Source organism: Protomyctophum bolini (genome assembly GCF_963924005.1).
Source record: "Protomyctophum bolini genome assembly, chromosome: 13".
NCBI lineage: Eukaryota > Metazoa > Chordata > Actinopteri > Myctophiformes > Myctophidae > Protomyctophum > Protomyctophum bolini.
This window is the reverse complement of record NC_137874.1, coordinates 9,612,690-9,756,868: the sequence shown is the minus strand read 5'-3', so window position 1 is coordinate 9,756,868 and position 144,179 is coordinate 9,612,690. Positions and strand designations below refer to the sequence as shown.

General features: G+C 42.7%; 8 protein-coding genes across 12 annotated transcripts; 2 read left to right on the top strand and 6 right to left on the bottom strand.

The window, feature by feature from the left end:
• Nucleotides 1-7,285: 7,285 nt before the first annotated feature.
• pitx1 (paired-like homeodomain 1) lies at nucleotides 7,286-20,428 on the top strand. 4 transcript variants are annotated; one of them, XM_080780850.1, is made up of 5 exons: nucleotides 7,287-7,532; nucleotides 8,893-8,947; nucleotides 14,070-14,231; nucleotides 15,555-15,760; nucleotides 19,029-20,428. In XM_080780850.1, exons 2-5 carry the CDS (start codon nucleotides 8,902-8,904, stop codon nucleotides 19,575-19,577), a joined length of 963 nt encoding a protein of 320 aa, XP_080636976.1. In that variant the 5' UTR covers nucleotides 7,287-7,532; nucleotides 8,893-8,901; the 3' UTR covers nucleotides 19,578-20,428. The 4 variants fall into 4 exon arrangements, with proteins under 4 accessions (XP_080636978.1, XP_080636976.1, XP_080636977.1 ...); XM_080780851.1 differs by lacking the exon at nucleotides 7,287-7,532 and adding an exon at nucleotides 8,496-8,569; XM_080780852.1 differs by lacking the exon at nucleotides 14,070-14,231 and having other exon boundaries at nucleotides 7,286-7,532.
• A 15,556-nt stretch (nucleotides 20,429-35,984) lies between these two features.
• LOC308327000 (pterin-4-alpha-carbinolamine dehydratase 2) lies at nucleotides 35,985-52,098 on the bottom strand. Its single transcript, XM_080780117.1, has 4 exons — nucleotides 51,827-52,098; nucleotides 50,908-51,039; nucleotides 37,953-38,033; nucleotides 35,985-36,281 (listed from the first exon to the last, which is right to left on the bottom strand). Exons 1-4 carry the CDS (start codon nucleotides 51,938-51,940, stop codon nucleotides 36,186-36,188), a joined length of 423 nt encoding a protein of 140 aa, XP_080636243.1. The 5' UTR covers nucleotides 51,941-52,098; the 3' UTR covers nucleotides 35,985-36,185.
• A 3,097-nt stretch (nucleotides 52,099-55,195) lies between these two features.
• txndc15 (thioredoxin domain containing 15) lies at nucleotides 55,196-59,679 on the bottom strand. The gene is made up of 6 exons (XM_080779703.1): nucleotides 59,501-59,679; nucleotides 58,462-58,754; nucleotides 57,552-57,701; nucleotides 56,816-56,979; nucleotides 56,432-56,562; nucleotides 55,196-56,205 (listed from the first exon to the last, which is right to left on the bottom strand). The coding sequence occupies exons 1-6, from the start codon at nucleotides 59,595-59,597 to the stop codon at nucleotides 56,009-56,011; spliced, it is 1,032 nt and encodes a 343-aa protein (XP_080635829.1). The 5' UTR covers nucleotides 59,598-59,679; the 3' UTR covers nucleotides 55,196-56,008.
• A 2,434-nt stretch (nucleotides 59,680-62,113) lies between these two features.
• On the bottom strand, nucleotides 62,114-66,177 carry LOC308326580 (UPF0461 protein C5orf24 homolog). The gene is made up of 2 exons (XM_080779520.1): nucleotides 65,970-66,177; nucleotides 62,114-64,944 (listed from the first exon to the last, which is right to left on the bottom strand). The coding sequence occupies exon 2, from the start codon at nucleotides 64,939-64,941 to the stop codon at nucleotides 64,318-64,320; it is 624 nt and encodes a 207-aa protein (XP_080635646.1). The 5' UTR covers nucleotides 64,942-64,944; nucleotides 65,970-66,177; the 3' UTR covers nucleotides 62,114-64,317.
• A 397-nt stretch (nucleotides 66,178-66,574) lies between these two features.
• Nucleotides 66,575-87,446, bottom strand: ddx46 (DEAD (Asp-Glu-Ala-Asp) box polypeptide 46). Of its 2 annotated transcripts, none has more exons than XM_080780318.1 (23): nucleotides 87,318-87,446; nucleotides 85,737-85,925; nucleotides 85,042-85,158; nucleotides 84,314-84,404; nucleotides 83,891-84,062; nucleotides 82,520-82,809; nucleotides 82,084-82,197; nucleotides 81,570-81,735; nucleotides 79,890-80,010; nucleotides 79,249-79,424; nucleotides 78,169-78,290; nucleotides 77,591-77,669; nucleotides 75,846-75,928; nucleotides 74,891-75,055; nucleotides 73,654-73,816; nucleotides 72,586-72,779; nucleotides 72,297-72,434; nucleotides 71,963-72,112; nucleotides 71,063-71,290; nucleotides 70,088-70,306; nucleotides 69,009-69,153; nucleotides 68,314-68,387; nucleotides 66,575-67,060 (listed from the first exon to the last, which is right to left on the bottom strand). In XM_080780318.1, exons 1-23 carry the CDS (start codon nucleotides 87,332-87,334, stop codon nucleotides 67,013-67,015), a joined length of 3,261 nt encoding a protein of 1,086 aa, XP_080636444.1. In that variant the 5' UTR covers nucleotides 87,335-87,446; the 3' UTR covers nucleotides 66,575-67,012. The 2 variants fall into 2 exon arrangements, with proteins under 2 accessions (XP_080636444.1, XP_080636445.1); XM_080780319.1 differs by having other exon boundaries at nucleotides 83,891-84,059.
• Nucleotides 87,447-88,438: 992 nt separating this feature from the next.
• On the bottom strand, nucleotides 88,439-93,492 carry camlg (calcium modulating ligand). Its single transcript, XM_080780012.1, has 4 exons — nucleotides 93,191-93,492; nucleotides 91,857-92,326; nucleotides 91,387-91,452; nucleotides 88,439-91,004 (listed from the first exon to the last, which is right to left on the bottom strand). Exons 1-4 carry the CDS (start codon nucleotides 93,348-93,350, stop codon nucleotides 90,807-90,809), a joined length of 894 nt encoding a protein of 297 aa, XP_080636138.1. The 5' UTR covers nucleotides 93,351-93,492; the 3' UTR covers nucleotides 88,439-90,806.
• Nucleotides 93,493-94,108: 616 nt separating this feature from the next.
• Nucleotides 94,109-126,174, bottom strand: sec24a (SEC24 homolog A, COPII coat complex component). Its single transcript, XM_080780971.1, has 23 exons — nucleotides 125,738-126,174; nucleotides 121,030-121,740; nucleotides 116,127-116,270; nucleotides 114,891-114,953; nucleotides 114,033-114,187; nucleotides 113,390-113,568; nucleotides 112,264-112,366; nucleotides 111,374-111,500; nucleotides 110,776-110,885; nucleotides 109,996-110,108; nucleotides 108,890-109,008; nucleotides 107,394-107,449; nucleotides 105,911-106,117; nucleotides 104,650-104,773; nucleotides 103,539-103,697; nucleotides 103,270-103,443; nucleotides 102,713-102,823; nucleotides 99,934-100,109; nucleotides 99,104-99,241; nucleotides 97,619-97,723; nucleotides 96,928-97,020; nucleotides 96,664-96,767; nucleotides 94,109-96,007 (listed from the first exon to the last, which is right to left on the bottom strand). The coding sequence occupies exons 1-23, from the start codon at nucleotides 125,808-125,810 to the stop codon at nucleotides 95,893-95,895; spliced, it is 3,459 nt and encodes a 1,152-aa protein (XP_080637097.1). The 5' UTR covers nucleotides 125,811-126,174; the 3' UTR covers nucleotides 94,109-95,892.
• Nucleotides 126,175-127,782: 1,608 nt separating this feature from the next.
• sar1b (secretion associated, Ras related GTPase 1B) lies at nucleotides 127,783-138,382 on the top strand. The gene is made up of 7 exons (XM_080780952.1): nucleotides 127,783-127,938; nucleotides 130,754-130,829; nucleotides 133,714-133,833; nucleotides 134,078-134,143; nucleotides 134,834-134,937; nucleotides 135,320-135,451; nucleotides 135,950-138,382. The coding sequence occupies exons 2-7, from the start codon at nucleotides 130,772-130,774 to the stop codon at nucleotides 136,064-136,066; spliced, it is 597 nt and encodes a 198-aa protein (XP_080637078.1). The 5' UTR covers nucleotides 127,783-127,938; nucleotides 130,754-130,771; the 3' UTR covers nucleotides 136,067-138,382.
• The last annotated feature ends 5,797 nt before the right edge of the window (nucleotides 138,383-144,179 follow it).

Below are 144,179 nucleotides of genomic sequence, written 5' to 3'. Positions count from 1 at the left end.
ACCCGTTGACCTGGCTGGTTCAAGCAGCCAGGTGGATGCTGCAAATAGTGGTCCTTGTTGACACCAAAATTGCAGTGTGCTGCAATTTGCAAACGACACGCCCCCCCCCCCCCCCCCCCCCCCTGCCTCCTCCCACATCGATGCACAGCTTGTCCCCAGAATATCAAAGACACGCAAGTGAGGAGAACCTCGCCATGTGTACCTGCATCATGCCATGACCCAAGAGTCTACAAGCCTCAGTAAAGGTCCCTATAGAAGTCATGCTATACTGTACGTCTTGCATAGTACGGTATAGGTCCAATCCAACAAATGTGGTTGGACATCTTTGACTCTCACTATAGTGGGGCTTGAAATGAATGGGAAATATTGTATTATTATTAGAGCCACAAGCACAACATAAGTTACAAACGCCCATGCAGTCACCAAACTCGGCTAGGATCCATGTGGTTACTGCTCCAAAGACATTATCACACCTTTTACCACAACTGTGACTTCCACACTATAGTGACAGCAGCGAGGGGGGGGGGGGGGGGGGGGGGGCATAGCTTTGTCCGAGAGGAGGAACGGGTAGGAGGGTATGGTGATCTTAGTGGGACGGCGCGGGGGCAAAGCTATCCCAAACACAGCCGAGTGCTGTAAGCCTCTTCCATAAATCTCAGAGCCCGTGGAACCACAGCCAAGCTCGCTCGATGCGGTGTGTGCCGCACGAGAGGCCAAATTCCAGATGTTGGAGTGCGCTGGTAAATAAAACAATCTATCATAAGTGTGCTGGAAACATTAGTCCGGGGGAAAGAAAGGAGTGGAAGGTCGAAAATAAAGACTTTGGGTTTTTTTTTTTGTGCATGTATACGCGCGACAGATAATTTCAGAATAAAGTGACATGGAGACAATAAGCCCTATATGTAGAAGACGTTTCCCGACCAATCATAGATCATGTCAGCGAGAGAAATCACAACTTTAATCCTGTTTGGGACTTTGCAGATATTATAACAATGTGTGCACTATAGCTAGAGGTGTTACTGAATGCAAAGCAGGCCCGTTGCTGAGGATTACATTTTATCATGTATAGATGCATGAGGGATTGGAGGGATAAACAGATGTGGGAACCTCATTGTGCAGCTTGTGTAATGTGCACTGGGTGGTATAGTATATAGAGATCTGCAGATTCAAACATGCTTCCCCCACAGTGCATTGAAATGATGTCCTATAGTGGTTAACCACTTATAAGCCCCATTTCCACGAAAATAACCGATCTATAAGCTCTTGTGAGCGTATAGATGTGCTATTTATTTGTGCTATTTTATTTTGTGTGGGGAATATCTTAAGAAATGAAGAAATTAAAACTGCAGTTGATAATGGAAAGGCATCATTTGTATATGACTGCATTAAAGAGACATTTTCACAAAATATTAGGCAACATTCTTTGGGCTCCAAAGGCTGTCGGGCAGCTATCCTTTTGCTGTTCTGTCATTTCAAAGCACACACAGCCATCTTGGCTCTAATACATTAAGATATTCACCTATAATTACTTGCCCAAAATAGGGACACCATGGTTTAAATCCTATATATACTTCATTGACGAGGTCCTCCAGGGATCTGGACCCTTCCCTTTACCCCCTCTAGGCTAAATATCTTTGCTGAAAATAGATCTGAAAGCTCCTAATGCATCACAACTGTTATTTTTGTTTTACGTTTGCCTAATTATAACAAATGTTCACCTATGATGACGTGGGATGCTATAGGGTTCACGTGATCTCACTTACTGAATTCGTGTCTCAGTCTCAGATAAATAAACACCAGTAGAAACAAATCTCAAAGAAAATAATCAGTCTGCTTCTTGAATTTGCCTTTGGTGTGTTCCAAGATTTTTTCAGCAGGTAAAGAGGAAACAACTCGGTATAGACTTTTCATTTTAGCAGTGAGTGAGTTCTCTATTATTAAGAATGTGAGTTGCAATTATAAAAACATAGATGTTTCAGTTCTGTTACAGAAAGGTTCCTCCTATATGACGGTATAACCCTGCTTGCAGCGTGCTTGTTACTTGTATGTGATGCATGTTTTCGAATATTTTCATCGACTGAATTAAGAGCAGTCCATCTCTAGCCCTCCAATATTGAGAATTAGTTCAGTAATAACTGAGATTAAACTAAACTGTTAAACAGAATTAACTTGAAAAGTTGCATTCAGGAGACAGAATGCGTGGACATGCATGGTGCGTTGTTGAGCTTGAGGATTGGCCATCTTCAGTGAGCGACACACCACTGTACAACAAATTATAAATCAGGCTTAAGGGATTGCCGGGGCCGCTGGCCTTTCGGTGGTTCACCAATTACACGTGGAAATATCACTTTAACCGGCATCAATTTAATGCTCAGATCAAACACTGGAAGCTGAAGTCCTATTCTCATCATCACCGCTAAGCTGGGGAGGCCCGACCGAGTTTTGGAGAGGGGGGGGGGGTGCTTCCTCTTGAGATGATGATCTATGTTGCAGACCTGTTTATGCTGGTATAATCTCTGTGCCCTGTGTAATCAAAACAGCACTAATTTCACTGCCGATTGGAAACTGTGACATCTGCGTTCTCAACGCTACTTCAAGGCAGGGGGCGGGGGGGGGGGGGCTATAAAGAGAGAAAAGAGCAACCATGAGAAGCATCCATTCCCCATAATAGCCCCAATGATGGGAGTTTGACGCCATTCCTCCTGCTCGTTTTGTGGAGTGGATCCGCAGTGGAAACCTTGCGGAGTAAATATATCCCTGTCCAACTCTCCGTCTGTCTGTCTGTCTGGTAATTTGGATGTGTGTGTGTGTGTGTGTGTGTGTGTGTGTGTGTGTGTGTGTGTGTGTGTGTGTGTGTGTGTGTGTGTGTCGGCTGGCTGCAGGCCTGGCTGCTGGGTGTTTGGCCTGTTGACAGACGGACAGACTCTCTCTCCTGTTCCGAGTTAAGGGAATGCCTGTGATGTCACTGGGCTTTCCATTATGGTGGTGGTGCTGGAACAACGCCGCAGCCCCCCACACCAACCCCCCCCCCCCCCCCCTGAATTATTCTACCAGAGGCTGGATGCGATGCGTGGGCTCGAACCCTTTTCACCGCTCCGCCACTCAGTGCGGAAACAGGCCTTACAATATACTAATACCATGAGCTCCTTTTTTATTATGATTGTCCTGGGTTAGGTGATTATTGGGCTCTGGGTTAACGAGTTGATGAGCCATGGTGAATAGAAAAATCTCTCAGGTGCGAGTGGCTCACTTGACCGCTTGAAAACAGTGTGTGTGTGTGTGTGTGTGTGTGTGTGTGTGTGTGTGTGTGTGTGTGTGTGTGCGTGTGTGTGTCGGGTACAATGGTGCTGTGAGACGAGACCAGGTGCGCCTTGGCATTTTGTGACAACCACATGCACGGTATTATTACAATAAACACTTTGTGTGCGCTCATCTCCCAATATACATATAGGCAAGTTCTACGCCCCAGAAAAAAAAGAAATATATATATTTCTTTTTTTAACCACTTTCAACCTGGAATCCCTATTTTGGACGAGACACATTATAGGCAAACAGAAAAAAACGAAACAGAAAATAGCAAAAAATGGCGCACACTCACATGCAACACCTATCTATATTGCATTGTGCCGTTTATATATAGGCTATTTGCTATATGAACACATGCCTTGAGAATCTGTCCAAAGTTTGAAAACCACTACTATGTGAGCGTGCACACACAGCATGTAGCGCATGGAAATTACACAGTCACACACATGCACACACACAACCGTATACCCCACACACACACACACACACACACACCTGTTTTCCACCTGTACCAGTATATGTATCACCCATTCTGTTACTGAGAATAACTATTATACACTGCAGCGGTATAGTGACCATCTGCAGTCAGACAGGCCCTGCATGGCCACAGACAGGCAGACTGTGTGAGGGGAGGGAGGGAGGGAGGGAGGCCCAACCCCCCACACACACCAAACGTGTTAAATCCCTCCACCTATTTACACAGGAGAGATGAGGCCACTGCCTCACCTTCAGGGTAGCACTTAACTCCTAGTCATTCCTAGTCACTTGTTGGGTAATCACAGCATTTACTTAGCGCCTAATTATAGTTTCTCTCTGTGTGTGTGTGTGTGTGTGTGTGTGTGTGTGTGTGTGTGTGAGTGCGTGTGTGTGTGTGTGTGTGTGTGTGTGTGTGTGTGTGTGTGTGTGTTGTGTGTGTGTCTTGCAAGAGGACTCACCGTTTAGCAATGTGGGTCTGACAGGTAGGCAATTACGCAGACAGACACCACCTATTACAATTTGGTGGACACACTTGCATGCAAATTACACAGGGTCAGTATCTGTCAGTATTGTCGACCAGCTGGCCTAATCAGAGCCACGCACAGTCAATCTGATCAGACTCGGCCTTTGGTATATATATATATATGATGGGCCTTGAGAATATATTTCCTATAATTTGTAATCCAGGGAAAGACAAACGGCATGGAATCTTTACGACATGTTCACTTTTCTCTAATTTTTTCATGGAAAATTGTCTTTTTGCATTAGTTTGAATATTTTTTGTATTCATTAACAAGCCGGCCTTTTATACTTCATCTAAGTCACTCTGTGAAAATAAAAATGTAATGACATGATAATGACATGCCTAAAATAGGGACTAGAACAACATTTTTTTAATTAGGCTATATAGGCTATACAGCTTACATGAAGGCACCCGTGTCTATTACTATTACTATCAATATATTACCATTTTTACTATTGACATGTTTTGCTTTTATTGTTGTGAAGCACTTTGTGACTGTATGATGTCTGTGAAATGTGCTCTATAAATAAAATTTACTTACTTATAGTTAATTTTGCCGATATTAATCATGCCTTCGTTTGGCATTTATCCTCATTTAAGAAAGTCAACGAAAGCTACTGGAAATGAGAGATTAGCTTCCATTGTTGAGTGCATGGGTAAGCACTTCAGCGTGGCGTGGTGATAATAAAACCCAAGTGTCTGCTGTATAGAGGTCGGCTCCACTTCAGCTCTGCCTGGACTTAGCTGTATGGATACAGGCCTTAGGTGACGTCATCGTCTATAAGTAAAGGGCAAATATTGGCACGTCCATTTTGCTACCATGAGTAACACCAATTTAATGCTCCCGAAAAAGGCTGACCTGAAAATAGGTGAAGGAGGGTTTTTTTTTTAGGGTTCCACCACCCATGGCAGACAGTCGGTGGTGCGTGTGCATGTCCAAAAGTGCAGCACCTCACATGGGGAATGGTTTTTTGGTAGACTATTATTCCGGAATCTTGGAGAGAGCCCTCGCGGCCATATATGAGCTGTTCTAATCCCACTAGAATCCCATTCACAGAGCCGTGCTGTGCTGTGCTTTTTTTAAAGGGAGAAAGCAAGAGAGAGGGAAAAAAGTGTAATAAAGGGACCGATTTCACACTTTCTATACTGCCGTCCTGTAGGCCTATACTGATTGCAGAGCGTAATTCTCCTTCAACGAGGACCTGGCCTGCATGAGTGCATAATACCGTCTTGATAGGCCTATTAGTGCGGAGATGTGTGCATATTCACACTTTCACAGTGCAAATAGCATTTAATTGCGGCGCGATGTGTTTTCGTTATTATAAAGAAATACGAGGTCTATATATTATGCAAGACAAATAATAACGCTTGCTGATAGGAAAACAGTTGTTTTCTTGTCAATGCTTTATAGTTTAGGATATGTCTTTTGACCTATAGACATATGTTGCTATAGCTTGGTCAGACTCACACCACTCCACTAAGAACATTTATCTGCCTAATAGGTCAAAGCTCTAATTTAGGCCAGTCAGTTATTTTATTTTAGGCTATTTCAAAACACATGTTGTTTTGTTGATGCACAAGTTCACAACGGCCCGCTTTTATATAGCGGCATATATAGGCTATATTAGCTTAGGCCTATACGGTCTTTTTCAAGCATATTATTATTACAATATTTATTACAATAATAATAATAATAATATATTTAAAAACAATACTTCAGGGGGAACTTCGGTGACTCAACATAAAACCTATTTTACGGCTATGGGGTTATATCTGCCGTATAGTAACATCGAGATAAATAAATTATCCATCAACAATGTTTAATATAGGCAGAGCAAAGTCTCCTGCTTATAAACCTTGGATTTGCCGATCCAAGTTAATTGAGGCTATAAGCTAGGCCTATACTCAATAAAGTACAACCAAACACATATTATTAACACGTCACATAAATAGGCCTATATGCCAGCACTGCGAATCAATGGAGATCATTTGAGGGGCAAGGCTAAGGGGGTGACGGCACAACGAATTAAATGACGGGTGGTTTATAATATCACACAATCATTTGCAACAGGCTAAATTCATTTTTTTGAGAATGGCCACAGGCTATAATATCTGTGCACGTGCATGTTCTCTTATTTTGAATGGTCACTTAATTGAGTTCGCAGTATATGTGATTCTACCGTCGAATTGCCCTGAATGGAGGTTAAGAGGCTGCAGGAAAATGATCCGTTATATTGTGTCGAGGTAATGCTAACACTTAAAGACATTACAAAACAATAGACCTTCAATAGCAATTAAAATGCCAGGCTGTTTTGCAAGTAGGCCTATAGATATGATAACTACATTAATTCTAAATTAGGCATAATCTTCGAAAACCTATATACATATGAAGTTGCATTGGGAGTATTTATGTTAACATCAAGTTCATTTTTGATCCATTAAGCTGCATGCATGGGCAATCTGGAAAATAAATACGTTGCAGCTGCGACTATATGAAGTAGCCTATAACAGACGGATTATTAATGCAAATGAATAGAAACAAAAGGGCCATTTGAAATAGATCTCCACTATATATATATATATATATATATATATATACCACACGCGCGCAGTGCCGCGCACACATACACACAGCATCAATTCTATATAGGCGGCAATTATATAGTCTGCATGTGCTTTTGTGCCGAGGAGGAATTGTACATATAGGATCAACATGAAGGCTGCATATTTATAATCTATTCAATAAACGAGCCCTTTTCAACTATACAATGCATGCAGAACGACACATTAAGGTCTCATAATAAATATTCTCGCCGTACATCCACATCCATCCACGGCTCCCAGTCCCTGTGCTCATATAGGCTACTAAACTAACTATACATCACACGTGGCCACGGACGACGAGAGGAGGAGGAGGAGGAGGAGGAGGAGGGGTGGATGGGGGCGTGACGTCACCGCGAGACGAGCAGAGCAGCGGTGTGGTGAAGAAGAAAACCAAGGCAGCGCAGCGCCGAGGCGACCAAAGCGCTCATTATCTGAGGACACGACATCTACAGCCCCACTAAAGTGGATTTATTGAACACCTGCATATGGAGACATTCTGAGGGTTTTTTACTCCTTTTTGTGTGCGTGCGTGTGTGTGTGTGTGTGTGTGAGTGTGTGTGTGAGAGTGTGTGTGCGCGCGTGTGGTGTGTGTGTGTCCGCTGCCACTGCTGGGAACTAACTGGTGAGTAGGCTACTATAGTCGGCCAATACTGTTTAAATGCCTGAGGATTTTTGACTAAGCAAAATGTGCCTTTCAATGAATGCATAGAATCATAATCCGATCCGTCCATGTTTGGGATCTCGTATTGAATATAGACATCCGCATTTATAGCGTTTTTGATAATAAAAGCAAAGGATCGAAATGTTTTGAGTTATATAGTCACAATGTGTGTCTGTGTGCCAGCATAATGACACTGGCTATATGGATGCTTTAACCCATGGTTCTCAAAGTGTGGTCCGCGGACCGCGGGTCATTGAGGGTGTTCCAGCTGGTGGCCCCGCCATGCATTCAGCATTATAGCATTCCAAATCAGTTTGACTTGTCTTTAAACTATATCAGCTATTTGAAAACGCAATAAACACGCATGTGAGCTTGTGTAGATCTGGTATTTTCAAAAGGTCTTGACATTCTTTGGAATTAAACCTTGAATATTTTTGTTGGAAACATTTTAACAACACAAATCTTGTATGGGGGTCCCTGGCAATATATTGTCCGACGGGGGTCCGTGGCCAAGTTCATATTTGTGCTTTTAACCGACTGCACAGTTCCACTAAAGAAATATACCAATATAAGTCCACCGTCCGGCGATTGCAAGAACGAACCATTTAATTTAGATTCTTTATAGTCTATATCACTGTCAATGTTAAATGACAACAATCTCTGAATGACATGGACCATATGAAATGACAAATAATTGCTTACGCTGACTGACATGGCAAATTAACCCGATGAGAGTCTATGTCAACCAACCAAGTGTGCGTGAGTGTGTGTGTGTGTGTGTGTGTGTGTGTGTGTGTGTGTGTGTGTGTGTGTGTGTGTGTGTGTGTGTGTGTGTGTGTGTGCGCGCGTGCGTGCGCGTGTCGAGAGAAGCAAAGCAAAATTATGTCAAGATTTACGGTCGACGTAGAATGAGCAAAGGGATTCCTGGAGATAAGAGGGGTTATGTGTGTATACATCATGGCAAAGATAAACTTTTAGCAACGTCAAGATAGCGATCTGTGAGTATAGGCTATAACACGCACATTGTCGCACAATACAGCCTGGTTGAGGCATTATTTAAAACCACTGGAAAGTTGGAACGTCTGAGAGGGAATAATTCTCTAAAGGTTTAAAAAGGTTTACTTTACATGCATGGCTTATCGTTGAGCTTAACAATACGATGTATAAATGCATGACCTACAATGTATCCACCATTTGGCTGAATGTGAGCAATTCATTATCTAATAATAGGCCCAAAACGCAACAGATTCGAAAAGATTTGACAGTGAGATATGTGAATTTTGATGTTAATTATACGTTTCTCTTGTTTTCTGTCCTGCAGGCAACTGGAATGGAACTGAATCTGTCAAAGAATGTAATCTCTTGCGGGGACCCAGCAGGTATGAATGCATGTTGCACACGCTGTGCAGAATATATGCTGTAGCCTATACAATTCATGTCCTATTTTATGTTTTGTCATTTTAGGGAGATTTGCCTTTTGAATGCACTGCAAAGCGTAAAGGTCTAGGGTTGTTGTATACGAGTAGCCACACGCTGTAACTCACACATGCGGAAACACAATGATATGATGCAAACGTGAACAAGATTAAATATTTGAATACAATTTTCGTACGCATTGCCAAAACGCGCCGGCAAACATTTTGAAACAATAGCGTGTTAATCCTGGGGTCATGTTCCTGATAGGACTTCTTTGAAGCCCACGCAATTTTCGTCTAGCCGCAGCCACTATATAGATATAGACCGTATCAGTGCTGCAAGAAACATTTAAAATAGTCATATTTAAATGCAGGGATTTAATAATTCCATCATTGTCGCAGAATGTCTGAGTAAATCGTCTGTCGTCTGCCTTCTTAGTTCTTACTAAAACAATTACATTAATTTACAACATATTTACTATACATGTTAGTCTAAAATGATGGGAAAGCATTAACTTGACTAAAGGGTATTACCTTCCAACTCACCCCCACAGCAAAAATATATATTAGGCCTACATTTTTTATGAATAATAAAATATAGTTAATTTTATGTAAGGCCTATAGGCATTCCATCAGGTGGCATTAGAATTATATATTTGTATTTTTTTTTTAGACATATACTTTAAAGGCTAATCCTATAGGTAAACAGACGGTAGACAAGTCACAAAGCTGCTGTCTCACTTAAAGCTGATGGACAGAATCGGGGAAGGATTGACTGCATCCTAGCTATAGCCACACATTGAGATGAGACAGATCCTCGTGTATTGATGTAAAATGTTTAAATGTTCTGACGTTTGTTTTGTTGGGTAAAACACGAGGGTATATATATAGGCATCGATCTATATGCCTATACTGTCTGTGAGAGGTATACAAGCAATTCAACTGAAATTCAGGTAGATGTAATGGCGGGGCTTCTTCCATAATTACCCACGTGGATATCGGACCGGCGGGGTCAAGCAAACCCGGACCGAGTGTTCGGTATAGCCTACCAAGGGGACGATCGCCAGGGTGATATAATATATAGTCTAGAATAGTCACCACCACCGTCCATGTCCTCTATGCTCACATTACCTGCCGTGTCCAGTTGCATCCGTGTGCCCACGTCCCTCTCCTTTCAAATGGAGCAGCAAACCAGCTTTATATTTGTCTGTAGCCTATACGTTACACCCATATAGCTTCCCCATGTGGTTTGTTGACTTTCCATACAAAGATAGCGTATGTGTAAAACAAAAACACTACAAACTAATCAAATTCCCGTTTTGTTTGGTTTGTGATTAACGACAGTCGTCGGGTTTATTTTCGCTTCTCGCGGGGGAAATGTGAGTGTTAGACTACCATACCACTTTGTTAGACTAGTGTTAGTGTTGCTACTGGCCTCGTTGACCTATCCTGCCGGATGAAAAGGCTTTTCATGTCATCCTTCACACGCGAGGCGAGTATACACTCCCAGCCTGCATGCTATAACGCAGCTTCTGATGGGCATATTTAGACAACAATCCCTCGTATTAGCATAATTATTACCCCTGAAAATCGATTGGACTGTAAATGCATAAACTCACCATCATAACACCGCCGCTCCGGCATGTCAAAACACACCGGTCGGAATATTTACGCACGGCCTTTACGCACGCCGATGACACAATGAAACCCCCAAAATAACGACTTTTATAAGTCCGGTTGGCCAACTGCCCCATGCACTGGCCACTGCTATACACAATCACCACAGTGAGAAGAGAAAAATAAAATAATAAAACACATGTTGACACAATTTAGAAACCGCAGCCACACGGGATGAACACATCTCTCTCTGAGGTAATTTATTACAAAACGGTATAGAGGTTTGCGCGGTGGTCATCTGTTATTATTATCCATAACTCGTCGACGTCACTCGCTCTTGGTCATTTTTAATCACGCACTTATGTGTAATTAATCAGTGATGCTGATTGTTTCTTTCATTTTAGGAAAGGGGCTCTGAAAGTCGACGCATGCTCTCTTAATTATATAACAATATACAACCATGTCGATCACAAAACTAAAATGTAAGAGCATGGCAAATAATTTGATATTATAGGCTATATATTGTGAAAATAGCTGAATCAAATAAATACTTTTAACAGGACAGATTGGGATTACATCATCAAAAGCACCCATCACACTAGCAGTCTACCTATAATGCTCAAGGCTTTGTAAGACAAGAAGTCACTGCGGTTATAAGAAGGCTTGAAAAAGTATACACGGGAAAAGGCAAGTGACTCTTGAGAGGCTGCACAATTGGCTTTTGAAAGGCCCTTCAGGGAGTTTTCCAGTCGGACGGGGTCTCATGTCAAAAGTCACTGTCATACAATGGCCTAAAATGCTTCATACTGGCGCCTGGCGTGATCTTTGGGCCAGACGGCGCACTGAGCATAGGCCTTAAGCCGACATACATTACCTGATACATGCAGGTTATCCTAAGCAGGTCGACGTGCGTAATTTGCGCATAACCATAAGATGGAAAAACATAGCGCTTTCAACTAATTAACCACTTACAACCGGGGTGTCCCAATTTTGACCATGCCAGCGAAGATAATCAAATACATGCGTTCATACATTCTTTCTCACCCAAAATAGTACAAATAGTAGATCTGTTGCTTCCACGACATGCACTATTTTATGAAACTATATGGCGGTAAAAATCTGTCTCAAATGGTTTATAAATTATATTCCACTTCTCCGTGAGTGTGTAAACTAAACTGTTCACCCACCTAAGCCCAGAAATGAATCAGCACTACATACTGCAGTGTATATAGGCCCATATATGCAGACGTCAAAATAATTGCCAATATATGCCATTTCGCCTCGGTAGTTTTTGGCCAGCAGGCGCCGCTTTGTTGGAATTACAGATGATTGTGTATGGCAGCAGACTAAGTTTGGACATCAAACAAATCAGTTCCATCGGGTTGTGCATGCTCCTGCAGAAAATGGCAAAGGTTGGTAGGCTAGTTGGTGAGAGCTGGTATATATGTTCTTGCGTGTTTTTGGTCTGCACTATACTATACTTAAGCACTTGAACCCCAAGTACAATATCCCTATTCTCGGGGCAATATGAACCAAAAATATCGGATCTACAAGCTCACAACGTGTTGGGTTGCGAATGCACATTGAGCTTGTAGATCGGCTATTTTTGGCGAAGAGATTTAGTGTAGACGGAGTGGTCCAACTATACATTTGCACGACAGGGTTTAAGTGCATGGAACTTTTGAACAAAATCGCACCTGGCCAACATATCAATCTAACTCATATTCTATTTGATCAAGTAACACCATATTGCAATATCAGGGATTTAATATTGACAATAAACTCCCTTTAAAAAGCTTTTTTGGCCTCCGAAGAAGGTTGATGTCCACAGGGACGCTGAAATGCCCCCAGCCATTAAGTGATTACTTTTCAGATTACATTATTCAGTAATTAGCGAGACACTGGCCAGACGCGCCATCAGACAGTGTTTGTGGAATTTTATATAAGAAAGTTTTCAGCTTGAGGGCAGTGCACGATGCGGAACATGTGGTTCCAATATGCACGCGCGGGGGCTGGAGTGCAGTTCTTGAAGTTGCAATGAATACAGTTAAGCCCGCATTCATTGGTAATGGTATTGATATTCATGTCAGTGCGTTGATTGAAGCAGCAGAGCAGTGCATGCGGGCATCGATGTGATGCATTAATTGGCATTGTGCATGGCCTTTCTGTCACTTTCTGCACATTCTCAGAAGAGCATGCAGCTGTCAGATGCATAATCTAGTATTGCTTTTGCAAATTTGATATAAGATCCTCCTTCTGCAGTTATTTTGTATTGATTATGTTGGTCCAATATATACGATATAGGAAATAAAAACGTTGAAATAACAGATTTTTTTTTTTGGCGTTATCTTAAGACAAGACATGGCAAGCACTGTATAGCACGAGAAGGCGTGGGCGAATGGGAGAGGAGGGCGGAGGGGGGGGGGGGGGGTGGATCCTCATGCCTTAACTTTTATTATGCGTGATTGTTTACATGTCGTAGAAAAGAAAAGCCAACTAAAATCTCACTGCCCATAAAACGATAGAACGACACTTCATATACTATAAATAAAGCTCGATAAGAGAGACATCTTCCACTTTTCGTGCAGTGCAGTACAGCTTTGAAAGGAGGGTTATGCAGTATACAGCTAGCTAGGGCAGACCTACATGGCAAATGTTTATTCAGCTCCGCACATATTCCATGCAGATATACATTGTCTGCGAGTGTGTGTATATAAGCGCACCCGGCCCAGCTGCCCCGTTCCGTTGCAGCTTTTGCATGCAGGGGGACGTATTTCAAACATGCCTGCATTGAATATAAAAGATCCATTTTTACTCCGCAAAGTTTCCAGTGCAGCAGTGCAAAAAAAAGAAGGAAAAAAAAAGGAAAAAAGCGCGTCACCATCACCCTGTGCGCTCCCGTGAGATAAAACTCCCCTTAAAAAGCACTATCCGCAGTCCAGTGCTGTGCTGAGCACCCTGCGTGCGCGTGCGTGTGTCAGTGTGTGTGTGTGTGTGTGTGTGTGTGTGTGTGCGTGCGCGCGCCAGTGCATGTGTGTGTGCGTGCGTGTGTGCGTGGGTGGGACTGACTGATTTCTGGGAGGTTAAACACAGAAGATGGGTGGGTCTCATCTCTCTGGCTCCGAGAGCGAGAACTTCCACTCGATCACGACAGACATTCTCACCAGCGGAAAGAACAGTAACAACGGCGGCAGCGCGCGGGTCGTCATTCCTTGGAAAAAAACAAAGAAAACAAGGGGTGTTATTTTGTTGTGTCACCGAACAGAAAAATAAGAATAATCTCGTGGATTTTTTTTCTTCTTTTTTTGCACAGTTGTTCTTTTTTAAATTCCCCTTCTTGCGATGGCTTCTATTTGGCAACGGGTGGATACCTTAATGGTATAGCTGTTGTGAGGAAAAAGATCCCGCACACACAAGTAGGATTCACATCCTTTCCTTTCCATTACGCATCATTCTTTTCCTAAAGGTGGGATGAATTTGGACAGAATCGCGGAGGCCGTGAGACCGCCGCCGCAGCGCGACGTCGTGGCCCCCACGTTTCATTTGCCGAGATCCACCACAACCGCCAACAACAGTCGAGAAACGTTAGAGAACTCAAGCAGCGAGTCGTCAGACACAGAATTAGCAGGTACATTATACTATAGGCTACTCACTGGTGCAAATGGCATTGCAATAACTCTGCAGTAACTCTGAACTCCTTACCGTAGGTCGCTAACAAGTTATTTCATGTTGACATAAGCACGCCTCTAATACCGTGAGCTCTATACAGGGAAATGGGTGCAAGAAATCAAACTATACGTGGGTTTATACAGAATGCAACAAAGTCTGTCCATATTCTGTCCACTCTTCCAGCATAACGCTCGCTTCTAGGGGAAATAAAATGGGTTAGCAGCTTATTGTTGGTTGATTTATTTCCATTCCACGCGGTATTATACGCTGCTGAGCGAAACTCTTGGCAGGAGGACACAGCAATTTAAATCACTAGTGTTTAACTCTGTAGTAGCCAGTGTAGAAATGTGGGTCCATTTTACACAGAGTATTTTACTGTCAACAAAAACAGCCTGCTGCCAATTAAATTAATGTGATTAGCTTCTAAATAATATAGGCTATACATCCACTGCGTTACGTTTAACTAAAAGCCCAAAAGCCTCGTCAATAATGTGAGCACAAACTTGATGCAGCGTTCGAGGTTTGATTTTATGTTCTAGACAGATAGGCTACAAGTTGGTGATATATTTTCAGGCAAACAAAGACGCATTGTTCATCGTTGCAAAAGTATGCATGAGGCCTGTTGTCTACATGAGCAAGACATTTGCTGTTGTGCAATAGATTTGAAATGTTGTTTATAAATTAAATTAAGTTATTCTGAGGCCTTTTCTTTTAATTGATATTTGGGGGCGAGATTTGAACAGACCTGTCACCTGTGCATCATGTGTATAACCTTCAACGTGCAGGCCAGCTTCAGTTTAGCGTGTATACTTAACTGGACTATGAGGGAACATAATTAATGTAATATGGAAGTATAAGATAACAGTGGACAAACTCGATTAAAAAAAATATTGATATATTGTTGTGTGTGTGTGTGTGTGTGTGTGTGTGTGTGTGTGTGTGTGTGTGTGTGTGTGTGTGTGTGTGTGTGTGTGTGTGTGTCAATGTTTTACGCAATGGCAATGTTTGGTTATAGACTAGTATAGCAGTCCTTGTAGCATATATATTTTCTATGCATTATATTATTTGGTATTTTGACTTAATTGCTCGCACGCGTGAGTTTGCTTGTTTGCTTGTTGTGGCAGCGGGGTGATGGCACTGGCAGCTGCCTTTAATTGAAGTGCTTTCCATATAACTTAACATTTCGAGGAAGAATATAACACGTTCGAGGCCTTATAAGTCATCCGAAAGTGACACATGTAAGGAATATACAACAAATAGTTGCTGTTTTATGGTTCCACAGAAAAGGAGCGGAGTGTCGAACATCGAAGCGATGACGGGAACGCGGACGACCCCAAAAACAAGAAGAAGCAGCGGCGGCAGAGGACTCACTTCACCAGCCAGCAGCTGCAGGAGCTGGAGGCCACGTTCCAGAGGAACCGATACCCGGACATGAGCACCAGGGAGGAGATAGCAGTCTGGACCAACCTCACCGAGGCCAGAGTCCGGGTAAGAAAGCCCAGGCCTTATGCCCTACTACTAATATAAATGATATAGTAGGCTATATATATGCCTGCAGTGGTTTTAAAACCTGTTCATGTCAGGACCCCAAAATGATTTGTGCTACTTATTAATTCAATTCAATTCAATTGAGCTTTAATTGGCATGAGAAAACATACGTTTACATTGCCAAAGCAAGTGTCAAAATATAGTAAATTCAATAAAGTAATTCTTTACCAAAAGAATGGTGCGTGCGGGCCCTACCTCCTTCCATAATTGCCCATGTCGAGGTGCGTGTAAATATACGTATATGCTCTGAACAGTGAACATATAGTAAAAACTGTTGAAAATGGGGAAAGTATACAGTTGGAGGGGGAACAGCATTTAGAAATGTATTACTATTACAATATATATTTTATATTATTACAATAATATATATTTTGTTAAAATGTTTCAAAACAATTTGAAATAGCAATGTGATGCATTGTGAGCTTGTCGATCTGCTATTTTCAAAAAGCTGATGTTTAAAGAGGTTAATCACATTTTGATGCATATACTTTTGTCGGGGACTAAGTGGAACACTTTAATCCTTCAGTGACCCCTGGTGGTCCCCGGACCCCACTTTGAGAACCAGGGTTAAAGTGCAACAGTGTAGCTTGCCAAAAAGAACAGATCTGCATGACAACGTTCGCATTGATCATCCCCATGCATGCACGCATTGTTTGCATGCAGTTCTTTAAAATAAGCTTATATAAGCTAAGTTATAGTTAGTGTGAATGTATTTAAAAGAAAATAATGCATTCATTTGAATGCGTGCCGTGAATGCATTTTTGGAAATTTAAAGGTAACATTATCTGACAAAGACAATGGGACATTGCAGACAGTTAAAGTGTTTTTCTGTAGGTGGATTGGGTTCAAGGTTACGGATTATTTCATCATAATAATTACACAGTATTGACTATTGCGCCCCCCCAAGCGCCATTAGTCGCTGGTTAATCCTTATACCAGGAGACACAGGTCAATAACAAACGTAATGACAATAATAAACATACAGATTGAAACAATGTTTATATATAGGCCTAACATTGCTAATTTATTTAGCCTATTAAAATAGATGTTTCCATAGACACAGACGACTCGTCTGTCTATGCGGAAACATCTGAGACGAGTTTAATGTTGTCAGTGTTTTTATTAAAGAGATATTCTGTCTGTCATAAGACAATTCACACATAATATATTAGGCATGAATTTACAGTTGAATCAAAAGTCGTGAACACAACTATGAGAGCCTATATAGAACTAAAGCTATGTTAGTCAATACATGAATTAAAAAAATGCTATGGAAATAAATAATTGATAATATAACACACACACTCACACACTCTCTCACACACACACACACACACACACACACATACATTTTGGTTGACTTATTTATAGCCTATCGCGCACATGGAAACATTGTATATCAACATGTGCACACATGATGGGCCTTAATTGCCCTACGTCAACATTTTATTTTCTATAGAGCTAATGGAGAATTTTCCTTGTGATGACACAACACGCTTAATTGGTCTGTGCTTTGCGATAGACAATTTAATCGTGAGAAATGTACACTCAATTGAAGGTAGCCTAAACAATTGTTTTTTTTTAATTTTAATTCATTTTCACAGCCCCGTGCTACTGACAACGCGATCTTTTAGTTTCAACAGCTGGCGCTTAAATTTCCAACGTGAATAATGCAATTCACATGATACACACACACACACACACACACACACACACACACACACACACACACACACACACACACACACACACACACACACACACACACACACACACACACACACAACTACTTGTATCAAATTAGTTTTATTATTATTAGGCTATTGATAGTAGTAGTACAAAGGATATACAGACATATAGCGCCCTATTAATATTTCAAATTAATTATGAGATGATGACAGAACATGCAGTTTGAACAGTTTAAATTGATGCAGGAAGAGAACTCTGTATACACTAAAGCTGGAAGCATTGCTATTTCGAGGTGTAACGTTGCAGCGGGCTATTACTCCATATGAATTATAGTATTATTATAGTCTAAACTGTTTTGAAAGTGGTTAATACGTCGTTCATTAACTTATACCCTTTCTGTTTTGAACGTGTGTTTTAAAACCTTGCTTATTAGCTTATATAGCCTATATACTCTCCGTGTGTTGTGCATGGTCTAAACTATTGCAGATCTACAAGCTCACACACAAGCTTGCTGCGGTTGCATATATTTCCGGCGCGCTCATGTTTTAAAGAAAGCTAAAAGCACATTATGCTGACGAGGCGCTTTCTGAAATATATACGCTGCAGTCCATCGCCCTCTATAGAGCTCTTTGGCTTATGTCACATCGCTCACATCTTTGTGGACAATACCACCGTGTTTCCTGCAACTTGCAAGACTATAAATAGCCTCGCGGGGCCAACTAAAATTATGCTATACTTATAAACTGTTTCTACTGAGAATTTAAAAAATGAATTGTATATAAAGTGGCCTGCGAAGTGGGGGCTAATGGATATTTTGTACATCTCCATAAGGAATGGCGGACATTGGCTTGGCTTTTGTGTTTTAGGTTTAGGATATCATGCAGCATTATGGATTACCCTGTGTGCGTTGCACGTCATTTTAAACGTGTCTTTAATGGTAATATGCTCTAAACACCAACAGCCCTGCTATCCCACGACATTATTCGGAAGTGGGTTAATAGCCTACAGTGGTGATACTTTTTTCTCTTTTTTTTTTACTTAAGTAAAAGTAGTAATACTCCAATATAGAAATAGGCTACTCAAAATGTCCAATGCATACATTTCAAGTTCTCAAAATGAATGAAAATCTTTAGAAAATATAGCAGATATACAAGCTCAAAATACTTCGCAAATGAGTCGTGAGCTTGTAGATATCTATTTTCAAATAGCCGAAATATATAATACATGCAGGGCTGAATGTTATTGTTGTTTTTTAAATAATAATCAAAATCTACAAAGTTTAAAAATAATATTAGAGTTAAAAAGTATAGGCTACAATATTTGCGGCATGTGCTCTGATGTATAAATATTGAATATTGGAAATACTCAAAGTAAAAATACAGGTCTAAAAACTGTACGTAAGTATTTAGCCTGCTTAGTTGCCCTATCGACCCCATGATGCACTGCTGATTAATTACATCTCACTTCCACAACATTGACGTTCCTTTCCCCCATTGCATGCGCCTCTCTCTGTCTCCAGGTGTGGTTCAAGAACCGCAGGGCCAAGTGGAGGAAGCGGGAGCGCAACCAGCAGATGGACCTGTGCAAGAACAGCTACCTGCCGCAGTTCAGCGGCCTCATGCAGCCCTACGACGACATGTACCCGGCCTACACCTACAACAACTGGACCAACAAGGGCCTGGCGCCGGCGCCGCTGTCCACCAAGAACTTCACCTTCTTCAACTCCATGAGCCCGCTCACCACGCAGTCCATGTTCTCGGCGCCCAACTCCATCTCCTCGATGACCATGGCCTCCAGCATGGGCCACTCGGCCGTGCCGGGCATGCCGACCGCGGGCCTCAACAACATCAGCAACCTGAACGGCATCGGCACGTCCACCATCAACTCGGCCATGTCCTCCTCCGCCTGTCCGTACGGGCCGCCGGGCTCCCCGTACAGCGTATACCGGGACACGTGTAACAGCAGCCTGGCGACCCTGAGACTCAAGTCCAAGCAGCACCCGACCTTCGGATACAGCGGCTTGCAAAGCCCCGGCTCTAGCCTGAACGCCTGCCAGTACAACAGCTGACGGGTCGGCGGCCATCACGAAACGCCCTGATGATATTATTAATAATAACCGATAATCAAACGGGGAAGGTGCGCGCGAGCTGCCGTCCATCCACCCACCCATCCACGGGGACAAAAACAAGACAACTAAAACTGGATTAGTTGCAATCATTTTGTTTTTCAAAAAAATGGATTATGCGGGTTGTATGTGTTTACCAAAATGAACTTGCACAGCAATTTAAAATATGTCCATGTTTTTTGGATTCGTGAGTAATGAAGACGTGTTACAACATTGCTGCATTTGATGTACATATAAGGCCGAACACGAGAGACAATGGAGCGGTTGTTGCTTTTTATTTTTTATTTTCTTGCTCGCTTTTGCTTTGAAGACTCGCTCCAGTTTGAACATGGTTCTAAGGGGGGGGGGGGGGGGGGGGGTTCATACTATACGCACGGATTAGGAAGAGAAATTTCAAACATAACACGAATCCGGATCTGGTTATAAAAGAAGAAATATATATTGTACATATAGTTAAGTAGACTTTTATATTGCTTGTTTGTGTGATTTATATCCCGTCTATGCAGGGGGGCGCCTGCCACAGGCCCGTTTTAATGCGAACCGTTTCAGTGACTTTACTTTTATATGTTTTGTCTGGACTGGAGGATTTTCGTTTTTTCTCGTTTTTGCTGAAATAGAAACCCACGCATGCTTTATCTCGAGTGCAACGTGTTTTGTACAAGTTGGTAATAATGTAAAACTTGCAAAAGTAAGTTCATTAGCCTATATATATATACAAAAGGTGATTCAACGTTCTTCATGTGTTTATGGTAATGTTTGTTTGAATAAACAAAACAAAAAAATATATAAGTTTATTTGAAGTAGCCCATTCTGTAACATTTTTAACGAGTTCAAGGAGACCACTTTAAAATATTTATTGTCAAGTATACCCACTGGTGAGGAATCATGCAAGTGTTATTGAGGAGGGAAATAAATCTATAAAATAATGGAATACCTAATAAACAATTATTAGACTATAGACAACAACAAATAGGCTATATGTTGCAGCCCAGTCCAACAGAATTCTGCATTTTATTTATTATTTGTTAATTCTATACATCGCAAATTCTGTTAACATATAGGTTATTTCATGTGGGCCCCAACCGCAGAGGAGAAACATACGCCCTGTAGCGGAATTTAGCCTCCAATTTAGACTGCATAATACTCGCTGCTGCAGTGCATGCATGTGAGAGGTTTGAATAGCCTATATATATACGAGAGGCAAGTTGGCATTATTTCTATTTGGATTCTTGATATAATTTCTTAAAATGTGAGCTGTGGCTGCTTCTTTCTCGAGCCTATATTAGACTTGTTTAGTATGTCGAACACAACAACCTGCATGCAAAACAGACTCGCAAGGCTCAATGGTGAAATATATCCACGTTCTTGTGTCTCAGATTGTTCAAAAAGGGCTTTAATATCAGTAGGCATTCACTAAACCTATTTTTCTCTTCAGCATGCATCTTCAGTCAGAAACCTTCCACGTGCAGTGGACTGCATGTTGTATTATGCGGGATATATGCTTTACAAGAGCGACCAGTCAATACGATATCTCATTTTTGACACCTGCGGAAATCCCCATATCTATATTACCAACCATTAGACTGATATTAGCGCTTTGCAGGCATGTAACAGCAATGTTTACTTTCAATTAATGTTAACTGATAATGCACTTTGAAGGGTTTTGACTATACACAGCCCTCATTTGATATTGATGTGCGGTGCTGCATGCAGTGATATTTATTGGTTAAATCTAAAAGTTAATTGTTAGATTATAGAAGCTCTTCCGTGTTTGCATGTTTGCTCAACAGTAGGGGTATTCCCAGCTATAGTAAACATGATAAAATACATGCTCAGGTGGGTTACACATTTCATCCAATCAGGAGAGACTGAGAACCCGAAAAAATATAATTTAAAATGCGTTTCAAGTTCAAGATGCATTTGTTTAATAAAATGTCACTGGATTATGTTTATATGTTTAAGACTCTCCTGGTTGGATGAAGTTGGTATCCCGAAATGAAAATTCATTTTCTGATTATTGAATGATATGGATCATGGGAAGCGATTTAACACAAAATATGGGCCGGCAACTTTGTAATGCCTATACAACTAGCCATAACAGTTTCAATTAGCCTTCAAAGTTTGTGTTTCAGGCTATGTTTTATGATTAAGAACACCATCCATGTCTTCAGTCTGCATGGGGGTCAGGGTCGGGGTGAGAGTTTGCATGCAGCGCACGTATACTGACTGACTGTAATTGTAGTTATCTGCCTTGATTTGGAAACATTTGACGAGATAACAAAAACGAATTAAATCCTCATAGAGATCACAGCGGCAAACAAAGTACGATTGTCATAAATGCAATAATATACCGTGCAATTATATCACAAGAGCTGTATATCACTTGAAAAGCAGCTCGTGTAACAGTGAATAACCCGGAGGGTAAAGTTCAAAATGTCACTTTATAGCCGGTAAATATTTGAACTAGTATTTCCCTGCATGCTCGCAGAGAAGGAAGTCATTTCAGGTGCGTTAGTTTGTTCGTAGCCTACTTAAATCCTATAGTCAGAACACACTTCAGTTTATGTAACAGCAAACGAACAACAAAGAATAGAGTCGAATAACATAAACAGGGCCACTAAACAGAACCAGGCTAATTAGAAATAGAATAACTCAATTATTTAGTCTCTGTCATTCTATCTTATCATAATAACCCTTTTTAAAACGTGTAAAATGTGAGGACTCTTTTCAAAAGTTAAACTGCACTGTTTCTGTAAACACCTCAACTATAAGTTATAACGCAACCCCCATGCACTCCCACCTATGTTGCACACTTGCTCAAGGTAAGCAGAGGTGTTGTCCGGTAACCTGCCATCATATGTCAGGCAGTATTTTCACCAGTAGAGGGTGGGGTAGGTCTTGGGCAACAGATCAGTGAAACATGCACGTCCACATTAGCATACACAGAACTTTCTGAATCGTTTAAACCACTACATTATAGCCCATGCTTCAACATAAAACAAAACAATGTAGGACAGGAGATAAAACTCGTTAGGAGTTCTCTATAATGTTATGGACCAGTCCAGCGCCGTTTAGATTGGACCAGTCCAGAGCTATATATACCCGACCCATTGATACAGAACCAATCACAATTTTAAACAGATCAGATGCCTATGTTTTCCCTGTCAGTCAGTCACGTATACTCCCAAAATAGCTGATCTACAAACTCACATGTTGGTTGTTAAGTATGTGAACTTGTATCTTCAACACGCAACACCATCGCGACACAACTAAGTATACATCGGCCCTGCTCCACAAGCATAACCCCCCCCCACACACACACACACACACACACACACACACACACACACACACAACAGTATAGCCAACATGCAGTCAGTCAGTGGATTCAGGTTCAGGGTTAGTGTCTTTCTTTCCATTTGAATATGTAAATAAATATGGACATCGCAGACATTCCCTCATGAGTCATGACCTATAACTGCTCCACTCTTCCTTTAGTTATAGCATCAGTATGGTTTATGGAAATAAACACAACATATGCGATATGAACCACTCTTGAGACAAATTATAAACAAGTTGACGTTGTACATAATAGGCAAGAGGGGGAATGTTTTTGCTTAAAGCAGCACTGTGACTTTTTTTGTAACGAATAAAATGTAATTGTGTCCAATCTGGTAGAGTATATGTTAATACAATATAAGTATAGCCTAATTGAGGTGGTTGTATTGTTGTCTCCCTGCTCTTCTATTGAGACATTTAGATCATGTCAAAGGTCACGTCTCACCTAGACACAAGATCTGCCACACATTTTGACCCGGCGGTCAAGATCAGCACTTGCGCAGAGAGTTGCACCACCTCACACTGAATTAAACCTTAGCCTAGTTGTAGCTTGAATGGCTTTTAAGTCAAGCCATTTATGCTATTACTATGGCTAAGTTTGAACTTAGTGTGAGGTGCAGGTGCAACTGGCCTAGTACTGCTGGGTTAAAATCCGGTAGAAGAAGAAAGTTACAAAGGGCTGCTTTAATGTTCGGCACAAAATGTGTGGGGTTTGCTACGCAACACAATAGATTGAGCACGTTAAGTTTCAAATACAACATTTAAAGCATTGGAATTGTCTTTCCAATGGTTCTCACCACTTACCGTTTACATCCTTATGGAACAAAACGCTAATTATTTGCCTCTTATCGGCCTCCTCTCTGTCGAACAGACGTCACATTCTCCTCCAGGAGAGCCCCATAGACCTTTAGAGTGCCACGATCCTCAGGCTCAATAATACAGCTGGTGTATCCCATAAACAAGGCCAAGTCGTCCTTATAATTCAAACGTGTCATTTATACGAGTGCCTATGCTCCATGGTGGCAATATTGGCCCCATAATTAAACACACTGGGGGTACATTAAGGTGGCTATGGCTGTGGTGGCATTTATTTATCCCGACATGAGTGATGTTTATATTACTGGATGTGAGTGACCATGTAAGCAACAGCTGTCGCTCCCTGAAAGGAAGCGTAATCTCACATGCACGCACGCACGCACGCACACAATTCATTTCAAAAGTAGGCAGTAGCTTTCACGCTATATAGAGCCGAGTTAAGCTTATAACCCCTAGGCCGATAATTGACCTAATTTAGCCCCTCTCCATTCAGTATCCAGTGCCATGTTTGAGAAAGCTATTGTCACCCCTGTTAAAATGGAATAGCCAATGCCATATATAGGACGGCTAGCTGACCAGGTCATGAATGGTTACAGGTGACTTTAGGGGCTTTGCTAAAAGTTAAAATGGGTTCTGAATGATGCAGCTTTCCTTGGGTTAATTACACCATGGAATGAAATTACTAGTCTGGTTGCACAGCTGATGATTAGGGCACGAATAATGATATACACACACAATAGTTACACACCAAAAGGCCTCGGTCCTGCTCCAGTACTGACTATTTATGTTTGTTTAAAGAAACAATAAGTACAATGGAACGAGTGATGCGAGGCTTTGTGCGAACTCGGAAAAACCCTGGCGATGAAACGCGTCTTCTAAGATGTACTCTTTGGTCTAGTTTTGGAACATACAATAATGGCAAAGCTAATAGTCCTTGACATAAAATTAGATTTTCTTATGACACACTGACGTGCGCACACTGACTTGGTTCCAGTATGCGTTATCCAAAACTCTGATTGAAAAACTTGCCTAATTTAACCACCATACCTTTGGGCATGTCATTACAGGCCAAAATATATATAAAAATATAGTAATAATAGCCAATCTCAGTGTTGTGAGCTTGTTGATCTTGTCTTCACTATTCGTTGTTATTCTTCATAGGAGTGGTTAAAGCACTGCTGTTCTTTTTACTCCCCTTTTTCAATTATATTATTGTTCTTGTATTATTCTTTCCATGCTATAACAACATTGGCTACATTATATTATCTATAGCCGAACTGGAAACCCAATAAATGTGACTTATCAACAAGCACATACAAATTACAAATGTTATCTTAGCGAGTGTGACTTTACCCTTTCATCTCATCCAGCATAAAGTCATCATAAACATGGTCATTGTCGTATTTGGTGCAATAAACTAAATTTGATACTATGCTGTAAAGGCATAACCTTAGAATTATGGAGCTAAACATTTATAACCAAAGGTAAACAACAAAGCTGATTGGGCGAATGACATGCAGTCAAATGACTGCATTTCGGCCAATGGGTGCATGCTGTTGCATGCCCTAAGTACAACAGCAAAAATTACTATAATAATACACATCCTGAGAAAATGATGTAATTACCCTCAAGACTTGGGTCTCTGTATCAGGGTAAAGCTGACACATGACATTCATTTTGGGATTAGCGACTGTGCTGAGTCTAGCTTCAGCGCACAGCATACTTTCGTCGCCTACCCTTTAGCCTTAGCCTGTTTGTGCTTGGCCAACTTACTGCTGTCTGCAAAAATGATACATGGCCAAACGGAGTGTTCTGCCGCTGCTAACGGAACTCCAGAACGCCACTGATAAATTAAAGGTGAAAAGCAAAATGTGTGTGAAAATACTACCTAAAAAGGAAAATAGACGGCCCTCCCCCCGCCACACACACACACAATTTTAGTCGTTATGCCAATTTCCCATTTCCTAGGTATTGTTGTCCCTTGTCACTGCTTGACCGTACTAGTTTGTTTATTGTGGAAGGTGTACATGAGCTTGTGTCTCCTTCAATCCACGTGAAGTCACCAGCCACTTCTTGTCACCTGACAGAGTGGTGGGCTTCACTGGGAGGATGTAACACATGCAAAGGAACAAGCCATTCCTCCCATTTCAGCTCCCCACTCAACAGGCCGCCCGCCCGGAGGAATCGCTATTGCCTTCCCTGACTGGCTTCCCTCCCACCAAAATACACCAAATTGTCCTCGTTGGCATGCCCAGCTTAGTCGGGAGGCGCCGAGGACCGGAGGATTCGAACCCAGTCTCCACAGTGGTGGTGGTGGGCAGGAACGTCCCCCCCCCCCCGTGCCATCCGAATGCCCGGAAATTGACATCCGACATAGTTACGGTGCTCCGCTGCCATGCTTCCTGAACAGATTGATTGATAACCAAATTGTCAGAGACAATTCAACCTTCACAGCTTATCAGTCTCCCCCACCCCCACATCCACCTCTCTCTCTGGACAGCCATTCCATGTCTCTCCTCCCTGTGGACCATTCAGAGACCCTGAATGACCCCGGCCCACAGGTGACATCATGAGAAGATGTAGACTCTACATCTTGTAGAGCAAGGAGTGGACAACCTTTGAGGGTATGTGAACTACTTTGCCTTTTTCGAGGCTGAGAGAGATCTAGCATTGCCAGCAAAGTTCACGGCAAACGTATGCAACGTCACATGTCGAAAATAGAAGATCAACAAGCTCACCATGCATCATAGATTTGTTTTTTTTGTTGGCCCAAAATAGGGAGGGCAGGTGGAAGGTGGTTCATTATAATGAAATCTAACTATAAATGCACCTCTCTGTGCGTGTGTACGTCTGTAATCCACGTAACTCGAGAACCGTTCGCCCCACCTACTTCAAATATGACACACAACGCGTGTGTCTCCATATTTGGGCATGCCAAAATACCGGTTCGTCCCACCGACTTCTGACATCATTCTGACATCTGCATAGACTCCATATTTGGGCATGCCTGCCAAAGAACTCCATATATGGGCATACATATATATAAAGGGGATACCGCCGACATCACTACTGACATCACAATATAAGTGCAGTGCCCATTGTCGAGCCGGTTATCCAGAACCGCCACAAAGGTCCGCTCTAGTACATTATAATGACAAAATAGTGAAGAAAGAGTTTCTGCACAACCAGAAATGAGTGGAAGTCTATAGCAGCCATTCCCAATCTATGGAAAGAGGCCCGTTGGTGGGCCGTGATATTGCAAGTGGGCCCCCAAATAATTGCCAAAACCCAAAGATTGTACGGCTAATATAACATTAATATTAAAAAACAATTATGTAAAAATAGGTCATGGCATTTTCTTTTTTAAACCCTTGAATATTGAGGTTTGATAGTGATGATACCGAATGGGAAACTACGTTAGTCCCATTTATCCAAGACGGAAAGAGACATTCCTCTGGTGTGTAGAGTGTGTTCTGAGGAGACTCCACCTGTGTGGGTTACATTGTATATGCATCTGTATCAGCCACAAACGCCGTTTTACATCTGAGACAACAGAGATGGCAATGCTGCCTTCAGCAAAGACAGGGGCTTTATAGCCGCGATTCCTTCATCTCACTCTGGGCCACAGTAAGTGGTGTAACATGAATTATGAAGGGGAGGGCGTAATACTGAGAACAGAAGGAATACGTTCATATATTCCAGTGGAATTTAGAGTGATGGATCCATGCACCCTGAAGAGGTGGGTATATAAACGGAATGTAAACCTTTATCTTTGTTAACTTTACTGCACTTACAGAAGGACGTGCTGTATACATACACTTTTCCCTATATGCTAGGGTGCAAACTGCAATCGGAGTAAATGTAATTTTATCACATATACCCCAGCCTTTATTTGCCCTATGGGGTGATGGGAATGATAGGTGGGAGGGAGGTGTGATATGGCTAGCTGACCAATCAGCGCAGAGATGAAGTGCTACGGCATGCTGAACGGTCAGCTGACGGCAGAAGGAACTTGGCTTGTCAACTTGACTATAATCGGCCACTAAACGCGGTTACTGCGGCCGGCGTGGTCAAATGCACGGCTGTGGAGACATCAGAGTTTATCTGAGCAAAGGAACAGCAACAACAAAAAAATAAAAATGTAGAAAAAATAAAATGGCTGCGTACCAACAAGGGCGAGGCCAACCCCCCCCCCCCCCCCCCCACACACACACACACACACACTGTGGGGAAATCCCAGTGGGACGACCATTTCCTTTGCAGAGTCAGTCCCTTGATTGTTGATCAAATGATCTACGTTTGTTGTTGCGTTTGCTAACCTGGCATACTTTTGGGCATGTCGACATAGACGAACATGTTACTGTAAAGTGATGTTCATTTATTTTCTCACAAAATATAAAAAATAGCATGCTCTAGTCTACAATTTCACAATGCATCGCTTTGGCTACTTTCCCCATTCATCATTCGTCGTACAACAAAGTATTTAGGGCTCAAGTGTTTAATAAATAAGCTCATGGTTATGTGATGACGAATGATCGCTCAACATTCTTCAGTGCCCTATTGCACATTAATAGTATTTCACAAGAATAGCTTTTTTCTGGTAGACATTAATTGTAACTAAACTTACGTCAGTTGGAAGGCATCCTGCTCTGCATTTACAAATTTGCTCTCCTCCTTGTGTTTAGAATTTGGCTTTCATGTGGACATCACAAAAGCAGTCGTTCCTGTCCAATGATTTGCAATGTCTATACAAAGCTACATGTGCATTTTTGTATAACACAAATATACAGCTAAGATACTGAAGAGATGCCTACAGAAGAATTTCTACCAAGAGGCTATTTTCTATCGTCATACTGCACAATTATAACCTTGAATATATTAAGCATGGTATAGACTCGAGCAATGGTTCTCAAAGTGGGGTGTGGGGACCCCCAGGAGTCCTTGAAGTTGTTCCAGGGGGTCCGCAGCTAAAGTATTGATAATAAGGAAGTTATAGGAACCAAACAGACCCGTACAGATCTCCAGTTTTATGAATAATTCAGCAAAAGAGCTGCTTTGCTTTGATATCTTACACATGAGGTCTTAATATTGGAGAAATTCTCTCCGATAATTCACTCCGTTATCGGCCCTATCCAATACCAGTATTAGTATGAATAATTGCTGGTTTCATAACGCATGTTTATTCAATTGTTTAGCTAATGAGACAGTTGTTTTGATTTCCCTTCATGAATCAAACCACATAGAGTGGTGACAACCTTTATTCCAAATGGAAAATGCCGCATACAACATTTGTTATTTGAAATTACTCCAATATGTTTTTTCTCAGCGAAACAAAGAATAATCAGTGACTGTCCAGTAGTTCTTGGCAGACCACATGGCATGGGAGGCAAGACAAACCACGTATTCGATCAAAAAGCAATTGACATACAAATATCCCTGCACATGTTAGGCTCCCTGTTCTTTGCCTGTTTGGCATGTACCGCATGTTGTGATTGCCTTCAGCCAGTAATGGAACGTAACATGTACTCAATTTTTAGGTATTTGAGATGTATTGGAGTAGAAGTAAAATTATTGAATAGTAAGGTACAGAGGCAAATACTGTACTTTTTATTCGACTACAACAATTTGACAGCTTTCTTCAGTAGTCATTTACTTTCGAAGATTTTGATTATGAACACAAAATATACAACCACTTCAGCCCTATATACTTCAGTCATATTAAAATAGCTGATCTACAAGTGATGCGACACATTAGCGTAAGATTGTAGATTGGTTATTTTCGAACGGTTTTTAAAACATTTTCAAAAGGTCTGAAATGGGACTTTTTGCATAAGCACATTTTGATGCCAATAATTTTGGGGCTTTTACTCAAGTATAATTTGAATTCACTTGTAAACGGAGTATTTTTTACACTGTATAGTATTGATACCTTTACTCAAGTAAAAAAATATATAGGAATACTTCTTCCACCTCTGGGGGTACTATACTTGCTAACCATTGGCTGACACGATTCCGATAAAGATTTGGGGCGAGAGTATAGAGACTCACATTTTACTCTCTCTGACCTTGTTATCTTTATTCTCCCGTATCAGATTACAAGCGGCGGCCTCCCCCGCAGCAGCACATGGCCAGGGAGCAGAACTACTCTTCACACACTGGAGGAGAAATATGGGCCGCTATCACGCACAGCAGCAGCTATTTGGAAGAAACCCAGAGACCCTCTCTCTCTCTCTCTCACTCTCTCCCTCTCATGTCTTTTTCTGTCTCACTCACTGCTGAACCTCCACCCCCACCTCCCACATCTCTCTCTCTCTCTCTCTCTCTCTCTCTCTCTGTCTGTCTCTTTCCTTCTCTTGCTCTCAGGGGCACCAGACATTTATGCTTGAGAGAATTATTATTTTTCCATCTCTAGGTATGGAAAAAAAAGAAAGAAGAGAGATGACATTATTAACTCCCCGGCTGCCCTCCGTCTCCCTGGCCTCTCCTCTCATCCAGTGTCAGGTCTTGTTTCCATTCGTTGCTCTCCCGTTTCCCTCGGTTCGCCTGCTCTTTCTGCGGGTTCTATGAACTGTCCTACACGGGCCCTATAGCTTCCTCTCACTTTGTCATTCTCGTCAACATGTTGGTTTGCCGAGCTTCAGTCATTTGCCAGTGATCAGATCATATTTGTGCTTTCAGCTGGTAGATCGACTATTTTCTGTGAGCGACACCAATGTACGACAAAGTATAAATCACAGTTCAGTGTCTGGGCCACAGACACTTGAGAAATCGGATTTGAAATCACATGTGAAAACAAACTAGGAATGTGTTTCAATGTGTGAATGTCTGATGTCGTTTTGTGCAGTTCAGACTCGATCAATAGGAGTACAATCTGGAATGGATCGGACAAAAATCGGATTTGGGCCGCCAGTCAGAACATCGCCTGCAGAAGGGCACTGGTGGCTGGGAAATGGAATTGTGGAGCAATAACTTATAGGCACATGCATGCACTAATGGGGGAAGAGTGGCTGGGCTCCTTGTCTCTTCTGACCATAAACATGAGGCCAATTATCTGGAGGGTTCACATATAGTCTGGCCTGCCTTGGCTTGACCTGCCAGGGCCAAAATGTCTGACGCCTCCCCAGACGAAAGAGAAAGCAGGATAGCCGGGTTAGATTGAATCCAGCACCGCATATCAGTTGTATTAACTCCCTGTTGAAGACCTCTGCCTTATATCATTCCTAAGAAATCCACTTCAATCATTTGGGTATACATGTAAACAAACAGGCCAACAAACGGGCGAGTCCAATCAATTATTGATTATTGCAAAATGAAGATGTCAATTACTTATTGATGAAGCTGGATCCAGTCTGTTAACCATAGCAATAGCCATTCAAGGATGCACAACACTCAATATGATATGACTGTTGACTATAGGAATGAATCTTATCCATATAGCAGCAAGGGGTCAGCAGGTCTCCCAGCAAAGTAGGTGACTGTGAACTCTTCAGTAAACAGAAAATACATTCTCAGGTCAAAGAATACCAATCTGGACAGAGGATCCAGATACATTTTACGATGTTCCAGTTCCAAAACCAGCTCAGTGGCCTTGTGGCCTGCCTGAGATTGGGAGGTCAGGGTTCAATTCCCCAGCCGGGTGATACCAGAGACAATACAAATGGTGGAGAATGCCTCCCTGCTTGGCACGATGCTAATATGTTTAGCATCAAGGGTCAGAGCTAGGTTCCTGCGACATGTCCAGCTGTTGATGTACTTGTACACCAAGCCGCCTCACACTACATCAACAGGAGATAGACTCCTGCCCTATGGGCCACATGGCTCGGGAACCGTTGTTTCCCATGGTTACTTATATGTATCCTGGAATTCTCTCTCCTTATTGGAGAAAATGTACAATATCACAGCCTTAAAACATTTTCGGTTTTCTAAAGAGCTGGACAGATGGGGAGACCCCTGTTATTGAACAAACACTCAATAGCAATGATTGCTATTTAGCGCTTAAAATGAAGGCAACAGTAGGAAAGATATTTCTTGGATAGATTTGGGATCATAAGCATTTCTAAAAACAGCCACATGCAACTCAGACACATATTTAGTGTACCGTCATAGCTACAAAACAAAAGGTGACCTAAATGGATCTCTCTAATGACCATGTGAAGTTTGTGAACAGAACACGCTGAAACATAACAAAAAGGTGACCATCTCTAATGACCATGTGAACAAAACAGACCTAAATGAATGGTGGTGAAAACGTGATTGCAGTCCTCTCTCTCCAGATTCTGCAGGTTAAGCCACAGATCTGTCAAGACAAGAAAAGACAGGACAGGACAAGGGAGAGGTCCTACACTCTACGTATAGCGCCCACTGCACTAACAAACACTGAAACGGGGTTAGTCATGGTGAAACCAAATGCAATTTGGTTTAAAACAACACTGCAATCGCTTGGGTCAGTGAGTGAGTGTTGGCAATTCAACACTGTGGGCAATGCTTGTCAAGTATTCTGGAATGATCAAGGAACAAACAAGGACAATGTTTCTTTTAAACTATACCTTTCTTCAGATGGCACTTGGGTGGCGTGGAGGTAAAGTTCCTTCCCGTTTGAATGGTGCATCTGACTTGGCTATAGGCATTCAACAAACCCGGGCAGGGTGGCAAGCCGGGCAGAGAGTGCCATCTTTGTCGCTCCACTAAAGCAACGACTACAAGTGGTGTTGAACTCTGAGGAATAGGTTCCGTTCTTAATTGTAGTCCCAGGTTTCCAGAAGGTGGAATACCCGGTTCCTGTTCCAATCAAGTTTCCCCATTATAGCTTCATTTGATTAGCTCAGCAGCAGAATTGAACATTATGGGAGGAGGCCTGTGGTTCCAATACATCCTTAGGCCCAACTAGTCCAAAGACCAACAAGTAGTGGTCAGTGACAACTAGACTATACAAGAGTGTGGGGGATTCTGGAATTGGTATGACTAAAATTGAATGAGTGAAAAGCGGGAACAACAAGGTAAATTATTTTCTTCAAAAGGGTGAATTGCCTACTACCTAGCCACTTTAAATTCTTAGTGTTTTTCCATACACACTTTCCATTCAACTTGAATGGCATGTGAAAGAGGTTTGGAAATGTAGGCTGAGATCTAATAAAGTACTGTATATATTGCATACACTTAGCGTATGTACTATGTACACAAAACCTTTTGAAGACAGGGGCAACCTTTGAAGATGGATAGAAGTCAAAATCAGACCGGTATGGTCCTTTAAGTTCACAGTGTAAAGCTGAAACCACACCAAAGGGTGGTCGGGTTGGGACAAAGCGTTTTTTTCTTTTTAAGGTAAACCACACCAATGCAACTCATTGAGTTGCAATGAGTTGCATTGGTGTGGTCTACCTTTAAAACCATTTTGTCCCAACCCGACCCTTTGGTGTGGTTTGGGCTTTAGAGAGACACGGGTAGAAAGCGAGATATGCACAGAGACAGGACATGATCATTTGTCCCCGTAATACCAGTAGGACAAGCATTGACTTGTATTATTCTTGACCTTGAGGTTGTCCATTTGAGAGAGGATGTGGAGATGGGGAACTTTTGATGTTGTATAATTTAACACAGAACAGAACAGTAATAAATGCCTTTTTTGGGTCATAACATGACTATATGGATGTATGAATCAGGGGTTAAGTACTCACAAATCATCCAAGTAATCTGATATGGATTTAACCATTTAGGACCTGCACACGTACAGTACAGCATAATAGCAAAAACAGCCACATCTACAAGCTCACAACAAGCTTGTAGATCTGCTATTTTTTTGGAAGGGAGTAATATATAAATAAATGGATTAATAAATAAAAAAATAAAGATATTTGTATTTCATTTTGTGACGTTCTTTTAAAATTCCGATACAATTTGCATATTTCTCCTACATGCCAAGACAGGTACGTCAGGTTGAAAGTGGTTAACTTTGGTCTTTAGCTCATGTCAATAATATAGGCGTTTGGGTTATTATAGCAGAATTCTGAGCCCAGCATAAGATCACAGTCCAGGTTCTACAGATCAGGTGCGAATCCAGCTGAGCATAAACACGTCCAAAATCTACGGTAGGTTTCATTGTTTCGAACGAAGAGACGGACAGAAGACCTGCTGTCCTAACAAACACATCCTGTGCAAATAGACTGACAAAATGTCATGTCTCTCATCATGTCGAGAACATTTTGGAGTACAGTTGTGGGATATCTTTTGACAGGTTTGACGCTGGTCTTGAAGAACGCGGTTTTCATGCACGCTACATGTACATGAAGTGGCCGAACAATTTACATAATATATATTTTAATATCAAAAGAAATGAGGGGGAATCAAGGTGCACATGGCAAACGTAACGCCCAAACTGGACTGTCTAAGGCTAAGCTACCTGGTAAACAACACTTCATTCATTAACCCATCCTGACCCGAGATCAGATTCATACAAGGTTTCCACTGGACACACACTGGTCTGATTAAATAAGCTGCTTTGGGCATGTGATTATAATGATGTGAACATTTACAAAAGTGGCAGATCTACAAGCTCACACTGCAATGTAAATTATTCTGAAATGTACACTTTCAACGAGAAGAATCGGTCCCAGGCGCCATTCAAACTTGCCGCGTAAAATAATACTAAACGTGAAAAACCACAAATATCTGTGTGTGTCTGTTGCATAGGTCTGCGGAGGACGCATGCACCGAAACTCTGTGTGTTTGGGAGGGGTGTGGGGCTGTGGGCACCGGCTTCCCTGATCGATTGCTTTGCGTCACATTTGTACCGCTTTGTGTGGTGGTGTGTGCATGTGTGACAAAATGAGATACAAGTTTGAGACTCCAAGTTCCAACATATCAGGTGTACAACGATTACATTAGGTATTGCACAAATGGGTGGGCATGTATTCCAAACTTGGAATACACGATGGAACACATTGGAGTTTAGTTACAATAGAGTTTAGCTAAAATGACACAGATGCTTTCCCGGTTTTAATAGGTTGAAGCATTTACCTTGGCGGTTAGTGTCCGTGGTTCCTTAAATATCCTCTTAAATATGACCAAATTCTATCTATCCTTTGTGTTAAATGAGTTTGAGGAAAGTATTCCCGATATGACTATATGGTGCGGCTGAGCTTTGCCATGTGATAGGACTGAAAGCAAACCACATACGGTAGAGATATCCTGTTTAGGTTATGTCACGTCACGTGTTGCTAAACGGTTCTACAGTAGTACTGTCAGTGGGATTTTGGGGGGAAAACTCTGACAAGATGACTTAGTTCCTTTCTGCTTTAGTTGGAATCAGTCAAGCAACGCTAGAATCTGTATTCTCTGTAAGTCAGCCAAGCTAGCGAACTAGCGGCTTCATGGGTAAATGTAAGTTGGCTTGAGAATACCAATAGTCAACATGGTTAAAACCTGTGCCTGGTAATGTCTCCGAAACCCGCAGTATGTTTATTTTTGCTAGGAGTTTAGTCTTAAATTTAATTCTAGGTGACATAAAAGAAAGCCTTAAACTTCCTGATACGTGCAGACATGGTACACAGGTTGCCAACATGCTAATGGTCACTAGTTACTGACTTGGTGTGTGACACTCAAGCAAAGCTCCATTTATGCTTAGTTTCGAGCTTGTGTTGTGCGCCAAAAATGTAGATACAAGTTCAGAACGCATTGTGCTGCAACGCGTTGTGAGCTTGTACATCAGCTATTTTTGCTGTGCGACACCCAAACGCAACAGAGTATGTCTCAGGCTTTACTCTTTGCTGATGCTCGCCCAATGGCTTCCCAGTCAGGAAATCACAGTAGTGCTATCTGGCTCAGGCTGTACGAGATCGTAAATCGAATAAATCCACTCCCTACTGTCTTTGACCCCAGCTTCTACGTTTCGCTCACATTTCTTCAGCGCCAAAGGGAGGAGGACGGGGTCTGGCCAAAGTGAGGCGGACCGCTGTGTGTCTGCATCCTTGGCAGGCAGACACCAGGGAGTTCATAGTGGTGAACCATGAAACCATTAACGTCCATTCACTTCCAGTGTTAAAAAGCAATCATGGCTGAAAAGCAGAACACACAGCACTGAAATGGAATCTGCTGGATTCAAGTTAGGAATGGAATTCTAGGTCCAAAGCACAGAGCACCCGTTCGCTATGCAGTTACAGTGATTCTGTATGATTCAAGAGTCAAGAACAGGCTAAAAAGCAACATGTATGCACTATTGATTTGCAGGTTTATTCTCAAAATGTAACGCTTGTACAAAGTATGCTGAAAATAAAATAATGCATACAGCAATACTTGTTTTCTTCAGAAGAAACATAATAGGCCTACTGAAGGAATAGTACCAAAATGCATTTGCTGACAAAGGTTGCATTTAGGAAAACTCGATGAATTGAGCAAGAAACGTTACATACTAATCACAATTTTGTCAATAAACTTGGCCATTTTAATGTCCCGTTTCGACAGGCCCCCACAGTCATGTGTAGTCAGCGTAACCTGGACCTGTGGACAATACGAGAAATCATGATGGCAAACAATTATAGAGGAAGCAAAACAAGACATTTGTGTGTCACGAAGATAGAACACAGCAAATAAGAAATAACACACTAGGGCAAAGTACAGAGCCGGGTAGATGTGCTAGCTTTTGGGGATTTTTTTTTAATTCCCATTTATTTTTTAAATGTATGCTGGATTTGGGTTTAGCACTCCACTGAAAACCATTGCTGATGCACAACCTCTTTTTCTCATTTAATAGAAGTGAACAGTGTTCAAAACTGAGAAACGTGAAGAATACGACGGCGCAGAAGTACAGTAGTAAGTTAGCAACTGGTCATTCTTTCCACGAAACCTCAGTGTTTATGTTTTGTTTTTCCGCACGTCTACAGCTCTCGAGTGCCGCAAAAGGCCTCGAAACCTGCGCCGTGCGGCCGCTTTAAGAACGACTGGAGTTCCTCTCATAGAGCCAGCGTTCCGCCACACGGTAACTCAGTGGCCAGAGCCCTAAAGCCTGATTTATGCCGTTGTCGTACAGCGGGTGTCACGTGCCAAAACATAGCAGACCTACAAGATCACGACGCGTCGCGTCCGCGTCACGCTGTGAGCTTGTGGGTTGGCTATTTTTGGGCCAGCGAAACAGAGTCGTACGACGCGGCATAAATTGGGTTTATAATGCAGAGAGATTTTCAGGGACTCTCTTTGTCATATCAGCCACTACTTTTCCCCCTCAAGTGAGGAAGTGTGTGTGTGCGTGTGTGTGTGTGTGTGTGTGTGTGTACGCACACTTGGGGGATGGGGAAAGGAGTGCAGTTATGTGCAGAGCTTTTCATAAGAAAAACGATGGGATTACGGTTCGAAGCTACTGCCCTTTTTTCCCCTCAACTCCCAGTGTAGCTCTGAGTCACTCTGCGTGTTTTGGGCTTTTGAGGCGCGCCGAGGAGAGAACTCCCCAACCTGCTAGCGTTGTTTGACACGAGAAATCTCACTTTATCCCAGGATGATGGATCTGTGTGTGTGTGTGTGTGTGTGTGTGTGTGTGTGTGTGTGTGTGTGTGAGGGAGAGAGGGAGCTCGGAAATCCTCAAATGAACCATAGAAGTGCAAATACGGCAGGAAATTTGTAAACTCTCGTTGGCGTTACCGTGGTATGATCTTATAAACTGTGATGTCAAAGTTTACTCATGACAAAGAAAGAGAGAGCGCGTATGCTGGATGTATTGTAAAACCAGTCATAACACTGGAAACAAAAAAATAAAAAATCAGATTATTTTTCTTTGCCGTTACGATCTTTTAGCTAATAGCTATAGCTTAGTGCTGGCTGATATCACTATATATTTGATGAAACCACCGATTATATTCAATATAATCCCTTTTTCTTTCAACGTTTATCATTATACAACAGCACACTTTATTATGCTTTAATGTCAATAAAGCATGAGAGAGAGAGAGAGATAGAGAGATAGAGAGATAGATAGATAGATAGATAGATAGATAGATAGATAGATAGATAGATAGATAGATAGATAGATAGATAGATAGATAGATAGATAGATAGATACTGTAGATAGATAGATAATCCTTTCATTGTTGAAAGACACAATGTATCTTTGACTGGAATTCTTTGCGTTTCTCTTTAAAAGATGTCTCCATCACATTAGAGGACTCATTAAATGATCACCTTATTATAAACGTTGAACCATTCTGGATGATGGTCCATCTTCTCGGCTTGCAGCGCCACCCGAGACATGAAGCCAAACGCCTGGTTGAGAGACAGACAGACAGACAGACAGACAGACAGACAGACAGACAGACAGACAGACAGACAGACAGACAGACAGACAGACAGACAGACAGACAGAGACAGACAGACAGACAGACAGAATATCAGAAACCGCAATTTAAGTCATTTCTGTCAAGTCAGGACATTTTTTCAAAGTTTTTACCCCATTTACGGGCAATCTTTGAAAAAAAAAAAAAGGGAAAAACAGGGAACATTAGCAATGACTGATGGCTGACATTTTGAAAGTATATAGTGGGGTCGAAAGCAAATGTATCCCAGCCCTCGATGGAGATACCCCGCTTGAATCACGAGAAGCCAAATTAATCACTTATGATGACAAACTGCGCTGTGTGACAAGACGCAAACATGGTGGGCTAACCAGTGCTAATAAAAGCAAAATGGAGACTAGAGAGGAGGGGATAAATGTATGATATACAATAAGCCTGATGTTGCAGACATTTAGTGGTCGAAGCCCACACCATAAACGGCATCGCTGCCATCTGAGAGAGACACACACACACGTTATGAATAGCTCTGCACATAACTGCACTACTTCCCCATCCCCCCAAGTGTGTGTACACACACACACACACACACACACACACAGTTGCGCTCACACGCACGGGCGCACGCACGCACGGGCGCACACACACACGCACGCACGTGCACGCACACACACAAACACACAATCATATTTTTGGTTGAAGGGACATGTGGTTTTCTCCAATCACTGGCCATCCAGGGAGTGATTATGGTTATTGTAATTATCTACAAAGAGGAGAGTGAAATCCCTCATCATGCTCACCGTGAAAAGAGAGAGAGAGAGAGAGAGTGAGAGTGAGAGTGAGTGGGGGGGGAAAAAAATCAGGTAGAGCTATTTCAGAGCAATTTCCCACTGCAATCTCAATTAAAGCCCTAAACACTTCCTCCCTGGCTAATTAAATCAACTGAAAGTCCATTGTTTACAAGGGAGCAGCGCTGAGGCCAAACCTGCTGCCCCGTCCAGCCTCGGTCTGACATGACGAAACACAATTACTCCAGGAGGAGGAAATTGAGTTTAGTCGCTTTTTTTTTTCTGGTGGAGGAGGTGGGGGGGGGGGGGGTTGTGCATGGGGGGGGGAGGGAGACGACGACCTCCTGTGCCCAGCGCGGCGCGGCGCGTGTAACACGATCGGCCCCGCTTGATCAAATTGGTTATCAAGGAAGCCCATCTCTCCCGATCAATTTAAGTAATTGGCATATTCCTGCAACTTGACCCCGGCGGCACCAATTTGAGGAACGAGGCGGTCTGCTTTTCCTCAGCCCTCATTGGCTCTAATGGAGACGGTTAAGGAACGGCCGTCATGTCAGGTGTTGTCCAAACACGTCCCCTCGCTCGGGGGGCCCGGCTCGGGGGCTAATCTGTTGCCGGGGAGAAACGGACTGACAGGTAGACGGATCCTCTGTGAACAACAGGCTGAACAAGACAGGCTTCCTACACGTTTCCTTTTCAAAGCTCTAGGTTTTTGAGGGGCACTATAGGCCCTCCTATGCACAGCTTTGTGTGTGTAGGTGTGTTTGAGCATGGAATTTGATGATTTGAAAGGCTGATGTATGATTATGTATGATAAGAGCGCCCCTCGCTTGACACGTTTTTTTTGTTCAACACCGTTGTACAACAAAGTATGAGATAGGCCTTGAGTGATTATCAGAGATATTGATTTAGTCGATTATTTAAAAAAAAGTTTTTTTTTCTTGATTCTTTGATATATAAAGATATTCTGCGATTATTCGATTCATCGAAAAAGTTATCCACGGATTAATTTCTAATTGATAGTTGCAGCTCGAGCCAAATGCGAAATGAACCGCTGTAGTTTTCCAACATTTTTTGTGTGCGTTACCAAACTTCTCAAAATCTGGGGATTATCGAATTCATTTTCCATACTTTCCAGACCTCCATCTGAGCTCCGTAAAGAAGCAGTTACTCACAGCCTATACGTATATGATCCAACTCGCTGTCAATTCAATCAATTCAACAAGTGGATTTCCTTCCAAAATACAAACACAGAAAACCCTTTTTGGCATGACGGTCGTGTCATTTCCAATCCATTAACAAATAATTGAGAATGAATGCTCTATCATTAGCAGATGAATTGCCCATTTCACATTTTGAAGTTTGTTTTGAGTGAATTGATTCAAGCCGTGGCTCCCCCCCACTCCCACCCACCCCCCCCCAGCCAAACCGATGAAATGGCACAACATAGAAAAACTGCTGGTATTTCTCTTTCCCCCCCCCCCCCTTTAAGCACAGTTTAACATACACCATCTCATATATAAAACCCTCCTAATTTCATGACACCGTTTAGTTCCCAACAGATGTGTACGTCAACTGCAGAATGTAAATTGGAAGCGAGTGGAATGTGAAACATAAAACGGGTGTTCGACGTATAGAATCGAAGGCCCTGAAAAACACATCCTACAACGTTCCTCCTCTCGGAGTGAGAGCCAGCCCCCTCGGGGGGGGGGGGGGGGGAGTAAGAGAGACACAATACTGTGGGTGGGGGGGGCGGTGGGGTGGGGTGGGGTGAAGCCCTGTCTGTCACCGCGGCAGGTCATCACAACACAATCCACTTGGGTCACAGACAAGAAAACAACAGCCCCACTCTCAAACTCCTGGCAGAGAGGCCTCTCCCCGATGTCAACAGAGGTCAAGGGCTTTCGCCTCTCGGGCCCTCTTTGTTTAGCTTGTTCCATTGTCCGGGGCCACACTTCTAGGAGCCAACAGGTCAGCCAATCCAGGCTGCCCGTCCGTCCGTCCGCCCGCCCGCCCGCCCGCCCGTCCATCCAGCCGTCAGACTCTGCTCCACCGGGCCCAACAAGCTGTAGCTGTCACAGCGGGCTAATTTGACATGACGCTTCACAGACCCCCATCTCAAATAATCAGAAACACCCGATGGCGGGGGCACCCCCCCCCCCCCCCCTCCCCACACACACACACACACACACACACACCACCGATACGCCGCTCCTCCGACACACTGCCTTTTTTTTTGGGGGGGGGGGGGGCATTTTCGGCGCTATTACTGCGTGATTGTCATAAAACACTGGATGAGACAATTTGACGTCGGAGAGCGGAGCGGAGCGGTTGGTTCTCTCCGGTTTTGCGGCCGCGGGGGGGCTTGCTGGAGCGCAGGCCTCGGTTTCAAACACATGTGTGTTATTTACAGATCGGTTTTCCACCGCCGCGCAGTCCAGGGGCTTAGGGACGCCTGCTCTGCCTTGCCAGGAGTAAGTGCATGCAGATTGTGCCTATACTCTTCTTAGTAGCCTCTCGCACACGCGCGCGCACGCGCACACACAGACAGACAGACAGATACAGTATATGCACACGAACACAGCACATGAGCAAAATGTACTGTGTGTGTGCACACACCCGTCTCAACAACTAAGAATGCATTCTCTCTCTCTCTCTCTCTCTCTCTCTCTCTCTCTATTACGCACCACCTCAACAACCCAGTGATTATCATGCGAGGCCCATCATCACTACCCCTGGAAAACATCTCTGTAGTCTTCCACAGTGAAAGGCAAGAAGGCTGTGAATTGCACGTCGTCGGTGGTGGTGGTGGTGGTGATGATGATGACGACCACACCTCTTACACTTCACCCCCCCCCCCCCCACACACACACACACACACACCTCCTCCCCTCTCCATACAGACAATTCAGCTGATTTTCAAAATTGGCCCTGCGAAAGCAGTCGTCCCCCCCCTCAAGACAACGGGTAGCTTAAAGCAAACACTGAAAAGAATTCTCGCGTGAAGCTGCCAAGTGCCGCGGTTCCTTCATGTGTAGCAAGGGGGGCGGGGGGAGGTTTTAGCACGTGGGAATGTGTCGTGTCATCGGCATTAATCTCCTCAAATCATAACGCCACTCGCAATGCTGAAAAGCGCAACGAGGGGTGGGGTGGGGGGGGGGGTTAGGGGGTGTGCGTCGATTTGATACGCCTCATCAGAGGTGACACACACACTCCACCGTGGCTATGAGGTGCAGGCGTGTCAGTTAACGTGGTATCGCCGCGTGACAAATCCTTATCAACGTCAGCTCCTATTTATGTGCACGAGTGTCATGTAATTCTCTGGCATGGCGTTAAGGCCCCCCCTCTTATGCAAACTCCTGTTTAACTACGGGGGTTACTACACAGGGGGGGCTTTAGAGAGACACTGGGCTCGTCAAAAAGGCAAAGCGGACGTCACATAGCCATCTTGGTTTACCACAAGGGACTGCATGGGAGCCAGATTATTTCACCTCCACACAGTTTGGGCGCCACACCTCGCGGCTCCCCTCCGGCCGTCGTCGCGAGGCGAGATCAATGCAGCGCCTCCGGTTCCCATGCAGGGAAAGTGCCATTTTTTTGGAGGCAGAGGTGGGAACTGAACACCGCTGAGCCGATTACCACCCCCCCCCCCCCCCACCACTCACTCACTCACTCACTCTCTCTGTCTTTCTGTGTAGAAGTTGCGTGCGTGCGCGCGTGCGTGTGTGCGTGTGTGTGTGTGTGTGTAGGCCATGTGTGTGCTTGCATGGGCGCATGTGTAATCGTGTGCAGAATACCGTGCACACACATGTGACAAGTGTGTGCGCGTGAGCGCAGGCGTGCACGGCTGCACACGCACATGTGGTGTGCAGTATGCATATATGCATGTGTGGCGTGTATGTATGTACGCAAGTGCCTATATCCCCTTGCGTATATATATATATATATATATATATATATATAGCGTTGGAGAGTGGAGATGGCCTTGAGACTTGAGGTTTATCCAGGGGGCTCAGTTTTAGTTGTAGGACAACCTATTCAACACAAGCAGAGCAAGGCCCATAACGAGACGGAGAGGCTTGAGAGGAGATTTGGCGGAGAGGGGGGAGCCCCCCCCCCCCCCCCACCCCTGACACACAGTATAAAAAGGAGGGATCAGCTTTGGAGAATGGACCTGAGGGACCAGAGGCAACTTGTCTGCGAGCAGAGCGGTTATATACGTATAGTAGCCCGTTTGTTCCCTGGAGCAACCGTGCGTCCGTTCTCAAACGTTTGAGAATTTCAAGGACCCCCAGTTTTCGAACGCCTTTTATATTAGAGCCAGTGGTTCCCGGACGTTTTAGCTCGAGACCCAAAAGAGAAATGACAATGCGCTGCTTCACGTCACCCTGCGAGCTGATAGATATTCTATTTTCACTATTTCTATTTGTGGGGGGGGGGGGGGGGGATATTTTGTGGATTGTTTTCACGTTCATGTTGTTTTTAATTGACAAAAGGTTGTGATATTTATTTAAACTTTTGAAAACATTTTATTCCAAAAAAAAAAAAAAAGGCAAATTTACTTGCAACCCATTAAAAGCATGGATCCCTACCCAGTGTTTGAGTGCATCGGGCCATACGATGGCGTCCTATAACTTTGAATTACAGACACTGTTACACACACTGAATTACAGACCTGTAGAGTCCATAATGGTTCCTCCTAGTCCTAACTATCAATAATTTGGTTTGGGACCCCCTGTAACGGTGTAACCACATCAAGGACCAAATGGGGGTCCAGGAAGTAAAGCCTCACTCAGTCAAGACCGACCCTACGCGATGCATTTTGCCATCTTTGTGATGTGGCTCTGCGGTGGAGCCATGCATCTTTGGTGTTGTACATGTCACGTTAGATTTTCTTGACAGTTTTATCATCTCAAGTTGTGAAGGTTGTAAACGGCTCGCCGTTTACGTACGCATGCATGGCTGGTACTGGTTTCCAAAAGTCAAATTCATGCGCTCTTCAAAACACTTCCAAGGGGGCAGAGTCAAATGTTGCGCCAGGATTGCGCAGTTTCAGTCATTCCAAAGCCACACCTCTCTAATGACTCTCTCCTCAACTGTATGTTCTGTGAGAGCATGTCACAGTGATTAGAATCATTATCCGGACCAATTAAGTAATTTAGAGAATTTTCCAGGTTTTTTTTGGTATTCAAAATAACACTGGAGTAATTAGGCATTTTAGATGATTGGCACAAAACAATAATACGATGGAAATTATCACTGGTTTGGCCAATTCAACTTAGAAATATGATATTCTATCATGGCTGTCGGGCAGAAAACGGCTATATCAAATGTTCAAGTTTTTAATATATATTCTTTTAAATATATTTCCATATTTTTGCTTTTATTATAAATCAGTGATATTGAAGATATTGTGTGGGTTTTTACAAATATTGAACCATATAAGTTCTAAATAGTATTAAATAGTGCTTCTGACCAAACTAACTGCATAGATCCTCAAACTGTCAGTCAAACCGCCTACAGTAACTCCAACCTGTGGAGATAGTGGTTTTGTCAGGCAGAAAAACGAACTCCTGACTCCACTTGAGCTGTATTTGGGTAAAGTGGTGATAATATAAAGATACATTGAAGTAACTGACACATGTATAAAGTCACCATACTAGGGATGTTAATAGTTCATCGCTTAATAGCCGTTGAGAAATTAGTCGGTTAAACAGTTAATAACTAATCGTAATTAATCGAAAATGATGCGGTTCTATCATTGGGTGGTTTTCTGTGAATGTAATGCTGTCTGCTGCGCGCGCGCGGCCATGGAACTCATATACAAAGATGCCATTGCCTGGCCCTGTATCGTCAATGGTCAAATAAATATTTGATTAAGGAATAGAATATGCCTTTTGTATTATTTCTGTATATCAGCAAAAGATTTGTAGGTTAAGACATTGAGGGAAATTAAGATTCTCAGATATTTTACTAAAATGCCGCTTATCAACTAAACCGGTTAATCGATCGACAAGCTTATCAAAACGTATCAATTAACTATTAATGCACTAATCGATATTTCACAACCCTACACCATAACAACTTTGATGAGGCTGCATTGTGTTATTCTGTTATTTCCTGAAAAGTTTATATTTTGATATCTAGATATATTCCAGTGGGAGGTGTGCTAAATGTTTCAATTTTGAACAAGGTTCATTTATAGCAATATATATATATATATATATATTTTAAACGTGTCATCATCATCATCAGGCATCAGCCAATCAAATCATCACTATCCTGTGCTACAAACACATTCCATGCTCATACACACAAACAAACACGTCACATTGTGATGTGTTTGTGTGTGTGATGTGCATGCAGGAATGCATTTTTATGCACAGCTTTGTGATGATCACACAGCTGTGCATAAAAAGGTGTGACCAACAACAATTTGATAATCATGATGCACCGTGAAGTGCTCATTCTGAGAGACAACGAACACAAGCCCCTTTAACCCATTCTGACCTGAGATCAGATTCATACCAGGTTTCCACTAGACACACACTGGTCTGATTAACCCATTCTGACCTGAGATCAGATTCTAAAAATGTCAGTCGTTCTTCGATTTTTCAAAAATAGCAGACCTACAAGCTCGTATCGCGCCACTCGGTGGCGCGATATGAGCTTGTAGATCTGCTATTTTTCAATAGCTAAAGCATAACATGATGCTAACACCAAAATGGGTGCCAGGTCAGAATGGGTTAAACTAGATTAGCTATACAGTAGTATAACCTCCTATACCGTTTGTTACATGTCCACACAAATCTAAACTAAGGGGAGGCCATTAATTGTCAACAGCCCTATTTGAAAAAGAAAGGCAGAGCTACAACCTCCGACGAGTTGTGATTGCGACGCGCTGTGAGCTTGCGGATCAGCATTTTCCCGGCTGCACACATGCAGCTGACCTCCTGTGTAGTGTAGTGGCCTATAGGCCGTGCCGTTAAGCTGCGTCGCTGCCGCTGCATGAACATTTCCAATTCCCTTCTACCAGAAATGCAAAGCAGATGGCCATCTCTAAACATGCACAACATAAAGCCATGTATATAAACAACATCAGTTGCTTTTGGAATCCGGAATAATCAATGACTGCGACTTCAAATGTGTGCGAACTGCGAATCAAAACCCCAAAGTTATATACCCTGTGCTGTGAGAACTTAAGCATGCATTGGGGGGGCCTGCAAATGAAAGCACGGGATGTTTCCGCACATGTTGATTGCTCGGGATTCTCATCGGGTCCAGAGAAAGGATTTCACCACTCAAACCCAATTAAATACTCCTAGACTTGACGAGGAAAATAATTGGCCTTTACTCCTCAGGCCGCTGCCAGCGAGGAGGAGGAGGACCCACCATCCAAACCCGCACGGCACGGCAGGGGATAAATGACCGAGTTGGGTTGTAACAACATTGCGCAGCCTTCCACTTGCTGTAATCAAAGAAAAATAAATGCACAAAGCCAGTCCAACTGTCATGTTCCCTTTGACTTAATTGGCAGCCGTGTGAGTGGCGTCAGCTTCCACTCCAGATTTGCACTGTGGTTTTTGCGGACAGCCATGAGCATGACTCTAGCACCCTCTAGAGGACGAGGCGGGGAAAGACCCACAAGTCCTCTTTGCAGAGAGAGAGAGAGAGGGGGGATTTGTGCCTCTCATTATAAACTGGAGGAGGATCTGATTACTCCAGACGCACATCACTGCATGGGAGATAAAGTGGTGAATGGGAATCAGACAGCGTGTCGTCCCTCATCTCCGTTCCCCTCCGGTAAAAGTGCCATGAAACTCCAGCTTTTGAGATTTGCGAAGATGCATAATATAGGATAGGAGGATGGGGGAGGGGAGGGGGGCAGAGAGAGAGAGAGAGAGAGAGAGAAAGAAATTGAGAAAGAGACAGACAGTTAAAATTGGAACGACCGACGTGAACTCATCATCCTTACCACTTGGTATCGGGAGAGAGAGAGGGAAAGGGGGCGAGCGAGATAGACGGATAGAGGAAAAAAAAGAAGACGACAAGAGAGACGGAGGCATTGGAGGGTGGATAGAAAAGAGGGGGGAGAAGAAGAAAAAAAAAGGAAAAAGCACATGTAAAACCAGGAGGGGAGGAATGATGGGATTGTTAGCGGTTTCTGTACCAGATGAAACATTTTAACCAATTTGATTGTTTGTGAAAGAAATCATTCTGATCAAGACCCCACAATTGCTGCCAACTGGGGAGCCTGCTGTGCTTCAGGGTAATGCGGCCTGACGTGCCGGGGTAAGAGGAGAGGCTTTAGAGCCAAGCGGAGGAGATGGGGGGGAGGTCAGAGCGCGCCTTGCGACTTCAAACGCAGGGGAAGTGTAAAAACAGAGTATGTTAGGGGCTAAAACAACTAACTACGGGATTAGAGGAAGTCCGCTAAGTGGCCTTGAGATGCTGCAGTTTACCTTCGGCAAACACAAGGCAGAGGGAATATTATGGGCCCAGTAGGCTGCGGCTACCAGACCCATGGGTCCGACCGACGGCGTCGATGTTGACATGATTCCTTTAATTGAGACAGCTTGAAATATGTATTCATATACACAAATGCATTGTGTAATCAAATGCATAATATGCTACTAGCCTCTATATTATGTAGACTTTCTGCATGGATAATCCATACAATGTGTATTAATATCTCCCTATAAACTGCTCTATCAGCCTCTACAACCTATTCTAGGGTATTACAATTTATATTGCTAGTCACCGAATATTAAATATTGTACATCATTTTTTTTGCCATTTCAGTTTATATCTTTTCTTCAGTGAAATACGACGTCACCGAGACAAATTCCTCAAATGTGCGAACACCTGGCAATAAAAATCATATCTTATTGTAGTTCTGATTTAATGCCTGTACAAAGCACTATACAGGTGGAGTTTTCCCACATAAGACAATATAAAAGACAAGCATAAGAAAGCACTTGAGAATAAATTACCTCTACATTTTCTTAACCGACAAGGCATTTCATACTAATAGCAGTATGAAGGTTCAATTTAAACTCACTGAATTATTGGCAATTTATTTTTGACCTATACATCTGTCGGGTACCTGGCTGGTAGACACTGTGGAGCAATACAGCCCAGTCAGAACTGGACTCTCCCAGGGGAGGCACTCCCAAAGTGTAATGGAACTTACAATGTCAACCATATAACTGCAAAGTACCCGCAGGGTCCATTCTTCTTATACTACCCTGGGCTATTCATAGTCAAATCTGAAATGCTTTACCGTTTCCATGAGACATGCTTAAATCAGTGGTTCTCCAATGTTTTTCATGTCAAGGACCCCCACATTTATATGTATAATTTGGCCGCAGACCTCCATACAAGACGAAGAAAGTCTCCCTGGAATCGCTTCACTATTAACCACGATGCTCTTTCCTGTTATGTTGAAGGTCTATACAGGCAATGGCATGCAGAGCCTGTATGATATATGCAGTTACAGAACAGGACTGGGACGATGTCATTATGACAATTTCTGTCCGTAATTTGGCTGCTTTCCGCAAGTGGTACACTCAAACAAGAGACCATAGGCGCGTGTTTTTAGCGGCTACTTCTGTGATATGGCTGAAATGGGTCTGGTGGAATCACAAGCTCCATCTAGACTAGTATAGAGTGACTGTGATCAGCTGTAGCTGCCACATGTCTATCCCATAGTACTCTGGGACAGGGCAATGGGCGACCCATGGGTCGGCGGTTCGAATCCCGGCTCCTCCCGTCTACATGTCGAAGTGTCCTTGGGCAAGACACTGAACCCCAAACCTTGCATGGCTTCCGCCACAATCGGTGTATGAATGTGTGTGAATGGGTGAATGTAATGTAAAGCGCCTTGGATAAAGGCGCTATATAAATGCACCGTTTACCATTTAATAACAAACACTGTTGAACTCATGTCTTCAAAGACCAATACTAAAGGGATACTAATATGACATAATACAAAATGTGAGCATTGTCGTCTGATGATAAAATGGTAAACAAATGTTCCATAATGCGTAAGGCTAATCAGACTACACCTGACAACCTTCAACACAAAATAGGCCTACCCCCAGGGAGATGGGAACCAAAATATAAAAGAAACAAGAGGGACCTGTCCCTTACTACACCTGCAATCAATCAGCCTATAAACACACGTGAATTTGTGCGCTTCCGCTCAAATTCATGAGCAGAGCCAGCTGTGCGTCTGGTGGTCTGTCCGTCATGATTCCCATGTAAACGCTACACACCATACACCGTGTAGCCTCTGAGAGAGTCGAGAAGCTCACCGATGTGAAGACACCGATACCTCAACTCCATTTATAAGACAGACATCCCACATGCTGGTATGTGAACTCTCACATCGCCGTAGGGCTGGGCATATATTAAATCAAATCATTGTCACGATTATTTAAAACCTTGACTACGATTAATGAACGATTTAAAAGAAAAGTGAAAATAGCAGATCTACGAGATCTCACAATACGTTACATTGTGCATCGTGAGCTTGTCGTTTTTGCATGCCACCATTGTACCACAAAGAATACTGCAAGACAGGGGCTAATCAGACATAAGACATAAGAAGACATAAGAAAATTGATTACTAATGTGATTACTAAAAAAATAAAATCTGTTCGAATTTTTTCCATTTGCTAGGTCTATAAAAATGTATCTTTTAAAAAACTCTCAATTATTTGATTAACCTACATGAGCAAGATAAAGACGTTTATTGCTTCTAAATATATTTCCCTGTTAATTGCCTATTCTCTACACACCACCGTAATTCATAACTGGTACTGTTATGCTTCTGTGCCTGTCTTCCTTTTTTATTTATTCATGTTTAACTGGGAGGACGGGGAGCACTTGAATTACACACAAGCTCAACAAAAGAACATTCCTTCTGGCGTTATTACCGTCTTTGTTGGCAATAACTGCAATAACTGTAGAAAGGTTAAGACAAATGTCTTTCTTTATGTGGTGCATGGTGCCAGTTTAGATCAAATGTGTGTAATCCATCTTAGAGCGAGCAGACCTATGAAGAAAGACACGCGCCCTCGCACGCACACACGCACGCACACTTTTGTATTACCAGTACTACACTTGTGAGGACAACCTTTTAGGCCACCAAGTTTATGAATGCCATTTTTGCAATATTAACCGTAACCCAAAATCCGACAAATAGACAATTTGTGCTTGTAGATGTAGATCTGCCTTTTCTGTGCATGACAACTGCATTTGATTCAAACTAAGTCAATCATAGCTCCAACCCCAACCTCTAAATCAGTGCTATTCAACCTTTTTCATATCAAGGGCCATTATTTATTCGGCATTTGAGCCACAGACCACCATTTGATGAGATTTATGACTCTCAGACGCAAAACGTAGAATATTTTGTTATCGCTGGATAGGATTTTGTCCACCATTCCATGCTGTATTGATGTGGTGCCATTATGAGGCAAAACAGGCAAACGTTGATCAAAATAACAATTCTTCCACATTCTCTAATTGTGTAGACTTCTTGTAAATGAATGCAGATGAGAGTGTAAAATGAAACCAAATTGACCTGTAAGGGTCCATTTGGTTTCATTTTACACCCTCAAGAGTTAAAGATCTATAAGGGCTCTCGCAGGCGTGTGCACGTAACGAGCACACGCGCAACAAATTCACGGGGCCGCGCTCACATAAATACGCTTGTGTTGTCGCACCGCGCAAAAACGCAGGTCTCATTGAAAATGAACTATAGGCGTGTTATATCGCTTCACGTTTGAATGGCCCTTTACCGCGTCTTGACCAGACAACCAAACAATGTGTCTCGTGAGGACCAAGAGGAAAAATGGTCCTCCTCACAATGTTTATTTGTCAAATGCTACTATACTTATGGGGAGTTTTGGGGACGTACAGTAATAAAAGCACACACACGCACAGGTGTGTCTGACAGGTGTGTGAGGGGTCAAGTGGACACTACAGTTTCCAGTTTGGCACTGTTCCTGGAACGCCGAATGCACGCTGTGTTTCTGGTTCAGCCACACCCACCTGGTTGAAGGTTTTGAAGTGCAGTTCTTTGTAGATGGCGTCGCGCTCCTCCACCTCCACCCAGCCGGTGGCTCTGAGCTCCATCAGCAGCTGCTCTCTGTCGGATGAGGACAGCCAATGAGAGTCTGACGCCTGGGGAGGGAGCCGCGCACGCGCACACACACACACACACACACACACACACACAGACACACACACACACACACACACACACACACACACACACACAAAATTAGTAAATAGATATATTATAGATCATATTATTTATATCACTGCAGATAGTCTACATATTCAATTTAAAATCATAACAACTTCAATTCATTATTTCAATAGACTAAAATCATGACTTGTCGCTCCTATGCCACTATGTGGGACGCCCTAGCAACAGCCATTAAGAAATGTGTATTAGACTCCTTCTGGTTTTATCCTCTTAGCAGATTTTGTATTGACCTTTACTTTCATTGAATTGTACAATTTCCAATCAATCAATCAAAACCAGAAGGCATAATGATCTACTCACACAAGCCCATGTCTTGTGTGATGTACCTACATGTCCACCGGGTGGCACTGCAGTCTCACATTACAATCAAATCTCATGATGGGACTGACAAGTGGCGTAAAACTGGCAACATTGTAACAAAAAGGACAAAATCGCTTTTTAGTGCAATAAAAGTGAGACGAAATCGAAGATCGCTTGCTGAGCACACCTTTGCATTAAACCTATCTAATCACCGACACCAACCCGCCACCCACAGCTTTCACACTCGCATGGTCTCCCATCTCTTGTTTGTATAAAGTGTCAGACCCGGTACACAATGCGGGCCTTCTTAAGTTACTGGTACACTTAATTGTTAGGCTATAATATTCCTCGCGTTGTATTGTTCAGCATAACTGTGCGATCTAAATGCCACTCACTCACCATTTTAGATGCAGATCTACAGCCCGCAGGTAGAAGAAGCGGACTGGCCAGCCTCCAAACATGACATGATGGCCCTAATAATATGCAGCTGTTCCTAAACATTAACCCCAACATACCACTGTTTCTGTAGGCTAACTAACTAGTGCTGTGCTGCATAACCTTCTGACTGCCCGTTCAGACCTCTTTCCCTCGTCCCTGCGCGTGTTTAATAACAAATCTCTATCTCATAGTGGTTCAAATTATTGCCTGATGAAAAATGCCAGTGTGTCAGTTGTTCTCATTTATTGATCTCAAACATTTTCATGTCAAGGACCTTAGGACCCTCAAATTAATGTATGACAGGCAGCTAGGGCCCCTTGGCACTACATTGATCTGACTACGAGGTCTGTGAGCTTGTAGATCTGCCATTTTTTATTAGCCGAGAAATAAAATAGGGTTAGCTGGGGAATACCTGCAATACCCTCAAGGAACGCCTGGGGGTCCCCGGACCCCACTTTGTGAACCAGTGGTCTGGGTGGTCTGTATTCCATGGAAGAAATATGTTTAATAAAACTAAATTAACTGCTAGAAGGTTCCAACTTCCAAATTAACTTAATTAAGCAGTCACCATCTCTAAACCCACTGTTGAACTGATTTCCCTTGTCTGTATTTCACAGAGCCATCTATTTTAAAATACCGTAACTGGGATTTAAACAACAATGGAAAGTATTAGGACGTAGGCGGTAGGCATCATTGACTTTGTTTTAAAAGTTGATTTCCAGATTATTATGATGCTCTGCGCATTCCGTCTCTCCAGTCGAGCAGAGTCTGCAAACTGCTTTAACCATTATATTAGCCAGTAGGCCTAAGGGTTGAGAATTTGAGACACGTCACTCACATTAGCTATCTGTTCCCCAATACCATGTTTACTTTTTCATGTCCCCCCCCCATGACCCCTGAATTGACACCAATTAGCCCGCGGACCCCCATTTGAAAAGATATGCCAGGGAACCTGTTGAAAGTTAGAAAATGAGTCAGAAAATTAGAGAACCAGGATAACTTCCTGTTACCTGTACTATAAGGACTGCAGCACATTCAAATAAACAGCGCCCCCTGGAGACAGGGAGGTACTAACTTAAAGAATGATGTAGCAACTATGCCATCTTTTTTTGATTGATTGAAATATTTATTAACAGTTTGCAGAATTACAGTACATTTCAAGCACAAACTCAATACAAAGACTGTTAACTGTGAGTGGACGACCCAATTAAGCATTACACTTGTTTACAACAGGGTCCACCTTGTTCAATTCATCAAAACATTTAGAGACGTACAAATAGACACTATATAGTTAAAGAACAGAACAGGAATTCATCATAAAGGAAGAAAAAAGGGAAAAGAAACATATACAGTGAGGGGAAAAGGGGGGTGGGGGGGATTCAGATTTTACAGGGGCCAGTTTTGAATTGCAGCCGTCCGTAGGTGCCCTTTGAGAGCTGTTTTGAAGGAGTCAAGGGATTCACATGTCTTAATGACTGTTGGTAGGGCGTTCCACATTTTGGTGGCATAGGAGCGAAAATAATTTAGTCCCTTGTTTGTGCCGAATCTGGGTTGTACATGGTTTGTTGCACTCCCTCTGGTGTTGTGGGTGTGGACTTCGTTTACATTAAGGAAGTATCTAGACAGGTACATGGGTATCTTGGTGGTGTATCGAATCTTGTGGACCAGACCCATTGCAAGATGCTGTACTCTGTCGTCGACCCTAAGCCATCCCAGCCTGTCAAAGTGGGCAGGGGTGAGGTGGGTTCGGGGGGTGAGGCCAAGTAGGAGCCTGACCAGTTTGTTTTGAGAGGTCTGGAGCCTTGTTTTAAGGGCCTTTGAGGTGCTGTGGTACCAAGAGGTGCATACATAGTCAAAGAAACCTTGTACGAGGGCTCCTGTTAAGGTCTTCAAGGTGTTTTTGTTGACCAGTGAGGAGATCCTGTAAAGGAATCTTGTTCTTTGATTTACTTTTTTGATTACGTTGGTGGCCATTTTATCACCGGAAAGATTGGCCTCCAGGATGGAACCTAGGTAGGTAATTTCATCTTTTCGTGTGATAATATTGTCACCCACTCTAACCAAGAAGCCATCTGCCTTTCTGAGATTACTATTTGATCCGAAGAGAATTGATTCAGTTTTTCCCATGTGTAAGGATAGTTTGTTATCAGCGAGCCAGGTGCAGATTCTACCGAGTTCAGAGCTGAGGGTCTTTTCTTTTTTTTTAAATATATTTTTTATCCCACGATTTTGTAACCCATTTTTCACCCCTGTGTCAATCATCTAATGTGATCCTGGGCTCTACACACCCTCCACCAACCTAGACCCCATATATGGGGGACAAGGAGAGAGCAACAGACTTGAACTCATGCTTCCTTCATGCCTGAGTGTCCAAGTTGCTCCTTTACACCTGACAGGGGGGAGTTTCCCTGGTTGGACGTAGCGCGTGGAAGGAACACGTTATTCCAACCAGTTCCTTTCCCCTCCATCAGGCGCCCCGGGGGAGGCAGTTTAGTGACCAGGATTACTGCATGTTTTTGTGAGGGTACCTACCTTAGGTGACACAGGGAGAACATGCAAACTCCACACAGAAAGGCCCTTTCGCCAACCCCGCCTTCGGGTATGGGCACTGATGACGCGGAGGAGGAAACACGCCGCCAGCACCCACAGCGTCCCGAGCGGGAATCGAACCCAGGACCTTCTAGCTGTGAGGCGACAGCACTACCAACTGTGCCACCGTGCCCCGTGCTGAGGGTCTTTTCAACCTGGAGTTTGTTCCTGTCTGAGACCGAGCAGTGCTGAGTAATCTGCGAACAGGAACAAGTTGCAGTCACAAGCTGATGTCATGTCGTTTACATATATTAGGAACAGTAAAGACCATAGTATGCTTCCTTGTGGAACGCCACAGCTCACTGGGAGGGGGGGGGGGGCAGTGTTCCGTTCACCTCCACCATCTGTTCTCTCCCCTCCAGGTAGGATTGCATCCAGCTCACTGATGTGCTATCAAAACCAATAGCTTTAAGCTTGTTAACCAGTATGGAGTAGTTCACGGTGGCAGTAAGCAAAAACCGGGAATATGTTCCATGACAATCATTGTTCACAAGCTTTGCCTTCTTTACTGGTGGAGGTTTCTGCCATTGTGGAACCAAGTCATCAACTTCTTTTAATAATATACGCAGGAACCTGGCCCTCTCTCCAGACGCACGTCTCACACTCAGGTGGTGGCCATCAGTCTGTGATTGACGCTTGTCATTTCTGACGTCACTCCAAGTTCAGGTTCACTACAATATGAACACGCAAAACTATATCACACAAACTGGTACACGTGACAAACTGACAACACAGGTCATCCACAGTCCACACATAATTTATTCATGTCTTTACACGAGAACACAAGCAGCAATTACTTAATAACAAACCAAACGCATTTACACACAAAGTCCTCAGTGGTCATTTAATTGAGTGTACAAAAACAGAACCAAATGGATAGTATATCCATATGATATCTATCTCTATTATTATTATATTGCGCGCCACACACACACACACACACACACACACGCACACACACATCTATATCTTCTTGCTGTTCTGCAGACAACCAGTTGAACACATTGCAGATTGAGGTTTTTCCTTTTCTTTTTTAGAGATGCTTCTGAACATGTATTCTGTACTGCTAGTTGACCCATTCGAATACTCTTCAATCTTATAAAAAAGAATGACTGAAATCAGTTTTGATGACTTTAATCCATGGTAGGATCAGGACAGGAGATAACCAGGAGGATCAAAAGGAGGCCACACACACATCCACAAACCATTTAAAGGCATGTGCTGAACTCAAAAGAACATGGAGCAAAGGCAAAAAGATGAGTTTGCACACTGTGTCTCCCTTCTATTACTACTTACTCTAAGACCAGTGTTGCTTTTCCTGGCGTATATCAGGGAGCTACAGTGTGCGGACTCAACTGTTTGCCTTTGATTAGTGTCAAATGACCCCTCTTGATTCTTCTTTGACCTTCATGGTCTCTAACTCAGAGAGTACAAATGGAACCAAAAGCCAAATTGGTCCATTCGTGTTAATTTAACTCACAGAGGTAAATCAACACTCTGGACTTTACATTGTAGGAAATCATTATTTTACATCCCAATCGTTCTCAAGCCCATTCAGTCCTGATGCTCGTGTTCCTGTCCCGGAATCAGCCAGCGTAAACTGTCGGCACGCAGGATGGCATACACCGTAAAACCAGTGATGAAAAGAATGGAGAACACCAGCAGCCAATCGATGCTCTTCACAGGAACGCTGGAGAGGGGACCCAATAGGTCCTCCTCCGTCACATTCTTGTCAGTGCTCGCCTCGAACCCTGGGAGAGGAAACCCCAAACACTGGCTATTATTTACCATGGTATACCCACATTAGCCAGGCTGGCAATGGTCATTCTCTCTACTGTTATTGGAGGCCAGATGGCCGTCCACCCTAGAGCCTGGTTTTTCTTTCTTAACACTTGCTGATAGGGAAAACATTGGGGTCTCTGCTCTATATATAAAGTGTCTTGTTGAGACAGTGGATTGAAGTGACTCTTTGCATACCTGTCTGGTTGCATATGAACGAGGAGAGTGTTTCCAGGGTTCTGTCTGTGTGGTTGAAGCGGGCCATGGGTTTGACTCCCTGGAACAGCAGAATGTTGGGCACTGCCACGGTGCCAAACCGAGTGGACAGACTGCCAGGACACAACGAAATACAATTTACAGGTTATTTATCCAGCATGCACGCACACACACACACGTACGTACGTTAAGTTAACGTATTACCAGTAAGACGCCTGCCGCTTTGGAATGGGGGGTAAGATTTACATTTCCGGGCCTGTTATTAAGAACTCTAGTTTTTGCACGAGATAATGAAGACAGCTAAACACCTTTTCCCTTTTATAACAATTTTTCCTTAAAAGGAAAACATTGTTAAAGTCCATTTACCTGCTGTGCTGCGAGGCATCCAGTGCCAGGAAGTGCATGCTGGGAAAGACCCGAGGCAGGGCATTAAAGTGAGGAGCCAAACCGGCAGAGAACTGGCACCAGGTGGTGAAGAACAAGACCACAGAGCACTCTGTGCTGTTCGCATTGAGGAACTCCATCAAGTCCTGGAGGAAACAGAGAACAACACATGCATAATTTAGGGACAGTAGGTTGGCATTCATTGGACATTTTTAAAAGCAGACTGAAAACACACCTATTCTCCCAGGTCTTTTAAACCCTCACCTTTTTACCCGATGCCTTTATTTTTATTGATTGATTTATTTTACTGTACTTGCCGTTTTCTGATGTTTTTTATAATCGTGATGTGTTGTATAATATGTGATGTTTTTTGCACAAGTTTATATATAAAATTGTATTACTTGTTTCCTCTTGGTGTACAGCACTTTGGTCAGTCGTCGGCTGTTTAAATGTGCTTTATAAATCAAATTGACTTGACTTGAAAGTTGAAAAGCATTCTGCGAAACAAGTTGATTCCAGGGACTCTCTGAGGGGGGTCTGTAACTCTGACCCGTTGGGGTCCATTTGTATACTATACTGTCAGAGTTAAGGGGAGACCTTGAAATGTAAAAGTTTGAGAAGCATTCTTCTAAACAACAGCATAGTGCCAGTGAGTGCTCAGCACCATGCTTTATCCACTGAGCAGCTGGTTATCTTATGAGCATGATAACAGCACTACCTGTGAAGCATCCAGGACCAGCACGGTGAAGTTGTCCACCCCTGTGATGTTCCTCTTGTCACAGTTGACCTTGTAGGTCTTGGTGGTTTCTGTGGAGTTCTGCTCCTCGGCGGATGACACGTCATCTGCGTGCACCATCTGCAAGATTACCTAAATGCACCCAACCAAGGAGGGGTCAACTTAGCCACAATTTGCAACGCTAGATCTTTTATGTTGGGTTGAATCTAGAGTTGCAATACCCTCCATTGACAGCCCCTTGATCAAATTGAAATATCTGCTTGTATTAAACAACGTTAAACTCACAACATTGCAGCTGTAGGGCCAGCTTGAATGATCCTCTTTCAATCTGCAATGTGTTTGTTTCATAAAAATCCACCGTAGACATGTTATGAGCTACATTCTAAGTGTTGGAGTTTGGAAGCGCTCGTTTTCATTAACGTCGCCTTCTGTCTCCTGCATTATCTGCAAATTCTAAACAGGTGGTACCGTACAGGTGGTATGGTTCAGTGACTTCGACGAGCATTTCCAAACTCCAACACTTGACAAAGTAGCTCTTTGCAGATTGAAAGAGGATAATTCAAGCTTGTCCTACAGCTGCAATGTTGGTGAGTTCAACGTTGTTTAATACAAGCTGATCGGAAATTTCAATTTGATCAAATTGTCATGTTATGCAATCAAATCTGTATCCCTTGTTTAAGGATTCTTCTGCCAGGGGAACCCAAAGGTATACAATAACATGTCAGAAGTAGTGAGTTGTTGAAATTCTATTTGAATGCAACGCTGTTTATATTGCATTAGTGGCAATTCAATTGCATTCGCCTTACTGTCATCACTATCACACGACACGTCCCTGATTAGATCTCTAGAATGATAAGGACACCAATGAATTGTCTTTAGAATGGATGGTAACCTGCTCCGTTGTGTCCGTGCTCGTCTCCTCTAGTGACAATGCAGGGGCAGCACACTGCGCGTCATTCTCGTCACACGGTGGGGAGAAGCCTGACTGGAAGTCTTTCACATTTTTGGGGAAGAGCGATTCAATGTCGGATGGATTGATGGGAGTTTCCGTCCCCATCAAGGCGTCTGCAATCTCAGCGGTCTTGAACTGTCTCTTTGGCTGAGACTGAATGTCCTCTGCCTCCACAAACTTGGGGCTGTTCTCCAAGTCCTCCGACAACTTGAACTCCGGCAGCTCATCGTTTTCTGTTAAGGAAGGGAAAAACAATAAGAAAGAACACTAATTGAAGTTGAAAAATCAGACCTGTCTGAAGTGAGTGGTGCTGTACTGTACTTGTGATGTACTGTACTGGCCCTCCTCCCTGGCCTGTGTGTGTCTGTGTCTGTGTGCTAGGCTGTGCAACAGTGACACCTGGTGGTGAACAAACGCTATAACGCTATTTTCGTGCTTGGACACTACTCTATGTAATATGTTTTTGTTTCGTGTAAAGTTCCATAACGGCCCAAAAGGATTGCCGGTGTTCTACTCCAGAACTACACCAGGTCATTGAATGAAAACATGCACACATTCAAAAGCCCTCAGTCTGGAAATGACACAACAAGGGGTTGAGTGGAAACCCAGCATAAGGTACCTCAGTGCAATGATGAGCATACTTAGGTTTCTTCATATAATGAGATGTACTTAGTGATGTACCCTCGCCCTAGCCCAACACTAAACTATTGGGCTGACCACATAATAGTGAAGAAAGAGAGAGAGAGAGAGAGAGAGAGCACAAGCATCACAAAGTTGTGTAATAAACCCAGCCAATATCATGTAGTTACACGATATCTGAAATGTTTTGTGTTGCTCAAACTGAAGTTCCATTTAATCTTGATTTCTCAATGAATGATAACAGTGAAATTATGGTTTAATTAAGAGGTAACTGTTTTTCTAGCGCCAACTAAAATCCCTGTGTTTTGCTAGCAAGCAGCTACGGTGACGGGGGTCTTACCTTGTGCAGTCACAGTCGATATTTGTAACCAATGAGAAAGATAAAACATAAATAATAAAATATATACAAAATTGTATGTATCTGAAACTTTCGCCATTATTCAGTTACGGTCGATTTCCATCCGACACTAGGAAATCATGTTCCCTTTTTCGAGACGGGAACAAATGTTTCGTATCTAAGTCGTCGGATTGGTCGGAATGAAAATAGCACGGACCACTGTATTATTTGTTTTACTTCCGGGTCAGGGTCTTATTGTAAATTTTTACCAAGCAAGAGCCTAGGCTGTCATTCATTTATTTTCTATTGAAATCTCAGGGAATGGAGTGAATGCTATAAGTAATATAACAAGCGGTTTTATGGTTCCACTTTATTCTACATAGTACTAAAATCGCGACATTCGTGTGACTCAGTGTGTGTGTGTGTGTGTGTGTGTGTGTGTGTGTGTGGCTCTCTCTCTCTCTCTCTCTCTCTCTCTCTCTCTCTCTCTCTCTCTCTCGCTCTCTCTCTCTCTCACACACACACACACACACACATGCATTTGCAAAGGCAGATTAAGGCTGGCTATATGCGAATGGGAGGCTAAGAACAGCATGCACTCATTACATCTTCCAGATAGAACGTGTAACATACGTGTTTGTGAGCTTGTAATCTGCTATTTTACACAAAAGGGGGAAAAAGTGGAATATTTCTGAAACATTTTAACAACACAAATCTTGTATGGGGGTCCATAGCATAACATTTATTTATAGGGGTTTCTTGTGAATTAACATCCTATGGCAGGCAAATATGTCAAACTTTCCTTGTGCTTTAAGTAGCATGTGACATGTCAAACTATGGGGATTTCATGATTCTGAATCCATTGCAAGCATTAGTTTTGCACAAAAAACGCCCATAGACTCATGACAAATGTGATCAGCACAAAATGTGATGCAAGGTCAGCACATTTGGTGCTGGTGGCTATTGCTGTTTGAAGCCCAAGGAGTTTATTTTGTGCAAAACTAATGCTTGGAATGTATTCAGATTCATGAAAACCCCCTAGTTTGACATGTCACATTACACATGCTACTTAAAGCATAATGGAAGTTTGACATTTTAAACAAAAGAAGCCTGTCGGCTGCCGGACAAAAGCCCAAAATAAGCAACTTCACTTTAGAAACGATTAAACCTACAGTAGGTGTCGGTTTTTGTCACAAGGTGACAAGATAGTGTGCCATATCAACATTACATTTAATTATGGACACCCACATGTCCAATGTCCTTATGCATAACCTTTTTTTCTTCTTTTAAATATGTTCTTTCACATCAGGACATTGTAATGACCATTAGACTCGGAGCAATAACCCACATATCTCCCAGACTCACTCCCCCTAGGCAGAGAAGTTTGAATGAATGTGCACTCATGTGCAGGATTTAATTTCCTACATTTTAAAAGGGAAAAAAACTCACACTTGCCAATGTTGATACCCATGCCTAAGGTTGACTATCCCTACAGCAGACAATGGCATGTAGCCTAGTCGAAGGCCTTGTGAAATAACGTGTTGAAAAACGTCTCTAAGTTTCAAATTTATTACACAACTTTTGAACATTCCACGACAATCATGCAAGAATAACGCAATGGTTTAGAGGTTAGAGGCTCAGGTGATTACTACACCACTGTGATAACTGGGCTTCACATTTCCCTAAAGACACTCGGTATGTGAGCGGTAATCTCTATTAAAGACTGTTAGTGAGTCTATAGACCTTGGAAGAGAGGGAATGTAAAGGAAACCACAGTTGAAAGGGGACTGGCAAAAAAATGGAAACATTAACACAATATTTCACATTTATACATGTATGTGAATTGTGATAGCCCATGCATACTGAGCTGCCCCTTCCGTACGACTTGCATCACCTTTCTCTCGTCCGCATAGGAACAAAGATTCATAGCCTCTGTGCAACCTACACATTCTACAATGAGTAAGAAAACAGGTTAAATTAAAATGTTAAGGTGTTCAGAAGCATTCTTTTGAAAGTTCTTTCAACTCATTGTTACATTTAAGTAAAAGGATATTTCTGAGTAAGATTTATTCAAGTGTTTAGAATAGATACACACAGATACTAACAGGGTATTGTATTGCTTTGTAATGTTAATATAGTAGTAGCATGACAAAGTGATTACTTTTGAGAATGGAAACCATCTAGAAGACCATTAAAAACAAAACAGATAAAATGTTTATGATTATCTACAAATGTGGTTTGAATGGGAATTATTGAACAGCATTAAAACTACCAGGCCAACTCATCTGTGTGTATCTATACATTTCGCATTATATAAGAATAGAATCACAAAATCATCGTGTGTAAAAAGGACTTTCGTGGGCCAGGGTATGAATTTGACTCATGTCCATAGTCCAGAGGCTGGCACATTCCAAAATTCACTAGCCACATTCACTATTTTGCCAGCCAGCTACAATGGGACTTCAAAACAGTGACTGGTTACCAGCCAAAGTGGCTGCCTGGCTGGCGTGTACAAAACACCCAAGTCTGCTGGTTGATGTCAATTTCCTATCCTGTTAATAACCATTCCGTCAGAATACATTATATAAACCAAACTTCACAAAATACACAATTAGCTTGCGTGCCATAACAGCAATCATATTTACAGTAAGAAATAGTTATATTGAGTGATATGTCCCAATAAGCTACTACAGTCTCAATGAAAAAAGAAAAAAGGATTATTGTACCATAATGTAGAATAACAGATGAATATAATCAAAGAATTGGTTATGAGTGGGTGACGACGGCAGGAAGACAAATGTTATATAGTGACAATATAAACATGTATTTGTTAAATTCACAATTGCCATGTTCATATTTTTTATGTTGGTTACACATTTCCTAAGCAGTTCACTAGTTTCTTTTGTGCTAACAAATTGATACTACAGTAGCATTTTCATACAACAGTGGTAATAGTGCCTTTTCAATTACACGTTACACATACTAAGTTATATTTCAAGAATAATTTGATATTTTCTTTTAGTGTCCTACAGAAATGTCGATAGCTTATGAGTAGAAAACATAACATTCTTTGGTATTGGATGGATATGGTGGCAAATGTGTTTCTAATAATAACCAAACTAAAAAACAACACGGTGTACGCCATATTGGTTTGAGAAAATAAGTGCTAGAAGGTTGTGTTCACATTAATTAAGTATCAAAATACAATATCAAAATTGATAGTATAAAATGTAATATTACAACCAATGATTGCAACCAAATGTTTAAATTAATAATGCTACCGTTATGCATGTGTGGTTTAAAAATTAACTCAGTAATGCATCTCTCATCATGTCAGACCACTGTCCTTTAGGAGTTAGCCGTTAACTAAATCAAATGTACAGACTAATTTGTCAATCTTACATGTATCCTTTTTTCCATGACTTCAATTCTCACTGGATTATGTCAGATTGTCTGTAACACGTAAAATGTAAATCACAAAAGCCATATCATTTTGGTGAATCTTCAACTAAGACAATTTGAGGCCGTCACAAGGTTGTCAGTCCCTCCATATGAATGATGTACAACAGGGGGGGGGGGAAACTAAATACAGTACAAACACAAAATGAAAGCAATAAAACTGCAATCAGATCATTACATTCTGGATCACAGAATAAGGGGGACAACTTAATTAAGAATATTAATCACTTATTCTTCAGACATCCGACACCGCAGAGATTATGCTTCTATTTCAGCAACCAAAGCTGGCTTGTTGACTTTTTTCACTGAAACCAGTGGGCAATCTCACTTGGTTTTGATGAAGACCACAAACACTGTCACTGGTATGTCATGGTTCACATAATGGAGGTAAAAACATTTCCTCCTTCAATGCAAATAATACCTGATGAAGGAAAATAAAAATGTTTAGATATCCCTTTAACACTAAACACCAGATTGTAAGGTGTAAAAAGTTTCAAATATTGAAAAGATTCAGTTCTAAAAACATTTTGTTTTAGTTTAGATTTTTTTCTGTCATTTGGAGAGAAAAAAGATTTCAGCATCATATCAATAATCATGTATAAAATGTGTGCCTAATTAATATTTTATACAAGGAGACTGTAAGGTTTATTCTTGTCAGCAGTGCACTAAATAATATCACCAACATGTCATTCTTTTTTTATGCTCAATGCAATCTTGACATTATTAATAAATGGAAAGTTTTACAATTTATCTTCCTTTTAAATGCTTACATTTTTAAATATAATACTTTTTCCTGGAAGTATTTCTGTTGAAATAGAACAAGAATTTCTATGACATCTAACTTGAATTATAGACAGGTTGCTTCTGCAACATAAAATGCATTGTTTAGTACACAATTCAAAATAGTCTTTTTCCCCTTCTTGTTCACACATTTCCAGAACTCTGGTAATGTTCTGTGTCACACCATGTGCTATCTCAGGTGCTTCAATGACATCTGCATGCAAGTGACACTAAAAGGGAAATTATACTTGCAGAATATGAACAGCAGAAATGTTACGATTATCCTTTCAATTTACCCACCAAACCTCCAAAAGGCAGTTACAATACTATCTATGAATATGTTAGGTGTCCAGTTGCAACACTGAAGACCTGAAAGTTCAGTTTAACAGGCACACAGATGACATCAACAGAAGTAACCAAAAAAAAAAAGAAAAAAAGGGAAAAAGAAAATAAATTCACATCTCCTCTATTTCTTGTAGGTCGCTAAGAAGAACACGGAACTGATAGCAGGTTGAAAACATGCCTCTGTCATTCCAATGGTTTGAAGGGGGTAGACAAACGCAAACGTGGCAGCTAGATCTCTACTCATTGGCTGCCTTCTCTTTGCATGAGGGTTCACAGATGCCTTCTTTGTGTGGCAGGGGAAAGGGGAAATTCGCTCCGCTACAAAGGGTACCGTAAGCCAGTTTGTTAAGGCGAGATAGGCTCTTGATACTGCCGGGGGGCCTTCCGGGACTGACCTTGTACCCTGCAGCCTTGGTTGTACCTAGTGGCCTCCCTGGGCTAGTCTTGAACCCAGCGGCTTTGGTGGTACCAAGCGGTCGTCCCGTACTGGTTCTGTAACCAGCTAGCTTTGTGGTTCCTGCTGGCCTACCACGTCTCCCAGACTTTCCTGTAGCCTTCTTCTTCTTGGACGCCTCAGACGGCGGGTCGACATTTTTGATCCCTCCCAAGTTTCCTTGTGGTGGGCAAGGGTCAGACCCTAACCCTTCCTGTCTCTGGTAGGCCACAGATTTGTGGGGATTCTGGCCCGGTAAAGGAATGGGGCCCAGCGTCATCTGGAGGGACGGCACTGGAGGGGGGTAGAACTTGCTGGACTGAGAAGCGCAGAGGTCAAAGTGGCTGGCGGGGTGATGGCCGTCCTCTGCCAAGCATGACGGCCTGCTGCTCATGCAGAAGTCATTGGTTGTCACCTGGCGCATCATTTTCTGCCAGGGTGGACAAATTAAAATGTATTAATATACACATGGTGACGTCAGTGTGTGGTGTGGGGTAACTTTGTGTGTCATCGTTCCATTTTGTAGGCCATTTAAAAAAGGTAGGGTAAGTTTTTATCAGCTTCAATTCTATAGTGGTCCAGTTCCAAGTTTGACTGCTCATTTCTTTGCGTCATCGCTTCAATAAATTATTTCAGCTTTCTAAAAAGCTGGAGAAACAGGGAGACTTCTGTTACTATCAGAATATAGAGATATCAACACTTAAAGAAGTTTAAGAAATAAATATCACTCACCCTACCTTTGAAATGGCTGCTCTACAATCACAGATTGCACTTGTAAATAGTTATGCTTTTTTATAAGCCTATAGGCTATAGAGGTTTTAACATTTTCAAATACAATGACATCCAAAATAGATGAGCTCTGGTGGTAAACAGGCCAAACAGTTTGGGAATAGAAAGTCTCCCGACTAAATCTCCCTCGTTAATTCAAACCCTTTCTGATCACGAGGAATCCTCAGTCAATACATTTTAATTCTGACGGAGAAGCAATATGCATATAGGCCTATGTGTCACAAAGAAAAGGTGATGATAAGCTGTCAAGTCGGCTGCTGCCCGTGCGATGCCGTTGTGCTACTGTCAGAAGACATGCATGCAAGGGGGAGGGTACTTTACATTGTAACTAAGCAGTAAGCACATTTCATTCACAAAACAAACACACAAGTTGAGCATCTGGATTTCTTTCCGTCAACGTAACAGCCTATATGACCAGGTACATCCTGGGCAAGTCTAAATGAATAATGCATTATTTTAAAAAGGTTTTAAACAAAGGCATCGTTTTCGCATATACATGAGAACATTTTAGCCTACCCAAAGGGGTTTAAATCGCTTTAAAAGGAACGCAAAAGTGCATCCTGTGCAGATATCTCATCTACTACTGCATGCAATCTGCACAAATTACAATGCAACGGCCATTAGGAAGAAAAGCATGCGACTATTGGGAATATCACTATACTGTACCTCGATTGTTCGCAGATCATGGAAGGCAAGGGGTTAAAAACAAAAACGACACATCTTTCATCCTTCAAAACACGAGTGGATCGAAATTTTCGAGAAGAGCCGAAAAGCGGCGGCGACCAGAGAACGTTGGTTCGCTTCAAAACGTGCACCAAATGCATGGATTTCGAGGATTGTTTCCACAAGCTCCGGAGGTTTAGATAAGAAGAAACGCAGCCATTTCCCATTAAAAATTAATAAGACTGGACGCTTGTCTGGGCATGCGCAGAACATCCACACGGGAATGTATATTAAGGGATTTTCCATCCGTTCACTTTCGTACCACGGTGTCGCTTGCCGATAAGAAAAAAGATCTACTAATACTTTAAGCTTGATCAGTTACCATGTATAATAGATCAATGGCCTTTGCAGTTCAGTTAGCTTTTAGAGCAGTTGTTTTCTGCAAGTGAGTCTTTATGCTTAAAGGGCAAGGCTGATAATACAAGCCGTGGTACAGCTGGCCATTAATAATTTAGACCAAAATGAGCCTTAAAGCACATTCTGAAGATTTTTTCATCTGTACTTTAATCTATAGGCTATACAATAATATTGATTCAGTAAAGACCATGTTTATTTCCTTATCAACACTTGGGCTTTATTTGGTGACTTGGGGGAAACAAAGTAAAAACATCTTACATTGTCCCAGGCTTACTTTTAGAGATGAAATTACTGAAAAAATAATTCACAATCAAATTACAATTATCTTATGCTCAACATATGCAGATATCTGAAAAGGCGAATCAAACTTCGCTCATTGTGGATTTACACAAATGTGGGAATCCAAAGTCTAAGTATAGAGCTTAAAATGATCGACAATTCAACGGATGCTGGGAAGAAACTAAGCAACAAGAAGAAAACGCCCAACACAAACAAAAGCAAAATATGGAAAATGAAGGGGACACAATTAAAAATGCTAAAATATGTTACAGAATATCCACGGACAAATTGTAAAGTAACGGGGGGTGACAGCTGTAGACATAGATTGCACTGGGTCTGCATGTCTTCCTCTACAACACTTTGTATCTGCCCTTGCTGGTTGGCTGGTACGAATTTTGCTGCAAAAAGAGAAGAAAAACAACAAATAAATATTGAGATCCGTTATGTTGGTCAGTGGTGGAAGTCAGAAGCACTCAAGACTTGATGATGCCGATTCTAAAAACAGCTTCCTAACTAGGTTTTCTGAAAAACGTCCCCCCCCCCCCCCCCCCAAAAACATCTCTGTCGGGTGGAAACCTCATGTCCAAAAAGGTAAAAAAATAGCAGAAGTAGCACAAAACGAGCTTGTGGATATACTTTTGTGTGACACCGTTAGTATTATCAAGTAAGGCGTTCATTTGCGGGGAAAAACCAGTTAGAATATGGAGATGAGAGGTTTCTGCCCAATACACAGAGGTGTTCCCAGCTTTAAAGGTATAACAACAAGGCCTGGGCCGGCTTAGTGGTCCAGGCACCTTGGCTGGTAATACGATTCCGACAAACTTTACTGTGTGTCTCCCCCGGTCTTAATGGGTTAAATCGGTAATCTGTGAAAAGTGGTTGCACTTGCATCCTTGCTTGCACAGAATGTTTCTATCCGCTTGGTTCAAATGCTGCAATTTACATTATGCATGTTATGTAAATGATGTCCTGTGTGGGCCACCGACATAATTATTATTGAAAACAGAATGCAAGTACGTGTCAGAATGCATTACAGTACGTATAATCGTATATGGAGGAAGATTTTATTCCATAAAAGTGTACAGTCAGTGCTCAAATGCTGTTTTTCTGTGGATACACCACACGGTTCATTAATTATTCTAGTAGGCCTTCATACATGTTTCATACTGTATGTGCACTGAGGCACTCTGCCTTTATTTTTATTTTATTGAGTACACACCAAATATGTGTGTGTGTGTGTGTGTGCGCGCGCGCGTGTATATTTTCTTCTTTTTTTTCCTTTACTGTGAAGTTGTTTACATTAAGCTATGTGGCAGCTACTGGGGAAAAAATGCTGATGGTGGATATTCTAAGATCATATCTGCACCTGTACATACACAGATTTTGTTCTCTCTCTGTCTCTCTGTCTCTCTCTCATAACTATGATGCTGCATTGTCTGAAGGAAGGCGAACAAAGTTTGACTCTTATGTACCCGTGTACACAAGATGTAACGGTAAAGCACAGCCTTGGCTTGAACCCAACTGCAATTCGTGGGAGCTTGTAGGCAATACAACGTAACATTTCTCCCACTCTTGTACAGTCCCGTACTGTGATCAGAAAATCAACTTGAAGATGAAACTGGATACCAAAATGTATCCTTAAGGCACTTACTAATCGGATGAGCTCTTCCTTGATGAGCCTGGTAATTTCTGCTTTGGCCTTCTGCACTGCCAGTTCATTTGCACCTGTCAAACAAACATAATTTTAGTATGTACTTGTACTAAACTAAACACAACACCACACTCTAGTACTGCATCAAAGGGGAGTTTCATTCACTCTCCACCCACCAAACAAAATTAGTAACATATTGTTAAAATGTCAAAACACTAATGTAAATACAGCCTCTGTTATGCCCCCTTTCCTCTGTATTTCGACTCTATAAAAGCTCGCCGCTCCATGTACTGAATCTCTTGACCAACATACATGGCACAAGCTGAGGAATTGTAAACATTTTGAAGACGGATGCCATAATCTTCTCTGGACAGGTTAACAGCTGTCATATTTTGCCAAAGTATGTAGCTAAAAATATGGTAACATTTTATGGGCGGCTGTAGCCGAGTGCGTAGACAAGGCCGTCTGGGAATCGGAAGGTCACTGGTTCGGCCCCGGTTCAACCAGTCGATGTGTTGAAGAGTCCCTGAGCAACGCACTTAACTGCTCCCCAGGTACTGTATTAAATGGCCCCTTCCCCACTGCTCTTAATAGTAGTTTGTATGGATGAATGCAGAAGACAAATTCCACATTTGCATGCCCAAAAGAGGGACAGCAGGTTGAAAAAGATTCAGAACAACATCCTTCGTACGCACTTTCAATAGCCAGGTAGATCTTGCGTTCTCCTTCCTTGGGTTCCTTCCCTGGGGGGAAGTAAGTTCCTCTAATGGTGATGGCAGCCTCAGAGTATTCACCAATCCTCTGGAGGGCTTCCTTCGATGTTACCTTCCACCTGGCCGTCTGGAAGAGAACAGCAGTGACAAATGAAAATCAGTGGGACCTATTTGAGGACCGCTGACCATGTTAACCCATTTAGTACATAATACGTCCTGAAACGTCATAAGGATTGGAACCGAGAGGTGCCTTAGACGTCTGTGGACGTCCAAACGACGTCCAAACGACACGGGGCGAGATAAGAATATTCAGAATTATTCCTATATTTTTTTTTTGGCATTTCGCTTTTCGCTTGCCGTATGCTAACGCTCTGTGCAACTATTAGCTTGTCGTTGACTCCCATGTTAGCGCGGCGGAAAGAATGACTCGTATCTCCTGATCCAGGGCGCTCTCCGTGGTGATGAATGGATCGATATGCTGGCGCTGCATTTCTGCTCCTCATCCGTCTCTCCCGCAAAATATGAACTATTTTTGAAGCGTATATAAATATATTAAGATGATCGGAGATTGTGAGGTCACTTTGTCAGTCAACTTTTTTAAGAAAGTATTTCCGGTTCATGGCTTTCAAAATAAAAGCGATCACTACTCTGGCGATTACTCTGGCGCAAGCAACGCCTTTATTTTGATGCAGTTCCGGTACTAAATGTGAAGTGAAATACCAGTAACGAAACTATAAAACAACTTTTGCACAATGATGTAGATCATTTCCCAATTGGCTATGACTGACTTCCAAAGTTTGTAGGTAACCAGGCCTGGTGGCGATATTCAGTTTAATTTTGTTTTTACATATTTAAGGGGGAAATATTGTCTTGGTCCCTTATTGTTTTCACGAAACGTGGCAATATGGTAGAGAACTATGCCAAACGATGAGGACGCGAAGCCCACTACTACCATCGGCTAAAGGGTGGCGCTACACTTAAAATTGCACATACATCAATGAAATCATGAAAATAAGACACAACATGATATTTTCCTTCAACGCATCCAGTGTGTGTCTGACCTGCGGGAAGTCATTGATCTCCAGCTCCTCTTCGTATCTCTTGACGGTCTCGGCCTGCTCCGCCGCCTGCCTCTCCTCCTCCAGCTTCTCCACGGGTATGTAGTTGAGCTTGGCGTTGATCTTCTCCGCCAGCTGCTCGGCGATGGTCTTCGCCGACACCGAGGGAGCCATGATGGTTCCGCCGCGCAGGATGGCGTTGGTGGCCTGCTGCATCACGTCCTGTTGAATGGCGGAGACACAGTGCTTTAGCAAGTTATTTTAAGCGATGTATTTTTGTTAAAATAAGTGTGCAATAGCCCTGGCTATAGTCATATAGTAATCATTGCTAGGGAGTGTTTGTTCTGTAACATCCCTCTTTAGATTAAATACATTTTTCAGGTAGGGAGACCAATTTCATCCAATAACGAGAGAAATAATGGTAAACTAAGCCAGTGGTTCTCTTGGGGGTTCCCCAGCTAAATGTGTTAATACTGCAATCACAATCATTGATGGCAGTATTAACCACTTCATCCTTATATTTTATACATCCCTGGCATAAAACATTTTCAAATGGGGTCAGTGGACCGTGGCCAAATATACAGATCAATTTGGGGTCCGTGACACGAAAACGTTTGAGAATCACTGAACTAAGCCATTATTATCATGTCATTGTGTAAAGTTCTGTAAACTGTGGTATTGAACAGCCCCCAGCTGTCTATGTTGATGTAGCCTCGGAAACCCAGACGTTTTTATTTCCAGGGAGAAAAAAAAGTCTGGGTCTGAGTCCACTTCAATTCGGCATAGAGTAGCGCAAACATTGCTCACTCTCTGCTGATTTCTGATCGTCTGCACCTTTGTTAAATTGACGCACACAGGCACACATGTACACACACACACACACACACACACACACACACACAGCTCTCTCTCTCTCTGTCGCTCGAAGTAATTAGTCTCATGTCGCGCAGCTGCGCATAGTTTCTCCCGGCAGCCCACCTGAGCCTCAGCGCCCAGGTTCTTCTGTGCGTTGATGCGGAGCGCCAGCCTCTTTGCCATCTCCAGTTTCTGGATGTTTCCGGCGGACTGGTTGCCGAGGTTAGCCAGGCCGCCGGCGGCAGCCACCGCCGCCGCCATGGCTCCTGCGGGGCCCGCCGCCGCCCCGGGGGCGGACAGGTCCTTCACCCGCTTCTTGGAGTTGAACATGCTCTCGATCTGCTCGTCGATCTAGGATGGGGGAGAGAGTGGAGAGGGGCAGGGGTGGAGAATGGAGATTATTGGGCATGTAACGATACATCATATATCGATATATATCTATATTAATCCTGCCGATATGAATCGATTCATTGAAATAAAAAAATCGATTCATTTTTTCTGTGATGTGAAATGTGAGCTTTAGTCATATTTATATATATATAAAAATGGTGCATTCTGTAATGGTAGCTTATGTTAAGTAAGGGATAATGTCTGCCTAGGTGGTCATTGTCGGGAGACAATTCTCTGGATGTCAGAAGATCATTGTGATGTCAGAACAGGCGAGCTCCATATATGGAGATCTGGGGGTGATCAGTTGTGATCAATTGGCTAATTTGGGCCCTGTCCAGATGCTTTTGTGTCAGTGTGATGATGTCAGAACAGGCCAGCACCAAATATGGAGATATAATTTGGGCCCTGTCCAGAGTCCAGGCAGAGGTTTTTTTTGTGCTGGTTCTGGACAACGGTGTATCCGACGGACTCGACACCGGGCACTGCACTCCTTGTGGTAGTGTTGGACGCGTGTGTGAAATTTGAAGTCGGTGGGGCGAACGGTTCCTGAGTTACGTGGATTACAGATGTACGTACGTACGTACGTAGTACGTACACACAGAGACTTGGTACATTTATAGATAGGTCACTCACATCCATAGCTCCTTCCTCATCGTCAGAGTCCTGCAGTCCCAGAGCAGCTTTCTGAAGCTTCTTCCTCTCGTTGGCCATAGCGTGTTCCGTCTCATCAAACTTGAAGCCCTTTCCTGAGAAACCGCTGCTGCTCTTGATGGTCTTGCCCTCCTGTGGGAGTGGATAAAAGACAGGAGGGGAAAAACAGTTAACGCAAGACACAAAGAATGAAAACCGCGGTGTTCATCTTGACAATTCAATATCATCATCATTATGGGTGGCTCGTTTAAAAAAAAAAAACATGGCCGGAAAGGCACTTGCAGTTCAACAGAACCTTCTGCTCTCATCATCATACCAGTTTCTGCTGGTCTTTGAAGGAGGCCCAGAGTTGTTCCAGCTCAGAGGGGACAGGGGAGACGGAGAGCTCCAGGGCCTTTATGATGTCCCCAGCGTAGCGAACCTGGTCATTGGTTATGAAGGTGTAGGCAAACCCCTGGGAAGAAGACATGGGGGGGAGAGATACATTGTAAATGTACAATAAGAAAAACACCAGATGTTCTATTTCTAATGACCGATTTCGGAACTCCCGAGAGCGCTCTCGGTGCCTTACGAACAACCAACAAAGTTTCCTATTTCCCCCAAACCTTGTTTCCAGCACGGCCTGTGCGTCCAGCCCTGTGGACATAGTCCTCGTAGTGGTTGGGACAGTTGTAGTTGACCACCAGGATGAGGTGCTTGATATCCAGGCCTCTGGCCGCCACCGACGTGGCCACCATCAGACGACACGCTCCGTTCTTAAAGTCGCTGATGATGCTGTCTCTGTCGTACTGGTCGATACCTGCAAGAAAGGGGGCGTGGGGGGGGGATAAAGGTTAGTGCCACTGCCGACCTGACTTGCACTGCATTGGTACTCTTTTGTCGATCTACGGCAAATCTCTAGCCGGTCTACACCAGAGTAATATAGTAAGAGAGTGGCGGACACTAGCGTTGACTGTCTGTAATGGGAATTTTAGAATGCCAACTACAGTGCCAGATACAGTATATGCATTATTGTGTATATATCTTCCTTCCATTAAGTGTCTTTTCTCACCAATGTGCTCAGTCTAATTCATGCAGCTGTCAATCCAACGGCTGACTTGACTCCTCCCAAAGGTATACTTATTTGTGTGTCGCCCTTATGTTTAGCGCAGATCCGTATATGGACATTCAGTGTGGCATCTCTGTTAGGACAAGACTATAAGGACTGTCTGAGAATAGGGTTGAGGAGGCTGGCGCCCGGAGGGGCTGCTGGAACAGGCAAGGAGGCCTGTTCCTCACTCTCTGTATGTTGTTACTCTGCTGAATCTTCTTAATAAATTCTCGATACTTCACCCTGAAGAACTTTGTCATTCCTTCATCTTTGGAAGATTATTTAATTCCCACTACATGTCTTAACAATGACAATGGAATGCAGAAGTGCTCATTCTATCTCAATGGGATAGTTCCAGCCATAGGAGCAATGTTTGGAACTGTAGCATAGGGCACCCGCTTTGCGGCGAGATCAAAGCGCATTGCTGCTCTCCTACTCTACACTCTGGTCTACACGACGCGTTGCGACAGACTGTGAGCTTGTAGATCGGCTGGTAGAAGTGGTTAAATCCTTGTTTTGCCCGTGTGATCCAACTCGCTAATGGCCAGTTTTCATGCTAAAAAAACAATGCGATTTCCAGTACCTCCGTGCAGAGACATGCAGGGGTAGGAGGCCTTCATCAGATCTTTCAGCAGAGCGTCGGCGTGCTCCTGTTTGTCCACGAAGATGATGACGGAGCCCTTCTCCTGGTAGTGTCCCAGGATCTCCAGCAGCTTCAGAAACTTCTTGTCCTCCTCAATCACCAGCTGGACAGAGAGAGAGAGAGAGAGAAGCAGAGATGTGATATCCATATGATGCTCTTTGTTTAGAAAACATTCAAGCTCATTCATTTACTCATTGACAAGTTCAATTCTACATAGATATCTTCAGGGACAGGAACGGACACACCACACTGTACCAGACAATGAGATCGCTGATGTACGTTTTACATTACATTTTGAGTCTAGAATTCAATGTACCGGTACATCAATATAGTTTGTCGGGTGGATGTCTCATATTATGTCTGCATTTAGCCTAGGTGTTTTTTTTCCCCTTTCATTTTTGTTATAGATCAATGCACACTTCATGTCCGTCTGTTTTTGTCCCTCCAAATTTACCCACGGAAGCCCTGTCCTTTCTTTAAAGGCTATAATTACATGCCCAAAATAGGGATGCCAAAGTTAAAGTGTTTAAGCAATGAAAAGCATTAGCGCTTGTGACTAAGAATGCATTAAATCCATTCGAACACGTTTTTAACCTTTTCCTTTCACAATGAAAATGAAAGGATTTGAACATACAAGGTGTATGGCCAACAGTGACGATAAAGAGACGTGTATCTTACCCAGTGTTGTTCTCGTCAACTAAAACTAAGACGAAAAATGTTTGTCGACTACCTTTTTTCACTGACTAAATGGAAACTAAATGAAAACTAAGCTATGATATAAATACTAAGACTAAATATATGGACAATTTCGTCAACAGATACAAACTAGACTACAATGTAAGGAAGGGACTAGTGGTTCAGTATAAGTCATTTTACACTTGGTTGCATGCTGAAAATAGCTCACAACACGAAAATAGCTCACAACGCGTCGCTCAGCAAGTGTAAAAAACAGTCATTATGACGGCATCAAGGCCCGCCAAAACACATTTTAGCCGACTAAATCAACTATAGATTTAGTCGACTAAAATCCTAGGATATTTAGTCAACTAAAACTAGACTAACACCAAGACATTCCAGGTGACTAAAATGTGACTAAAACTAAATGAAAACTATTCAAGTTAGACCGACTAAAACAAAAAATCAAAATTTGTTGCCAAAAAAACAACACGTATCTTACCACGTGTTGCTCCACGTCGGAGCAGACCACGCTGCGTCCTCCCACCTGCACCTCGATGGGCTTGGACAGAATCCGCCGCGCCAGGGCCTCCATGGCTCGGGGGAAGGTCGCCGAGAACATGACCGTCTGCCGGTCGGGACGTATGTTGTCCACGATACGCATCACCTGGGAGGGGGAAACTTATTTTAGTGGGCCCAAAAGCAGCCACCTAAGGAGAAAGCGTTATAGCTCCTATAAATTTCACCCCCTAATATCTTCACTCCCCTGTCCACTATCAAGCCGTCCCATAAACCCTGGGAAAGACCCTGCTAAAATGAGTAATAAGAGGGAATGCCCCTCTCCCCCACACGTGTATAAATCGGAACGGACCCACCGCCGACAACTAACGAACCCCTAACGAGGGCAATGTAGAACCGCACAAATAGCTAGAAAACCTAATATAAAAAATCGTTAACCCAATACAGGTGTGCACCCTCGGAAAGACTTAGATAAAGGGAAGGAACTCGGCAAACACAAGCCTCGCCTGTTTACCAAAAACACCGCCTCTTGCAAAACGAACGAATAAGAGGTCCCGCCTGCCCAGTGACTATTCTTTTTAGCTCAAAACATTACATTCATATAAAAAATGATCTTGCTTTATAACTAAACATTTCCACGCCAGGACCTCCAAATAACACAGCCTCTGTGTTCCATTTACAACTTTAGCAGATAGCTTTGTGTTTGGTAAAAAATATTTAACTCTAAAAACAAAAGTAATCTTGCTACAAAATGCCTGGTCAAATTCAGGACCCCGTTTTATACTATGCTTGTAAACCAACAGTGCTTCTATTCCCCTTTGCAGAGGGATTCAGGTTTGAATGATTATCCGGTATCATTTGAGTTGATGGTGTTAAACCGGGGGTTTCTAATCCAATCTGTTGCATCTACTGGGTTATGATCCGAAGGGGAGACCCACCTGTGGCTCAAAGCCCATGTCGAACATTCTGTCTGCTTCGTCCACCACCACGTATGTTGATCTGCGCAGGTTGGTGACGCGGCCTATACGCACCCAGGGAGAGGAGCACAGGGCAAACAGTTCACCTCAAGAAGGGATGGGGATTAATGTCAAAAACACAACTACACAACGGTGAAATGCCCTAACCCAGGATAATACTGATGGTGGTACTGGATGCGATTATTGTACTGGTTCGAAGACTAATTATTTCTTTAATCAACTCTTTCATGGTTATGTTTTTCTTCTCCCCCCCGATTTAGTTATTGCCAATTCTTCCCATGTGTATAGTTCCTGCCAGGGGAGTTTGACCGGAGGGCGTAGCGTGTGCAGAGGAACACGGCACACTATCCGCTCCCTGCTGAACAGGCCAATGACCAGCCTGTAGGACTCGCTAATGCAGCAACAGCTCCCTGACCAGCTTCCCACCCACAAACGCAGCCAATGGTGTTTGTTGGGAGTGCTCGCCCAAGGCGCAGCGTGGAGGTAGCGAACCCCGGGGCTCCACAATAGTGGCCAGGTACTTTACCCCTGCGCCACTTCTTAAAACTCATTCCCTACAGAGGATGACTTTGACGACTTTGCTCTGCCATGTACGACTTATTTTACGATTATTATTTGTTTTGGGGGTGTTTTCAAATGTCCGCGAACGGCACCGTCTTGTGTAAAAACACTGGGGTCAGCAATCGACTGGGGCAGCGATTTTTTTTTTAAGCGCTAAAAGTAAAAAAGGTAAAGGAGAACAGGGGGCAAAATAAATGTGGCCTGGTTATTTTGCATTTTAAGATTGTGGTTCTGTTCTCTCTGCTCTTTGCGTACCATCTCAGAGGTATGAGGGACCTGTAAAAGTCAGAAAACAGCCTCTAGATACAATACAAGAGATGGAGCCACATCAAGCAATATCTGACCAACCGCCTTCTCACCTACAAGGGAAACATATTACAGATTACCGCGCATGTGTGGAAGGAACAATATATATATATCTATATAGATTTTCTTTCAATAGCTTAACTGTTCAACAACTAAAGATATACATCATTTGAAGCACAAGCATGTCAGAAGTACTATACTATACAAAATTACATTTTCCATAAAATGTAATACACAAAGATGAGTAGGGCTTTACGGTGACATTTTGTTCTCTTGCAGAGTATATATATATGTGCTCCTAGCCTCCTAAGTTTGACTAATAAGGAGCATTAGAAGGGAATTTAGGAATCATCATTCTGGCTTTGAACTTTACGCTTCATAATAATCCTCTCTCATTTCCCGAATTTGTTTTCACCGTAGCATTGTGCAATTTTAATCACAACAACTGTAGAACCGTGGTTGGGCATGTTGTTCTCCCATGCCAAAAGACAAATACTTGTCAAGTTGGCTGACCTACTTCTACCTTGGCAACACATCTATAGCAGCTGGACTTTGACTCTTGCCCTGGGGCACCGGGAGCCAGTGAGACAGCACCAAGTCCACCTACCTGTTCTTGCCATTATCTTCAGAGAACACGTCACTCTCTTGTGGCTGTGACCGATTCCCCCAAGGCGGTCAAACAATGTCAACAGTTTAGTACGTGGCACTGACTTGATTCATTATGTTCTGAGTTATATACAGTATAAATCACATGCACATGGATAATATGCCTGGGCTTTGTTACAAAGACGTGTGCAGACAGGAGACATGGTGTCGGGGGGATGGGGATGGGAACTCACCGCTGTTGGCACCTAACATGTCAATCATTCGTCCTGGCGTGCACACAATGATCTCAGCTCCTCTCTTCAGTTCAGCAATCTGGACGACAAAGAAAAGTCGTATTTTATAACATTTTAACCCTTCCATACTTCAATGTCCAACGTTCACCTACTGCACTGGGACCACAGGCTACAGCACACCAGTGCCAACCAATGGCTCGCGTTATAGCTTTTCCCCTTTAATTATTGCCATCAACATTTTCAACCTGCGGATCTCGGGGATCCACACTGAATCATTGTGGCTCCAATGTAGATCTTAGACCTCAGTGGCCAGCCTGTGACGTCAGCCATCGATGACGTGTCCATCATGTGTGATTCCAAATTTGGTAAATATTTAGCCCGATCCGATTCCCACTGACTTCCATCCATTATAAAATCAGGAAATAAGACATATTTGAGAAATATGCTTGGAGGTAGGCACTAAGTTTGACTGGTCCATGGGTGTGTGTGTGTGTGTGTGTGGCTGTGAGTGCGTGTGTCATGGCTGTGCAGTCTAAGGCCAAATTATGTTTCGTAAATATGTGTACAATTGTACATACCTGTTCACTGATACCCGTTCCTCCGTACACACACACCACATTGAGTGCTAGAGCTTTGGAGAACTTCTTACACTCCTTGGTGATCTGCAGAGCCAGCTCTCTGGTCGGGGTCATGATCACAGCTGTACACATGGGAGTTCATACAATCAGTTCGATTAACTGCGATTAAGTTACAACAAGTATTCATTTAAATGTGACATTGTACAAACTCTGGATTCTACAGTGCAGTAGAATACAGTGCAGAGAATAGCCAGGTGCTCAAATTTGGGAACCGATTATAATCCGAGAGTATGACCTACTTGTGGATGCCGAGTCAGTGGCAAACCCTGGATTAGAGAATCTGCACTATAATTGTCTTTACTTTAGTGGGTTAATCCATTTAGATTTCAGTGAATGAAACATTATTTTGACTAATCTGTGTATGGTAGAGTATGATCATACGATATAGAAGTATATAGTTGGTCTCTCTGCTCTTCTATTGAGAAGTGTAGATCCTTTGGTCAGTCAGGACCACTACTGGTTCACAAGAGGTATTCCATGAAGCTCAAACCGCATTTTATCCTCTGCCTCAACAGGCTTTCCGTTAATGCTGAACAGTAGAAATCTCGGGTTCGACCGAATCCCAGGTGGGACACATTAAAGTTATGATTCCAGTTTTAAGGTTTTAATGTCAAGCAACTGATTCTCATATAAGACAAATCCTGAAATCTCCTAACTTAACCCATTTTGGGCGGGAACCCCTTTTGGTGTTTTAAACATTATTATTATTGAAATAATAATAATATTGAAAAATAGCAGATCTACAAGCTCATAGCGCGCCACCGAGTGGGGCGCTACGACCTTGTAGGTCTGCTATTTTTGAAAAATCGTAAAAATGTGGCGCAAATCTTCGAAAATATATTCTTTCAAAGTGAATGTTTTTAAATCAGGTCTAAATGGGTTAATCTCTATAAATAAACACGCTATTCCGTTCCGTCATGTGTAACAAGACATTGAAAGAATAAATGAATAAAAGACAAAATAGAATAGAAGACAAAAATACCACGTGAGGAAAAGTAAAACAAAGAGTGGGGCCCTTACCGATGGGTCCCTCTCCCTCCTCCAGGGGCCTCTGGTCCATGATGTGTCTGAACATTGGCAGCAGGAAGGCTATGGTCTTACCACTGCCCGTCTTGGCGATGCCAATGAGGTCTCGGCCCGACATGATGGCGGGGATGGCTTGGGTCTGGATGGGCGTGGGCTTCTCATAGCTGTGCCTGGTTCAGCCGGGAATAAGAAAAACATCGACTGCATCCTTAACCCATTCTCTAGAAGCATTAATGTTTTAAACAAGAGGGATGTTGAAGTCAGAAATGAAGTCCGAAGTATAGCCATCTGGTCAAAACTACGGAGAGCTCCCTAGATTATGCGCGGCGAGCCTTTCTTTTTGAGCACTAAACAAGGAAGTGAACGGGAGCGCGCATGCGCGAACAGCAAGGAGTACATTGCAGAAGGAGAGGCCAACCCAAAAAATAAGAAGAAACAAATCTGAATATTTTGTTTGACATCAATGAAAAAGCACTAGGACGTGTGACTGTACACGACCTCACAATCCATCGGTTTGATTAGCTAGGAGTCTAGGACGGCTCCACACGTCGTACGGCCTGAATGTGTTAATGTCATGTGTAAGAGGTTACAATAACCAGTACAGTATAAGAGGTGTATCGTCATCTTTTACACACCTTTTCAGAGCGCTGAGTATCTTCATGGACGTACCACACTGCACCCAGGTCTTGATGGGTTTGGGGCAGCCTTTCCCTTTGACATTGATACCCTCCAGCTCCAACCTGTACGTGTTCACATCTGGATACACACAAAGCCGCCACATGGGCAGAAATTATACAAGTGGAAATTCTCTTTTCACTGTTCCTGCTCCCAACGTTCCCTCCTAGGCAGGCACTGGAATCGACATTTCACGGGGGACCGCAGCTCATCACATGCACGCTGGGTCTTAGGCACGCTCGCCTTGTTACAGAAGCCCCGTTGGCACAAAAGCAAAGCACGTCTTATGAAAGACACGCGTAGAAAAATATAAAATTTTCGAGCGATCCAAACAAACGATTTAGCCTACAATTTAAGCATTTAGCAGACGCTCTTAATCCAGAGCGATTTACATTAAGCAGTAACAAAAAGCATGGCATACATCACATATATAAAAGTAGTTATCATGAAACATGAGTAAGCTAAGAACGTAACAGTGGAGTATTGTAAACTATACATACTATACTATATTATATATTATACATGTGTACTATAAAGTGCTATGACTACATAAAATGCAATTCTAGTGCTGTCTACGTAACATGCTATAAGTCTGTTTAAAAATACTATCTAAGTCTACATAAAGTGCTATATTTTAAAATACTATCTACGGGCCATGGTGGAGTCTGAAGAGGTGGGTTTTCAGACTACGGCGGAAGGTTGGGAGTGAGGCTGCAGTACCGATTGTGATGGGAAGTGCATTCCATAGTTTTGGAGCCGGAAGGGAGAAGAGTTTGGGATGTGTGGAGCGTGTGGAGCCTAAGACCCAGCACGCATGGTCGGAGCTGCGCTACACTCTGGATGTTATGTAATATTTCACGTGTACCACTCGTTATATTACAATAACATCAGATTAAGATAAGAAAACGGTAATTTGTTTTTTTCTCCACACACATCCCCGTCACTCCTAACCCCTAGAGTTGGTAATTTGGGACAGTGTAGAAGAGCATGTGTCTCCTCTAGGCATGTAACGATTCACTCAACTCACGATACGATTCGTATCACGATATTAAAAAATATATATATTTTAAAGAAAAATTACTGTTTTATTTTTATTTTATATAATTTATCTTCCCCCCTGAGATTTTTTATTTAACTACATTGCAAAAGAAGTAGCATTACTTTTGACAGTGCAGAAACATAATTGCCTTCCTTAATGAGCATCAACGACCATCATCACCTGGGCACAGTCACAGACACAGCTCCCCTCTACAGTGCTACTACTACTGAAAGTGACTATCATTTCTCTCCAAAAGCACTTGAATATGATGGAATATGACTAAAGCTCACATATCACGTCACACACTAGCCCCCCTAAAAATATAATTAAAAAAACGTTTTTTTATTTGTTGTGGAAAATCGATTTCTTTATTTCAATGAATCGATTCATATTGTCAGGATTAATATCATTACATGCCTAGTCTCCTCCGATACAGAGTGAAGAGTTTCACTGGGAGGACATAACGCATGTGGACAAAAAGGCCATCCCTCCTCCAGGTTTTGCAGCCCACTGAACGTGACTATCCTCTCTAGGTTACTAGAGCAGCGACAGCCAACCACTCGTCACTGGGTCATAATTCTAGGTGTTGTGTTTCACGTACCCTCAGGGGTCATCTTGGTCAGCTCAGGCACCTCCACGTAGAAGTTCTTCCGGTAGGGCTCATACTGAATCTTCTGGTGGTCCACGGGCTCCAGGACCTTCCTCTGCTTGGTCTGGTACCCTGTCAGAGCCGTCGCCAGGTCCACCTCTTCTTCCTCCGAGGAGTACTGAACCACACGTTATAAAAAAAATACAACACGGACTTTAGGCAAGCGTCGTAAGGCAGAGACTTATACGACACAGCTCTAAATATTTTTTATGCAAAAGAATGTGACCGACACCTCCTGCACAATCCAGGTTAAAACCCTTTGTATTTGAGTGGATCTTCATTACTGAATTGTTGAGGATAATTGCAATAATATTGCCTTTGCTGTGCCGTTTATACATTACATACATATTAGTACATGGAGGTCCTCTCAAGTACAGTACGTAATACTGACGGTGCTTCTTCTAACCTCTTAGCAAGTCTACAGACCGACTTCCATTGCCACAGTGTTGATATGAAAGGCTCTCACCTCCATAGCGTCCTGGTCATTTTCCATCAGCTCCCCTTTCTTCTTGTGGGTGTTGATACCCTTCTTGGTACTTTTAACCATCGTCACCATTTTGGCTACCGTCACCACTCCTTTCTGTTGCACATGGAGACAAACAGTTATAGTTAGACTCTTCATCACCGTCGAGCAGAAATTAAATCTTTTCGATTATTTTTTCCTCATAAAAAAAAAAGAAGAAATAGCCTAACTCTATGCATTATGATTCATTGTGAGCTTTGTTCTCACGCATAAGTAGCAGAAAATAGTGGGCTTTTATATAGTGAATGATAAAGCGTTTAAGAGCGTGTGGGACGGGTGTTATAAATATTGAACCAAATTAATTCCCCATTTCCTGAACAGTTATTTGACATCTACTGTAAGTTTTCCATCCGACAGCAACAACAGCAGCAGAACTCACCTTGTCTCCCTTCTGGGGGCCCATGTTGAACTTCTTCACCTCCTCCTTGACGCCCTCCATGTAGGCGTCCAGGGGGTCCACGTCGTCGTCCTCCTCCACCTGCTGCTCCATGGGGGTCTCCTTCTCCTCTTTGCCCTTCACCTCCTCCTCCTTCTCCTTCTCCTTCTCCTTCACCTTCACCACCACCACCTCCTCCTCCTCCTCCTCCTTCTTCAGCTCCATCGGCTTGAGCTCCATCTCGTCTTCGTCGGCGTCTCCCTCCATGAGGGCGGGCCCTTCCTCGTCGTCGTCTGAAACGCAGAGGGTGGCCACAGTGAGCTGAAGCCTCGTTTATACCGACTGCAGTACGCTGCAGTGTTGCCGATTGCCATCGAACCTTTCCAAACATATAATTGCTTTACAGACAGGTTAAAAATGGCAAATATCAAAGTCAAGACATCGACAACGTTTATTTATTTATTATACGGCAAACAGTGGGGTCTTCTGGACCAGCGTGAAGAGGTAAAAAAAAGAAAAATAATAATAATACAGTCCAACTAGCTGAGAATCAGCAGCAACACAGGAAAGACAACACACAAACAAGGCCTCGCAGAGGCACAAATAACTGATATAGTTGTCCATAAACAATATAGTTACGAAGTTCAATATGAGTGGGTAACGGGGTGGCTTAAAAGTGTTTTTGTAACTTAGAGAGCGTACAAATGCAAACAAATGGACCCGTAGTCCAAGTGTATTTGTATGTTCTCCGAGTTAAATGAACACTGGTAAATTGGCACCGAAGGGGTCACTGACTGTGTAAATTTGATCTGTTGTAGCTTATGTGCCAGCAAACAAGAAGTCACAGAATCGGCATTTGAGTTTGAGTCAACATGAAATGAGTCAATTTACGGATTGCGATGTGACATTACCGAGCGGGCAGGTCATGCTCACAGACAACCCGACTGACCAGTTAACAGCAGCTGCCGCCCGGGTTGGAGAAAGGAAACACACTGTCTATTTGTGGCCTAAATGGTCCTGGCAACATATTTTCTTTACAGTTTACAAATCAGCAAGAATCACAGCTGAAATGTCATTTTCTAATGAATATTCATATACGATAAATAAAGTGTGGGGTCGCCAAAACAATGGCTGCCATAAAATGGGTCTGTGGTATAACACGGTTGGAGAACCCCTGGTCTAACTAGTCCCCAATTAGATAGCCAGAATGACCAGGAAGTCAGGTGACGGTGACGGCAAATGTATTTAAATTCACGGAAAACAAAGCAGAGGCTCCTGAAGGGAAGACCAGGGCAAGGAACGAACACAGGGCCACCTGGTCTAGGACAAATACGGTAAGAAAATTCGCAATGTTGCCGTGTCTTTCTTTCTCACCATCGTCGTCCTCCAGACTCCATTTCTTGCCCTGCTTCATCTCCTCCAGCTCTCTCTTGATCTCCCCGATGTTCACGATGGCCCTCTGCCTCTGCTCCTCGCGCCACTTCTCCACGCGCTCCTTCCTCTTCCTCATCTCCTCCTCCAGCTTGTTCTGGTCAAAGTCTTGCTGCTTTGCACACGGACACATGCACATGTTCTTGTCAAATTCTATTACAAGGAATACCCAAACTGTTGACCCATTTAGACCCGAGTCAAAAACATTCACTTTGAAAGAATATATATATATTCAAAGATTTGCGCCACATTTTTACGATTTTTCAAAAATATCAGACCTACAAGCTTGCGCTATGAGCTTGTAGATCTACTATTTTTCAATAGGGGGGGGGGGTTTGGCTTTTAGGCTTTAGTTATGAAACTTACATCTTCCAGCAGCTTCTGTTCCTCTTTCTCCTTCTCTGTCAGTTTTTTCTCCGTTGAAGGATCTGGGTTGTCTCTCTCCTTGCTCTTAGACCTGTCAACAAGCCCACCACAGTGTGAGAAACACTTCTTTTAATACTATATCACAACAAACCTAAATATAACTCTGTGGTTATTATTATTGTAATATTGTTAGTCATGTCCTTTAAATACTACTCAATTAGGTCTGGTTGTCGAAGTTTAGGACCCGCCACAGTGGTGTCTGGTGAGAATTTATTTATTTAGATCAAAGATGTCTAAATCTCTGACACAACGATATCTGGGGTGTAAGGCCAAATATCACTGGGATATCTGGGTTGTAAGGCCAGTAAACTAAGTATATAGAGTTGAAATGGTTAATAAAAAGTTAATCGCAAAGCCAAGAAAATAAAGCTATTAACTGGTAAATGGTCTATGTTTACAAAAGACATCTGGGCAAAGCTATAAATATATAAAATGAACATGACGGGTTGTTCTTACTATATTATTGGTACATGAGTAATATGTAAATATATCATTTGTGGAAGTTGTGGCAGGTACTAAATGACACTCCATAAGCTACAAATAAAACATATGACACTGAAACACTTCTGTTCTCAGACAGAGCCGTTCTTTTGTGTAGAAAGATCAGTCTTCTGTTATCAGAGGCATCTCACTTTAATTAGTCGTGCAAAATGTACGAGTAATCTCACTTTTCATCAGGTCGCCTGCCTTTGCTGGGACTGCCGGATCGTGACCTACGACCTCTGCTTCTGGAGCGCCTCCTGTCTCGACTCCTGGACCTCCTCCTCTCCCTGCTCCTGGAGCGCCTGGAGGAGAACAGACACACACCGACATAACCATCAACACACATAACATACATACTAACACCAGACACGGACACAAAGGGCTGCGCGACTTCCTCTCAATTATTAACTTAACCTGTCCTACATGAGCAAGATTAAGTCCGTTATTTTATCTAATATATCCAATTTTCAGTTTTGATATATTTTTGGGTAATAGTAGTCCAGCCCTGCTAACAAACACGGACAGATCTAGGAAGCACACTATGGGCGTGTTCGGAAATGCGCACCGGGAATGTGGTCAGTTTGTAGAGTGCGGTGGCGTCACAGAGTGCGTTCAGTGTGCTTAATTTACGAACGACCACAGCTGTGACGCATTCACATGAATCACACCGGACAACCCCAGCTTCAGGGTATAGGGTCGCTCAGTGCGGGCACTCGGCACACCCGGTGCGCCGCACACTGAATTTTCGAACGACAACGCACTGAGTGCACTGTATAAACGAACGACAAGAGAGCACACCAGTGCGTTCAGGGCGCATTTCCGAAAGCGCCCTATGAGTAGTGGGCGAGTGCGTCTAGTCTGTCTACTGTTACAAACCAACCTCGCTGGACGTTTCCTGTCTCTGGACCGGGACCTGCGGCGGTCCCGGCTGCGGGACCTCTCCTTCCTGTTTCGGTCCCTGTCCCGGTTCGCAGCCCGGTCGTCTTTCTTGGACCGTTTGCCGTCCGGGGATCGGCTCTTGGACCTGCTACCAGAACGACCCCTGGATGACGAGCGCTTTCTGTAATGTCTGGAAAGAAGAGTGATTCATTTTATACTTTAAAAAATTTGCAGTACTGTTGTTGGTCTATAAAGGTTTAAATGGTTTAGGGCCAAATGCAATCTGATGATCTTGTTGTACGATATCATGAACATTCCAGACTAGGGATGCACCGAAAGGGAAATTCTTGGCCGAAACCGAATACCGAATATAGGAAACAGTTGGCCGAAAACCGAATGCCGAATGTCGAATATGATTAATATTATGTATCTTTTTTCCTACCAGCTGTCATGGCCGTACCTTAAAGCTACCTGATTTATGGCAAAATAAATGGTTATGGCAAAACTTAACTTCAATAATAATTAGTATTATGGGTCCATAAAACATTTATTCAGCTCTTTTGAATGCATTAATTGCATACACTATTCAGTGATATATTTTTTGCCTATTCTGGGCGAAACCGAATAGGACAAAAATATTTTTTTCGCCATTTTATGCCGAATTTTATATATATATATATATATATATATATATATATATATATATAATTATATATATATATATAATTATATTTTTTATTTCACAGTATGTAGAATGGGTACATTTCAAACGAAAGCACAAGTCAATACGAAAACAGTTGTTTTTTTCCCCCGAGGTGGTTCTAAAATGGATCCTTACAGGTCTGTAATTCTGACTTGTCCAAAATGACAAAGTTTCATAACCACTTGCATAATAATAATCATTATCCCCAATCCAACCCTTGGCGCTGAATGTCAAGCAGGGAGCGACTGAGTACCATTTTTATAGTCACCGGTATGACTCGGGCGGGGCTTGAACCCCCGACCTCCCAGTCTCACTTAGGGCGGACACTCTAACCACTAGGCCACTGAGACGGTGCTCCGTAAGGGCAACAGGATGGAAGATGACAGGAGAAGTACAAAAACATACCCCAAAGGAATGGGGATTAGATGTAGCCTAAGATTTAGACTCTCGTAGATTCTCGTAGATATTTTAATCGATTCTGAAATCTGACATTTTCAATCCACGTATACTGTCGAATCGGTCGAATACATCTACGACAGTCTAACTAATTCTTAGGCTAGATTAGGTTAATTCGATTAAGGCAAAGAATAAAGAGCAAAAGACAACAAGTAGAAAATAGATACCCTATAAAAAAAACACTTAAATATAATTAAAATGGTTGTTAAAGAGTTTAGAGAATAGAAAATGCTAATAAAGTTTAAATAAATGCATTTAAAACACGTTAATGAAGTCAAATGAATAGTTTAATTGAATTTCCAGTGATGAGAAACGTGTTAGCCTGCTACCGTGGTTAGCTTCTCTGACAATTGCAGGCGGCTCTCTGAATGAGTTGAACGCATACTGAAATGTCAAATTAAAACATGAGTTTTATTTAAATACCTCGACTCTCTCCCCATGTTTGTATCAATCAATGCCACAGTCTTGACAACACGACACGCTAAATAACTTAAAACGAAACTCTCACGAATGTTGTTTTCATGCGACCGCTGCTGCGCACCTGCAACGTCATCTAAACACGACGGGTCAGGTCAATCTTCGAACATAATGGCGATGGTGATATAATAATGTGTGCCTCTAGTGGCGGGGTGGCGTCAACACACTTTATAATATACAGTATACACCAGTGGTTCCCAAAGTGGACCCCCAGGGGTCCTTGAGGCAGTTCCAGGGGGTCCCCCCAGCTAAATGATAGTTTGGAACCCTAACCCTAACCCTAACCCTTATTGGTGAGTGTACAAATGAGTGTACAATTGGTGAGTGTACAAATGTACACCATTTGTACACTCTCAGAGTTAAACTAACTTTGATTTTACAATATAAATGATGGTATAGAAATGCCATTAAATCAGTGAAAATCACTGCCAGAGCCGTAAAAAATCTTCTCTTATGGGGCTTCCTTGGCATATATTTTCTAATGGGGGTCCACAGGCTAATGAGTGTCAATTTGGGGTTCCTTGACATGAAAAAGTTTTGGAACCACTGGTATACAGTAAGTACACCAACGACCAACTTGCCTTTACCAAGGTTTAAGTTTACTGGTGGAAAAATCACTCAACCTCAGGCCAGGCCCAGGGTCAAATAAATATTACCGGTACTCAACAACCTGAAGTCCCCCCTATTTTTCTATAGGCCTGGGCTACCGTACATGTTTACCTTTTTTTCTAACCATGTATATGATTGCTTTTTGCATATAAGTGTATATTTGTATGTCTTTAAATGTTCTGATGAATTGAAAATGGAGGACCCTATGTAAACAAGTCTTAGTGCTTTTTCTGGTTTTATCCTCTTAGAAGATCTGTCCTGTACTTTCCTTGAACTGTACCCATTCTGCAAACTGTTAGTCAAGTAAATGGTCAAGTAAAGTACATGTACTCAAAACATAAAGTACAGCAATCAATTAAATATACTTAGAATCACTGTATTTTATACTTAAGACATCATTGAACATTAATTCAGGGAAGCATTTAATCTGAGAAGAGTCAACTGTGGCAAGTATACAATAAGTTGTTACACAAGTCCATTTATTTTGGTTTTTAATATTTCATTATTCGTTCTGGTACATTTATGCAGTCTTACATTATGTTGACATTGACTGAATATTGAATTATATTTCGCTATATAAGACCCATCAGAAACAGTTTACAACTCAATAACTGAGCACAATTACTCTGTAAACATTATCAAAAGCAATCAAGTAAATTGTCAAGTACTAAATCATACTGCCACAGAAAAACGGAATAAATAGATCTGGATGAAATGAGGAGCATGGACATAGAATGAAACACACTACTCAGACAGAGAAAGAGCACAAGGAGTATTGCTGAGTTTGGGACAAACAATATTTGATATTTGATCAGAATAAAGTAACCAGCAAAACTGTACACACAGTCCAAGATGCTACTGCATGACATATATTAGCAGTGACAATATACACTTTTCAGTAACCCCAAAACATTCCCTCCCATCTAGAGTTCATTATTGTATTTCATGTTTTATCACTGTCACCAGTGTCTCAAAAACAAAATAAATAAAACATAAATAAAAACATATTGTAGTATTTGCAGGTTTCCAACTCAGTAAATGAATGTATGGAGATTACTGTAAAATAGCATAGAATGGTGCAAACAAATTAAATACTCCCAACAATCGCTGTTACCCTGATGGATAAATGCATATTTTCATGTCACCATGATTGAAAATGCACCAAAAAAAGGATGTGGTGTAACCGTCGGAAACATGAGAGCACAATGAAAGATGCCATGGAAACTGGAAAGCCTGGATCACACTACAAATGATGCCGTCATTATCCACCTTTTAACAACTTAAACCCTATACATAGTTGACCGGGTTCTCAAGGGCTCAACACTAAATCATGTCTTTGCCAGAAAATAGCCCAAAATAGACTACAAGCTCACAATGTGTTGTGACTCGTGAGCTTGTAGATCTGCCATTTTCTCAGAATGTTTCCCTCCAGAATTAGGGATGCTAGGGTTCAAGTGGTTAATATGATAGATAGATCAGATTTTTACGGAAGCTTATCTAATGACAGAAGCTTATCTAATGTAGTCCATCGAAAAAGCTAGTTTCTGCATTTTATTTAAAGGACTGAATGGCGCCAATACGTGTGATTGTCTATTCACAGCTTCAGCCATACATAAACAGAATATGTTTCTGTTAACAGCTTTATTTTATTTTTTTACTTTACTGTAAATCTGTTACTAAACTCCCATCTAGGCTTTTCGCTGCTAATGTGAGGGCCTTTAGATAGTATGGAACTTTACAATTTCTCCAATGCCATTAAAACTATGATGCCTTGTTAGCTTGAAGATCAATTCCATCGAGCGATGTAGTACACATTAGACATTACAGCAAGACTGGGGAGAAAGCACTCAATTTCAAAAAGGAAAACCACTGCTTTAAAAATAATTTTCTTACCAATGTATACCTGTAAATAAATTGTCGAGAGTAACAGCACTGTGATGCGGATCGCACATGTGATCGGACCATTCACTTTGAGTTAACCGACTTGCAACTTTCAAATATCGATAAAGCAAGCATATCAGTGGTTTAGTCAAGTAAAAGAAAAATGACCCCAACTCAAAACCAACTGAGACAAGGCCTGGGAGGCACTGGCCATGCCTGGTAAATGAGTGTTGTATATTAGTTCACAAAACGACACAAAACCCAAGCATACATATACAGTAGCTGGAGGTAAGGAAGATGTAGCAGACCTTTGCAGTTCCTCTACACAGATTTATTTGTGGCGGCCCATGACAATATCAGAGGAAGTGCATACGCTTGAGAAATTACTTAGTAGACAAAATTGCACAGACTTTTACAATGTTAAGTGTGCACTTTTTTGCACGTCTGTTACTCAACTCCCATTCCGACATTTCGCTGCCGCAAATAATCGGAAAGGCCCTTGGGAAGCAGGGGACGCTGTCGTCACAATTAGCCTCATCTTTGTGTACTAAATGAGCACTATTCTAGCAGACGCGCAACCCTGATAGCAAGGGGGGGGGGTGCATATCTTTGGTCTGACGTCCTAACAGTCCGACACTACTTTGGTCTCACGTCCTACCCCAAACCCTAACCGCACGTGGAAGCCACGGGCGAGTCTTAACTGGCCATGCATGTGTCTTAACCGGCCACGTATGTCGGAGCCACGGGTGAGTCATAACCAGCCAAGTATGTCGGAACTGTTGGTACGTCGGGCTAACGTATGCCCCCCATAGCAAGACAGTGAGGTTTCGCTCCTCCCCGCCACTTACTGGCAGCCGAAGAAAGTGAGTGTGCCATGTTGTAATGGGGGTAGGGGAGAAACTTAGGGACGAGGGTGGTGTGGGCTGCCAAGGTCGTTCCTGTCAATCAGGGAGTCTCTGAGTCCGAGCCCACGAGGAACATGATCTCGTTCGAGAGGATGAAGGTGAAGAAGTAGACACAGAGATCGGCAAAGACGTCACCCATCCTCCTGTAGGTGTCCATGGAACGGTTGATGACCTCTGAAGGGATTCCCGACAGCAGCAGGGCGGCCGTCAACACGGTGGTCTTGGGCTTCTTGTCAACCTGAGGTGGAGAGAACATCGCGCTTTACGAATTGTCATCGTCAATGATGTTTAGGAAGAGATTTTGCCTGTAAGCGCCTTTACATGTAAGGCATTGGGACATTCTGGAAGTTTTCCACAAAGCTCTGAAGCTTAATTTTCATATTATATATTTAAACTGATTTATTTTCTGGCCTCAGCCAGTGAGGAGGAAGAGTCTGGTACTTCTCATATATACAGTAGGACAATCCAATGCAAACAGTTCTGAAGCACACAAATAACAGAAATGAAAACTTGAGATGATTGCATCCCAAGTGTTTTAACTTCCGTTATTTTCAAGTAAACTAAAGTGACCTCATTATCAGTACCAACAGAATCAAATTAAATATCAAATATCAACTCACCTTAGGAAAGTATTTGAACAACCCCATGTAGGCCAGTTCAAGGGTGAGAAATGGAGCAAATATCGACTAAAAACAGAAGAATATGAGAGAAGTTACTTAAAATAAAAAAACATGTCTAAATATTCTCTTATACCAATTTACTCATGTTGGATATTGTTCAATGCCAGCAATTATTACGGGCAATGTCTATTAATAGCTGAAACCAAGCCAATAATTTGATGACCGGTGGCATCTCTGGCAGGAGACTCAAATGCAGGTCAATTGAGTCTCCTAGCGGAGACTATGCCAGTCATCAAATTATTGTCTTAGAAATGTGACCAAAAACAAAACAATCTCCATGAATTTAAGGCTTCATTGGGTGTATAATTTATGTTATTTATTTACAAACCAAAGAAACAAAACATATGTGGTTTGAGGCTAAATCAAAAATCAATGATCCATACTGCCGAAGTCATGGATCAGCATCTCACCAGGAACTTGCAGACAAAGGCCCTGACAAAGATGGCGAGGAGCACACTGCCAACCAGCCTGAAGATCCTGAAAGGGTCCAAGTCATCCGGGTCCGAGCCTTCCTCCTCGGCCGGCTTCTCGCTGACCAGCTGACCCCGCAGCTTCATGGCGTCGTCGAAGCGAGACAGGTACTTCTGGAGGCCGCCGCGGCGCGGCGAGCCGCTGGGGTCGTCATCTGCCGCCCGCTCCCCTCTGGCTCTCTGAGCCCTGAGTCCGGCCGTTCCTCCCAGTCCTCCCGCATCGTCCTCCAGCGGCTCACCAAAGTCAGGCAGAGGAGAGCCCCTCCTCTCCGGCGTGGCGCTGTGGGAGCGGCTCTCTGGCAGGAAGGGGGACGGCCTGGGGGAAGCGGACGCAGAGGCCGGCCAGCTGTCTGTCCGGTCCAGGTCGAGGTGGAAGCGGGGCTCTGATGGACGCAGGGAGGCTCCGGATGCTGACCACAGGGTTTGAAATAGTCATTAGTTTAGGTTGTTTTACAGGCGCTCAAGTAGTTTTAGTAATGGACTTGTTTTTCATTTGTTTTTCCAGGTATTAGATATGACCTCAAATTGTATTTAATTTTGCATTGTTATTCTTTCCCCTGCAGATGCTACAGAGTTCAGAGCTGATGGCCTTTTCAACCTGTACATTTGCAATTTGACCAGCAGGGCTGAGTCATCTGTGAACAGGAACAAATTGCAGTCACGAGCTGATCTTTTTCCGTTTGTTTTTTGTTTCAGTTGTGCCCTTTATTCTCTGTTTTAGGAGGGCAAACTGAGGAAGCCTGGTGTGCTCCAGCTGTTGCCCTGAATGAACATGCCTCATCAACATTGCCCTCATCCTGACATCAACTAATACTTTTACTGTCAAATCCTTGCTGGCTCCCTCTGAATGTGAAATTCAATCCTGCATCCAGCTAACAACATCTTCAGTGACTGTGCATAAACCAGTAGTTGTGGTGGCTGGCATTATCATGATCTATCCGCAAGAAACTTGCGGAAAGAAAGATGCAGCAGAGCATCTATAGTTGCTTTCAGCTACCGTACATTATTATGATCATGACAATGGAACATGGTTCAGAGTTAAATCCACTCAGGATATTAGCGTTTCAGGTTGACTAGAGTCTCTAGTCTAGAGTATGATTGTCTGGAGGGACGAGGGAGTATATAAGATAATCATAATTAGCAGACTGTGATAATAATTAGCCCTGAAACATGACTGTCATATGTTTCAGGGCTAATTATTATCACAGTCTGCTAATTAGTAAGCGACAAGCGTCATGTGAACCATGGCTAGATAATAGATTATTAACACGTACCAATGTTTTCAGATTCGTTTTTAGCGTAACCCACGATTCTGTTCATTCTGTCTTCGGAATTCATCAGTAATTTTCGCCTTCTAATTTCAGCTCTCCTCTGCGCCGCAGACACGGGGATTCTTTCTTCAGGGCCGTTTGCTTCTGCAGCCGCGGACTCCATTATTGTTAAATAAAATATAAATACCTGCAATGTTAATCCACAGTGGATGAAAGAAACGAGTGCGGCTTAAAAACACAACAACACTAATGCTCAGATCATTGTGACACTATAGTACAGCCAGTGAGCCAGAGGAACAACCGGAACAAACAATGGATCCTACGTGACTCGTATGAAGAGTCGCACAGTGATGACCTCATCTCTGGAAAACATAAGCCGTACATTATTACATCATGCACTCTTGTCGTCATCACAACAAATTTAGGGAAATAACGTTATCCGTTTGTTGAAAACTAAAAAAGAAACTCGCCAGAAGAACATTATTTTTTTAAAGGGTCAGGACAGCCCGTTTAAGTAGGATATATTCATTTACATGTATCCAGCTAGTCTGCTAGTGTATATTATCCAAACACTATCACCGGCTTTAACAGGTGCCTGACGACCCCTGCGGGCGGTCTTTTGAACTGCAATCTCTGTGGTAATTTAGGAAAGTGCAATGGTAATGATTGAAGAAACAAGGATGGTAGGCAGGCAGGTAGGCATGGACATTTATAGCAGATCAGTCCAACAAGTTGAGTCGAGCCATTCTGTGAGCCCTTTCAAAGCTTTGGTCTGCTGGTGAGATGTGCATCAGGAACGTGGCCTCGGTCCCAGGCTTACTCATGGGCTCTGAGTAGAGTCCAGTCTTCACTTTGTTAATGCACAGGTATTCAAATTTAAATCTCACCATGAGTCTCGTTCCACCACAAAAACAAATCGGGTTTAAAAAGTCCCAAACATTTTATTTCATTAGCATCATTTCACCTTAATATGTTCATACTAAAATCATCAGCATTTCTTCACTTTTATATAATGTAGTCTTTTCAATATACAAGTATCAATAAGTATGATTAAAAGATCACAATGGCTTTGTTATGTCTGTGTTAAAGAATTTCCCATATCCTATTATATTAAAATATCTCATATAGTCTGTATTTAAACAGAGGCTTAATAATAATAAAAAGTGAGTTCCCATACAAGGCAATTACAGAATTTAATCAGATTGGGAGTCTCATAAATTAAACAAACAAACGGAGAAAGAAAGAAAAGTAAGAAAAAAAATATAAGACGCAACATCATCCAATGTGTTTTGAATGTCCAGAGATACGGAGCGACGGGGAATGAGACAGGACGTGGTTTTCCGAGACGGGATGAAAGGACAGATGAGTTCAGACTGGGCGAGGCGACATTTCATTCAACACTCGATGCACTTCCACTCAACTCATTCAAGGCAGTGGATAACGGCAAGTAACCCGACTCCGCCAGATGGTGGCAGTATCGAGTTCACAAGTTACCTCCTCCTGCCTGCATCTGGTCTCTCAAGCAGAAACGATGAACCCGAAGCAGCGGGGACAAACATCCGATATCTCCATAATAATTTCGAGTTGTAGTCTTGTTAGAGGTTGCGTTTACATTTGCGCTGTGGCAGCGCTACAATACATCACCAGTCTCGTGTCGATCCCGCCTCTAGCGGCCGCATATCGCTCCGGTCAGCATTTGATCGGAGTGCATCGTCTCTGCCCGAGAGAGACCAGATGGGAGCAGGAGGAGGAACTCACAGCAAGATCAGTGGGCCTTAAAAACCTCCTACGATTTTTTGCCTTTTACAACAAAGTCAACACATTTTGTTCGACACACAATTACAACGCGGAAAAAGTCAAAAGCACAAGTTCCGTCCTTCACCACTAGAGTATTTGTTATAGCTCAGGTATGCCATGTATAAATGCTTGAGGCGACGCCAAATAACAGTCTGAGCATGGGCACAAATAAACAAACAAAAACACTTCTCTCATCCACCAAGCCTTAACCACTTTGAAAGCCCCATTTCAAAAATACAGAAAATAACCAACTACAAGCTGCCATTTTCGCTATTTTTGAACATCGTTAAAACATGCCCAAAATAGGGATGCCAGGGTGAAAAGTGGTTAAGCATACATACACATATTACTGTTTATTTTATTATTAGTAAAGACAACTGTGCTTTTTGGAACAAAAAGACTTCACACACCCATTGCCTGTCCCGTATCTGATCGATACTTCGGTTAGACAGCATTGTTCTATGAGAATAAACACTGATTCGTTAAATCAATCACTGTCATAGATACATGAGCAACATCATCATCGCCACCTTGGACTCTCCTCCTCCACCCAATACCCTCAACAAGTTGCTCCAGCTGGGGAGGAAAAGTACCAAATCGTCATCGGAATGGAGATTCCCTCATGTCACTGTCCTCACAACGTCCACTGTGTAGCTTCATTAGTTTGAATGGCAGTTCAGTTTGCATCGATTCAGCTCTGTTCAGGACAGGGTTCGTTTTCAGGGGGAATTGTCAGGGATGGTTTGAGAGAGACGGACAGCGAAAAATGGTGTGTCGACAACTGGAGATGATGCAAGACGACGATGCAAACACATGCGTGCAGGTGTTGACACACGTGCACACACAAACACACGTGGGGGCGGGGGGGGGATCAGTGTCGTCTTCACTCCGTGGTCACACTGAATAGGTTACTTTGAAACTTGCGCCTGAAGGTGAAGGAGAAACTCGTAGTAGGACAGGGCCGACTCAGTCCGGTCCTCGATCATGTTCTGCATAAAGCTGGCCTTAATCTGGCTGTCATCTCTGGAGATGAAACATGAGGAGAAACATGCATCAGTACATGGTACACAAGCTATTTGAACCAACTGAGAAACATAGCCATGGATTTGACACCATTGTGAAAATAAATATGAAGGGAGCTATAATTTACATCGTCTAGACATACAGTCTAATTGTTTCGGATTACTTTTTCCCAAGCTTTTCAAGGTGTGGGGAATAGATGGTTCATAAATCAAACAGTCCTCTTTGGGAAGTACTCAACCAGGTTTCAGTCATTTTCATGAGGACATTTTCATGAGGACTCCTCATGGAAGTGAAGTTCCATGAGGCATAACAAAGCATTGTTATGCCAAAGTTTGTATTCTACCTAGCCAAACATCTTCAGAGTACGGACATCTTAAGAGATTGGTCAGAAATGCAAAGACCTGTTCCATATTGATTTATTTATGCAATCTGCCGGTGACAAACCATTGTCAGTTTTGAAGAACTGAGGTTAGCAGGTACAAACCTCTATAATCCCTCTCTGAGGGACTACAAACACAACCTGACAGCAATTCATGGAGAGAGACAACAATTGTTCACTGGATCCGTAAAATCGCATGGACAGAGTATGTACACTTTGTACAGTATGTGCAGTACACGCATGATTCCATTCTTCCTCTATTGGAGTAGATGCTTACTTGATGATGTGTAGGGTTGGGTAGAAAGGTCTCTGATCTCTCAGCCAGCCAATGAAAGCCCTGGTTCTCTGGGACTCGGCAGTGTCCAGCTCTGGGAGAAGGTACTATTGATTGGAGAAGAAAATCAAATGGACAATCAGTGTTTAGCACATTTCAAAAAGGTAAAATAGCCTACAAGCTCAATGTGATCGGCTATTATCACTGTGCGACACATTTTTATGATTAAGTACAGCTTAAGTGATTAAGAGTGTTCAAGTCCCCTACCAGGTTCTGAGGCACAGCAGTGTAGTCTGGAACCCCCAGGACTTGCGTCAGGAAGTTGACATTGCAGTTCCTTCCAAGCCACAGATACATGACCTGATAGTGAGAAGAAAAGAGGCCAAGTTCTAGTCAAGAGTCCAATGCCAATTCAAATAGTTCAAACCTTTGCCATTCTGGGCAGGCTTTCGCCACCTCAAAGTGCTATTTTTCATGGCTGTGTTGTTGAACACATACACAGCATAAGACATTGTGAAGCTCCTACTACTGAAATGATCAATTTTTTTATACTGAGAAATCCCCGACATTTAAAAAGCATCTCAATGGTGGCCAAGGAAGGCGTGCCGAGGAAAGCGTGCCAAGTCTCAGTAACCACATCAATGTCCCTCTTCTGGTCAAAAATGGGCACACATTCTGCGAAAATAGCCAATCTATAAGCTTGTGTGATCTTGTAGATGGGCTATTTTCTGTGTAGAGGAGGAAAGAAGGGGACCAAGTATAGACCCCTGTGGGACCACAGTTACTAACGTACACACAGTGGTTAAGCAAGGCCTCTTGCCATTGTCCTTCTGCAGCTTCACCGTTATATGGTTTCAGTGTTTATGGCACATTTGGTCTCAATGTTCAATCATGAGCCTCTTCTAGATGGCAATGAATAATAATTCAAGGTTTAGTTTGATGACTGAGTCATTCTCACCGATCCACAGTCCATAACAAAAGCCCCCTCCCTACTGAGCTTCTCCACAGACAGCTGCTGCACTCTGGGCTGAGGGATAGTCTTCTCGTTGATGTTCAGGGCCCCCTGTGGACAGGAGAGAGCATTGATTAAAAATCCATCTAAATCCTCAGAGCAATAATCTCCATTCAGTAAATGTACATCTAGGGTTTGTACCCTCACAAAAACATACAGTAATCCTGGTCTCTAAACTACCTCCCCCTGGCCAGCCGGGGTGCCTGATGGAGGGGAAAGGAACTGGTCAGAATAACGTGTTCCTTCCACGTGCTACTTCCCCCCTGTCAGGTGAAAAGAAGCAGCTTGGACTCCTCATGCATGAGCATAGAAGGAAGCATGAGGTCAGTCCGCTGCCCCCCCCCCCCCTCCCCAGGTTGGCAGATGAAGTGTAGCACCCAGGATTACATTAGATAATTGACACCGGGTGAAAATATGGGGTGCAAAATCATGGGGTAAAAATGTATAAATAAATAAATTTACATCTAAATTAGTGTTCTCCCTCAAAAACATCCATGGAAAGGAGCCTTCTTTGCTCTATCTTTGCCCTCATTTAGTATTCATAGAATACTATGAATTATGCATACATTTGATCCTCCAGAATTTGGCTAATCCACAGAGAACGCACACCAAATGCACCGTGATGAAAAACAACAAGCCAGATAACTTACTTCACACTTCGCTCTCAAGTCAACGCCACGGGGAGTTGAGCGCAAGCAAAGAAGTTGCAAACTAAATTAAATGTAATGATAGTTCTGTCATCACACACTATTTGCACATAGTCTGGTAGTCATGGAGAAGTCCATCCTTGGAGTGAAAATAGCACAGGGCTGCTATTTTTCAGCATTTATTTTAGAGCATTCAGAGAGAACAGAGCTCACCCTTTTTGCTGACAGCTGACAATAGGTACAGGTACACGACTACACGGTACAGTTTATATTAAATCATAAAACCTATATCCGTTAAAGGGACACTTCACCCTTTTTGCAAAAGAATATATGTTAATGACGTTTAGGAGCTTTAGAACACTTTCCTGGGGGTATTTATGTGTGTAATATGTGGTTTTAGATATTTTAGATTGTAGCAGTGAGCCTGTTGTCTCTGATGTCATGGACACTGGGCTCACTTCCTTCCTGGACTACATGTTGTCTCAGTAAGACAGCTCTCCCCCCTATCCACAAGGAGGAGCAGTGCACCAAAGAATTATGGGAATTGTAGTCCAGGAACAGGCTCACTGCTACAATCTAAAATATCTAAAACCACATATTACACACATAAATACCCCCAGGAAAGTGATCTAAAGCTTCTAAACATCATTAACATATATTTTTTTGCAAAAAGGGTGAAGTGTCCCTTTAAGAATATTATTCAAAACAAAACCAGGAGCCTTGATTTTGATTTTTGAACAGAAGGACCACACACACACACACGGGGTTAAACCTCTTCTCTCACCTCATCCGTCATGTCATCGATGCGGTACAGGTCGGGGTGGATCATGGGCATGACGTAGGCCAACGGCTGGTACTTGAGCTGGCACATGGCAAACACCCTGTCATCCAGTCTGGTGCTGGTGCCTGTCCTGAACGCTACCTACAGGTCACACACACACACACACACACACACACACACACAGTCAGGACTGCAGAATCACGCCCCATTTTTGCTGCAGTCTGAAAACTCACCCCTGAAGACTGACCCCTAGAACGCCTCCCTTCTCGTTACCTTTTTAGCAAGATATGCAAGTTGTACTAATTTGGGTATGGATTTTGTTTAGAGCAATGCTAGATTTAACATGCTAGAACAGTGCGGAATGAAACACATTTGCATCTTTGCGTGGGGAAAATTTCAGCACACTGAAGAGAAAACAAAATGAACGTATCCAGGAGGGAGCCATGGCAAACAACACAGATCATGGAACTGAACCCGTGACATTGTGGCTGAATGATCTGGACATGTTGCACTGGGACGCTAGGCGTTTAACACAACAGAAACTATGGAACATGCACTTGCACACCTGATCTATCGACCACTTAAGCCCCATCTATAAATGCACCACATACTCTGTACCGCTGTATGTACGTCTGTAATGCACGTAACTCGAGAACCGTTCGCCCCACCGACTTCAATTATGACACACACGTTCCACACCCCCGCGGGGAGTGCAGTGCCCGGCTGCCGAGTCGGTCGGTCGGACCCACGGTTGTCCAGAGCCGCCACAAAAGGCCTCTGCCCGGGGCTCTGTGTTAATGTGGTTAATTAATGTCCGTGTTGTGTGCCTATACCTGTTTGAGCATGGCCAGAAGGTAGAGCGGGAAGAGCCTGAGGCAGGCCGGGGCGAGGAGGCCCGGCTGCTGGATGGTCAGCACAGACGTGCGGTAGGAGGTCAGCGAGTCGATGGCCGCGTTGGTCATCGCATCTCTGGCGTCGCTGAGGCTGGCCGACACCGAGCGGTCCACGGCTGAGAGGAGGAGGAGGAGGAGGAGGAAGAAGAGAATAAATACACACTAGGGGTGCCACAGTAAATCGAACTAAATCGATCAATAAATGTCATGATCATTTAATAAAATAAAAATAAATAAAAAATATAAGTTTCTAATCGTTTTTTTCTCTCCCAAAGTTGTTGAAAATTGTGAGCTTGTAGATAGGCTATTATTTTTTGAAAAACACAGTTGTTCAATTAAGTATAGAATAATAAAGTACTTAATCGATTCGTTGATCGTATCTGTATCAAAAGTAATCGATAGAATAACCACTAAGAATATAATGGATAGTTGTAGGCTGTGTAGCCCTAATACACACAGGAACACAGAACTCATAACTGTGATGAAAAAGAGCTCATTTAGAGTGTAATACAGAGCTTATCTAATGGAAGTTAGTTTAGGTTCCACTTGTGTCCTGAACGACATTTATAACATTCTTCAACATTACAAGCAGTCACCTGACTCAGAACAGTATTTCCCTGCAGCTGCATGAAAGTACTCTTATAGCCAGCAGCACAAGGGATAGTTGTGCCATCATAAACAGATGCAGTTGCCGAGCAAAATGGAAAGCATTGCAAGGGGAATTTGGAGAATTCAATTCATCAGTTGACCCGAGATCAGATTAAAAAAATGTCTGTTTGAAAATGACAGTTTTCTGAAAAAGCTAAGTTTCTATGTCGATTTTTCAAAAATAGCAGACCTACAAGCTCGTAGCATGAGCTTGTAGATGAGCTTGTAGATCTGCTATTTTTCAATAGCTAAAGCATAACATAATGCTAACACCAAAAGGGGTCCCGCCCAGAATGGGTTAAATGGTCTCTTGAGTAAAAGGCAATCAAACATTTTGTAAACGGTGGTGGACAGCAATCACAGCTCAATGATTTAGATAAGTTATACATTTTGTGTCTAATCTCCCCGATAAGATACTGTACAGAAAATAAGGTGCTCTACTGGGTTTGTATTATTTTGATAGGTTGGGGAAACCTGGGAAAACTATTCATCAAGTTGAAATTCTATGCGAGACATTTTCAGTTCCCTAGTGGCAACCCATCACTGTCACCTGTCAAGTGTTCATAAAAAGTGGATGAGAAGCCTGCCATGACAATGCCATCCTGACAGAAAGACATACATGTTGTACTGTAAGGGTTCTGTGTCAGCGGCCCCCCATTTCTCCGGTCCGGTTCCCAACTATTCAAAAGGCGTCGTTTTGTAAACGTGGACACTTGGATTGTCTGTGGTTATCCACATTGAAACCTGAATTCATATTTATACCGTCCACGGAGTATGGTAATGTTAAAAGGCTCCCTGGCTAATAAGACAAGACATTATACATGCCCTCTAAAACTAAAATAAAAACACCTTAAATTTCTTTCATGAATAAAGAATCTTTCACTCAATAGGAGCTGCTCCTGTCGCAAGTCGATGATGTCATATGTCCATGGTCTAGCCCTATGGAATGTACTGTATGGAATGCATATGCTAATAAAGACTTAATACTTCCTAAGGATAATATGAGCATCAAAGCAATATTTTAAATACTTTTTATTAGCACATGCATTCCATATAGTCCATAGGGCTGGACCACACATGGACATATGACATCATCAACTTGCAACGGGACCAGTTCCTATTGAGTAAAAGATTCTCTATTTATGAAAGAAATAAAATCTTTAAGGTGTTTTCATTTTTAAATTGTAGTTATAGAGGGCAAGTGTAATGCTTTAAGGCATATTTGTCTTATTAGCCAGGGATCCTTTTCACATTTCCATACACATCACAACCCTTTAACACAGTAGCACTGTTTTGTTTGTAGCACATATATCTGTTTTCAAATGCCTTCAAGGTTTCCTAGTGCAGCCATGGTTTCAGAACATAATGTATTTATTTAAAAAGCCAAGACATTTAAAACTAAAGTGAAAATGTATTGAGGAATATATTTAGATTACAAAACCACCTTTGAAGTTAATTTGTTATTTTGTGGCCGTCAGTCAGAAAAGCAGAGTTTTGATAGAAAGATAATCCAAGGGGATAAAGTTAACGTTAATATAGCCTGCTGCCATGAACGGGTGGTTCAGCTGTCACAGTTTTGCACCAAGATGAGGTACAAAAAGCACCAGGAGTCCCAAATCAGAACCAAACGCTTCAACAACTAATGAAAGTGTTCATCCAGTCGGAGAACTACTGGTCAGTCATTCGACAACAGAATGAGCATGTAACACCGTTTGAATTGTTACACAAATCTAACATTTTAATAATTTATATTGTTAGAGTCATTTTAATCGTTTTGTAGACAAATTAAATTCAAGGAAAGCTTTAGTACAAATACTAGCTTGAGTACTAATAATAAGACACTACTAGTGACTATTCACATGGTTATGAATGGTTTTGGTGGGTTTAATGTTATAGGTCAAGACAGAAGAGACCTGGTAAGACAGTGCTTGAGGTCAACTTTTGGTTTGTCTGGACTCAACCGTCCAAGGCCGCTGACATCATCAGAGTTACATATCGTTACTTTATCAAGCATCGTCTCTTAGAAGAAGCTTTATTTGCCGTGCATCATAACGTGTGGTACACTCCATACCCATGCTGGAAAGCAGTCCAGTGATGGCTTGCACGTCAGCTCCAGCGAAGATGTCCGACAGGGAGTTGACCACCGGGAGACACATGGTGTGAACACGGATCCTTCTCTCTCCTTGAGGATGTGGAAACGGCAAAGGTGGGATGCATTTAATTGATGAGGAAAATGTATACAGGCTTTTACTGACTTGCAAAAGAGCTCCATGCTGAATAGAACAGAATCAATAAGACAGGCTAACATTGAATCTAGTGATGCACTCCGATTTCATTTCATTTCTATGATCCCAATGTACAGTACAATACAAGACAAGACAATACACAAGTTCTCATGCGGCTAGTTCTTATCTTGGTAGTACATAGCCCCTTTCAGAACCTTGAATACCCATCTTGTATGTCGGTACCAGCGAGAAGCCATTGACTTTCAAGGCACCCTGGATACAGACATCCCAAATACAAAAAAAAGAAGGTATTCAGGGTTCCCAAAGGGGCTAGTCTAAAATGGATAAGACGTATCTTGTGCGGACATTACATATTTTTTTAAGTGTGTGTGCGTGTGTGTACCTTTGCTGGAGGTGTAGAGCAGCGCTGCTTGGAAGGAGACCACCTGCATGTCCACCAGGTTCTCCTCGATGGACATCTGAACAGCGAAGCCTGCGTCCGGATTCACGTTGGGCAGAGACAGCAGGTCCGTGGAGCGCACGAAGAAGTTCCCGTGGAACGTGTGGATGGACAGGCCTGCACAGGGAGGGAAAGAGGAGGTCAGAGATTCAACCGTACGGTGGTCTGCACTGCACAGGACAGACGGACTCGGTTAGCCCATTATGGCTGACCTTTGGTGCATCGTATCCTCATGACGGCCTCGAAGCCGATCTTCCTGGTCAGGTATCTCTTCAGGTCCTTCTGGAAGCGCTCCACCTGGGCGGGGGCGTGCTGGTGGTGGTAGGAGGGGTAGTAATACACACTCCCTGCAGAGTACCTGGATATACAACCTGAGGGACGAGAGGGAGACCAGACCACGCAGGAATTAAGACACCTTTTTTTATATATATATTTTTTTTATCCCACGATTTTGTAACCCATTTTTCACCCCTGTGTCAACCTGGGGAGAGCAACGGACTTAACTCATGCTTCCTTCATGCTTGAGTGTCCAAGTTGCACCTTTACACCTGACAGGGGGGAGTTTCCCTGGTTGGACGTAGCGCGTGGAAGGAACACGTTATTCCAACCAGTTCCTTTCCACTCCATCAGGCGCCCCGGCTGGCCAGGGAGAGGCAGTTTAGAGACCAGGATTACTGCATGTTTTTGTGAGGGTACCTACCTACCCTAGGGGACACGGGGAGAACATGCAAACTCCACACAGAAAGGCCCTTTCGCCAACCCCGTCTTCGGGTATGGGCACTGATGACGCGGAGGAGGAAACACGCCGCCAGCACCCACAGCGCCCCGAGTGGGAATCGAACCCAGGACCTTCTAGCTGTGAGGCGACAGCACTACCAACTGTGCCACCGTGCCCCCCTAAGACACCTTCTTATGTTTCTCTCCAAATGATAAAAATAGATTTACATCCTCACCTGCTCATGGTGAAAGCGTCAGAAAAATGTATTCATCAGCCTAAGAGCAGATAATATATAGAGAACCGAAGTCTGACATCATTGGCACTAGAGGGCGCAATCCGCCTAGATCAGTGTTATTATTATTTTTTAATTGGAAATTCCATTGGTAAATCTTAGATGGCGTCTAATTTGTGTTCCACAAATATGAAGCATCAACTGACAGTGGAAAGAATACAAAATGTATCCAAACAGTTATCAAATACTTGACCAAATTGCTGGGGTGGTTTGTTGCCTATGGAAAATCCAATACAAAAAAAAAGTAACGCCGTGACCCAGGGGGTAGCGGGAGTAACTGAAGTCCTGCCTCTTCATCCATGTGAGGACTCACCTAGTGACGCCAGATCACAGTACTGAGCGCTGAGCAGGAACAGGTCCACGGCCACCTGCTGACCAGAGCAGTCCAGGGCCAGCTTCTTATAGAAGTCCGTGGCCGGGGACAAGTGTTGGATGTCCTTTGAAAAAGAAAAGCCCAACAGATGGGGAAACAAGGTCAGCACCACGACAACAGACAGGGAAAAGGCGGTCGAGTCACAAAGGTCCATTATATAAGTAACCTCTTGAACACACACAATGCACCTTAACGAGCTCAGGGGTGCCAGAGTTGTCTGGTCGCTTTTACTCTGAAACCCACGACCCGGAAACAATCTACTAAAAAAATAAGTTTACTTTGCATTGCTAGCTTACATTGCGATCGTTTAATTAAAAAAATTATACGATATATGATCCAAAAAGCGTTCATATTTTGCAGGAGAGACGGATGCACTTCCCACATTCACATACCAACAGATTCATACTTTTTCCTCACTTTCCAAATCCAGTCAAAGACAGGATACAGAATCAGTCAAGACATCTGATGAATGTTAATAGTTTAGCAACATTTGGGACTTCAGAGTAGCAGCCCTTGTACGTGTTGTCTGTTTAAACTTGAGCCTTTACAGTGATGTACCACGACCTCAAAGGGTTAACTGAGGTTTCTAATGAACAATTCATTAAGTACCCTACTTAGTAGCTAGTGCTCCAGAGTGGAGCATCTAACATTTTGAAAGCCACCACCTTAATTAAATAGGACTACAACTCACTCTCACATGCACGCACGCACACACACGCACGCATGCACAAAATGAATCAGAACAAGCCAAATGAGGCATAATGAAGATGGATCACTAATAAGCTATGAGTAAGTGGATAATAAATAGTGAGCTTAATGAGATCTTAATGAGAAAACAAGAGGAAATGAGCAACTAGCTGCAGTTATTGTCTACAACAAGAGAACAACATGTACACCAATTATAACACACTGACAAGCAATCCGTTATGAAGACTGGAATATTTATCTAATCACTGACTGCAAGTACTCTCCCTGTGTCACTTACCAAAGTGCGCAATGTGGCAATCATGAGGATCAACGGCCATTATGAGCCTTGGCATATTTCTTGTTGTTCCAACTTCCACTTTTATTATATTTAATACAGGCAAGCAAAAATAAATCCTGCTGAAAAAACCCTTTCTTACTTGAAATTGTGATTAATCTATGGATGCCACCACCAATGAGAAAAGTAACTGTCCTATCCGGGGGGGGCCGCATATACCTTGGCAGATGCCCGCTGGTTAGGATCCTCCCTGGACTTGAGCGCCCCCACCCCGAGGTTGGGCAGCTGCGTCTGGAAGATGGACATGCGACCTCCGGTGGGCGACACCAGCTTGAAGGCTGCCTGCAGGGCCGGGCCCAGCGCCGACTGGGTCTCCATGGTCTTCTCGAATATTTGGGGCAGGCTCTTCAACAGGTCCTGCACGAGCTGGAGAATAAGACAAAGTGGAGGAAAGTCTATTAATGATCCTCCTCCCGTCAGCTTCTCTCCCTCAGGTCCATTTGGTTTAATTTCTCTCTGCGATAACATGAACACCGGAGGACATTACTGTGCAGTGTATATCCAGTGGTGTCATGGTCGTAGAACGCAGTACCATGCCGTGGTACCAAAACCAAAAAAAAAAAGGTGTTCTGCACGCAACAAGAATGCCTCAAAGAAGAGATTCGTACAAAGCAAACTTTTTAGTTTAGCTACTGCGACACAAGTAAAGAATTACTTTAAGTCTACTTTTGTGTTTGTGTGTCTAAAACTCTCATACACAATAAACAATTTAGGCTAGGCTATCAGCTGTTCTGTGCGCATGACGTGGTACTGACAGAATAATGATCTCCATTACACCACTGAGTGTATCTTAGACATGTACAGGGGGACATGATTAACAATGGGCCCCCCCAACATCTTAAAATTATCCTTAAATCAAAGGCAGTGGAGTGAAATAATTTGTTGCATTGCTGAACCAATTTATATTTTCAAATTGCAGCTGCGCTGCCTGGTAAACTAAGCACTCTACAATCAACATTTTCTATGAACAACATCATAAACCTTATTATATTATCTATAAGGTTTGGGCTGGACACATGAAATATGTGTAATAGTACTAAATTACATTTTGTAATGAAGACCAGAAGACCATTATCCAGCATTCAATGGACAATGGCAACTCACTGTTCTCGAATCAAATCAAATCAGTCTCAGAGATTGTCTTGAATAAAGCTGTACACAGAGCCATGCACCACATCCCAGAACCGTCTATTTGAAGGTTTTGGACATGTCATTATAGGCTAGAAGAAATAAATGATCGTGTGTATTTGTACGTCTTAAAATGTTCTGATGAATTCAAAATGGAGGACCCTGATGTAAACAAGTTTCTAGTGTTTTTCTGGTTATATCCTCAGTAGCAGTTTTTTTGTGTGCATTGTCCTGTACTTTCGTTTGAACTGTACCCACTTCTACAAACTGTGAATACATTTTTCAATCAATCTAAAATGTACAAACAAAGAAAAAAGGCTTTGTGACACGCGAGATTGTAGATCGGCTAGAACTAAGTAATACAGGTATAGAGAGCATAAGTGGTTATGGTAGCTCAAGAGCACACTCATGCAAAATTACAGTATGCAGTACAGCTTGATTTAAGGGCCATTACTTCACCCCCACTGGGGTTTAAGAGGTTAAGTTTCCTGGGTTCCTCAAAGGGTTTCCTCACCTCTTTGCATTCATTGAGGTTGACTAGAAGGCTGTCTGGTGTAGGTAAAAATATTTCTGTGGAGCAAGGGGGAAAAAAAAAAGACCATTCAGACTACATCTGTTCACACCACAGCACAGAGAACCCACCTCTTGAATACATCCACATTCATGGCGAGATTAATCGAAACAAATACATACACATTTATGGGATATTTATTAGCAATAAAGCTATTGAAGTCACATTGTTGCGTTGGTTCTCAATGTTTTTGGTTGGGGACCCCCCCCCCCGGAAATGCTTTGGCCATGTCTCGCGAGAGTTATAGGGGGAATCTAAACGGGAGATCTAACACATAAAACATGCTGTACATAATGCTACTAAATTCAGAGCTAACCAAGCAGGACGAAAATGGGATAAAAGGAGAGAAAAAGGGAGGGGGGGGGGGGTCAACTGTGACTGCTGGCACTACTTCTGAATATTTCAGAATTCACTTTGACCACAGTAGTGTTTGGGGAGACTTCACATTTGTGAAACTCTTAATTGGAAGCCAGAAAAAGTAGGCCACTTTCTGACTGCCTGGTGTATCCGGATGTTTGAAGTGCAGCATGTGGCTCGAGTGGAACAGCTTTGATGTCGGGCCGGGTAACATTCAACATTCCCACATTTCCAAACTTTCAACATTGTTATTATTATTATTTTTTTTTAAAACATGTTTGTTGGGAATCCTACTAAATATTCACAAAATCTGTGCATCGCAGGCATAACTTGTACGACCGATTGACCTCAAACGTGGTCACTTGGTCGTACACCTGGCGGAAAAGGCTTTCAGGGAACCGAAAGGAATATAAAGGCCTAAGTAAGTAAGCAGGGTACCAAACTGGATCATTGTGAATAAGCACTATAATGAAATGCATTTTTATAGCTCTTTTCCAAGTGCTCATTCATTCATTCATTCATACATTGGGAGGTGAAGCCACATCCACACACCAATGGTGGCGAGCTCACACCGACCCAACTCATTGGAGGCAATGTAGGGGTCAGTGTCTTGCCCAAGGACACTTCCGACGTGTGGACAGGAGGAGGAGGAGCCGGGATTCGCACCGCCGACCCAGGGATCATTGGACGACCTGCTCTACCTCCTGAGCCACAGCCGTCCCAACTGTAGGTACAATGTAATCTGGGAGGTACCCTTAACCCATTCTGACCGGGCACCCATTTTGGTGTTAGCATCATGTTATGCTTTACCTATTGAAAAATAGCAGATCTACAAGCTCATATCGCGCCACCGAGTGGCGCGATACGAGCTTGTAGGTCTGCTATTTTTTGAAAAATCGAAGAGCGACTGACATTTTTAGAATCTGATCTCAGGTCAGAATGGGTTCATCAGACCAGTGTGTTGTCCAGTGGAAACCTCGTATGAATCTGATCTCAGGTCAGAATGGGTTAAAAAAGCACAGAGTTCAGTATGCAAGCCTAACGAGGACAACGTTGCTCGCCGTCGACGACCCGCCTCTCACCTTCGATGTCCGACACGATGAGCATCTGTGGTTGAGACAGGCCCTCCTGGAGGTTGTAGAAGTGGATGGTGCTGTCGAACGTGATGAAGCCTACCTTTGTCCGCGAGTCTCCAGGGAGCCTATAGAGCAGACGAGAGGAGCGAGACACATAAAAGGGGTGCGTGTGCCCTGCCGTTCAAACCAATATGTTCCGTATTACCACAACTGTCAGGGCAGACAGAAATACATTCATTCTTGACCCCGACCCCTAACGTATAGCGACTTCGCTTTGCTGAAAATGTAGCAGCAAAAATCCAGGATATCCCTGCTCTCGGTCCTCGAAAGAACCTCACGAGAATGGAACGAACAGGGAGATCCCTGAATTCTTGTGAGGATATTTATCTCTTTCAAGTTTCAAGGACAGAAGAGTGTTGGCGCACACACACACACACACACACACACTGACAGACAACGTTGACCCACTTTCTGATGTATCAAAGAACTCTCTGTCTCACACAGCAGTATATCATCCAGACTACCACTTCTGTGCCGATGATGAAAAGCCTATTTTAACAGCTTGTAAATCTGTTTTGACATAAAGCTACATATCTCAGAGACGGGGAGTATTCCATTGAAAGCAATACTAGAATTATGAGAACATTACTGCCGCAGATAGAGCCGTGTTTTCTCTAATCTCTACAATAGCTCGTTAACAGAGATGGTTTGGGGTAACTTGCTTTTGCTTGTATGTCGATCTATGTTTTTGTCCTAGTGTTGTAGACTGTTTATTTATAATGTTCTCAATTGAAGAGCTTGTGATGTGAGCTTTGATTGTGAGCTTTGCATCACAGCACACTTGAAACTTAAACTGTTGGACTGTGTGTCCAACAGTTTCAATAAATGTAGTTTTCTATGCATAATGAAGTGACATGATAAAAGCCAGTTTTCTACACAAGTGTAAACCATACTTGAATAACACAGACAGAGGAAATTAGATATGGTCTACACATAAATAAATATGGTCTAGAGTACATACAAACAAAGTCTTGTGTACTGGCAGCTGTCTCACTCAACGCAATACATGTTTAAACAAAGTGACATTGTACGTATACTGAGGATGGACATACGCGCTTAAGTTGTCCAGCAAGGACTGGCAGACCACGTCCAGGTAGCCCGTCTCCACTGCATTATGGGATACGTCGAGAACAAACAGGTAAACAGCAGGCTGTGGCGGTCGCAGCTGTGGGACAGACATTCATAGAATTAAGTCAAGGCAAACAAACACACGAGAGAACTTCCCGTGTGGTTTTGACAGTATTCATGCGTGCAAAATAAAACGTTTTATGTCTTAAGGGCCTTTTTCAAACGGGAAGCGAGGAACGCAAGGCGTTGTTGCCTGGATCAACGACAGGTCTCCTCCAGGTCTGCCCAAGAGGGGGCGCCACAACGCAAGCGTAAAAAAAGGGCGAAACAGTATCCAGGTCTGGTGAGTCGCGGGGGGCGTGTGCACGAAACGAGCAACGAGCGCCACAAATTCACGGGAACCGCGCTCACGTAAATACGCTTGCGTTGTCGCACCGCGGCTGCTCCCCAGTGCTCCGTGCCAAAACGCAGGTCTCATTGAAAATGAACTATAGGCGTGTTATATCGCTTCACGTTTGAAAGGCCCCTTTACAGAGGTGGTTTGTGTATGTGTATGTAAAAAAAACACAATCATGGACCATGCCACACACTCTGTAAACTATGTTATCAAAACAAATAATGTAATAACTGCATCACAGACAACATATCTCATGAATCATAGCAACAAAACAGGTTGGTTCTCCAACACTGATGAATCAATCAAGCACAGTTCAGTTTCCGTCCATAACGCCACGCAACAGGAACAAGAGCAAGCGAAACCATACCATATATTCTGAGGGAGCGATGAACTCGATGGTGGGGTTCAGAACCTCAGGTCTTTTGTGAGGTTCTCCATATTGCCTACTAACTGGGTTGTACATGAACTCCTCGGGTACTGCAGGCAGGAGAAAAAAAAGGACAAGGATTGCACGAGGTCAGTGTCCCAGTCGTAAAATGTTACATACCGTAGGTTTGAAATGCTGCATCATCATGCATGGGTACAGCGCGGTACGATGGTTAAAATTGTGTGAGCCGCAACAGCCATTGTTGAGATAATACTATTAGCCTAACCAATCAGCTTGTGGAACTTACTATTATTTATTTTATCAGCTAAAGCCATTTCATCCATAATAATGTGGATACTACACATGTAATGACAGTCGGATCAATAGTAAAGTAAAGCAGCCTGTACCCTAAAGAAAAGACAAAGGAGCAAAGACAGTTTATTTTAGAATAAGTATGGTAAGTAGTAATGAACCGATTTGTGACACTCTTGCTCTTTTGTCTTTTCTTTATAATTTGAATTCTAGAACCTGTTAAAAAAACAAACAGATTAGAGAAACGGGTATTAGGTAGAGACGACGACTCTCATTTGACATTTACCATCGTTGACCCTGAAGCAGAGGTTACATTTCCACCTCCTCTGGTCCAGGAAGGTGACAAAAGGGTTGATGTAGGTTCTGCAGGAACGACACCGGACTATTGTGCTGGACGTCACCACAGGAAGTTGCTGCCCAGACAAAAGGTATATCAAAGGGTATATAATTGACATGTAAAACATGTAAATGACGCGTCTCTATCGTTGAATAACACAGGAATGAGGCACATGCTTAGTCAAACACTGTATGTTTAACAAAACTGTACGTTTTACAAAATCGTAAGCTTAGCCTAAGGGTGCAGTGGTTCTTAGACCATGTGCAGAGGTACACTTTTTTTTTTACTCATTTAAAATCAGGGGTTCTCAACGTTTTTGGCTGGGGAAACCCCGGAAAATGCTTTGGCCGTGTCTCCGGACCCCCGCCCCTCCTCCCCCAATACAAATTGGCTGCTACAATAACCTTAATAATAGCGGGGGGAAAAAACATCATAAATAAATACCGACACCAGATATAATCATTAAGGAAAGTTTCTGCATGCACTAGTATGTGTTTACTATCGTAAACTCTTAATTTCCATTTTACAGCCATTCAGGTCGCGACCACCCCCACGCCCTTTCTTTGAAACCCTGCCACACACCCTTTCTTTGAAAGGGTGTAGCAGCATTACAGTGTGTGGTGTGCATGCATAGTGGTGTTACCTACCGAGAGGTCTTTGAAAGGGTGTAGCAGCATTACAGTGTGTGGCGTGCATAGTGGCGTCACCTACCGAGAGGTCTTTGAAAGGGTGTAGCAGCATTACAGTGTGTGGTGTGCATAGTGGTGTTACCTACCGAGAGGTCTTTGAAAGGGTGTAGCAGCATTACAGTGTGTGGTGTGCATAGTGGTGTTACCTACCGAGAGGTCTTTGAAAGGGTGTAGCAGCAGGCCCAGGGGCAGCTTGGCCTTGTTGAGCAGGGACTGAGTCTGAGGTATGCTGGTCAGCGTGCAACGACACACCCTGGAGAGACACAGCAGAACAGAGTGGTGTCAGTGTGGTGGTGGTGGTGCATCAAAACCTTGGCAAGCTCTCAGTCTGTCTTCATCTCTCTTGACAGCAAAAGAAAGAATAAGTCTGCACCACCGTCTTGAAAGCTCCCCAAAAAACCAAGGCGGGGTAAAAAAACACAAATAAACGTATTCTCTCTTTTGCAGTGTGTTCTTTTTGTTCGAGCACCCGTTGAATTAGCCCGGGATGCGCTCCTCATCTCTCTGACACCCATAACACCAGAGGGAGCAACCACAACCTTAGAAAAAAAATCACACCTGTGTGAACTGAGTGGTGCAACTCCCCTCTCCCCCTCCTCTCTCCTCTCTCTCCCCCCGCCCCCATTAGCAGGCAACAGTGCAGCACTAATACTGCACTAATCTCTCCCTCTGTTTCTGGCACAACAGCGCCCCTACTGGTACTAGTCATTGGCTCATTAACCAACACATAGGTGAACACATAGGTGAACACGGACATTGCTGTTCCTTGGAGTGGTTGCACCACTCAAAAAACATGGGAAACTTCTTATGCTACTAGTCTGCCTCCCCAATGTGGAATGCCCCGACATCATCCACAAAAAGATGTGAATCAAACACTGGTTTCTTTCTAAACTGGCCTGGGGAAATACATCTATCCATCTACCACCAAGGGCAGGTAGATTTCATGTCCCATCGAAAGGAGGTGCATTTCTCCTTTGTACATAGTTATTTGTTGATGACCTGTTAATGTGTCAATACCGGTACGCTGTGTTGGTGAATTCAATGCATAGGACCACAATGGAAACAAGTGCCCAGGACTTTTATGTATTATCCTATTAGCCTAAATGTGACTATCATTTATGAATAATAAAGTATTCAATCAATAAATCAAAGTCCTGTAAAATGGTTGCACCTGGGGACTATTGACACTTAGTTTATGCTATGGCATATGAATCCGTCACACAATGTGAAACCTCGTATGAATCTGATCTCAGGTCAGAATGGGTTTTAAACATACTCTGGGTTGCAGTTGATCTTCTGCAGGTCTTGGGGTAAGCAGGGCGTGGGGGCAGGGACAGGGCCCTGGGGGAGCAGGCTCCTCTCCTGGAGCAGGTTGACCACTCTCAGGGACTCCGGGGTGCTGGACTGGAGGCTCAGTGCAGCCAGGGATGGGCTGAGCCCAGGGCCACCGGGGGACTAAAGGAGCAACACAGCATGAGAATGACTACGTAACGAGAAACTACTGAAGCTCACCGTTGGCCAAGAAGGCTGGACCGCGATGGCATGACATAGAAACCGTTCACTTGCCCCAACAGCTATACATACAGTTAGGATACCGTAGGCATAGACACGTAGAAAGGTAAGGGGCCGGGCATTCATTGGCTAACTGGAATCCAACACCATATTGTCTTCAGTATTGCTTACATACAGCATTATTTGGTCAACACATTCATCCTATATATGTGCTTTATAAGTACTAGTACCAATGGCCACAATGCATGTCAAAACAATACTATTACAGAAATATATTGTCAGGTGCTATGCAAAATTTACAATGAGAGCGACTAAATGGCATGAACTCTAGTTCAAGAAACGACAGGGTAAACAGTCGCATAAGTCGAGTGCAAAGAGAAACACAGTCGTGCTTCAAGCTGCCTCACCTGTTGGTAGGGCTGATGATGTGGCTGTGTGAACGGCTGTGCTGTGGGTGGCATGGGGGAAGCGTTGGGGGGCGTTGAGGTGTTCTGGTACCCGGGAGGAAGAGACGGGTAGTGGCCCAGGTGTCGACCGGGGGGTCCCGGCTGGGGTGGGCCAGCTGGAGAACAGAGGATTGTACAGACACAATTTGTTCAGGCTGACAACTTGGGTTTTTTTTTGTAGAAAACCTAAATTAGAGAAACAGTTGGATCATTGGATGGCACTTACACCCGCCTTCTAATGAGAGTGCAAAATCTGTCTTGGAAGTGCCACCCATCGACTAATCTAATATACGGCAACCTTCCCCGTGTTTCTTCACTAGTCCCGCATCCAGAAGAACACAGTTTGCCGGCCACTGTCTGCTACAGAGCTGACAATGAGGTTATATCTTCCCTTCTTCTCTGGAGTCCTGCTTCAAAGCAGACCAGAGGTAGAAAACTGTCGTTCCCCGGATGTCATCGCTAGGGACACATGCATCAGTAAGCAGAAACTGGGGATGGCAATGAAGGACCGGAAAGTCTGCCGTGGCATTGTGAAATCCATGATCTCGACCGCGATCGAAAAATTATGACGAATACTTTGGATGAAACCAGTCAAATTACCCACTTTCAACATGGCGTCAATATTTTGGGCATTGGGCATCAGACATAGACAAAACATTTTCAATTCATACCATTTTATAAAACGGCAGATCTACAAGCTCACAATGCTCTGCAACGCATTGAGACACGTTGTGATCTGGTAGATTGGCCATTTGTGCACATTTTTGAATATAGGCCATAGTGAAAAGAAAAGAAAAAGAAGAAAAAAAAGAAACCTACCAAATTTGTTGTCCATGTGATTGAAGCTGTTTGGGGGTTGTGGTCCATTGCCAGCCACATGTCCTGTTTTAGCACAAACATCAGACTTACTAAGTGTGAATAATGTCAGCGACACAACCCGTTACATTGCCTCAGGCGGCTTCTTGTACACAAGATCAAAGAGAAAAGAAAATGGATGTGCGTAACCTTTCTGAGAACCAGTAGCGTATTGCACACAAACAAACAGGACCGTAAAGACACTAGCTATAGGATAATGGGAGTGCTACTATTAAATGCACTCAACAAGAAAAGATGGAGATGGAGACAAAAAGCAACAATGACAAATGATGGAACTTGTAGGACAAAACAGCTTATCTATGCAGCATCTAATCTATCAAGTTCGTCGACGGTTATAAAGGTATATGACATAATATGACGTGTTGAAACTAAACAAAATGATGATTAGCCACAACTACAGACGTATCAGGGATGCACCGACACTGACGAGGCATGGATTAGTTGAGTCAAATGCAACAGATCAGAAGTTCACATTAAGGGGCCGAATCAAAAGCTCAACGATGGATGTCAGTGCATCCTTTAAGACATAACAAGGGAAAACAGCACAAGGCAGGGAGGACAACATCTACTACTACAACACGTATCTACTAGTAAAATAGACATGATCACACCTGGACATTCAATATCCCCTTCCTGGGTTTGGGGCTCAGCAGGGGACTGACTGCTGTTAGCAGCACCCCCATACTGAGCTAGCATGGATGGAGAGATGGGAGGGGACAAGTCAGAGTCAGACGATCAGACGTACTACTGTCCACCTGACTCCAAAGTTGACACAATAATCTGTAGGATGACTAGGATCCCAATTGTTAGTATTGCTCTTTCTTTAACCCATTCTGACCCGAGATCAGATTCTAAAAAATGTCTTTTTGAAAATGACAGTTTCTATGTCAGTCGTTCTTCGATTTTTCAAAAATAGCAGATCTACAAGCTCGTAGCGCGCCACTCGGTGGCGCGCTATGAGCTTGTAGATCTGCTATTTCTCAATAGCTAAAGCATAACATAATGCTAACACCAAAAGGAGATCCTGCCTAGAATGGGTTAACCGTGTCACTGTACAAACCAGCATCAGTACAAATACACACACACACACACACACAATGCATTTGTACCTCCGTCATTCCACCAAAGTCACAGCAAGAAAATGGATGCAAAAAAAGGGGCACGTTTTCAGAGACTTACCATCGGCCTTGGGGGGCGGAGGTGTGGCATTGCCCATTGGGGGCCCAGTGGGGGGTGGGGGGCCTGTGGGTGGGGGTCCGTATGAAGGCCTGCCTGGCATGTATGTGTGAGGGACCATGGGATTCATTGGTGGGGGAACGGTGCCTGGGGAAACCAAACGACACATTACACAATGACATTTTGTTCAATCAAAGCATAAAACTAGGCAGAGGACAGTATGATCGGTAAACCGGCAGCTGCATGCCATCAAACTATAATTCACTCCATCAAACTATAATTCACTCAATGTCCGAATTAATGAATGTCTGAATGAAATGTCTAAATGAATCTGAATGAATGTCTGTGAAACACTGTCGAAGCTCCTCACTGGCTGCCACCAATCACTCCGACTTTTCACGCAGGCATTAACCGATAATATCACGGAGTTCTTAACAAAAGCTCCAAAGTTTAATTACTGTGCACTTTTTATATCTGCCAATAGCCATACTGATAACTTAAGTTACTTGACGTGTTTAAGTTTAATTACCGTGTACTTTTTACATCTGCCTTTAGCCATACTGATAACTTTTAAGTTACCGGGTACTTTCTCTCGCTTCCTCCCCGATATCATAGCGACAACTTTGCAATGTTCGTCTCTAACCAACTCTGGGCAGTGTGCCGTGTGTGTGTGTGTGTGTGTGTGTGTCCGCGTGTTTGTGTGTGCCTCAGCCGACAGCCACACAGACGTATTTATGCGAGTCCCAGCAATACACATGCAGACACACCCCCTGGGGGGGGGGGGGGGGTGAGCATGGGGAGGAGACCATGCCCGTGCGCCAAATTTGGCGTTTGGTTAATTTGTTTGTTCTATTTTTAGCCTATTCCCAGCCAAAATTCCCAGGTAGGCATGCTTTGGCTAGGCAACAATGGCACAGTCGCCGTTCAATCAATCTTAAAATGGGCCAAGCCGCCGATAGGCTTTCATATAGGGGGAAACAGAACTTTGTTGCCGAAGGTTTGAATTAACTTATTACTGATTTGAAGTCATATCGCCCTGATTCACCCAGCCATACCACAATAGCATGCCAACTAAGCTTACTGGACTCAATGTTTGCTACTGTCAAGGTGAATGCATGCGAATCCATGGCAGCTGCTCACAGTGTTTGCCTTGGATTGAAGCAACTATTTACTGCAACCAAGCAGGTCAGGTTGGTACCGTTGTTTAGAATAATTTCCCCACTGCTGGGCTGGGGGAGCGCCTAAATATAGAAGCACAGTTCAAACAATTGAAAACCTGTCTTTTAAAAAAGGGGAGGCCGAGAAAAACCAATGGCTCGCTCTCCTCAGGTTGCCGAGCTCATGTCAGCAGTCAAGCAATTTGAAACATTTTCCAGAATTGATAAACTCTACCCACTGACCGACTTTATACTGATGAGCCTCCAGCAGATAATGGCCAGGAACAAGCCTAATGCCGAGCAGAATACACATAAACATTCACATTAGGGAAAGTCACCATGGACAGCCAGGACATTATCGTGTAGAATGTGGAGGTTTAGGATCTCGATCAATCCTCATAGTACCAGTTGGTGCTGTCACGATATTATATGAAACATGTATTTTTATGACCGGATAAATCTGAACATAAGTTTGTGTATACGTCTCTGTTGGAGTGTAGTTGGCAACAACTGTAAAAAGTTGAAACATCACTCAAGTGTGTGCTTTTCACAGAATTATTTGTGTGTGTGTGTGTGTGTGTGTGTGTGTGTGTGTGTGTGTGTGTGTGTGTGTGTGTGTGTGTGTGTGCATGCTTTAAGGCTTTGAAGGATGCGGGTTGTATGTCTTACAGCAGAGTTTCTGCAATGTTGGCAATGTAGGTATTATAGCTTATACTGTGGCATACTGTTAAAAAACCGTCAGCTCAGCTGTATACTGTATGCCTAAAATGTTAAAATGTAATTTCAGTGTGACCTACACTGACTAGACCCAAGGGTAAAAGGGTCTAGGGCCTATAAGATATCTCAGCAACATCATCTTAACCACTTATACCCTATAGCTACACTGCGTTTGTCTTTGTCGACTATGGGGTCACCCCCAGATAAGCGTGTCGACCACATCACCCTTCACCCCCGGTTCGATTCCAGCTGGATGCATGTCTTTCCGCCTCTCTGCCCTTGCTTTCCCGTCTCTCCAAATCATGACGGCGCATAATAGTTCTACAGATGCCATTCAATAGAACTGACTAGTGAAAAGACGCTCTTTCTTTCTGCCATCACTGTAATTTAATGCCAACAAATGCCATTTGTTTAGCCATGATAGCCTTTCAAAGCACACTAATTAACCCATTTTGGGCGAGAAGTTCCGAGAACCCCTTTTGGTGTTAGCATTATGCTATGCTTTAGCTATTGAAAAATAGCAGATCTACAAGCTACGAGCTTGTAGGTCTGCTATTTTTGAAAAATCGACTGACATAGAAACATCGCTTTTTCAGAAAACTGTCAGGATATACGGTCAGGATATACGGTCAGGATATACTGTCAAGACATTTTTAGAATCTGATCTCAGGTACACCAGCTACTGCTGGACAAAATGTCTACACAATGAATCCAATCACATTTCACTCTTACAAATCTGTTTGGTTACATTTTGCACACGGTCAGTTAGTGTCAGAATTAAAGGCTTTTTGCTTTATCAGTTATTGAGATATATTTAACTCATCAAAACACAGACATCTTACAACAGGACATTACACAAACCTTTATCAGACATCGACATGCTATTATTCAGTTGTTGGTGGTGGTGTCGTTACCTAAGATTTCGTAATTTAGTATTGTACCATGATCCATAAGTAAGTTCCATATACACTCAGTGGCCATTTAATTAGGTAGGTAGTAACGTAACACACCTATTGAGTATCAGGCAGGTGTCACCATCCTGTCACCTGCTCTCTGATTAAGAGGAGGGCTCGGGACTCGGGTTTATTCATTCTCAGTAAACTCTACACATTGTACAACACTGATTATCACAGTTTGACATGTATTTAGGCCACAGACCGCCTTTGTCCCCCTTCAGCTCTGCGACCCAATCTACACTGTAAAAGCCAGTGTTAATTTAACTCTGAGAGTTCAGTGTCGTGTCTATCAACAGAACCCATCAACGGAACCAAATGGACCTGGCCTTTTCCTCTTGTCCATTTGATACCAAATGTCCAATTGTACAATCATACAGAGCCATAAGTGTCTATCAATGATTTGCGCAGTCCCGCCCCCTTTCAGAACGACGAGTGGCCCAGGAAATGATTCTCCAGTCATTTTCTCCATAGGCTTTTCAAAAAGTATTTATTTAAAGACGGTTACGCCGCGGACAAAGCCAACTCGGATCGTGACAAATCATGACAATGAACACAATGTTTTGGGACGATCAAATAATTTATAAGAAGAAAAACAAAACAAAGTGTTGTCGCCTGCCTTTATTTACTTCTTTCAAATTATTTGATCGGCCCAAAATATTGTGTTTGTTGTCATGATTTGTCACGATCCGATATAGTCTTTATATAAATACTTTTTGAAAAGCCTATGGAGAAAATGAATGGAGAATCATTTCCTGGGCCACTCGTCGTTCTGAAAGGGAGAGGGACTGCGACGCTCTATAGTGTATACACATAGTTTCAATATATAGATATGATATTTCACGGTTTAGTGTTTACATATGATTCTTGAAGACTAGTTTTATGTATTTGATGTATTACCATGTTTTGTTTACTGTAAATCGCTCGGATTAAGAGTGTCTGCTAATGCCTAAATTGTAAATTTCCAGGCCATCAGGTCTCAATAACTAAAAAGGATATTTAAAAATAAATCCTATACAAGTAAAGGGTGACAAAGGCCCCATGTCATGTGTTATAAAGGATGGTATAATGCCCATGTAAATTAACACTGAGGATGTTACAGTGAACAGAAAAGCACAGTGGAATTCCTCCTGTAGTCCATGCTGGGTACAACTAGAAAGCCTGGGAGGGACATGCAACCCGGTCAATATGTGGAAACAGGGGACAATGTCCAGCTCCAACGTCAGACTGAGATAATAAACACATCATGGAAGCAAAGGGGAAGGAAATGGCTATGATCAGCGTCGACCGTGCTGCAGGCCAAGGACCCGACAGAGGTGTTCAGAGGTGTTCAGAGGTGATCATCTGAACACTACAGTCTTCCGATCTGTTCCCATGTGCCATTTCTTGGTAAATAATTGATCATTGAACTTGACAGTCCTTGGAAATGTTGCCAACACATTATTTAAAAGAAAAGAGGTATCCGCTGAGAGTGGTTTATTTACTTCAAGCACCGAGTTAGTTTTTGCCATGATCTTTTGTTTTGGTAATCTCAGGGGGGGGACGGACGGGGGGGGACAACACATTGGGTAGAATTGTCAAGACTGGAGTATGGTCACTGAGAAATCCAAACGATCTTTGGCCTGTAGGCGTACCAAACCAGAGTCACGGAGAAAGCTCAGATAATCATATGAGACTCCTCCATCACCCTTTACACAAGCAAGTTTAATCTGCCACCCTTCCGTTGGAGGTTTTTCCACCAGCTTTCAACAAAAGATATTATAGAAAAAAGATAGAAGCGATATTAAATAATTTGAGGCTGAGATCATTAATGCGAGACCGTGAGCTCCCATTTCATTTCTTGCTTGCTTCCCTACTGCTCTCCGAAAATTCCGGTGACAACGCCATCAATGACGAGGTGTTAATTGTACATCTGTCTTAATGTATGTCTATAATTGTATTGTACGGTGGGGTGGTGTTCCACTGTTTTTACAGTTTACTGCTGCTGTAAACCAAAATTGCACCCCTTGGGGATAATAAAGCTTTATACTTTACTGCAATTAAATCAATAAAGCAGTGACACATTGGCCTGTATCCTACCTGGCTGGGTGTATCCGTGGAGGGTGGACGAGGGCAGGCCTGGCCCTGGGGGATGCGTGGCGCTGTGTGGTACAGGAGCTGCCGGTGCCGAGATGTACCCTGCCGACGACGGCGGCGGGGCTGCCGAGCTCGCTGCCGGGTGCACGTGGTTACCCATGAGGACGGGGGCTGGCGCGCTCATGGGAGGGGGCGCCCCCATGGCTGGGGGTGCAGGCCCGTAAGACCAGGCAGGAGCCAGGGGCTGCTGCTGAGGGTTTGGGTAGTAGCTATTGGCAGACACAGCGGGGAGCGGAGGAGGGGTGGCCTGGGCAGGGGGCGGAGGGGTTGCCTGGGCAGGGGGTGGTGGAGGGGTGGCCTGTGGCATCCGTGGCCCCGGGCTGGCAGACTGAGGAGGGGTATGGGGCTGCGGACCTCCCATTAAAGGCCTGGTTAGCAGTGGCTGACCTGGAGCGGCCTGGTAAGAACCGACGGTGGGCCCGCCGTGGTAGGAACTGGCGGGGGGGCCTGCCTGGTAGGAAGTGGCTGGGGGGGGCATGGGTTGGTAGTTGCTGGCTGGCGGAAAAGGCTGGTAGCCGGGTCCAGAGTTATAGAGTCCAGAGGCAGGGGCAATGGGACCCTTCGCCTGCATTGGGTTGTATGGTGCCTGCTGAGTCATGGTGTATCCTCCAGGCCCAGGGGGCTGCTGCAGTGCCATGGAGTTCTGTGAGGGACCTGGAAAAACACAACGCTTTGTTGTTATTACCACTTTCAAGGTTCGGCGCCCGTTATTTTCCAAAATAGTTAATCTACAAGCATACAATGTGAGCTTCTACATGGTGAACGGAGATTCTTTACATATTTTATTTTACCATCAAAGTCCAATAACAAATGTTCATTGTTCAATTTTGCCACGCTGCCATTTAGACTGACTTATACAGTTTCCAAATGGTGTTTGAAGCACAGGCCGGAAAGAGTGCTTTTGAACAGCAGATGGCATTTAGTATTGACCGTAGTGTGTGAAATGAGGTTTGTAAATAAAAAGAATAATTGAGTCAGATCCCAATACTCAAACTTCCATCCTTGTGCTCTCCACTTACATCGTTTCCTTGCCTCAGATCAAGGAGAGGCAAGGACAGGGGAATCGATCTGGTTCTCTTAAGGAACGGGAGAGCTTCTCACTCTGTCAGCATCATTTTGAAGCGACAGCAATTACTTATGTTATGACATGCCACACAGCTGGATCGACGGTGGACCAATCTAGAGCCCCGGAGGGTTGTCACAGGAGGAGAGAGTGGCAGGAAAATGTATACGTCACACATTGGCATTCCTAAGAAAAGAACCTGACGAAGGATACACTGATCCTTGCTCCAAGAAGCTTGGCGAGCCTCTTCTCTCTTTGCTCGACTCCTTCAAAAGTAAATTAAAGCTGCACTATTCCACTTTCATGTCCTGCCTGAGATACGAATGCGGGTCCCCTGAGCATTCGCCGTAGAGCTGATTTTATTTTATTTTTTACCACTGAGTTAATAGAGCATGAATGCTTGCTCAGGACATATTGCTTTTTGACTTTCAGGCTTTGACATTTGGGACGCTTTCAGGTCACACTGGACGACGGAGGAGGCAGAAATTTGAGTATTGGGATTTAGCTCTTAAATACACAATAAATGAGCATTGGACTGGACTCATACAGTAATCAGGTGACTGACTCAATATCTGAGGAGGAAACCCTTTACCTAGATTTTAATGCACTAGCCCTAACCGTACAGCTGTCTTGTAGAAAAGTTAAAGCTCTATATTCCAGTAATAATCATTGCCAATTTGACATATTGGTAGCTACACCACCGGACCCAACAACACATTTCACTTCAGAATGCACTTGGACTGGAATTGAAAAACACCACCACCAGTAGGCTCAATTTAACCTATATACTTTGTTAGAAACTATTTGTTCCGCTTTTTCCCCTGACAATTCTCTTAGGCAGAAATAGTCGATCTACAAGCTAAGCTATAAGGTGAACTGTAGATATACTATTTTCAGTCACCAAACCTATTTTCGCTGAAACTTGGCCTACGAAGCAGAATTAAGAACTATGATTGGTTTCATTATAGGAGCTGCCTGAGAGCCTAGTAAAAAAAAAAGCAGTTATGCAAGTGTGTCAAGTTACGCAGGCAATTAATTACACAGTAAAAACCTGATTGTTATATTATCCATTTGTAATACAGAGGATGTAAAATGTTACATTTTGAACACTCCGAGTTAAATGAACACTGAGGATTTTGTAGTGTAATACACATCGTAAAACAAGATATACTGCTGTCCACTACATTACAGTTCAGGTAGAGTGAAGTGGGATTAGAAGACAACTCTTCTCAATGACCGAAGATGAAGGACACATAATCCGTCTCAAGAACTCATCCCTCCTAAGAGCAAGGAAGCTTGTCAGCCCAAGCTCTCGTCCAATGAGACGCCAGTCGGACTGGGCTGAGGAATCCTCTCCCAACCACAATTCAGCTCATTAACCACTTAAGCTCTACAGCAAAGAAAAAGCCCATCTACAAGCTCACAACGTGTCACGATGCAACGCGTTGTAGGCTTGTAGATCGGCCAAAAATATCTTTTGAACATTTTGAACCTATGACATGCCCAAAATAGACACTTGGTTGAAATAGGTAAACTGCAGGTGAAGGCAAATGAAGCCTAAATTTCTATGAATTCCAAGAAGTTTGTGCCGGCCTATACTTCAGTCAAAATGTAATCTGTGCTAACCAAGGTATGTGCACTGTATTTGATACTGGTCAAAATTAGGGGGGGGGGGGGGGGGAATCACCAAAATGATTAAGGGTTAGATTGACAAACTTTCATATTACTAGGCTACTTGTCTACTACAGCCGCTGCAGATCAGCCTCTCCTCTTTAGCGTAAATAAAAAGAACGTTTTTGCTACTCACCAAAACAAATGCGGGTTGTGTCATTAGAAAGCCTACTTTCCTTAGTGGACGCACTCTTGAGTCTGAGCCCCCCACCACACGTATAAACTGTACTTTTCACCAGAGGAAAAATATCCTCTATGGGGCAATTCTCTGGGCAATATTGGTAGAAGTGGAGTAACTAAAAGTATTTTTATTTCGAAGGAAACAAAATCCCCTTTTGGCTAAAAAGTACAGTTTATACGTGTGGTGGGGGGCTCATAGTGCGTCCACTAAGGAAAGTAGGCTTTCTAATGACACGACGGCCTTTGTTTTGGTGAGTAGCAAAAACTTTATTTACGATAAAGAGGAGAGGCTGGTCTGCATTCATGCAAGCGGCGGAAGTTGAGAGTAACATAGCTCTAAATGAAACGCATTAAGCTATGGACCAGAGCTACATTAGACCTGTACTTTTACTTTACCATTGAGTAACTAATTCTAGATTATCTTCCAATTTTATTCCATATTGTTTTCAGATAGAGTAGAGTTCAAAGAACACTGTTGGTGCAGAATGGCCCAATGACTCAAGGAGATAACAGATTACAGGTGAATGCGATGAACTCTTTAATAGTTCTTCAATCACAAGTTATTATCAATACTAGTTAGTACAAACTAGTACTTACAGTGCGTGAAAACAAAGACAAGTTTAAACTGCCTCATCTTCACATGATAAGAAGAAAAAGAAGCCACACAATCAGTGATTAAACTGTATCATAACTCATAACTGTCATAACTTTATCCCGGTATTCTTGAAAGCTAAAAAACAGCCATACACTATGTGTCACTTTTATCAGCATTCTGAAACTGACCTAAAGTCACCGACTTGCTAACGGATCATGAAGGGAAAAAAAGTTCTCTGGCAACAAATCTGGATCATCCCCAACATGCCACATGTACAGAGAGAATGCAGACAACAACGCACTGGGCTTGTAGCATACTATTGTAGTAGGCTGCCAATCAGTATTGCACAACAATAAAGTAATTTGAGTTACTCATATCATTGCTATGGATGACATGACATCATAGATTAAGAATCTGTCGATGAAGGAAAAAATGAGATTGAGTCACAAATGTCACGGGACCAAAACCAGAAGAAACAGACCCCTAATTGTTTGCTTTACTTAGATTCTGATCACAGCAGCTCTTATGATCTGTGATTCTTCTAAGTCTTAGAAGAATCACAGTCACAGATCATACCTATAAGAGCTGCTGTGATCAGAAGAACCACAGATCAGAATCACAATCACTGTTTGGTGCTTCAAATAGCAGATATACAAGCTTGCACGTCTGCGATTTCAGAGTACTAAATTAAGCTCGAGGGTGACAGAGTGACATTTTGCGACGCCGGGCGTTGTTTGCCTGCTACCTGTTGGCTTAACCATGAACCCACACTACTCCGGTCTGTCTTCAAATACAATCAATCACGAAAAGGGAAAGTTGGCGCTAGCCGACATTAGCTGTCCCGGTTATCGTGTGGCTAAAGTTAGCTTCCCCACTGACTGACCCACTGTCCCACTCAGCACTAAATGGCTAGAATGACGCCCGAGCTTAGCCAGGTTGCTAACAGGTTGTTGTTGGTGAGGGTGGGTCAGCAGAAGGCAACACAGCGGCGGTGTTGCTTGTCGAAAACGAACAGATCTACAGGCTCACAACGGATCGCGTTGTGAAGCCTGTAGATCTCTGTTCGTTTTTGAAAAGTGACACCGTAGTGGGAGCTAGCTAGCATCGCTCGTTTAGCTCCAGAAGTCTCCTCCATTGCTCACCGTTCGCATACGGCTGTCCTCCTCCACCTCCTCCTCCTGCCCCGTTCTGGGAGTTGTAACCCGGACTTGACATGTCGAGGAACAACCCGACACACACACACACACGCCTGTCTTGGTTTGGTCGGTGTAGCTGAACCCAGCTAAGCGGCTAGCCTGCTGCGTCTGTAGTTTAGTTAGTTAGTTAGCTACTTTAGCTAGCTAGCTCGCTAACTGATGATGATGAAACCAGAAACGACGGAACAAAAAAACGGGTCCTGTTTAGTTGGGTATCGGTGTCGCATACATCACAGGACCACCGTGGGCAGTGACGCCATTATTCCTCCCCGGTTGGGTGGTTCGGGTTCCGTTGGGGTGTTATTGTGTGTGAGTGACGGGTGGAACCAACAGGCCTCCTCGTCAAGATGTGACACACTTCTCCAATCCAATCTCCTTGCTTCTTCTTCTACTACTTCTTTTTCTTCTTCCACAGGAAGTTACTTGGGATCACCCAGGAGCAACCGGATCTCACGCATTTATTTATTTCATGTGTATTGTGTATGCGGTTTTTTTTAACGAGTGTTCTGTTAAAGTATCTGTATTTTAAAACCTCGTCTTTGGGCCATCATTATTATTGTATTTTTTAATATGCAAATGTAAAAATGTAGTACACAGTACACTCGAGTGTCTGTCGCAAATAAAGTTTGGAATAGGGAGGGAGGGTAAAAAAATACCCTCCTCAAGCATGCGCAGTATGTACACGTGGCACTTCCTCTGCGTGTTCCCAGGAATGTCAGTGTACTGGAAACAAGTCAGGAATGAAGAAGGCATGATTGTGTGCTGGCCTTTTTCTCATTTACTGGCTGTTTGTTTGCTTATTGATTCATTCATCAATAAAATGCTCTTGCGACATCACAGGGCTTAAAACCAGAATAACGGTCCAGTATAATACATTTGAACAAGGTGGACCCTCTTGTAAACAAGTGTAATGCTTAATTTGGTCGTCCACTCACAGTTAACAGTCTTTGTATTGAGTTTGTGCTTGTGTACTGTAATTCTGCAACTGTTAATAAATATATATATATCAATCAATCAAACCACAGCAGGTAAATTATTTCCCACCCACCACCATAGACAGGCAAGCAAGGCAAGCCCCTCAATCTTTCAAGATGTGGTGGTTAGAGAGACCCCAATTAAGTTGTAATACATTTAAACTGGCTGTGGCTATGTAAAATAATGAATTACAAAGCCATTAACAAAAATGTACAAATGTAGGTGTACAAACAAGAAGATATAATTAGAAAATAAAATGAAAAATACATACAAAAAAGCATTCATAAACAGGGGTAATATTTACTACAACATAATTCACAAACATTACTTCAAAGCATTGTTGTCAGCTTTCTGTTGGTAAAAATGTATGTGCACGGAAAAGGGAAAATATATATATTTTGTCTGTGTCCACTTGCTTGCTTTCATGCATAAAATATAAACTAGTATATATGATGTGGTACTCTTCTGCCACCAAATGTGGAATGACCTGACACCACTGGCTTCTTTCAAAACAGGCCTGAAAAACATCTATCAGGAGACCTGAGACCGTGGTGTCATTTTTTCTCCTTTGTACGCGTTTTGTATTTGTTGTTGATTATTATTGTGTTATTTTTATGCTATCTTGTTGATTAATTGAATATAGGACCACAATGGAAACAAGTCCCCAGTGGTGTTTTATCCTAAATGTCTGACTGTACCCGTTTACATTTCTACATTTCTGATTAATAAAGTATTCAATCAATTAATATAATATATAAATATGTAACAAATACATATATATTTGTTATATATATATACCGATATGTATTTATATATATATATATATATATATATATATATATATATATATATATATATATATATATATATATATATATATATATATATATATATATTATAATATTTTATTGATTTAAATTTTTTCATGTGATGTGGTTTTTTGTAACCCTGCCCGGAAAGCTCAGTGTGAAACATAAACAGGAAGGGCTTGTTGGACGATGGGACAGGCCAGCCATTGCAGTGTCGTGGCTCAGTAACAAAACACCGAGGAGGCACAGCGGCAGCAAAAGACCTGCATTTGCGGACTCTCTTTTTGATCCAGGGACCCCGTTTTTCATGGTTTACACGAACATCTCACCATTTGAATTCATCTATCTAGACGTAATCAACGGGTAAGTTTGACAGACACACCATCGAAAAGAAGAAGTGAGAAGAGGGGAAAGGAGAGCGTTGGAATTGAGACACATCGGCATCTGTGTGTGCTAGTAGGAAACGCAGCGGCTAACGATGCTAAGCTAACGTAGCTCCCGTCAGGGCTAAGCAAAAAAAGCTTAAAAAATGTATACTCCATCGCTTGCCAGAAAGAACAGGTCTATGCGACGCGCTGTTAAACTGTAGGTACGTTCATTCTTGGCGAGTGACACCGTGGTGTGATCACGGAGTAAATGGAGTTTTAATGATTTAGCTAACGTTAACTTAGCATCGCTGCTGGAGCCTGTTGATGCAACGTCGCCTGTATGTCTCTTGCCTGGACAACATATGACACGTAGCTACTAGCTTCGTGCTAACGATGGCTAACTGGTTAGCCAGCCTCACCCTGTCTTCTTTAGATAATGTTGTCATATGTTTTTTTTTCTCTTTTCTTTTTTTTCTGGTATTGCGTAAATACAACTGCCATTTTTAGATCAAGCCAGTCATCGTCCCCAGATTTGACATTTGTTTTCCTGAGGAATATTCATACAGAGCATTGTGTTGATAGCTTTAGGTTAAAGACAAACCTATCTGAATCTAAAACTTGCCTTAGTTTGACAGCCGTGTCAGTCAAACCATAATCATTAACGACTAGTAGCAAACGCTAAATGAATCAATTAGATAATTTCAACCATAGTTCTGATAGTAATTTCTGTTTCTGTTGGTGATTACACACACAACTTGAATAACTACTGTGTAACAGTTGTTTTTAGTTTGCATAGTTAAATATGATTAAATTATCCCTGAACTCAAAATGGCAAGAAAATGATGTCAAGCTGCTGGTGGGGGTGCTGAAGCAGCCAGGAGCCAGCACTGATTTAATCTAATAGTGTAACATTATTACATTATGGTAATGAAAACAAACCGTAGCAAAGTGAATGTTTGGGATCCTACCCTCTGATCTTTGTGAGTTTGGCACTGAAAAATGTTTATAAAAACGATCAATTTGGCTGAATGGCTTGGTATATAGTTTGATAATTGGTGTCTGTCGCTATTTAACTAATGAACTTTTGACTGTCTTTAATGTAGTGTTTGCTTTGTATCTGGTTTTTGGGGCAAGTTCAGTTTCTTGGGTAATCAATACGTTTTCACTGTTAAAACACCTGTTGAAAGCCAGTGAAGTGAATGATTTGAAACATGGAACATTACATTTTATTTAACAAGGTCTGTTGTTTGCTCTAAAAAGTTATTACACATTGTCGGACAACCTATTGTCAGATAAACAACTGTAAAGTGTATGTTATGAGGTCAGATATTGTGTGTGTTATTGTAGGCTATGAATATTGTAGTTTTAGTTTTTTGTCAACTCAATCTGGCATTGACAGCCAACACGTGTGGGGAACCCCGGCCTCTGGTGCTGGCTCACAGCATAGCGGCACTCAGTCAGCTGTAGCGCAGACGGCATGGTAGGCAACAAGTTGAACCAGAGCGCAGCCTGCTGCTGACGTGTAGTTCTTGACCTTTGGCTGCCGTATACTTTAGCCCTGGAACTGTTTGCATGTTGTTATGCAACCAGGCACACAGATTGTGCCTAGCCTGAAATGTTACGATGCCACCCTAGCTGTCACAGAAGCAGATGGTGAAGAAGGTGAAAGTGTCAGTGTGTCTGTCTAGTATGTCAAAATGACAACTGACCCGATTCAGAACGTTGCTTCGGCTTAGGTTGCTTTTTTTCCTGTGGCCTTTGACTTTATTTCCCCATTCGTAAGAGAGAGAGAGAGAGGGCAGTACTTCTGCCTGAGACATTTGATCACATGCGGATCATACAGTGGAAGAAGAAGCATGCTGCCATAAGTGCCATGAAAACACCAACATTGCACTTTGCAGTGTTGCATCTGGAAAGACTAGTCAGTCATAAGTTTTGTTACAAGTGCAACTGCTGATTAGGTCCATCCATTTCTACAAGAAGATGTGACTCGAATATTCTGCATTTTCAATGCCCTGGCTGCGGACAGACCACCACGTGTACACACACACACACACACACACACACAGTCAGTCAGTCTCTCTCACACACACACACACACACACACACACACACACTGTGACACACACACTTCACAGTTATTAGAAAAAGGTCACAGTTTGTGAACCGTGAACATTGATCTGAACTGCCTGTTCTACAGTCTGAAATATCCCTACTGGAACAAGATTATCCTGTACCATAGACTGTTACTAGGCGCTGTCAGTTCTCTTATCACCTGTTGCTACAGTCTTCCAGATAGGCTGAGCAGAATAGATCTCCGAACTGCTGACAAAGCATATGTATGAGGTCCATGATGACCGGCACTGATTGGGGCTGTGATTGGTGTCCCTATGTGATCTGCATTTTGATGACAAAATGAAACCGGTTTTGTTTTCTAGTCTCTGGCGGAATTTGTAGAGAAATTCAGCTGTAAAGTAACCGACTGCCAGCGAACAATTTGTGCCTTTTTGAAGCAGAGAGAATTATGCAGTGTGAGTGAGTTTACAGTCAGAACAGGTTTGACTGAGCATAAGACAAGATAACACAAGTTTACAGTACATTTCAAGTTGTTTTCAGAGTTCTCCTCTCATCAGGTAGTTGGTCTCATTTACGTACTAGTAGGACAGGTAGTGAGCCCAGTACTGCACTGCAACTGCCTCAAACCACATCACTTCGAAAGTGCGATATCTCTGCCTAATATTATTTTTGTAATGTGTACAGTACTACAGTATGCATCTTTTCCATCTTACCTATTTTTCTTTTCTTTTCAGGACTCAACAGCTCCGGATATGTCCTTCATATTTGATTGGATTTATAGTGGTTTCAGTAGCGTACTGCAGTTTTTAGGTGAGTGTCTTTTACGCTTCTAACAAAATTGTATTTCTATCCAAATGCCAAGTGGAATATCTAGTCTACTCTATATTTAGCCAAAGTGGTGTCACTTAAATTATTATGCAACATCAGAGCTTGTGCAGTGGTAATTCTAGAGGTCTTGATGCCTGCCCTGATTACAACTTTTCATAATCGCACAAGAGCTAGTTAAAAAAGGTTAGGACCACGGTTCTCCCTTACCTGCTGCTCCCCAGGTGTACAGTGAAAAGGTGAGCGCCAGTGGTATGGTGTCATGCACAATAGTAGGCCTTGTTCCTTGGGACCGTTACCCATGTCGGTCCCCTTGTGGTATTAAGTAGAGTTTGTGCAGGTGTTGGCTTACCGTACGTTCCACTGATCTGAAACACAGACAGATAATGACACTTCCTTAACGGCAGATTTCATGGAGGAAAATGGAAAACTGCCTTTTTAGTAGGGGTGCGACAGTAAATCGGACTAATTGATTACAAATGGTAATAATAATTAATTGATCTACAAAACTCACAAAGTGTCTGGATGCAAGCTTGTAGATCGGCTATCTTCTGTATTTCTCCACAACACAATTGTACAACAACGTAATGAAAGTAGTTGATCCAATGAATGGAATTGGGGTTGTGACACACACGCGCGCTGTGAGCTTGTAGATCGGCTATTGCAGTGATTTAAATTGATTGGGATACTATATTAACACATTTGGCTCGGGACCCCTGGGGTTACCCGGACCCCACTTTGAGAACCACTGTTCTAACAAACGCAATTGGCCATGCCCATGCTCGGATCACAAGGAGGGGGTCCTGACCCGTACAGGATGGTCGATGCACCTGTTCCAACCGGGAACAGAACTAGGAGGGGTAGCGCGCTCCTCTGCACACCATAACGTGTTAATAATCGGCTCCCGTTGAAAGTGAAACCTTTACCGTAAGGTGAAAAGAAGCAGCTGGCCCTTGCCAGATGTGGTTGTGTACCCCTTCCACAGGCTAAACGGTAGCCGGGGCTGGAACACATTGATTGAAGTTCTCAGTCGCCATGACTGATCCCAGTCATTCGGATGCCATATAGAATTTAGCATGTCTTGTATGGAAGTGTATCATGCACCGAAAATAGGCCATCTTGTAGATGGCCTATTTTCTGTTATTCGCCGTTTTAAGATTAAAGAGTAATATTTAAAGTGGCTAAACTAGCAATAGAATGCATGTTCAATCGTGGGGATCGGGACTCGAACCCGCGACACTCTTGTCATGTTGGATTACCAGTCAAGGTGACTGGACCGCTAAGCCGGCCCAGGCCAAGTTTTCAATTGTAAGATTTTATGTTTGCTATAATCCGGGTCTTGGTCATCACTGTAAACTAGCGAGCATAGCTATAAATTGTTCTTTGGACCATTGACATGTTAAAGGCTACCAAGGGTTGAGGTTAGGCTACCCACAGAAAAAAAAAGCAGTGCATGGCACTATAAGACACTTTGGAATGGATGAGACTGCCCAGTGCCCACCAAAATAACACGCGTGAAGTAATAAAAAAGAAATGCCTCCGAAATGCTGCAAAACACAATTTCCGCACAGGCTTGTTACATTTGTCTGTGACAGACTAAATCCAAGCTCATACTACTGGACATTGCGTAAATGCGTAGGGAACGGTTGAAATCTGATCATGAGCGGTTATCTGAAAAGAATATCCTGTAGTAGCGCGAGAGTTTCAAATACCCAATCTTTGTCATTAACCCATTTTGGCCTGACCTCGAAATTCTAAATCCTCCAGTTTTCTGAAATAAATATTGTCACGATTTAAAAAAAATAGCAGACCTACAAGCTCGTAGCTCGCCACTCGGTGGCGCGCTATGAGCTTGTAGATCTGCCATTTTTCAATAGCTAAATTATAACATAATGTTTAAAACACCAAAAGGGGTTCCCGCCCAAGTGGGATGGTAGAAGTGGCATGCGGCGGAGAGACCACTACAAGGAGACGGACGTGAAGTGAATGAGGACCATTGACATGATGACCAATCAAAACAATCTGTTGGACACTACAGCTGAGGGCTTTTCCAATATGTTTTGTGTCAAGAACACGGCGGACATATCGCAACAACTTGACCAATTTTAAACCGGTTATTATTTACAACCTGCTTCCACAATTCGATCATCGTTAGATGAGATCACGAGGCGCTTCATTGCTCGAGCTAGATTTGAAATATCTTGAAGTATGAGCTGGGTGGAGCAAAATTGCGTGGTGATTTGGTAGCTCTACTCCCTCACCCCCAGAGACCACTGCTCTACTTTTGAGTGTCGGAGCATGTGGAGGTGCTGCAGAGCAGTCGATCCTGCTCACCCTGTCAGACGGGTATAGCTCTGTCACTCTGCTCCAACGATCAACCATGACGTACTCGGTATCTATGAAGTATGACACGTCTTGACAGCAACCGCTGGAACACAGAGGTAGCATTATGCTGACTGATGGTGGGAAACACCCCTTACGAAGCTCTTTCATAAACCCGTCGTACAGAAACACGCAGAGGAGATGTTATCGACTGCTGAATATACAGTATGTTGTACCGGTATGCATGTTATGCCACCACTACCAGAGGTGTGGCACTACGGCATGAGAATGGCCACCTGGTAGGGAATGGATATAATAACAGATCGGCGCGCCTTCATTTATATTCCAATATGGTGCAGCCTTGATATTGAAAGAACGTGGAGCGAAATTGTAAAGAGGTGGGGAGCTAAATTAAGAAAGATAAGCAAAGCAAAAACAACCTACTAGTTCCATTACATAATAGTTGATACGTTTACATTTACACGGACAAAGTTTGTATTTTGCTATATTTTCTGAAATGTTGCCTGGTGGTTGTTTTTTTTTCCAGGACTGTACAAGAAATCGGGCAAGTTAGTATTTCTTGGACTGGACAATGCTGGCAAGACGACGCTACTGCACATGCTCAAAGATGACAGATTGGGTCAACACGTGCCAACTTTACATCCCAGTGAGTTGGTGCTTAATTTACGCCTGTGCCACACACAACTTGCTCACACTCACTCAACACTGTTAAAAGCCATCCGTTCCAACGCTACGTTAGATTTGTGCCATTTAATCCCAGATACTTTCTTTCTGCAGTGCTTTAATGATCACCAACAAGTGACTTGAGTTGAGATGAAAAGACACTGGATTCAGTTCACTCATGCTTTCCTTATTTGTGTTTGATGTAACCATACTGCTTTTTCTACCAGCCTCGGAAGAGCTGACCATTGCTGGCATGACCTTCACTACATTCGACCTTGGAGGCCATGCACAAGGTGCGTGACTGTGTGATTATATATGCATTTAGCTGTCGTGTAAATGGTGTTTTAACCACCTACACCAGGGGTTTTCAACTGAGTATGAACCAGGGACCACCACCCTGACTGAGAATCAACCTGGGGACCACCACCCTGACTGAGAATTAACCTGGGACCACCACCCTGACTGAGAATCAACCTGGGGACCACCACCCTGACTGAGAATTAACCGGGGACCACCACCCTGACTGAGAATCAACCTGGGGAACTTTCCAAACCATTAGAAATCTTTTGGCTATAATGACATGACATGACATGCCCGAACATACATATTACCTCGGCTGATGCCAGATGTTTGGGTCATATGCCAATCCCAATTTTCGAGTGACCTGTCTCGATGATTACCAATGTTTTGACCCATATTTCTTTTGACACATTTTTGTATCAATTTGAAAAAGATTTTATTAAACACCTGAGACATAGGCATTGGTTTTTATTGTTGAAGATGTAAGCAACAAGCAACAAATGTATTGGTCGGGCTCTAATATATATATATATATATATATATATATATATATATATATATATATATATATATGCGTCATGTAGAGGCAACTGTGGCCTTTTAGGAAAGAGTATTAGAATGTCTGACACCACCACACATGCACCTGCTTTGTTGTTTAATTTTGATTTTGTGTGTTCACCCAGCCCGCAGAGTGTGGAAAAACTACCTCCCTGCCATCAATGGCATTGTCTTCCTTGTGGATTGTGCAGACCACCCCAGATTGGCTGAGTCCAAAACAGAACTTGATGTAAGCATTATTTTTTTCTTCTTCAGTTTAACTAGACAATTTGCAATTCTGGGCAAATGTGGTTGCTAAGGACAGTAACTATGTATTGACCCACATGACGTCACAAGGGGCGGAATAATATAAAACATTGTGGGGTTGCTTCATAAATATAGTCGGGCAGTCTGGCTGCCCTGTTAACACTGTCACCCATCTGAAAGCGCATCTGAGTCAGAATCAGTGCCAAACATAAACACCTGAAGTTTTGATAATAGTTCTTTATTTAAGGATGGGTTTAGCTTAGGTCATGCATTGATCGTCGTTTAGTTGACTATAATAGCGTTGCTTCCAGCCAGTGTGGTTACTATGCCAGGCAGTAACGGTTTGTTCAACCTCCCACTACCAGGCACTAATGACGGATGAGACCATTGGAAACGTGCCTATACTGATCCTGGGCAACAAGATCGACAGACCAGAAGCCATCAGCGAGGAGAGGCTGAGAGAGATTTTTGGATTGTACGGACAGACGACGGGCAAGGTGAGGAGGACATGACAACACAGCTCCCCAAAAAGTACATTAGGGGTGTAACAGTTAATCGAATTCATCAGTTATTAAAAAAACAATCGATGCGTTTAATAAAAAAAATCTATTTTGAGGGGAAATTGAAATCGCTTTTCCTCCTCCAAATCATTTTTGCCAGTTTGTATCATACAATAAATCATTGTCTTTCTGTAAGTAATCAACTGGGGAAGTTCCATGGTGATTACTTAATTACATTTTGACCTATCATACAGTAAATAAATTTACTTATTGATCCTATAAACAATTTAATATAGGTATGGGTTTACCCACTCAATTCGTAATTAATGCTCCAACTTTGGGGCTCTGGTTCATGGATGTTGAACCGGGCTGGTTCAACCCGTTCCGTGGCCTAAATGTATACCAAACACGTGGTCTTTAAAATGTAAATGTTTGAGAACCACAGATCTGAAGATGTGTGTTTTTTTTTCTCTTCCCCTCCGCCCTCCTCATCAGGGCAACATTCCCATGAAGGAGCTGAACACGAGACCACTGGAGGTGTTCATGTGCAGCGTGTTGAAGAGGCAAGGCTATGGAGAGGGCTTCCGCTGGCTCTCCCAGTACATCGACTAAAAAAAAAACCTGCCAGCACCACCACCGCCACCACCATCAGGGGGCGCTAAAACCGACCACCCAGCCGCCCGCTGCCGCCACCAGTACCACCATACTCAGCCCCATGTTTGGTTTAGAAAAAGTCTGCCTCCACCATCAGAGCAAACGATTTAACGTTGAACCCAATAGACTTTTATTGGTCGAACATTTGGTCAGACACACAAACAAATGTACCAATACATACATGCATATTCATATATAAACGTGTGTGCGCACACATACACACACACATTCATTTCTCTTTCATTCTTTTCCTATGAGAATAACATAACATAGCATTGATTTCTCCAGCAGAGTGCCGTGTGCAAAATCACAGTGGTGATTTATTTTCTATATTGTTTTCCATTCTGTTTTTCTTTTTTTGTCTTACTTTGTCTACTCTGCCTTCTCCTCGCCATTTCTCCTCGCCATTTTGCCATCTGTTGAGTGTGATGAATGCATTCTAACTGTAAATCTGTACACGATACTATTGATATAGCTCCACCTCCACCATCACCACTTCGTTGACACGTTTTGGGTCAGCAAGAGAGCCATAATAGTCGTATGTTGCAATAGTTTGTTTTGTTTTAAACCAGAAAGAAATGCAGACATAGTATTTAATCAAGGCATTTTCTTTTTGTCTTACTTCCCCTTCTTGTATTCTAATTTTCTTTTTTACATGGTTTAAATAAACCACCTAAATACAGCTCCCATCTATTAAGACATACTGCGGGCTGTTTGGACCATTTATTAAAATGGAGTTGTCCATTTATCTTCATGCATTGGAAATGGATCCATTTGAGATTTTAGTTCTTTTTGTCACATCAATTCGAACTATATACTTTTGGGCGGGGGGTTTCTATTTGTGGGCAGGCATTGAAGAATTGGAAGTGGTCGAAGTCGTCTTTGATCTATTTTCCTTTTTTAATTCTGTAAAGTGGTGTGAGGAAAAGACCATCTCCAAAATAACTGAAGATTTGTAATGCAAAATGATATTGGCTATAACCTTCTCAGCTCTTGTTGGAGTTTGAAATTGTTTAGATGGCACAAAACACAAGGAATTCAAGAAATCGGAGAGGAATAGTAAAGATGATATTTAACTGAACAAAATCATGATAAAGCTAGCTTGATAACATGCAGTACGGAAATGAAAACAAGTGGGTTGGCACGTTTTGTGACATCTGGTATAGCTGTCAATGTTAGAACTCCATCTTACAGATGTGTTCCCTAAAAGCAAACCTTTCACAGGGTGACTAGTGACCAAGTGTAGATAACAGAGGACATAGTCCCTTAACGGGAACCGAGTCGGACCATTAGTCCCAATGTCTCTGACACGCTGTCTTTGCGATGGAGTCACATCAAACCAGGCACCATTTTGTTTCCTTGCTCACTAGCACAGCACTAGTAGTCATAGTCGGTGTGGTGACATCTAAATTCAACGTATGGGCTAAAACTGGATGGATACGGAATTGGGCAATTTCAGAAACAACGGCACTGCAGAATCAATGGCAAGACTTGACGTCGGTCCTTCATTATTGGGATGGTTTTTCGGGATTGGTTTTCAAAGCAGTGGGTGTAGATTTGTACTGTTATAGCCCATATGTTGAATGTGGGTGTCACCATACGTATTGGTAGGCAGAGATGGGATTGTCTGGCTGCAAAGGGAGTAGCACAGCTCTTACAGTACCTCATGGAAATGGAACTTGAGTTTTTCAGAATTATTAGGGTCTATTCCATAGTTTGGATTACACTCCATCCACTAAGCAGCACGACTTAAAATAAAAATGGCCTTAATCAGTTGTCCCTTTTGCTCTTGCTCGACCATATAGACTGGTTTAAAAGATGACATTTTATTTGCCAATTGCTGCTTGATGGGTTGGATAGATGCCAAACTGCAGTGGCCCTAATGTTCCACTGAGTCCAAAGCTGCCTGTGAGCAAGACACCAAACGGTTTTATGTGACACCTCCCACACAACAGCATGTATCAGGGCTGGGCTAGTTCCAAGAATCCTATAAAGAAAGGGACCATATATATGTGAAATGTACATGAACACCGTACATGGATTTTTTAAAAATAAGCGGTTCCCCTTTGATCTATGTGCATTACTGAAAAAAAACTATTATGCATGCCTTGTTCTTTTTGACTTTTAATGACCATTACCCGAGTACATTGAGGGATTCAAATGCCAAAACTTGTTACGGATTTGGAAAGCTAACCCTTTTCTTTCTTTTATTTTTAAGAAATGGAAAAAATCAAGAATGGAATGGCGTGTAATACACTTTCTGTTTCTGTCCCATAGTGTCTCTTTAAGCCTTATTTATACTTCATTGTACAATGGTGTCTCGCGCTGAAAATAGATAATAGAAGCTGTAAGCTTGTAATATTGGCTATTTTCTGCACGGGACACCGTCATACGGCAGGACATAAATTAGGCATTATTCCCTCATGACTACAATGAGCTGTTTCCGACAAGCGAGGGCCTTGCTGTTGTTCGCATCATTAAAAAATTGTAATAAATGTTTGCAATGAATAACAGGCTTAACACTAGTCCCTGATGACTTATTTTTGGTCATTTGTTATATTTCTCTTACATGCGGAATAGGAGGGGGGGGAACCCAGTGTACTCTCTGCTGCCCCATCTGGCGGAGTCAGATTAGAATATTATGGGACATGACAAAAGTCTCCTGTGTTAACAGTGGTTCGCAAGCAAGAGCACATATTTAACCACTTATAGCCCTGGTCCCTTTACAGTAGGCTATACTTGTAACGCTAAATAACAAAAGCAGCAGCTTGTAGATTTGCTCTTTTTTAATGTTTGACAATTAATTCCACCTGTAATGATGTGGCATGCGTGCCCAAAATGGGTACCCCGGAGTTAAAGTGGTTAAAGACGGTACAATTAAATGCTGGACTAATGTGAAAATAAACGCAATAATTTGGCACTCTCATAAACAATAAATATGTTACTCTTTGTTTGAACAGATAAAACTAATATTGAGAAGTCCTACAGTAAATAAAGGTTTATAAGGAGAGTAAGAAGCCCATGGTAAACTCAGCCAAGGTCCTTGTAAACACAAATTGTATATAGGCTATATTTCATTTCACAGTGAGACGCTTAAAGAGCACTAAATATAACGTGTTGTGTTGACGGCGAGACATTTACAATGTGCATTTATAGGTCATATCAAATACATTCAATACAACACAACTAGCAACATAACTCCACTGTTGTCAAACTGCTTGGAGAACATTTCACATTAAGTCATTTCCATATCCCTTTTTTCTTTTTAAGCAAGGGATATTATTGTCGAGGTATACGGATAATGGATTTGTATGTAAATAGGTAGCGCTGGTCCATAGCTCCAATGTGTTAAATGCAACGCATTAGAGCTATGGACCAGAGCTAGTAAATAGGCTATCTGAAGTTGTCCACACTACCCTTTGGGCTTCATATTAGTACAGTGGTTTTCAACAGGTGGTCCGTGAAGATATTGCATGTGGTCCCTGACCATGCATTTAGTAATGTATAGCAAAGTGAAGATTTTGTATTTTCTTCTAGGGAGCAGTTGAGCTTTTGTTCACTGCTCCGTGGATTGCGTCAATATTGTGAGTTACTGGGAAGTCTGAGGTTAAGAAATTCCACCGAAAAGGGAGTTAGAATCTCAAGAAGAAGGGTACGTGTACCAGCTTGCCTGATTGAGCCATTATCATTAGGAAATGTGTCTGCTCTATCAGTACTGAGTTTAATGGAAGGTTGGATGAAGTAATGGAATAAGGGTTTTTATTAGCTATTGAATCTAATATTTTCTTACATTTGATGGACTTTTGAAATACTATATTATTTAAACATTTTATACATTTAACAAAAGGGCATTTTATTTATATTTTAAAACATTTTCCCATGGACCATCTGCAGGCCTATTCGGTGTGCCATCAGTGTGTATAGCTATAGAGTATAGACCATAGATAGACTGTAAAAGGTATAGACATGGGATGCGTTGCATAGCAAGTGTTGTTACAAAAGCACTAATCTGAGCCCATATCCCATCCTAACACAAGGTGGTATATGATCCAACTCAGGGTGGTGGTCTCTCACAATCAGTTGAAAATCCCTGCATTTAATAGTGAACCCATTATGGTGAACAAAGTCATAGAAGGAAGGCACTGTGCAATCTAGACCTCTAGAGGGCAGCCTTGACATGGAGAAGAGTGACTTGTAGGCTTTCCAGCACAATTTGAATGTATCTCCATCTTCACAAGTGCTGAAGGAAGTACTCAAATGCTTTTCAGTAGCCTAAACGTATAGCAATACAACAATGTGGAAATACTATGGTACAAGTATAGTATTCAAACTTTATTGAGTAACAGAACAAAAATAATCAAAAAATATACATACAGTAGGCCTATATAAAGTTAAAGTACTAACATTTTTCAAAACAACAAGCTCACAAATTTGAGCTTATAGATTTTCTAAGAGTCAAAGTATAGACCTAATAGGCATGGATTAAAGCAAAATAAAATCTCACGACTGAGAATGTTGGTACTGTATATGGCCAAGTATGTGTGATTTATGAATCGTTGTGAAAGGAGCCTCCACTCCTAAACAATGAACACAATAGTCACAGTTCCTGCTGTTCTATACAGCCAACCCAAAGGTGAAGAAAGCACAGACTGAGGCTTTAAAATTTAAAGCCTCAGTCTGTGCTTTCTAAAGTTTAAATCTTTCGACATTATTAAGATGGCATGGAAGAGGTGTCTGGACATATTGCTAGTTTAACCACTTCAAATCATCTACGGTAATCTTAAAATAACCAAAAATAGACTATCTACAAGCTCTCACTGCCTCATTGAGAGCTTGTAGAATGTAGATAGTCTATTTTTGCTGTGCAACATGCTTCCGTAGATGACATGCTGGCTTCTATGGAATCCAAATGATAAGTATCATCTAAATCTGCAATGTATTAGTAAAATAACATTTCTAATAATTGTAGTGGAGTAAAAAAAGTACAATATTTGCCTCTGAGATTTAGTGGAGTTTAAAGTATTACAAAATGGAAATACTCAAGTACAGGACTTGTACAGTTACTTTCCACCACAGTAAATGCCATAGTGGTTTGACTCATAGGAAAGCAATGTTACTAGTAGTAAACAATGTTAAGATAACATATTTGATGAGCAGAGCATAGGCTATTATATCTTTATTTAGTGTGGCAATCTTTACCTCATATCTGAGTCAGAGTGACTTGGCTGTGAGTCGTCCTCCCACAGCCAATTTTAATATACGATACAATTTGGGTGGTTGTATTTGTTCTTGTATTTGTATACGAGTATATGTATTTGTGTCTATAGGTTGGACCTTTGATACGATCTTGTTTCTGTTTTGACAGAAAACCTGAAGGTCAGCATCCAGCTCCAAATCCAGGGCAGAACAGGAAAGCTACATATAGTGCAGCTTTAATTCAAGTACTAATTTGAGCAGCTTTCACTTGTAGCTGAGTAATACTTGATCAGGAATATCTATACTTTGACTCAAGTAGTATGATTTGAGTACTTTGTCCACCACTGGTCACTCAATTCAATTCAATTCAAAGGGCGTTATTGGCATGAGAAAACATACGTTTACATTGCCAAAGCAGAAAGAACAATACAACAATACAGCAATACAATCAAAACAAAAATTATGTACTTTGAAGGTCAGAATCTTCAATAGATCAACTTCTATGTACCAAGATCACTCAATGCAGGTATAGTGCAGGAATATACACAATGATTAGTCTTTAGGGTGGTTGTGTTCCATTTGATATCCTTCTCCCATCACAGCAACTCACAAATCTTGCTGCTGTGTTTGCACATTGTTGTACTTCGCCCAGCAGATATGGGAGTTTTTTGTCATTGGTTTTAAAAATCTCAGTGTGTGGTTGTAATCTGTGTCTCTGATGTCTTGGTACAATGGACAGATGGTTAGGAAGTGTAGCTCGGTTTCCACGTCACTCACTGCATATGAAATGTTAGTAGTCCTTACATACAGTAGTATTCGATCATTCAACGGCGTCTGTGTTTTTCCCTCCTTCTTTACAACACTCTCCGGTGGCAATGTCAGCCACGCATACTCCCACGGCGATCAGAGGCGAGCAGAAAACCAGGAGCACAGCCATGATCAGGTGTCCACACGGCCCACATCGCCTCTTCTGGCCCTGGGCCGTTTCTGTGCCCTCTCCCATACCTCTCCCTGCTGCAACCCTGTCCTCCAGCACAGCGCTCACCGTGGGGACTGGAGGTCCAGGTCTGGGCTGAGCGGCATGGGGTTCGGCCGGAGCTGGTGCCGGTGGTCTAGGGCGACGACTACTCTGGGTTTGGGAAGAGGTCCTCGACACCTGCGTGTTCCCATTGCTTGTCTGACGGAGAAGAACCTGTTTATCTGATGCGGCAGTTTCTCCCGTAACCAGAAACGGCGTAGCTCCCTGACTTGGGTTGGGTGCGAGGAGTTTTCCAGGGCAGACAAGGCGGGTGTGGGTTACGCCTGCCGGCCCCAGTATCAGTGTAGCTTGGCTGGGCATCATGCAGAACAAATTTAGTGACTGCTTTTTGTTGTTGTTTAAGAAGTTGATTGATTCTGATCTGAAAAAAAAGATGGAGGCCCAATCAAGTTTATGCACATGTTTCAGAATCACAAAAGGACAAAAACCTGTTCACATACCGTAGATATATCTTATAATATTTGCATTGTAAATGCATATTTAATAGCTTATATTGCTCAATGTTTTCCAATATAAGTTTTCAATTAACAAAACCAAGTCTTGGTTGAATATAGATAGGAATTGCTGCTAATCAAACCCACATTTAAAGTAGCACATAGAACATTACAATTATAACATGCCTTATTATGTAGCAATACTATGGGGGGGGTCACAAAATCAAATCTAACAATATTTCTTTTTACCAAATTCCTTGATATACTGTAGATTGTGACAATAATGTCGTATTGTGACAATACCAATTCTTAAAATTCTATAAGCTCCAACTGTATTTGTATAGCACCTTTCATACAAACAAATTGTCCAAAAAGTCCTTCACATTAACATAATAAATAGCAGAAAGCCAGAAATAAAGGAATTGGCAAACAGAAACATTATAATTAGACAGTAGTTAAACTGAAGAAGAGCAAGTCGATGATAGGTGACTTGGTATCCAAAAACGATATCTTGTCTCATATCATGGTATAAAGTATTGATAATATTGCCCAGCCTTTATGCTATATAATATAAACTTGTGGTAGTAATAATAATAATAATACCTATCCTACATGAAGCATATCGGTATAACTCTCGCACTTACCTCACCATCTGTCTCAGGTCTCCTGTGTCCTGCTGACAGAGCTACATTTGTTCATGTACGTGAATCTGCTTTTACAGGTGCTTGAGGACAAACAGGGGAGGTGACAGTCTATCCCCGGTGACATTCAATCAGTTCAGCATGCAAGACACGCCTTACCCGACCGACGCACATATGGAAAACTTACAAAACATCCTCCTTATCCATTTTTAGATCTACAGCAAGAGAAACATTTTGACAGTGTGGCGGGATCTTTTCTTTGTTTTTCAAAGATGCCCTTTTTAATGTAAGATCTACAGTAAGTAGGCTACATTCCTACATTTCCTACATCGTTTTCTTTTTGTGCTCAACATTAAAAGAAAACTGATAACCTTTTTTTCTTTGAAGACATGATGGTATCTCTCTGACAAAAGAGTTTCACGACGTGCAGATGCCAAGCATTCTCAGACACTATAAAGCTAAATGATGTCATGCGTGGAGAGATATGTAGAAAGAGCGTACATTTATTAATAGCCATTGTTTTTTTGAAACACGCGCCTTATTTAGAAACAAATCCTTTATCCTTCCCTATCGTTCACACATCAACATGTGTGGGACGAAATGAAACATTTTCCTTTTACCCAGGCCTGCCCACAGAGAACGCCAACGATCATTTTCCCTCCTGCCAGTACAGGGTTTGTTAAACTAACAACATGTGCACGACCTTTAAGCCTGATTTGACTGATGTGTCCAATAAGACATTAATATTTCAAGCTGTGGTA

Coding starts and splice junctions, on each gene's coding strand:
- pitx1 (XM_080780850.1), top strand. CDS start 8,902: ATGGAACTGAATCTGTCAAAGAATGTAATCTCTTGCGGGGACCCAG. Junction 14,232..15,554: donor GTCAGACACAGAATTAGCAG/GTACATTATACT, acceptor ATGGTTCCACAG/AAAAGGAGCGGAGTGTCGAA. Junction 15,761..19,028: donor TCACCGAGGCCAGAGTCCGG/GTAAGAAAGCCC, acceptor CTCTGTCTCCAG/GTGTGGTTCAAGAACCGCAG.
- LOC308327000 (XM_080780117.1), bottom strand. CDS start 51,940: ATGTTGGGGTTAATGTTTAGGAACAGCTGCATATTATTAGGGCCATCA. Junction 51,040..51,826: donor GTAGATCTGCATCTAAAATG/GTGAGTGAGTGG, acceptor CTCCCTCCCCAG/GCGTCAGACTCTCATTGGCT. Junction 36,282..37,952: donor GGTTCAACGTTTATAATAAG/GTGATCATTTAA, acceptor TATTGTCCACAG/GTCCAGGTTACGCTGACTAC.
- txndc15 (XM_080779703.1), bottom strand. CDS start 59,597: ATGGCGAAAGTTTCAGATACATACAATTTTGTATATATTTTATTATTT. Junction 57,702..58,461: donor GCACGGACACAACGGAGCAG/GTTACCATCCAT, acceptor GGGTGCATTTAG/GTAATCTTGCAGATGGTGCA. Junction 56,980..57,551: donor TGGTCCTGGATGCTTCACAG/GTAGTGCTGTTA, acceptor TGTTTCCTCCAG/GACTTGATGGAGTTCCTCAA.
- LOC308326580 (XM_080779520.1), bottom strand. CDS start 64,941: ATGATGCGCCAGGTGACAACCAATGACTTCTGCATGAGCAGCAGGCCG.
- ddx46 (XM_080780318.1), bottom strand. Junction 85,159..85,736: donor GACAGGAAACGTCCAGCGAG/GTTGGTTTGTAA, acceptor GTTCTCCTCCAG/GCGCTCCAGGAGCAGGGAGA. Junction 81,736..82,083: donor ATGACCAGGACGCTATGGAG/GTGAGAGCCTTT, acceptor CGTGTGGTTCAG/TACTCCTCGGAGGAAGAAGA.
- camlg (XM_080780012.1), bottom strand. CDS start 93,350: ATGGAGTCCGCGGCTGCAGAAGCAAACGGCCCTGAAGAAAGAATCCCC. Junction 92,327..93,190: donor AAACGAATCTGAAAACATTG/GTACGTGTTAAT, acceptor CCCTGTGGTCAG/CATCCGGAGCCTCCCTGCGT. Junction 91,005..91,386: donor TGTTCAAATACTTTCCTAAG/GTGAGTTGATAT, acceptor TCTCCACCTCAG/GTTGACAAGAAGCCCAAGAC.
- sec24a (XM_080780971.1), bottom strand. CDS start 125,810: ATGTCAAGTCCGGGTTACAACTCCCAGAACGGGGCAGGAGGAGGAGGT. Junction 112,367..113,389: donor AAGATCAACTGCAACCCAGA/GTATGTTTAAAA, acceptor GTGTCTCTCCAG/GGTGTGTCGTTGCACGCTGA. Junction 103,444..103,538: donor GAGGATACGATGCACCAAAG/GTCAGCCATAAT, acceptor CTCCCTGTGCAG/GCCTGTCCATCCACACGTTC.
- sar1b (XM_080780952.1), top strand. CDS start 130,772: ATGTCCTTCATATTTGATTGGATTTATAGTGGTTTCAGTAGCGTACTG. Junction 133,834..134,077: donor CGTGCCAACTTTACATCCCA/GTGAGTTGGTGC, acceptor TTTTTCTACCAG/CCTCGGAAGAGCTGACCATT. Junction 134,938..135,319: donor AGTCCAAAACAGAACTTGAT/GTAAGCATTATT, acceptor TCCCACTACCAG/GCACTAATGACGGATGAGAC.